Source organism: Delphinapterus leucas, unplaced genomic scaffold (assembly GCF_059928025.1).
Source record: "Delphinapterus leucas isolate spDelLeu-1000000601 "Yukka" unplaced genomic scaffold, BTC_Dleu_Yukka2 spDelLeu_asBTCV2_sq25, whole genome shotgun sequence".
In the NCBI taxonomy this organism is placed as follows: Eukaryota; Metazoa; Chordata; class Mammalia; order Artiodactyla; family Monodontidae; genus Delphinapterus; species Delphinapterus leucas.
In genome coordinates this window covers 1,712,763-1,852,104 of record NW_028322234.1, presented here as the reverse complement: position 1 = coordinate 1,852,104, position 139,342 = coordinate 1,712,763, and the positions used below count along the sequence as shown (strand labels likewise).

The following is a 139,342-nucleotide window of genomic DNA, read 5'->3' as shown; positions in this document are numbered from 1 at the left end:
CGGCCCAGGCCCTCTGGGAGCGGGAGGCGGCGCAGGACGCGGCCGGGTTTGCGCAGCTGCCGGCGACTGGCCCTTTAAGAACTGTCCGCGGCGGCAGCGGAATGTAACAAACCCCACATTTGATTCACAACATTCGAATCGGCGGGGTCGCGCGCCGGGCGGGAGGGGGGCTCGCGGGGGCGCGCCGGGAGGTTCCGGCAAACAGTAGCCGGCTGCTCCCCGCGAGGGCCCCGCCCCTTGCTAAGAGTTCCGCCCCTCGGGGGCGCCAAGAGCCAATCATTCGCCGAGACTCGGCACGTGATTAGTGGGCCGCCATCTTGGAAGGCAGATTTTTTTTTTTAAAACCTCCTCTCGCCCCCACCTCCTCACTTAAAGTGCCCGCAGCCATCACAGGAAAGGGGCGGGGCCACATGGTCTGACCTAAAGACGGGAGACAGCGCGGTAAGCAAGACAAATTGGCTGTAACTCTAACTTGCTATGCAAACTCAGAAATCACTCATGCTTCTGAGGCTCAGTTTCCCCGCCATAGAAGTGGGTCCCGCCGGGAGAGCCGCAGCCCGGACTTACTGTGTCACGGTCCCCTCCTTGGGACGGCGCCTGGGACACAAGTGCAATGGACCTGACCTTCGACGGGGCAGGAGCGGCTCTTAAGCCAGTCCGAGTGGTTAGGAAGGCTCTAACAGCCCTGGGCCGGCAACCTCCCCGGAGATGACGTCAGCCCCGAAAGCTACTGCGCCGCGATGACATCATGGCCTGGCCGCCTCGCATCTCCTTGTTTATACTGCGCGGTGGCTTTAAAAAGTTGGGAGGGGTTGGATTGCCCAACGAACCAATAATGGGCAACCCATGCAAATAAGCTAACGCTTGTCGGGAGGGATTGGCCCGGCTCGCGTTGCCGTCACAGAGACATTTAAACACCCCGCCCCCAGCGTGGCCCGGGAAAAGGGCGGGGAACAGTTTGAAGCTGGAGCAGCAGTCGTCCCGCGCTCTAATTGCTCTAGGCGAGGCCTCGGAGAGCTCCCTGCTTAGGGGGATTGGGGAACTAAACCCAATGAAGTCTTTAGTTTTCTACTGTACTCCTAGCAATTATGAGACGCATTACTACAACCTGCCCATTTTACAGATGGGTAGAATCAAGAGGGGTGTCATTCACCCCAGGTTACAAAGCGAGGAAGAGTGGCCGAGCAGATACTTGAACCCAAGCCAAAGCCCAGCGTCGTTCCCCTTTGCCTCGACGCCTCCCCAGGCAGACGTTATACAAAGTGGGGTATTATCTCTACATCGATAGCAAAAAAAAAAAAAAAAAAAAAAAAAAGCTGGGAGCTGGGAACAGGTCAAATAAATTATGCATATAATCAATAACTGGACTCCTCTGTATGCAGCTGCACTGACATAGGGTTACCTCCAGCACAGCCCTAAACAAGATACCAGCAAAAAATGTTAAACATTTGTTAAGCCTGTGTGGTGGGGTTGCTGGGTGTGTGTGTGTGATTTTCTATGCTTCTTTGGTATATTTCATAATCCCAAATTTAAAAACTGAAAGAAAGATACTGAACAGAGTATAACAGTATCAATGTTTTTAAAAATTGGATATATACAGTATCTGTATATAGAATATTCCTGGAAGGATATACAGGAGACTGATTAATAACTGTCCTCAGGGAGAACTGGAGGAGAGCGCTGGGTCAGGATAGACTTTTTATTGTATACACTTTTGTACATTTGCTCCTTAAAAACAAAACAAGAAAAACTCTATACAGTATAACCTACTGAAAATTCTAAAGAAAATTACTGTGAAAGAGTATGTTTTAAATATTTTAAGCCATAAAAAACTTGTGTTCCTTTAGAGTCAGAAATCCCCCTTTGGAAAGGGTATCCAGTGGAAATAATCCAGAAGGAAGCTGGGGAACAGACATGCTTATCCAAGTGTTGTTTAGACCAGCAACAATCTGACACCACAATGTGGATGGCAGCCAGCAACACAATGACTGAAAATGGTACCCACTTAGAGATATGTTTGCATATCTCTAAGGACAGAAGATCAAGTTCATGATGCAGTGCTACAGATGTTACCTGGAATGCCAAACTCTATCCATCATAGTTAAACTACGTGTGCATGAGAATAAATGGGGTTGCGTTTCTCTAACCATCTCCTTATCAGCAACTGTCCCTTCTCCTAAATCCCTTCCAACCTTTTATTTTTCTCACTCTGTAAAAGCAATCAGAAAATCCTTCCCACATTCAAACTGCCTACATTGTTAAGACCACCCCCCTGCTTGCCTGTGTAGGGATAGAACCTGCAATGGCTCCCTAATGCCTGGCTTTCAGGGCTCTGTTTAACAAGACAAGCTTCCCTTACCAAACTTTTTTTTTTTTTTTTGCGGTACGCGGGCCTCTCACTGCTGTGGCCTCTCCTGTTGCGGAGCACAGGCTCTGGACGCGCAAGCTCAGCGGCCATGGCTCATGGGCCCAGCCGCTCCACGGCATGTGGGATCTTCCTGGACCGGGGCACGAACCTGCGTCCCCTGCATCGGCAGGCGGAGTCTCAACCACTGCGCCACCAGGGAAGCCCCCCTTACCAAACTTTTCAGGCTCACCTCTCCCCAGCCTCTCTCCCACGACCATGGCAGTGCTCCCTCTGGCCTTCCCTGCCTGAGATGCTCTCTCTCTTCCTTCCTACGAATCCATTCCTCTTCTCTGTCCCTTGAGGCTCTGCTCCCATCTCACCTCTTATAGGAAGCTGTGAAGTCTCTAGCTTGTACTGAACTCCTCTGTCTCTGAACTCAGGCCTAGACACACCCTGACCTTCACTTCATGCCATTTAATTTGCACACAACCCTGTTATGATTGCTTCGTGTCTCACTCAGTAATCTCCTTCTGGGCTTCCCTGGTGGCACAGTGGTTAAGAATCCGCCTGCCAAAGCAGGGGACACGGGTTCAGTCTCTGGTCCAGGAAGATCCCACATGCCGTGGAGCAACGAAGCCCGTGCACCACAACTACTGAGCCTGTGCTCTACAGCCCATGCGCCACAACTACTGAGCCCGCGTGCCGCAACTACCAAAGCCGGCGCGCCTAGAGCCTGTGCTCTGCGACAAGAGAAGCCACTGCAACAAGAAGCCCGCGCACCGCAACTAAAAGTAGCCCCCACTCGCTGCAACTAGAGAAAGCCCGTGCGCAGCAGCGAAGACCCAACACAGCCAAAAATAAATAAATAAATAATCTCCTCCTGGCGGAAGAGGATACAGCATTTTTAACTGCACTGACATTCAGCCTTCACTGAGAGGCAGACACCACAGGGGTAACCAGTCTCATTTTATGGTTGAGGATCTGAGGCTCAAGGAGGTGAAGTGACTTGCCCGAGGCCACAATGTGAAAATCCTTTACCACTCCCCACCCTCAGAAAGCGACTCCAGTAACCACTCCACAATCCAGTTACTCCTTTGAAGCCACCAAGCCTCTGACTGTGCCATTCTCTCAGTCTAAAATGTCCTCAACACCCCTACTCACCTCTGGCCAAACCCTGCTCAACCTTCGGGGCTCAGCTCAAAGGCTGCCTCCTCGGAGCCTCTCCTGACCATCTGCTGGCTTCTTCAATATACGGCATGACTATTATCACATCACATCAGGATGGCAGAAGGTATCTCCATGGAACTGCTCTCCCTACCCGCAGCAGGGCCTGGCTCACACTTCCTTGGATGCCCAAGGAAGGGACTCTGTATTGCCCTTCCTTGCCCCTGATGCTTCAGGGCCAGGAAATCCTTGCCCTGTGTTCTCTCATGCATGACCCTCTAGTTTACGCCCCTGGGAGGCCCTCAGTAAATTCCCACAGACCTCTGGGTTCCCCCGAGGACCGGAGGCCAATAACACATCTCCCTCTGAAAAACCTTGCTGGGTGCATGCAGAATCACTCTGGAGCAAGAGGGAGGGAGGCTCAATTTTACCAGATTTCCCAGAGAAGTCAGAAGTCTGGACTTTCCTCTCAGGTTCACTGACAAGTCTTATGCTTTGGAACCCCAACGTGGGCCCAACGGCCTGCATGCCTACTCTGTGCCCCATTCTTATCATCCCACCCCCACTCCCTTGAAGGCAGGTTCTGTTACTTTCACCTTACACAGATGAGGAAAGTGGCTAAGGAAATGACTCCCCTTGCCACAGATCCCAAAAGTGTGGCCCAGGTGGGGGTGGCTCACTCTTGCCCAGGCATCTGCCTCGAAGCTCTGTGGAGAAATCAGGGTTCTAGAGTCTTCTGCATGATCTGGGCAAATCCTACCCTGATCATCTCATTGGTCCTTCCAATGACCTAAGAGCTAGGTACCAGTGTTTGCTCCAAGAAGCTTGGGCAAGAGAGGATATGATTCACCCACCATCACACAGCCATCAAGGGGCAAACCTGGGATCACATTTTAAACGAACATTAAGTTTGGTGCATGCAATGCAAATGCCAACACAGGGTCCCCAAGTGTTGCTCAATAATCAAAAGCACAGATGTCCTGGGGCAAGAGACTCTCCAGATCCCAGAGTGGAAGAGTGGCAGAGAGGGATTTGAATCCTGGTCCCTCGAGTGCAAAGTACTGGATGCTACAATCCAGCTTCCACTCCCAGGCCTCCTCTGCAGGAGATGGGAGGGATTCTGTGCAGGCAGGAAGAAGGTGGGGTCATCGGTTCCTGCTGGAGCCCTCCCCTGCTCCATCTGCCTACCTAAGACCTGGACAGCTGGCTGCCTCTTTCCCTCCATCAGGATCAGAAAGTACTCCACTCCTTTTTTCTAAGACCCCTCAAGCTCTCCTCCAGATGCAGGGCCTTCCCAAGTGGAGCTGGCAGAACGTAGAGATTGAGGGACCATCCAGGGACACACAACACAGCCTGGTAAAGCCAGCTCAGGACACAGACCTCCCAGCTACCCCAGGGCATCAGACTTGAGCCTCACGCTCCAGGCTGGGGGTTGACAGGCCCCCTGCCAAGTCCTCTCTGCTCAGGACAGGCCTGAACACACCTGAGCCCCAAGCTTTGTCTCCCCTAAAAAGCAGAGGCTGTTTGTGCATATGGGGGAGGGCAGAGTGTCTGTAAAGGTGTTCCCAGGTCTGGCTTCAGGGCTGCAGCACTCTGGCTCCAGCTTTGAGACTTGGTCACTTACGTGGTCTCACTCTTCTTCAGTCTCATCTGTAAAACCAGGATGATGACAACACTAATGACAGATGACATTTACTGAGCACTTAGTGTGTGTAGCACTGCTGTTCATCTCCTATAGGCTACTGAGGGGGCAGGCATACACTGATGGTTAAATACAGAGCCTCTGAAACCAGCCCACCGAGGCTTGGACCCTGGCTCTGCCTTTTATCAGCTTGGTGACCTTGAGGAAGTCACCACCTCTATGAGGCTCACAGTTTGTCCAGGTGTAAAATGGGGGTGATTATACCTACCTCAATGAGTCAATAGTGGCTCTCACTTGTGTGTGCATCTTCGGCGGTACCTGCCTGGCTTTCTGGGTCTGGGTCTGCGCTTGAATGTGTGAGCTTTGAGGGTAGGGCGTTGGGAGGGGCTCCCCTTTCTGACTACCTCCCCGCTGTAGCTCTCACCACTGGAACCCGCAGGGTCTGCAGAGGAAGGAGCCAGGTACCATCACCACATCATCCGGTGATGAAAATCGGGGGCTGTAAGAATGGGGGTGCCTGGCAGACCCAGGGAGAGATGAATCCAGCCGAATTCCCCATTTTCCCTCTATCCAAGGCCAGTTTCCTACACCCACATCTCCTTCCTGCCCCCGACACCATCTCGACTCGGGCTTAATAGCCCTCAGGCAGCAGAAGGTGTGTGACCTTGGACAAGACACAGACCCTCTGGAGTCCCCGCCTTCCTACGCCCTCAAAGCAGTAACCAAGCCGCTGGCGCGCGGCGGTCTGTTCCCCGGACCCGCAGCAGCCCCAGGGCAGGGCTCGGGTCGCTCTGGATCCCCAGCGGCTGGGACAAGGAGCGTTGGTAAAGTGTTTGGGGCAGCCGTGACGAGGCCAAAGGACTGCAGCTCTGTCCCGGGCGCCTGGGGCCCAGCCGAAGCCGACACTCGCCAGGGGTTGCGATCGGGGCATGAGTGGGGCGCAGGGCACGCTGGGACTCGTAGTTCCCAGGGCCTCCCGTACTCGGGCTCTTAGACCTACCGGGCGGAGCAGCTCTGGCTCCGGGTCCCGGGACAGCGAGCTCCGGCTCTGCGGGCGCAGGCAGCGGCCTCGCTGGAGGTCCCTGTGCTACACTGCCAGCCCGCGGCCGCCCCCTATCGCTCCGTCTCTCTGGCCCCGCGCCTGGGGCGCAAGGCGCAGGGTCCAGGCCGGGCGTTACCTGGGGCCGCGGCGGGGCTCCACCCCCACCGGGAGGCCGAAGCGTCGCTCCCGCTGCAGCCGGGGGTCCCGGTCCAGCTGCGGCTCGCGCCGCCTGCCGCGGCCCCCCCTCTGGCCCCAGGCAGTGGAACCGTCCACGAACCTCTTCGCCCGGGCGCGCGCACGCGCGCGCGGGGTCCACGCCGGCTGCGCAGCTTCACCCTCCCTCCCGCGGGTGTATGGAAGTACCTGGACTGCACCAAGCGCGCGGGAGCGGAGGGTGGGAGGAGGAGGAGCGTGTTTCGGCCACGCCCACTCAGTGTCCAGCGGCAAAGGGCGCGCAAGGGCAAAGAGTCCGGGGCCTGGCCTTCCAGCCGCCCCCTTACTACTGTGTGCCCTTGGCGAGTGACTAAATAGGAAAGATATTACGACTCCGTGGTCGTTCAAAGAACCTTCCCTTAGCGGACAGTTTGTTCCCCTCCCTCAGCCTCGGAATTGTGTGTGTGGGGTGTGTGTGTGTGTGTGTGTGTGTGTGTGTGTGTGTCAAGGATCGATATACAAAGATTAAAGACTATGGGGTCAGCAGTTCTTGGTTCCTCCCTTTGTGTCGTTCTGTGAGCTTCAGTTTCTTCGTTTGTGAAATGTGAGCGATGATACCGCCTTTGGGCGGTAGGGAGACTAGTGATAAGAGAATGCGTATGCCCATGGCTAGAGCTAGCCTGGACCAGAGCGTGGCTGATACCTGCTCAGGCCAGGCATCCCCAGTCCCAGAGGGGATCCCCGCTGCCTGCATCCTTGGGTATAATTAGCCGGCAAGGACTACAACTTCCAGCGCGCCCCGCTCCGGCTGGGTCTTTCCGGGAGTTGTAGTCCCCGAAGTCCTCACCTCTCAGAGGCTGCCCTCAGGAGGCCCCCTTTTCTGAGCCCAAGACTTGGCACCTCTGCAGAGGACTGTTTTAGACCCGCTACCTCGAGGCCAATTTATTTTTTAAAGCTTGCATTTGTTGAGCTCTTCCCACGTGCCAAACAATATTCTAAGTGCTTAAAATGAATTAACTTAGTTGGTCCATAAAATCCAGCAACCCAGTGAGGGAATATTATTATTGTCCCTGTTTTATAGATTTGAAACCGAGACATAGCCAGCTAAGGGATTTTGCTAGGAAGCAACAGGGCTCAGGATTTCTGCTCAGGCGGGACATTCAGAGCCTGCTTTCTACCCCACTCTGGTTCAACCTTTAAACAAATGAGTTTATTTGTTTTTTGGGTTTTTTTTGTTTGTGTTTTTCTTTTTAAATCAGAACTACATTAAAGCCTAAATTAGGGTATACTTTGTAACTCTACAGTAAAATAAACAAATCTTACGTGTATAGCTTAGTGCATTCTTCATAAATGTATACCTCTGTATAACTAAAATCCAATCAAGATGTAGAAAATTTCCATCACTCCAGAAAGTTTCCTGTCACCCACTTCGAGTCAATTTACTCCGGTCATAACTATCGATCTGTTTCCTATCACTATAGATTTGTTTTTCATGTTTAGAATTTCATGTCAATGGAATGGCTGACTGTATAAATACTGCCTTCTTTCATTCTGCATCATGTTTTTTGAGATCCAACCTGTGGTGCGTATCAGTAGTCTGTCCTTTTTTTACCCCCAGCTTTATTGAGATCTAAGTGACATATAACATTGTGTAAGTTTAAGATGTACAATATTATTCGATACATGTGTATATTGCAAAATGTTTCCCAAGATAAGGTTAGTTAACACATCCTTCACCTACACAGTTGCCATTTTGTTGTTGTTTTGGTGGGAACATTAAAGGTCTACTCTCATAGCAACTTTCAAGTATAAGATAGATCCAGGGTTTCCCCGGTGGCAGAGAGGTTGAGAATCCACCTGACAATGCAGGGGATACGGGTTTGAGCCCTGGTCCATGAAGATCCCACATGCCGTGGAGCAACTAAGCCCATGTGCCACAACTACTGAAGCCCGTGTGCCTAGAGCCGGTGCTCCACAACAAGAGAGACCACCGCAATGAGAAGCCCGCGCACCATGGCGAAGAGTGCCCCCCGCTTGCCACAACTAGAGAAAGCCCGCGCGCAGCAACGAAGACCCAACACAGCCAAAAATAAATAAATAAAAATAAATAAATTTATTTAAGAAAAAAAGATAGATACAGTACTGTTAACTATAGTCGCCTTGCTGTACATTAGATCCCCAGAACTTACTCATCTTATAACTGAAAGTTTGTATCTTTTGAGCAACACCTCCCAGTTTCCCACAGCCCACAGCTCCTGGCAAACACCATTCTACAACCTGTTTCTATGTATTTGACTTTAAAAAAAAAAAGGTCTACACATAAGTGAGATCATCCAGTGCTTGTCTTTCTTTATCTGGCTTATTTCACTCAGCAAGATGCCCTCCAGGACCATCCATATGGTCACAAATGGCAAGATTTCTTTATTTTTTATGGCTGAATAATATTCCATTATGTGTGTGTGTGTGTATGTGTATATATATATATATATATATATATATATATTATATATATCACAGTTTCTTTATCCATTCATCCATTGCTGGACACTTAGGTTGTTTTCAAGTCTTGGCTATTGTGAATAATACTGCAATGAGCACAGGTAAGTTTTTTGTTTTAGTTTTGTTGTGTTTGTTTTTTAACTTGCTGTCTAGTAATTCATCGTATGAATGTACAGTAGTTTTTGAAACCCAATCCTTTGAACAAATGACCCCTGAGTTCCAGCCACCTTGGTCTTTCAGTTCCCCCGAGGGCCCGGTTCTTTCCACAGTGGGGTTTGGACACACTGTTCCCTCTGTCTGGGCTTCCCTTTCCTTCCTCTTGGCCTGGACTACTCTGCTCTCATACAGAGTGTCCCTCAGTGGGAGCAGGGATGCCGGTCCCCACCCCACCAGTGCCCACCGCCAAGCACAGTGCCTGGCTAAGGTGAGCAATAAGCCCCTGTCTGCTGAATGGACCCAGAAGTGGCAGCGGACCCCAGGAGGGCCGTGTGACACCAGGTTGCATTCCTAGAGGGCTCAGAGGCCTGTTCAATCTCAGAGCTCCACGAACTGGACTGACAGAAAAAAAGCACATGTTATTTCACTTCCCCCTATTTTCCTGATGTGGAAACTGAGGCTCAGAAATGGAGAGTGGTTTGCCCTAGGGCACACAGCCAGGAAGGGACAGAGCTGGAATGGGAACCCAGGTCTGCCTGGCCGTAATGCGGGCCTGGGATGGTGGTGGTGGGGAGTGATGGGAAGGGCCCGAGGGAAGGCCCTGGGAGAGTTTTTCCAGAGCAGAGTGGGGAAGTGGGGCCTGGTGCTCCGGAAAGTCCAGCCCCGTGGAAGTGGCCGGGCAGCTCTCAACTCAATAAAACAAATACAGTTGTGGCCACGGAGTGGAGGTCATGGGATGAGGTGAGCTCCCCATCACTGGAGGTGTGCAAGCCGTGGCAGAACAGCCCCTTGGAAGTGGTCCTTTAGAGGGACTGTGTGCCCTGGGAAGGGGCTCAGTGGTCTGGGGGGAGGTGAGGAGTTGGTCTTATGGGTCCCCAAGTTCTTTCTAAGGTGGGAGGTTGAGAGTCTCTGACACCAAGGGGCTCCTCTTGGGCTGGCCCCTCAGCTGTAAGACAGAGCGATGAAAAAACTTTTACTCTGCAAAGCTGTGTGCAACAGGGAGGGATGACTGGAAGGTTGAGGAGGGATCAGACACATGCACAGAAAAGAGCCACACTCAGCGCAGGCTCTCCAGGTCACCTCTGAAGCTGCACGCTGTGGGGGAGGGGTGGCGCCTCCATGTTGCTGATGAAGAAGTGGCAGCTGAGGTGAGTGACTTGTTGGACATCATACAGCTGGTCAGAGGGCAAGTGAGGACTTGATTTCAGCTTGATTAATTTCTGAGCACATAGTGAGTGCACACAATAGGTTGCCAGCAAAGACAAGCAATGAGAAGTTTTTCTGATCAAAACCTTTAAAAACCACACCCCTGAGACAGTGGCTATGAAGGATCCCTGATGTGTGTCTGAATTGCTACCTCAGGTGCACACCTCTTTATCACTTGCCCTGTGCTGGTGCTTTACCATGTTACCTGCTTCATCTTTTTTTTTTTTTTTTTTTTGCGGTACGCAGGCCTCTCACTGTCGTGGCCTCTCCCGTTGCGGAGCACAGGCTCCGGACTCGCAGGCTCAGCGGCCATGGCTCACGGGCCCAGCCGCTCCACGGCATGTGGGGTCTTCCCGGACCGGGGCACGAACCCGCGTCCCCTGCATCGGCAGGCAGACTCTCAACTGCTGCGCCACCAGGGAAGCCCCGGCTTCATCTTTACAACAAACCTATGAGTTGGTTTCTGCTGTTGTGCCCATTTTACAGATGAGGATTTTGAGGGTCAGGGAGATGAACTCCCTTGCCCAGGTCCCCAGCTGGTAAGCGGTAGGGAGATGATTAGGACCCAGGTCATCTGAGTCCACATTCTGACCTCTTAGCCGTACTGTGTGCCTGGCTGTCTGCCAGTACCCAAAGCTGACTCTGGGTCTGGATCTGTGACTCAGACCTGGATCATCACAGCCCAGAGCCCAGTGAGCTTTTCAGGCCGCCTTGTGGCAGGCAGACAGGTGCCCCTTGAGATGGTTATGGCACCATCTGGCCATACCCGGCTCATCCACACACTGGCCAAAGGTCTGGGCAGGCCAGGACATGCCCTGTTGGGGTCGGAGCAGTGATCCAGAGCTGTTGGCCCCAGCGGTCAGAGCAGGGAGGGATAGCAGGGCCTTAGGTTGGGATCTGCCCTACTTGGTCCTGGGCAGAGAGACCAGGCTAGCTCCCTTGGTCTGCGGTGGGCCTGGAGCCTGGAGCTTTGGGCAGTGTTGCCTACCTCTCCGCCTACCAATTAAGCCACCAATGATCCCACCACACCACTACAAAGCTAATATTCCATGAGCCTTCACTGTTAGTCACTGTGCTCGGGACTTTAAGTGCATGAATTCATTTCTTCCTTACCACCACCTTCTGAGGTAGGTTTCATACATAACCCATAATTTACAGATGAGGAAATTGAGGCTTAGAGAGATTCTGTAACTTGCCTCACTACAATTGAACCCAGCCCCGACTCTGAACCTGATCTCTTGACAGCTACGTTATAATAGCCGTGTCAAGTGCCATCCAACCTCCTGCAGCATCCTTTCCTTGGAGACACACAAGAGGAAACGCTTCTTAGGTATTAGGAATTGCACCATAGCTCCCAGATCCTGGTTCACGATTCCTCTCTCTCTCTTCCACCCCCGGTCTCTGTTGCATGGATGCTGAACTTAATGGATCCCAGATCCTGTTTCCCTCTTTGCCTTGCCTGCTGGGAAGCTCAGAACCCAATTCATGGCCTACCTCTGACATTTATCCAGAACTTCAAGGTAAATATTTAAATATTTTATGGACTCTACTCAGACCTAAATTTTCCTCATTTTTCTCATTTGTTTTCCTTTCATCCAGGTTTCTTCACTTTTTAAGCTTGTTGTAGCACATAATTTTTCCAATTTTTAAAAATTGTGGTAAAATATATAACATAAAGTTTACCATCTTAACCATTTTCAAATGTACAGTTCAGTGGTATTAAGTACACTCATATTGCTGTGCAAACATCACTGCCATCTGTCTCCAGAACTTATTTCATCTTGCAAAACTGAAAGTCTGTATCCATTAAACAATTACTCCCCATTCCTCCCTCCCCCAGCCCCTGGTAACTACCATTTTCCTTTCTATCTATAATTTTGACTACTCTAAGTAGCTCCCATAAGTGGAATCAATTTTTGTCTTTTTGTGACTGGCTTGTTTCACTTAGCGTAACGAGGTTCATTTATAGCATTTGTAGCATGTGTCAAAATTCCCTTCCTTTTTAAGGCTGACTAATATTCCATTGTGCGTATAGACCACATTTCGCTCATCCATCCGTCAGTGGACATTTGGGTTGCTTCCACATTTTAGCTATTGTGAATAACGCTGCTATGAACACGGGTATATATGCAGCATATATATTTTGATAATCTGTTTTAAAATTGGAGGTTTAGGAAACAAACATTCTTTTAAAGTGCCTGGCATATTGTAACTACCTGATACATATCTATTGAGTGTAAGTCAGATGTGGCACCTGCCATGAGGAGAGGGCCACCCAGGATGATGACAAGACAGTGGGCATGTGTCCTGAGCAAGCTATGGATTCAATGCCCTGGGAGCTCAAACAATTGGTGGGTGGGGTCCTTGCTATGTGCCAGTCCCGTGCCAGGAACAGTATCTCAGTGATCTGGTTTTATCCTCACAAGAATCCTGTGAAGTAAGGAATATTATTTTCTCTAAGTTATGAATGAAGATGTCCAATATCATGCTACAGGGAGAAGTGGGGACTCCAGGAGGCTTAACAGGGAGATGGCCAAGCCAAGTTCAAACTCTGGCCTCTCTTACCCTAACTCTGTGCCCCATCCTTAGCATCTGGGTGGGGCGGTATAGGGATGGGGAACTTCCTGCCTGAGGGGCATTGTAGTCAGGACAGACTAATTCAACCAGACCTAGCAAAAAAAAGAATGTATTGTTTCAATAATGGAAGAGTCTGGTGGTGATGGCTTCAGGCATGGCTACATCTAGGGGCTCACACAAAGTCTTCAGAAGTCCACGTGTCTCCATTTCTCAGCTCTGCTTTACTCAGTCTTGGATTATTTCTCTGTAGATCTTTCCCTCATGGTAGTAAGACAGACAGCTGTTGGAAGTCGCTTTCTCACAGCTTGGACATCCCAGCGGGGAGCAACGAGGTTCTCATTCTCAGCAGTTCCAACAAAAGTCCTTTATTTGAGTCTCACTGGTTATAACAGACCCAGCTTTGGGGCACATACCCAAACTCAAACCAACAGCTCTGGCCAGGGGGATGCTGTGTCAGGCTGGTCAGGCCTCATCACATGCACCCCATGGGGTAAGGAGAAGGAGGGGCGAGGAAGTTCCCCAAAGGAAAACTGGGTGTTGTTACCAGGGAAGCGAGGAGAGCTGCTAGGTGGCCAGAACAGGGGGTGGGCAGGGGTAAGTGTGGAGGAGGCCCCACTGGGTGAGGAGAAATGGGGAGGGCTGAGGTGAGCGAGGAGGACTCTTCCCTCATTGCAGGGCCTTGGTGCTGCGGTCAGAGTTGGTTCCTGGCTTACGGCCACTTCCCCTCTCTGAGCCCCATGACACTTCTCTGTAGCGTAGGCATGGTTATAATGGAACCTGCCTCTCCTGGGCAATGTCAGACATCACAGAGACCATGATGTAAAGCACACCATAGGTGCTCAGTAAATGCTGATCCCAACTCCACTCAGGAGGCACAAGGACATCCTCCCCTAGGACTTCCCTGGAGCTGAGAGTGTATTTGCATCTCACAATCTCTTTTGGTTGTTTGAGGGCTCACTGAGTGCCCATCCTGGGCTGGGTGTCTCCCTGGCCACCCTCACTTGCCCCTGGTGTGGGAGGACCCAGCGCCCCATGGTCCAGACACAGGCAGCATGGCTCAGAGAGGGGCGGTGACTTCCCCAGGCCTCCCAGCCCCAAGAGCTTGAGATCCCCTTTCTCCTGTGTCAACACGGGGATGGTTGGGCCTGAGACTGGAGGAGGAGTTGGGGGTTCGGCCTCTGCTGGGAGGCCGTGGGTTCTGGGAAGATATTTAAAGCCAGTCTGAGGGTGGATGAGCTCCTGGTGTGGGGGGGGTAGATACCCTCTGAGGGCCTCAAAGGAGGGGAACAATCAAGGTTGCCTTCACTCCTCAGTGAAGACCTCGTGTTTGATTATTATGCTATTTTACTAGTTCCCTTCCCTGACCTATTGCCTTTCTCACCTTCCTCACAGGTCCTCTGCCACGGAAGACTCTTGTAGCAAGGAGGGGATGGAGGGCTCACCCTCCCTGCCTCCCGCCTGCCCCAGGGCTGGGCCTGGTTCCCACATTATCTGGGCTCGGTTCTGCCAGACCCTGGCTCCTGTGACCTAGGCCCCCAGGCCTGGGAGCACAGGGACTGTCACCTTGATCCTGCCCTCCTACCCTCTCCTCATCTGTGCTCCGGGCCTCCTGAGGAGTCCTTCCCATCCCAGGAGGTGTGGTCTCTCTCAGGGTTAATGATTGCTCAGGAGAGGCGGAGGTGGTGTCAAAGTCTGCTGGCCGCACCACCGCAGGCCCCAGAAGGTGCCCACCTGTGCCGCAGGGCCCATCATCTTCCTCCGGGGCCCCTTCTGGGGCACAGGTAGGGAGGGCACAGCTCCTCTGCAGCAGGGCCGCGGGGTCTCCCGGCCAGGGGTAGGGACCGAGTGGGGCGGTTGGGGCCATGGCGTGCTCTGGGGGTCTCCCCCGCAGCTGGGTGGGAGCGCTGGGAGGAGGGAGCAAGCACTGAGCAGACCTGGAGTGAGTCCCAGCCTGGCCCAAGGCCTCAGTGTCTCTTGCAGCGTGAGGCTAGTAATACCTATTCTCAAGGTTCCGATGGCTCCCTTCCTTCTAAGGCCTTGGGCGATTTGGATCCAATGAGGTTTCTTCTCAGGACAGAGGGAGGCAGGTGCCCTAGAAAAATGAATTCACATGCCCCAGCCCCTTTCACGGGAAGCCTGAAGTGGGGAAGACAGGGTGGCTGAGCCAGGGGCTCCAGAGCTCAAAGAGAAAGGACTGGGCTCCAACTCCAGGTGCTTGGGTTCAGATCCCAGCTCCATCCTGACTTTGGGTGGGCTCCATAACTCTTCTGGGCCTCAGTTTCCTCATCTGTAGAATGGGGACGGTAATAGTGCAGGAAAGACGCTGGAGAGCCCCAGAGCAGTTTGGCCTGTGGTCGGTAATGAAGTCCGGTGCCTCCTCGGCCCAGACTCGGAAGTGTCTAGTTGGGACTCACTACAGGTGGCCCCCAGCTCTGGCACATTCCCAGGCCCCGACACATCTCTTTGCCCTGGGGTACCAGGTGGAGACTTGGCTGAGAGCTGAGCCGAGCCTGGGCCTCTTCCCTGAGGCAGGGACTGCTGAGTTGGGGCACCAGGCACAAAAGCAGGGGCCTGGGGACACTGAGATCCAACTTATGGAAACAGGCTGTGACCAGTGTGTGGACTCTGGTTCTTATCCACATCCTATTCTCAGGCGGGGGCGGGGGGGGGGGGAGAAACTGAGGCCAGGAGGATAAGGCCTTGCCTGGGGTAAGTGAAATGTGGCAATCCAAACTCCGGATCATTTGACTCCATGTCTGTTTACCAGGGAAGCAGCCTGGGGATGGGACTGGAGGGGCCCCAGGGCCCTGGTGGCATCAAGTGGAGCCCAGATCGAGGCTGGCCCAGGGGCTCCTGGCTTGGGAGCCAGTCTGGGTCTAACACTCTGCCCCTTCCTCTGGGCCATCCCTCTCTGAGCTTCTCTGAGCCTCAGTTTCTTCACCTGGACCCCAGAATAATAATTCCTACAGCTGGGAAACAACTGTGAAAAGTAAACAAGAAGGTGAGAAAGCAGAAATGAGAGTTTGTGGTCAGTTGGAAGTGGTGGAGTGGCTGGTGGCTGAGCCTGCCTGCAGGGGCCCCATGGGTGAGGAGGGCCACCTCCCTCTCTGACCCTCCTGGAGGCCCTGAGCAGTCCTAGGGTCCACACTCCCAGTGCCTCCGAATTCTAGAAAGTCTTGGAGCTGTGGGCTGTTGAGAGCTGTGGCTGTCGCAGGGGGTGGGTATGCCCCTCCCAAAGGGACAGGCCCAAGGGCCTGCATGTCTCATGGGGTGGGGGCCAGAGCCACTCTAATTCACCTCTGCATCCTTTTTGTTTTGTTTTGTTTTGTTTTTGTTTTGCGGTACGCGGGCCTTTCACTGTTGTGGCCTCTCCCGTTGCGGAGCACGGGCTCTGGACGCGCAGGCTCAGCGGCCATGGCTCACGGGCCCAGCCGCTCCGCAGCATGTGGGATCTTCCTGGACCGGGGCACGAACCCGCGTCCCCTGCATCGGCAGGCGGACTCTCAACCACTGCGCCACCAGGGGAAGCCCTCTGCATCCTTTTTGACCCTTTCCCAAGCACTTTTTGAGGGCTGGGAAATGGGAAGTGCAGAGAGAGCTTTGGGGACGGGGCTTGGGGGAAAAGAAGCTGTAATTTCTAGAATGTAGGTAGCCTCATTTTTCAGGAGACAAACTGAGAGTCAGAGAGGAGCAAAGCAGAGCCCCAGGGCTCAGCTGTGCAGGGACTGGGGCCTGGAGAAAGCCATGCCTCCTTCACTCCCATGCCTCGGCCTCGGGCTGCCTGGCACGAAGGAGCCCTGGGGAAGGGACTGGCCTGGGCCCTGTCAGGTCCCTTCCCCAATATAGTCCATGGGCAACTCCATTCAATTCTCCTCCCCCTCTCCCTCCCCCTCCCCTCCTCTTCTCTTCTCCTCCTTCTCCTTCTTCTTCTTCTTCTTCTATTTAATAGTATTTTCAATGTTGTTAGTTTCAGGTGTATAGCAAAGTGATTCAGTTATACATATATTCTTTTTTCAGATTTTTTTCCCTTATAGGTTATTACAAAATATTGAGTATAGTTCCCTGTGCTATACATTAGGTCCTTGCTGGTTATCTATTTTACTCCATTCACTTCTTGTTCATTGGTGCTCACTCTGTCCCTTGCCCCTGCTGGCGTGCCACGAGCTTAGGGGCCAGTGGAGGGGCCACCAACGCCTGAATTCGGCTCCACACCTGACCTGGCCTTGGAGGATAGAGAGAATTTGCACATATGCAGAAGACTAGGGAAGGTGTTCTGGGCAGAGGGGAGGACTTATGCAAATGTCTGGAGGCAGGAAAACAGGCTGTGTACTGAGAACAGGAGCATTCAATGCCCATGGGCCACAGGAGGAGAAGAACGGCTTGTGTGGGAAGAGACCCAGCAGCTGTGAGGCCCTAGCTTGCCAAGCAGAGGGACAGGAAGTGGCTTCCGCAGCCAGTGGGAGCCATGGCGGAGGTTTGAGCTTGGGAGTGGCCGAGCCTGGTGACGTGGGCAGACTCACTGGTGGGGCAGGTTCAGCCTGAGCCTTCCCCAGCTCACACAGACTCTGTGCATTTTTCTCAGGTGACTGAATCCAGAGGATGATGCTCTGACTGTAGAACTTTGGCCTCATTATGATCAAATTAGTGTGCATTTATAAAAGTTTTTGTGACAAGGAGGAGGCAAGATTGCGTGAAACCCAGGGCTGGGGCGAGGCAGTGAGAAAGAGCGCTGGACCGGGAGGCAGCAGGTTGGCGTCCAGGCTCTGCCCTGGGCGTGGCGTGTTGAACAGGAGCCTGAGCTTCCCTGGGACTCAGCCCTCTCTTCCTTCCTGGGGGATGGTGAGGGCTTGACGCAAGTAAAAGACTCCGTGTGCCTCACACAGAACATCAAAGGTCATCATGCTGCTCTGAGTAAGGGTCACAGGCTTCTTGAGGCCCCATGAGAATGACAGGGGGGAGTCAGAGGAAACTTTGATGAGTGATGGGTAGAGCTGGGTGGGGGAAGGGGGCCTGGAGGCGGAGGCCTCAGGGACCCTGCAGAATGAAGCCTGTGTTTAAGGCTGTTCTGCCCCCATCTCGACCCTGGGGGCTCTGCACGGCCTGTGGGAGAGTCTGGCCAAAGGGGAAGAGAAAACCAGAAGCCTGGCAAGAGAGAGCACAGACATCCTGCTCTGAGTTCTGATCCCATTACTCATTGGGTCACGTCCCTTTCCATCCAGGACCACAGTGTGCTGAGGAATCAGTGGTAATGGGTGCAAAGTTCCAGCCACAGCACTCGGCCATCGTGCCTGCTCCCTTCCCCTGGGGACTGGATCCCAGGACAGGAGTCTCCTGTCTTCCCTACTGCACTTTGACTTGGTGAGGAGCACGGCTGGCATACCTGAAGCTGCACACTTAAGTGTCCAATAGTCCTATGGCTGCTAGGAGGGGAAGCCTCTAAAGGAGGGGAAGCGAGGGAGCAAAAGAGGTGAGGGTGTTAGGTCCAAGATCACACCCCAAGGGGGTGCCAGGGCTAGCTGCATCCGGCCAGTGTTAAGTGTCCCGGATTTTGCTCACACAGTGGATGCCAGCAGTCTATCAGCATCACCGGAGCCCAGCTCCATCTGCATCTCCACTATCAGCCCACCACCACCATCATCATCTCCGCCCCACAACCATCAGCACCACCAGCTCCATCTCATCCCCACCCGCATCATCACGATCATCACTGTTGCGTCCACCCCCACCTCATCCCCACCGCCATCACCACTTCCATGCCCTCTGCCATACCTACCCCTAACCAAACTGCTCTCTCTGAACCCCAACTCCATCGCGCCAGCACCTCTCATGGCATCGCCATCCCCACAGCACAGTCGTCGTCTCACTGAGGACTGTGGCTCAGCACACGTGATTCTGAGGACTGAGGGCTTTTTTTTTTTTTTTTGTGGTACGTGGGCCTCTCACTGATGTGACCTCTCCCGTTGCGGAGCACAGGCTCCGGACGCGCAGGCCTAGCGACTACGGCTCACAGGTCCAGACGCTCCACGGCATGCGGGATCTTCCCGGACCGGGGCACAAACCCGCGTCCCCTGCATCGGCAGGCAGACTCTCAACCACTGCGCCACCAGGGAAGCCCCTGAGGGCTTATTAATTCCTCCCAGGAAGCGGGTCCATCTGCACTTCCCAACCTGGCTGAGCGTAGCCCTGCTGTCCAGCGTGTGGGCTGTCCTCAGCTATCATCTTTGGAGACCTTGGCAAGCCAATAGTTTTCACAGCCGCTTCCCCAGGGGCACTGGCTAGAGTCCCACTGCAGGTGATGACCCAGAAATACAGCCCTTGGTGTCATCCACACACAGCCCTGCCCTGTTCTTGACCTCTACACTCAATCTCAGGGCATGGGCAGGATCATGGGCACAGGGGAGAGACGGGAGAGGTTTCTGTGGTGACTGCACTGGGAGTAGCAGTCATAAAGTGAAGATGGCCCCACAAGATGCACAAGGAAGGGATTTGCATTTGCTGAGCACCTACTGTGTGCCAGGCACTGAGCTGGCACATTCTATTCTCATTCGCCGCCTCCCCCCCTCCGCCCCCAACTTATCACTTATTGGAGGTATCATTCCCATTCTACAGATGAGGAAATAGGCTCAGGGAAGGGCAGTGAATTGCCCAGCGCAGCTCTGCAGCTTCTCATCTCTGTAAACTCAAGCAAGGCTCTTCACCTCTCTGAGCTTTAGTTTCCCCAGGTGTAAAGTGGGTATAATGGCTTTCACCCTTAAGTGCTCTTGTGAGTGTTACATAGCACCCGGGCCAGGGTCTGGCACGTCGTAGCTGTTCCTTACGTGGCAGCTCTTACTGTTCATCACCACAATGTTGAATGGCTGCCACACGTTCTGCCAAGGGCTCGGCCACATTTTTCTTAAGCATTTGCTTGTGTCTCATGTTTAGGTTACTTCCATTTTCCAAGGTCAGAAATAATCGCTTGTGATGAGCAACTTCCTGCAAAAAGTTTCTTTATTTTAGGTTAGTTAGATTACTGGGTCAAAGAGGGCGCATGTTTTAAAGATTTTGAGTCCACAGCTGAACTGGGTTTTTCCTCCCCTGCTGGAGTCCTGGTGGAAGGTGGGGCTGCACCCTTCCCTCTGTGCATGGGAGAGACCAGGGCCTTGAGCTTGGAGAACTGTGTTTGAATCCCACTCATTTCTAGCTGTGAGATCCTTAGCGGATCCGTCTGAGCCCCAGTTTCCCTGTCTGCAAAAGGAGATTAAATTATGTGAATTCCAAACATCCGGCCTCCAAAATATATCTCTACTCTCGCCTCTTCTCTCCAGCCCTGCTGCCACCATTTCAGCCCACTGGCACACAGCAGCTGGAAAGATCTTTAAGAAAAGTAAATGAATCCCTGTCGCTCCCCTGCTCAAAACCCTGAAATGACCTTCTGTTTTTCTTAGAATAAAACAAACCATCCTCACCATGTCTTACAGGGCCCAGCATGATCTGGCCCCAGCCTACTTCTCCAGGCTCATCTCCCACCCCTCTCCCCTCTGTCCCTGTGCTCCAGCCACACAGCCCCTCTTTCAATTCCTGGAACACACCTGGTTCTTACCTGACCCGGGGCCATCTCTTGTATTGTCCGTACAACCTGGAAGGACCCTATAACAGTGCTCGCTCACAGGGCCTGCCCAGATGTCTTAATTGTAAAACCTGTGGGATTTTTATTTATTTATTTTTATTGAGGTATGGTTGCTGTACAATATTATATAAGTTTCAGGTGTACAAATAGTGATTCACAATCTTTAAAGGTTACAATCCACTTTTAGTTATTATAAAATGTTGGCTGTATTCCCTGTGTTGTACAATGTATCTTTTTAGCTTATTTATTTTATACCCAGTAGTTTGTACTTCATCCCCTACCCCTACCTTGCCCCTTTCTTCCCTGTTCCCACTGGTAACCACTAGTTTGTTCTCTATATCTGTGTCTGTTTCTTTTTTGTGATATTCACTAGTTAGTTTTATTTTTTAGATTCTACATATAAATGATATGATACAGTATGACTTATTTCACTTAGTATAATACCCTCTAGGTCCACCCATGTTGTTGCAAGTGGCAAATTTTTATTCTTTTTTATGGCTAAGTAGTATTCTACTGTATGTATGTGTGTGTGTGGTGGACACTTAGGTTGCTTCCATATCTAGGCAATTGTAAATGATGCTGCTATGAACATTGGGGTGCAATTATGTTTTTGAATTAGTGTTCATTTTTTTCCAGATACATACATGGGAGTGGAATTGCTGGGTCATATGGTAGTTCTATTTTTAATTTTTTGAGAAACCTCCATGTTGTTTTCTTAGTGGCTGTACCAATTTACATTCCCACCAACAGTGTACAAGGGTTCCCTTTTCTCCACATCCTCATCAACATTTGTTATTTCTGTTCTTTTTGATGATAGCCGTTCTGACAGGTGTGAGGTGATATCTCATTGTGGCTTTAATTTGCATTTCTCTGATGATGCTCAACATCAAGCATCTTTTCATGTGCCTGTTGGCCATCTGTATGTCTTCTTTGGAAAAATATCTATTCACATCTTCTGCCCATTTCTTAATCAGGTTGTTTGTTTTTATTGATGTTGAGTTTTATGAACTGTTTATGTATTTTGGATACTGAGCCCTTGTCAGTTGCATCATTTGCAAATATTTTCTCCTACTTGGTAGGTTGTCTTTTCGTTTTGTTGATGGCTTCCTTTGCTGTGCAAAAGCTTTTAAGTTTAATTAGGTCCTTTTTTTAAGTTTTGCTTTTATTTCCTTTGATTTAGGAGGCAGATCAAAAAAATATTGCAACAATTTTTGTCAAAAAGTGTTCTGCCTATGTTTTCTACTAGGAGGTTTATGGTTTACCTGTCTTACATTTAGGTCTTTAATCCATTTTGAGTTTATTTTTGTATATGGTATGATAAATTTTTCTAATTTAATATTTACATATAGCTGTCCAATTTTCCCAGCATCAGTTATTGAAGAGACCATCTTTTCTCCATTGTACATTTTTGTGTTTTTTTTTATTTGGCCACGTTGCACAGCTTGTGGGATCTTAGTTCCCCAGCGAGGGATTGAACCCAGGGCCTCGGCAGTGAAAGTGCGGAGTCCTAACCACTGGACTGCCAGGGAATTCCCCAGGATTTTTAATTTATGCAGATGACGTAGTGATGACCTGGAGAGGCTAAAGCCATTGAAGGAAGATTTTATTACTCACAGTTCCCTAGAGGAGGGGGCATGCCACTCCATGCAGGGCCACATGGGGAAGCACCAGGTTTGGTCAGGAGGCAGAAGAAGCGAGGGGAAAGCAGGGCCCAGAGCCCTTACTGCATTTTCCATGGGAAGGAAGGTGGGAAGGAAGCTACAGGTTAAGCAGCTGAGCAGGCTTAGGATTGGATAGTTTGACTAATTTTGGCAGGTTATAGGAGTCATGCTTAGTCATCCAGTACCTAATGCTGGGGAGATTTGAGGCAGCAGGAATATTGGTTTGGTGTGTGAGAGTTGATAAAGGTGGCAGCTGGGAATACAGGCTTTGATTTGGTTGGTTTATACATGAGAGGAGTGTTTGCAGACAAATCACTTGTTATCTCTAAGAATTAGCTAGCCCTGAGAGGGGCAGCCTTTCCCAGACCAGCAAAGCCCCCAAAATGTCAAAGCATCATAAAATACAGAAAATAAAAACATGATGAATGCACCAGATTGAAGGGGAGCAATTCTCACGTCTTGCTGAGAGGAGTCTTAAAAAGTCTGCAGCCCACTTTATCTGCCAGACTGCCTAAAGTAGTGTCCCTTTACTGTACTCTCGCAATGCCCACATTCTCTTCCTTCATAGCACTTAATGCAGTAAACAATTAGACAGTACTTTCCTTGCTTGTTTAGGGTCTGTCTTATTCACTAAGCATAAATTTGGTGAAGGCAGCACCTTGACTGTTATACCTACTGTTGTATCTCCCCAGTGCTGGGAACAAGGTCTGGCACATAGTGGATCAAGGACACCCAATAAGTATTTGTTAGGGGAATGAATGGATAAATAAGGGTACTCAGCACAGAGTAGGTGCTCAGGAAATGCCAACAGATATTTAAAATGACCAACCCTCTTGATACCCCAGTAGATCTGGGCAAAGTTGGGCAAAGACAACTCTTGAGTTGAAGGGGGAAGACTAAAGCTGGAACTTCAGGACAGGTGGAGGCAAGCCAAGCCCAGAGGATGGTGGCCAGATTGGTGCCAGTGTCCCTCTGGCTATCTAGGGGACATTGACCGAGAGGGGCCTGTGAGGTGACCAAGGCTGGCCAGGGCAGAATATGGGGCTCCCAATGATGAGGGGGGCAGAAGACAGACTTTTATCTCCTCCATAATAATAGTTGCTGACATATTTTTGCTAACATACTTTGAGCCAGGCACTGTGTAAGCCTCACACAGACCCTGTAGTGTAGGTCCTGTTATTATTCCCAATTTACAGATGGCGGAACTGAGGCCTAGAGAGGTTAAGTTACTTGCCCAAGATTACATTGGATTGACCCTCAGGCTCTCTAGCCCGTATGTTTACCCCTTGCACCCTGCCCCATCTCTCAGGCTTTCCACGTCAGGCCTCTGGGGTTACAGTGATTCACTGGCACACTTATTTATTCATTTCTGAAATGCCCCCTGAGCTTGCCCTGGGCTCAGCCCTGGGCTCTGTCCTGGGGTCACAGAGATGAATCAGACCTGGACCTTGCCTTCACATCTCTCCTGGTCTGGAGGGAGAGGCTGATCTGCAAAGAGATAATGGGCCCTGAGAGCTACAGAGGTTAGGCTAGGATCTGAGCAGCGTCTGGTGAGGTCTCTAGGCCAGCGCAGGAGTCAACTCCTCCTGTGGGAACACTGAAGGAGTGTCTGGACAGAAGATGACCTTGGGGCTGCTCATCAGTTAGCAAGGCAGGGAAAGGCATTCCAGAAAGAGGGAACTGCATATGCAAAATGAGGGAAAACGGAGTGGGTCTGTGGATGTGGGAGGTGTGAGGGAGGGAAGCAGGGCCGGATGGTCTGTTCGAAGCCTTTGTATGCAGTTTGGCAATGGGGAGTCACTGAAAAGTTTGGAGCAGGGGAGAAAGGTGATTAGAGGGAGTGAGGAAGGATAATTTTGGTTGAGAGGACTTGATTAGAGATGGAAGGGAAGGAGACCGTGAGGAGGGCTGAGCCGGGGAGAGAGGAAGCCTGTTGCAGGATGGAGAGAAGTGTAAGAGGTTCAGGGACTGGATTGGATGTGGGACATTCGGGAGAGGGGGAGTCAAGGGTGATGGGGGAAATGGGTGATCCCTGAGGCAGGAACACAGGAGGAGGGGTAGGTGGTGGGAGGGAGAGGAGTTGTGGTTTCTGATGTGTTTCACGGTCAAGGTTCAGCTCTGGAAGCCATTCCACATCCCCCTTGGAGGGCCTGTCATATGGAGTCTACCGTGGGTGAGGGTCCCTCCTTCTTGGTTCTCCCGTAGCTTTGGAGCCGGGCTCCTCTGGAAAACAGTGCTTGTCTCAGCCGCACTGGGGCAGGAGTGGGAGCTGCCCAGGACCCAGTGAGGGTGCTTAGCAGCAGCTGTGTTCCTTTGTGTGCTTTATAGCTTTAACTTATCTTTGGAAAAGTTAATATATTCACTTAGCACGAAATCCCAAAGGTACAAAAGAGTATGCAATAAAAATCCTGTCTTATGGAATGATTATGTACATGCAAGCACGCAACACATTTTCTTGACAGAGAGCAAGAAGCATTTGCGAAATGTATCCTGCTCTCCCTCTTGCTTTGGTAACAATTGTCTTTTGGGATGAAAGAGCCTTGGGGGTTCAGGTATCTCTTGATGACAGTGAATCAAAGTCCCTCTTTTCCCAGATGAAGGATAGCTTGCAATGTAAGATGACCAAGAAGACTGGGCAGGGCAAGGTTTTCCAAGCGTTCCTGCCCAGCTGTCAATCAGCAAGTGGAGCACAATGCCCTTCCCAAACTGACTTGACCAGGGAACCCTTCTGTTATGGGACATCTTACAGGGCTGGGGTTCCATGGAGTACACTTTGAGAAAGGATGCAAAGGCAGCTATTAATTGTGTCAGCAAGTGGGACAAAAGACCGAGCCCCCCCCCACAGAGGCTCTGGATGGTCCTGGACAAGTCATAGTCCCTCTCCAGGCCCCTGATTTTGAAGGATGCTATTAGCTTGGACTCTAAACAGGCAGGTTAGTGCAGTGGTTGAGGGAATGAATTCTGGGGTTCAAAAGACCTGTTTTCAGAGCATGGGCTTGCCATTGACTCTCTGTGTGGCCTCAGGCAAGCCCCTTAGCAGCCACCTAGTTGTAAGAATAAAGAGATTATGCACGTAATATACTTGGATCCGTGCCTGCTACACAGTGGGCACTGAACCCTGGGGTCAAGTTCAGGGTCAGTCTCAGGCTGGGGCTCTAGATCAGGCTCAGCTACCCTGCCCCTCCCTGCCATGCCTCCCAGCTCCCTATCCCCTGGAACATCTGGCAAATGGGCAGAATTTTTTTTGTGTGATTGAGGTGAGTTGCCTGGGTTCAGACCCGACTGATCAGGGTCCACCAGAGGAGGGAGGCCTGGGTTCATGTGCCCCTCCCCTGATGCCTCTTCCCCCAGGACCCTCCAGACGTGATGGTGTGGCCGTGGCTGTCCTGCCTCTTGCTTCCTGCCCTCATGGTGTCTGGTGGGTACCTCCCCTCCCCCACCAGGGCAACACTAACCTGGGGATCCTCAGCAGAACCCTATGGCCCAGCCCCGGGCTTGGCTGCTCTGGGGAGGCCTGGAGAGGAATCCAGTCCTGGGCCGGTGAGCTGGACTGAAAGTTGGCCAGTGGGACTGGTGTGGGCTCCCACAGGGGCAGATGGGGGTCAGTCTTTATGGAGGTGTCCAGATGTTCCAACACTCTGTGTCCCTACAGTGTCAGCCAACGTGGCCCCAAAATTCCTGTCCAACATGTCGTTAGTGAACCTGCCCGAGGACCTACCAGTGGGTGAGTAACTGTCCCTGTGCCCAGACTGCACCAAACGCTTACCCACAAGAGGGCCCCAGGGTCTCCCCTGTGGGCTTGCTCGCCATCCCTACAGCTCCACGGCTTGTCATGGGGCAAAGGTGGCCTGAAGGAAGTTTGTTCCAGAAGTTTGTTTTCTCCTTTGCAGCTTTTGGGTCGAGGGCCCTCACACAGCACCAAATAATCAAGACTCACCCCAAGAGAACATCCCTCCCATTTCCCATCTCTTTCAGTCCTTCTGATTTCCCAAGGGAGAAAGTATCCATTTGGTACCATTATTTCTCTTCTACCTCTCTCACTTGCTCAGCTCTCTTCCTCCTCTGCAATTTTTTTTTTCAGACAGAAAGAGAGCAGGCTTTAGGCTCAGAGCCTTTCATGCACACATCTCACCAGAAATTGATACTTTTGCTGTCTTCGTTTGTAGAGTTACCTTCCCTCTATGGCGAGTGAGATGAGTTTTCTACGTCCAGTAGCCATCTAGTTTGCTTTTAAAATAAATGTATTTACATGAAACAGTAAGTCAGTTAAAAGGAGGGTCATAAACAATGAGACGTGGATGTGGTAATGATCTTGGTAGTGTACAGGAGTGAATGATGTTCATGAAACATTGTTTTGGATGAAGCCACAGGGACTGGATGCCAAATTCCCAGCAGGCAGGATGGGGGTTGAAGAAGCTGAAATGATAGATGACTGTATTCATTGAGATACAGGGTCAGCTGCACATAACAGACCCCAAATAACAGAGCTGTAAACGAGGTCAAAGTTTCCTATTCTCTTAGTCATCTAGAGCAGTGAGCCCAGGGCTGTCAGAGGCTCTGTTCCATCAGGCTGTTCCGTGCCCTATGCTTCTGGCATCAGGGACCCTCCTTCCATTTCCAGGTTCTGCCTCCCTTAGGGCCTGGCCCTCATCCACATGGTCCTAGATGGCTCATGTCACGCCCTATTCCAGTGAGAGCTGGGGGCAAGAAAGCGCCAAGAGGGCCCATTTCTTTCTCCTAGGGACAGGGCTTCAGGTTTTACACATGTTACTTCTGCTCACATCTCATTAGCCAGAACTTAGCCACATGCCCTAGCTGCAAAGGAACTGGAGAAATGAGGTCTTTATTTTATTTAGCCATGTGCACAGCTCAAAATCTGGGGTTCTATTAGTCTGAGAGAAAGGGGGCTGTGAATACTGGGGGACAATTTACAGTCTTTGTTGCAGTGTCAGAATTGGGTCCCCAAATATCTAAATCTACTAGATGAAGCAAGAGACTGCATCAAAGGTGAAATCCAAAGTCTGCCTTGGAATCCAGAAACCCAGGTCTAGGTACACGAAGAAAGGTTGGGCGATGGGCTTCAGAGCCACGAAAGCCACATCCATTTGCATGTGGTTGCCGGGACAGCAAAATCTACTAAGGGTTATATTAATAAAGGTTTAGATCCCAGGATGAGGGAGGTGATAGTCTCATTACATTCTGAGTTGGCACAATCCTCCCTGGAGGACTGGGCTGAGGTCAAACTATTTGATATCTGTGAATACAACAGAGAAGTAGTATATACACGTTAATGATATTTTATGTATGTTTTCATAGCTGTTTGGTTGTGGATAAACACACACACACACCTCCAAACAAATGTTACAAACATATGTAACCCAAATGTCCTCAAGATCTCCATTCTCTTGGGTGACCCTTTAACGTCAAGTCTGATCTCAGGCAGACCAAATGAGAGTCTTTTCTTTGATAACCACAGGGCCCCTCTCTGGGCTTTCTTAATCCGAAGAGCAATTTCTTCCTTTCTGAGATGAATTGCATGGCTCTCTTGGGATGAGAAAGCATTTTCAGTCAGGTTTTTAAAAAATGTTGTTTAGACCTTTTATTTTGAGGTATAATATATATACATGGAAGCACACCGACCCCCTCTCTGCCCTTCTAGTCACTCCCTGTCCTTTCTCTCCTGCAGAGGACCTGTTTTCTTGACACTCACACTGTATAATAGTTTAGTTTTGTCAGGCAGATGTTTTAAAATACGTCAGATTTGAGTTTAAAGACAGACACCTAATATATGTCTTTTATTTCTGTAGCTCTTATTGATTTATTTGTTACAGTTAATTCTTTTTCAGGCAGACTTTTAAAAAAGCTTTTTCTCCCTGATCCTTCTTTCTGTGTCCATGAACACATGTTTACAGAGAAGGATTTACACATCCCCACTCACTTCCCATGGGTATGGGTATAAGGGCCATATCAGTTTACATTTTGACATTTTTGAATCAGGATGTGTCTTATATTTGAGATAGTCAGTTAACACAGAGTGACTCCCCACCCCAGCAGTCATTAAATTGACAGTGTGTCTCACAACAGAGGAAACATACTGTAGATACTAACAGCTTTCTAGCCCGATGGTCTTCCTGGAGGAGGGGGCCTGGGTGGGAAGGGACCAAGCTTTCTAAGGAGTTTCTGGAGGAGCCAGAACTATTTGGTCAAAGAAGAGCAGACTCCAGATGTGCTGCCCAGACTGTCCCTGCAAGGCTGTCGTGGGCAAGGGTGGGGGCATGCTGGTTCTCTGAGAGTCTCGGGCTGGGTGCTGGGCCCCCCCACCATGTCACTGTTCTGGCACTTCTGTTTTTGTAGGCCTCTCCCTCCAGAAAAATACATTAAAAATATACTTTAATATACTGCATTGGCATAAAGACAAATATCCTGAGGGCTAGATTATAATCATTTATTCCTTTTGATTTTTTTTTTTTACCGTTTGAAAAAATGAGGTATAATTGACATACAATATTATATTAGTTTCAGGTGTACAACATAATGATATATTTGTATATATTTCAAAATGATCACCACAGTAAGTCTATTTAACATATGTTACCACACATAGTTACAGATGGCTTTTTTTTTCCCTTGGGATGAGAGCTTTTAAGACCTAATCTCTGAATAATTTTCAAATACCCAATACAGTATTGTTAACTCTAGTCACCATGCTGTACATTACATCCCCAGGACTTATTTATTTTATAACTGGATATGTGTAACTTTTGACACTCTTCACCCATTTCTCAGTCCCCTGCACCCCACCTCTGGCAACCACCAATCTTCTCTGTATCTATGATCTTGGTTTTTTGTTTTTAGATCTCACATGTAAGTGAGATCATACAGTATTTGTTTTCCTTTGACTTATTTCTCTTAGCAGAACTCCCTCTAGGTCCATCCATGTTGTCACAAATGGAAATATTTCATTCTTTTTTTAAGGCTGAAAATATTCCATTGTACATGTATACCACATCTTCTTTACCCATTCATCCATTGATAGACATTTAGGTTGTTTCCATGTCTTGGCCCTTCTAATTTTAAAAGAAGTTTGACATTCTTGTGGGCCTCGTGGGCAGCTTGGCCAGGCCAGCATTGAACTAGGTGGCCGTGGACCCTGTGCATTCCCTGTCCCGTCTGCAGGTACTGAGGTCTTCTGGCTGATAGCTCAGGACCCGGACAATGATCCTCTGACCTATAGGATTAGTGGCTCCTATGCCTACTTCTTCAGTGTCACCCCGAATACTGGGGAAGTGAAGCTGGCCAACCTTCTGGACTATGAGGTAAAGGGAAGCAATCTGAGAAGGCCTCGTGCGGGATTGGGGAGGTAGGGAGGGCTCTGGTGGGCACCCGAACAGGGCTTACCTTGTTTCCCTTCTCTCTGCCCACTGCAGACACTCTACTGGTTTCCCATCAACATCTCTGTGAGCGACGGTCACAATAATCCAGTGAGTCAGAAGTGGGGAGGGAAGGGAGGTCCAGGGATTAGAGAGCAGGGGACTGAGGGCCCACCGCTAATTGCCCACCGCAAATAAGCAGAGAGAGCCCCAGCTAACAAAAAATGAATTGAATGTTTATTTTTATTGAAATTACACTTCTCCATTTTTCGTCATACAATATTAACCAAGATTTTAGTATTTATTATAATTTATATTAATTTATACAAATATATGGTTTATCTTTTGTGTATTTTGTATATCTATTGTATATCATTAATTACATTATTATTTTTTAAAAGATTTATGTACTATTTTTTATTTATTTTATTTACTTTTGACTGTGTTGGGTGTTAGTTGCAGCATGCAGGATCTTCACTGAGGCACGCGAGCTATTCGTTGTGACGTGTGGGCTTCTCTCTAGTTGTGGCGCATGGGTTACAGAGCACATGTGCGCTGTAGTTTGCAGCAGGCGGGCTCTAGTCGAGGTGCGAGCTCAGTAGTTGTGGCGCATGGGCTTAGTTGCCCCGTGGCATGCGGGATCTTAGTTCCCTGACCAGGGATTGAACCCACGTCCCCTGCATTGTAAGGCAGATTCTTTACCACTGGACCACCAGGGAAGTCCCAATTACATTATTAACTTGTATTAATATACTTATTAATAAAAAAACAAGTGCCAAATACCTCCCTACCCTCTCTCCACTGAGGTCATCACTTTCAACCCCTTTGGCTGATGGGTTGGTCTCAGTGTTCATGTTTCTCAATAACACACTTATACAGCTGTGTCTTGTGTCTGTGAAAGTTGGGGGTTTTGTCTTTATAACCTATTCCCCTAACCCTATCCATTAAAAAAATCATTTTAATGACTTGGATATTCATAAATATTTTCTCTTTGTAAACAGTTTTAAAAGTGCAGATAGAGCTCAAGTCCCCTTGGGCAACCCTTCCCAGCCCACTCCCACCTGAAGTGTCTGCCATCACCGTGTTCTTTTCTATCCGTCGCTAAACACTGACATGCATATATGCATCCACGGAAGAGAGATGGTAGTTTTGGGTGCATTTTCTGAAATCCAAGTGGGATCCTACTGCATATATGGTCTTGAACTGCCTTGATGACTCCACAATCAGCTTTGGAAGACTTCCCTGGTGGTCCAGTGGTTAAGACTCTGTGCTTCTGCTACAGGGAGCCCGGATTCGATCCCTGGTCAGGGACGTTCCGCATGCCACGGGGTGCAGCCAGAAAACAACAATCGGCTTTGGGGTCCCTTCTGTGTCTGCACATGAGTCTCCTGTTTCCTGTATGTCTATAGCCCAGTGTGGGGACTATAAGCTCCATGGCGCTTAGCTCGTCTCCTCAACACTTAGGTTGTTCACAGCTTTACGCTATGGCTAACAAAGCTAAAAGGAACATTCTTGTAATAGGACATTTTAGATTTTTTTTTAATGATTTCCACAACATACTCTCCAAATGGTTCAGTAAATCTGTGGAGAAGAAAAACTAAATAAGGGGTAAATCTGGATGAAGAGTATCAGGAATTCTTTGTACCATACTTGCAACTTTTCTGGCCTTTGAAATGGTATCAGATAAACACAGAGGGGAGAGGGGGAAGCTGGGGCAAAGTGAGAGTAGCATCAACATATATACATTACCAAATGTGACATAGATACCTAGTGGGAAGCTGCTGCATAGCACAGGGAGATCAGCTCGGTGCGTTGCGACGACCTAGAGGGGTGGGGTAGGGAGGGTGGGAGGGAGGCTCAAGAGAGAGGGGATATGGGGATATATGTCTTCATATGGCTGATTCACTTTGTTGTACAACAGAAACTAACACAGCATTGTGAAGCAATTATACTTCAATAAAAATGTATAACAAAAAGTCACCCCAGACGCCACCTGATTGTTCTCCTGAGAAGCTATACCAACTTGCACTCCCGTCCTGATACTCCTGAATTTGTTTTCTCAAGCTCCCACATTTTCTGGGCTCACCTGGGCTTTCTCACTTGCAGGTGCGGAAGGAAATGGTGGTGATCGTGGAGGACAGAAATGACAACGCACCCATTTTCCAGAACACAGACTTCTCCATCAGAATCAATGAGGTAACATCTGCCTTAACGGGGTGTGTGTGTAGGATGCAGACATCCCACAGATCTGCTCAGAGTGGGAAGGACCAGAGATAGACAGCAGGGCATCCAAGATTGGGAAGTGCACCTCCTAGAAAGGGCAGCTTGATGAACCAAATTCAGGGGGTTGCGTGTAACCCCACGTACCATAGTTACAGCAACATTTTGCAATCTATCAGACTGGATTGGAATTCTTTAAGTTATGATAGTCAGGGGTGGTGGGGGGGAAGGAATTGATTTTCTCATGTTTCTGAAAAATTTAACAGTATATCTGACTTCAGGCATGGCTGGATCCAGGTACTCAAGCCATGTCATCAAGAAGAGATTTCTCTCTACCTAGAAGCTCTGCTTCTCGTGTTGCCATCATCCTGGGGTGGGGCGAGCAGTTCTCCCTTACGGTGATAAAAGTGTCCCCCAGCAGCTCCAGGCTCATATCCCACTGGCTTTGCAATTGCAACACAGACTGTCTCTTTCTCAATGGTCCCAGCCAAACCCCCAGGACTGACTCTCATTGGCCCATTTTGGGTCAGGTGCCCATCAGTTGAGGAGTATGGAATGCTCCAGTTGTCTAGGTCTGCATCATGTGCTTTCCCCTCTAGCAAGAGGAGCAGCCCCACTTCAACTGCATAGGCAGGGAGGAGGTTTCCCAGTGGTCCCAGGGCAGCAAACACAACACCACTCCTGAATCTTCATTACCACGTGGCTTCAAAGTCCTGACAGGTGTGGGTCCCCCTCCCCCAGGCCAGACTTGAGGCTGGTGAGGTTCAGACAGCCCTTCAACAGGCTCTGATTGAGCGCCTACTGTGTGTCTGGCACTGTCCTTGGTGCTGAGGATATCCAGTGAAGACAGACTTGGTCGCCACCCTCGCTAGCTCACATTGTAGTGAAGAGCACAGACAACAAAACATTTAATCAACAAAGTATTAAACAAACAGGATTATTTCAGATGGTGATGAGCTCTATGAAGAGCATAAAACATGACTGGGGGGGGGCCTGCTTTAAGTTGAGCCAGTCAGGAAAATCTTCTCTGGGTAGGTGACATCTGAGCAGAACTAAATGTTGAGGAGCCAGCATGGGCTGCTCCAGGAAAAGGATATTCCAGGCAGGGAACAGCAGCTGCAAAGGCTCTGAGGTGGGAATCAGCCTGGAGTGCTGTAGGCATAGCCAGGAAGCTCATGTGTGTGGGGGGAGGAGGCTGAGGAGAAGGTGAGGTCAGAGAATTGGGCAGTGGCCTGAACCTGGAGGGCCATGGAGGCAGTCTGGACCGTATTCTGGGCAGAATGGGGGAACCACTTGTTGGTTTTGAACACGAGACTGATGTGGTCTGGTTCAGGATTTTCAAAGATCTTTTTGGCCACCGTGAAGAAACAGTGAGGGTGTGGACAGGTCCTAGAGGAAAAGCCTCCCAAAAGAACCTTCCAGCTCTGTGAGGTGCTGCGTGGAACCTATTGCTGGACGCTACAGAGAACACACAGGGCTGTTTAAGCAGAGGAGTGGCACAACCTGAGTTCTGGAATGGTCACTCATGGTGGTCCTGAGGGGCGCTGCAAATCAGAAGCCAGCTCAGGTTTCAGGGAGGCTGTGTGGGGAGAGGAGAAGGGGGAACTCTGCTCCCTGCCTCCATCCAGATGCCCCCAGAAGCCCAGCCCAGGTGGGAAGGAAAGGGGGACATCTGTGGAATGCTGGGTTTCAGGCTCTGGAAGGTCCATCGCTATCCCCGTGGTACAGTTGGGGGCACTGAAACTCCAGGAGGGGGCATGATGTGCTTGGGCATGGAGGAGATGTGTTGGAGCTCAGAGGTGACAAAACCCTTGTTACAGACCTTGCCGGTTGGCTCCCTGTTGTTCTCTGTGCTGGCCAAGGACAAAGACACGGGGTCCGGAGGCGCCGTGGTGTACTCCATAGAGAAGGTAAGTGTGTGCGGGTCCACGTGGGAGTGTGGGCGCCACCTCTCCTCATGGCCGCCAGGGGGCAGCATCTCCCACACAACCTGCAGGGACCTTACGGAGCACGGGCTCTGCGACGGCCTAGCCCTGGTCCCCAAGCCTTCCTCTGGCCCCCCCCTGGACCTCATTTGGCCCAGCCGCCTAAGGAGGGTGCCTGCTGCAGACCGGACTCTCCTTCCCACCCTCTCGCCTGGGGCACTGTCTGTGTCTTTGCGCGGTTAGCGTCACACCACCTGGTGGCTGCGGCAATCCTGGCTTCAAAGAAGAGGAAATCAAGGCTCAGAGAGGTCCAGGGTCTTGTCCAAGGTCACACAGACAGTGGCGGGTGTGACCCCAGTTTCACGAAGACACATTGGCTAGCCACGGCCCCCATCATTGAGCGCCCACTACGTGCCTGGAACCTACCTTAGCTCACTTGACCCTGTTTTCGTCCCACTGAGGCGATATCCAGCCCATTTCCCAGGCTCAGAGAGGTTAAGTGACCTGGTGAGGTTGAGAGCAGAGCCAGGATTCGACCCCAGGTCTCTCAGAGCAGGTCCTGGGGGCAGGGCCGTCCGGGGGAGCCTGGCCTGACTGTGCTCTGCCTCAGGTCATCCCTAGCACGGACAGCAGTGAGTACCTCTTTGAGATCCTGCCCAACGGCTCCATCATCCTCAACGGCAGCCTCAGCTACAACAACAAGAGTGCCTTCTATCAGCTGGAGCTGAAGGCCTGTGTGAGTGCAGGCGCAGGCAGGGTCGGGGGCATCGGGACCCGAACCCCTGGCTTCACGGAGACCCATCTCCCGGCAGGACTCGGGCGGCGAGTACAGCAACAGCGTCATCGTCCAGTGCTCCTCGCCTGTCTTCGTGTCCATCTCTGTAATCGATCAGCCAGACCTGGACCCCCAGTTTGTCAGGGAGTTTTACTCGGCCTCTGTGCCTGAGGATGCACCCCAGGTGTGCCAGGGAACTGGAGGGGTCTGGGTGGAGACAAGAGGTGGGGAAAGGGTCTGGCCACTGACCATGCCTTCTTGCAGGGAACCTCGGTGCTGAAGGTGGAGGCCATGGATGGCGACAGAGGCATCAATGACCCTGTGATCTACAGCATCTCCAGTGAGAATGGGGTGTCCCCAGGCTGGGGCTGAGGCAAGGGAAGGGGTGGGGGCTCCGTCAGAGCCACTGGAAGTAGCTGCTCCTGCTGCCTTTGCCCAGACTCCACAAGGCCTGGCTGGTTCGACATTGGGCCAGACGGGGTGATCAAGGTCAACGGTTCCCTGGACAGAGAGCAGCTGCTGGAGGAGGATGAGGAGGTGCAGGTGCAGGTCACGGTGAGTGAGAGGGCCACTGCCCACTTTGTACCCTGACTTTCTAAACTCTGACCTTTGATCTCAGCTCTCTCTGAATTCTGGTTTTCTGATCTCTGCCTCTCGGCCTCTGCTCTGCTCTCAGGCCACCGAGATGCACCCCAACATCTATGGGCAGGAGGCCAAGGTGAGCATATGGGTCACGCTGAGAGTGACAGACGTCAATGACCACAAACCTGAGTTTTACAGCTGCAGCCTCCCAACCTGCACCTTCACCCCCCAAGAGGCTCAAGTCAACTTCACTGGCTACGTGGACGAGCACGCCTCCACCCGCATCCCCATCGATGACCTAACCATGGTGGTCTACGACCCAGACAAGGCAGGGGCACCCAGGCCACGCGCGGCATGGGTTGAAGTGATGGTCGGGAGATCGTTGGGGGAGGGAAGTGGCGAGTGACCAGCAGAGTGCAGTACCACAGCGGTCGGTGGGGCAGTGGGCAGTGGGCAACAGTGGTGCTGACCATGAGTGGTGGTCAGAGTTGTTGGGTGACACTTGGAACTGCTGAGTGACGTTGAGCCGGCTGGTAGTCTTGTGTTCAGGGTGGTGCTACGTGGCGGAGAACAGAAAGGCAGCACTGAGTGGAGGTTGGTCCTGGATGCTGGGTAATGTTGAGTGGAATGTAATTTTTGGCGGTGTTGAGTAGAGGGGGTAGTGATGTGTGGATGGTGAAGTTGAGGGGTGCTGGGGTAGTACTGGGTATTGGGGGATGTGGGCAGTTTTGAGCACAGTGTGGTCTGGGTGGCTGTCAAGTTGGACAGTATTCCTAGGTGGAGGTTGATCCTGAGTGGTGGGTGATTTGGGTAGTATTGAATGCTGAATAACTGAGGATGGTGTTTGGTAGTATTTGGTGATAATGAGTTGGTACAAAATGTCGACTGGAGGGTGATATTGGGTAGTGGTGGGTGGGTGGGTGGGTGTGTTGAGATGGTGGTTGGCCTTGACTGGAGAGGGGTGTGGAGTAGAGGGCGTGTGGATAATGGACCGATGTTGGACACTGATGATGTTTGGTGTTGGTATGGGTGGTGGAGGGCGGTGCATGGTGGCTGGTGCGGAAGACACAAAGGGAGTGAGGGGTGTGTGTCCAGGCGCTGCAGCCCAGGCTGGGGCCTCAGGGAGGTCTTCTTCTGATGAGCCCACATTGACAGGGACTAGGGACTAGCCTATCCTCCTGGGACCTGTGGCCAGGGATTGGGAGAAAGATGCAGGTGGGTACATTGCTGGAGTGGGGTCCCTAATATACAGCCCACGTCTACAGGGCAGCAACGGCACCTTCCTGCTATCCCTCCGGGGCCCTAATGTTGAAGCCTTCAGCGTCTCCCCGGAGCGGGCGGCGGGCTCAGTGGACGTGCAGGTGCTGGTGAGAGCACCGTCACTGGTGGACTACGAGACACAGACGGTGATGCTGGTGCAGGTGAGGGGTACTCTGGGGCACCACGGAGAGCGGGCCATGGGGTGCTCCAGTCCCAATGTCGCTGCCTCTTCCCCTGTCCTCAGGTCGTGGCCACTGACTCGGTCAGCAGAAGCTCCTCGGTAGCCTTGGTGACCATCCACCTTAGAGACATTAATGATCACAGGCCCACATTCCCCCACAACCTGTACAACCTCAGTGTCTTCGAGCACAGTGCGGTCGGCTATGTGGTCACCAACAGCATCCAAGTGAGTGATGGGGGACAGGGCTGGGCAGGGCTGGGCAGGGCTGGGAGAGATGCGGAGATGGGCAGGCCTGGGGCTGTGGCCCTGCTGGAGTCCCTGTATCATCTGATGTCAGCGGGGGCCAGCAGGTGTGTATGCGCGTGCACATGTGTGTGATGTCTATGTGTCAGTCTGAGTGTGTCGGGGGCTTCTCCCTCTGGGTCAGGAAGCAGGACGGCCCTGTCCTCGTCAACTGCACGGTTGACAGTGCAGGTATGGCTTCTGCTCAGTGTCGCATTATCTATCTCTCTGCCTCACAGGCCTCCGACCCAGACACGGGCGAGGGGGGCCGCATCACCTACAGCCTGCTTCCGGGGAATGGGTAAGTTACCCGGGTGGGCAGCGGGCAGGTGGGCGAGGGGGACCCAGGCTCACCTCTCTGCCTCACAGCAGGGCTAGAGGAGTCAGATAAAGTATAGGGTACCCAGTTACATTTCAACTTCAGATAAACGATGAATGGGTTTTCTTTTAGTATAAGTAGGTTGCAAATATTCCAAAAATATTCCTAAAATATTTTTCATTGTTTATCTGAAATGCAAATTGAAGTGGGCATCCTGTATCTTTATTTGCTCCATCTGGCCACCCTGCACAGGGTGGACATCTTTGCGGTGGATCCAGGCTCGGGGACAGTGACGGTGAGAAACAGTGAGCTGCTGGATCAGGAGAAGCAGGCCGTGTACTACCTCACGCTGCTGGCCACGGACGGCGGGAACCTGTCGTCCTCCACCACGCTGCAGATCGTTGTGCTGGACATCAATGACAACAAGCCCGTGGTCAGCGGCTCCTACAACATCTTTGTCCAGGAAGAGGAGGGCAATGTCTCCGTGACCATCCAGGTGTGAGCCGGCCTGTAGCTGATGGGTGGGAGGGGCACACGACACCAGGCCCGCCTCTGTAGTCATGCTGGTCCTGGGTTGGAATCTGGGCTCTGCTGTGTAGTCCTGAGAAAGTCACTCAGTCTCTCTGGGCCTCCGTTTCTTCTTTGGAAAATGAAGACAATCTCAGTACTTATTCCCAGGGTCATAACGGATGTAAAGTGCTCGGCACAAGGCCTAGCACAGAGCAAACCCTCAAAAACATATTGCTCTTTTAAATTCAGGCGCCTGCCTCATTCCAAAAAGGATTTGAGGTGGCTTAGATTTAAAAGTGTGATAAAAGAAATAAGGAAAAAGAGAAAATAAGGATGGTATTTTTTTAAAGTGCACAAAGGTAGAAGCCATACAATTGCTAAGAGTGGGCTGAATACTCAGTTCTGAGCTTCCTAATGGCCAAAGCAAAAATGGAAATGAGATCAGTGGTCAGGTTCACAGACTCTGTGAGATAAAAACGCACTACTGGCTCCAGAGGAACACTGGAAAGAAGCTTCTCCCCTGATTCTGAGGCCTTCAGAAGCTTCTCCACTGAGTCATCTGTAAGGGGATCTTGTGAGAATTGAGAAACCAGGTCCTCGGAATGACAATCACATGGCCGTGGAGCCCTCCCATCTTTCTGGGGCTTGTGGTTTCCAGAGTACATTCCCATCCCTGATCTCTTGACAAACTTATGAAGTAGGTGCTCTAATGCTCCCCATTTCACGGAAGGAGAAAACTGAGGCTCAAAGAGGTTAAGTGACTTTTCTGTGGTTATACAGCCAGTCAGTGGCAGTGCTGAAACCTGGGCCTTCCTTCATGCACCTCAGTGCTCCTCACCCTGGTCTGTGAGCTCTTTGGGGCAGGAGCATTTCAGATCTGCTGCCAGAACCATGGTGCCCAGTGTGAGCCCTGAGAAGTGCTTGGTGAATTAACCAGCCTGAGTTCAGAGTGCCAAGGAATGAACAGACAGAGTTTTTCATTTCATAAACACGATCCCAACAGATCTGAAACAAAAACCTGAAGGTGGCAGTGGGCAGAGAGGAGGGGAAAGAATTGGATCCAAGTGGGACTAGCCTAGCTCTGTATTCAAAGCCATGTTTGCTGAGCACCTACTATGCACCAGGCCCTTTGCTGGGCCCTGGGTCCTCCGAGATGAACCCACCATAATTCCTGCCTTCAGGGAGGGTGGCGGACCATCATCCAAGGGTGTCACTTGTGCTGTACTGAAGGTAGCACAGGGGTTGTGGAGGACCAGGGGAGGCACCAATCTGACCTGGAGTCAAGCAGACAAGGTGTAGAGGGCATTCATGTGCATGTGCAAAGGCCTGGTGGCAGGGAAGAGCATCTTGTGCTCTCCATGCTGGATCACCCCAAAAGCACACATGTGTTCACAACCTTGGTAGGACAGAAACACACACACACACACACACACACACAGATTGGATGAAGAATTTCAGCTATTTAAAAAATATAGCACTGAAGTAGTCATCATGGGAAAGTCAGAATCTTGTTGGACTTCACACTTATTTATTTATTTGGCTGTGCCGCATGGCTTGTGGGATTTCAGTTCTCCAACCAGGGCTTGAACCCGGGCTACAGCAGTGTAAGCCCAGAATCCTAACCACTAGGCCACCAGGGAATTCCCCCACACTTTTTTTTTTTTTTTAATTAAATTTATGGCTGCGTTGGGTCTTCACTGCTGCGTGCAGTTTTTCTGTAATTGCGTTGAGCGGGGGCTACTCTTCGCTGCGATGAGCGAGTGGCTTCTCTTGCTGCGGAGCACAGGCTCTAGGCGCGCGGGCTTCAGTAGTTGTGGCTCGCAGGTTCCAGAGCACAAGCTCAGTAGTTGTGGTGCACGGGCTTAGTTGCTCCGCGGCATGTGGGATCTTCCCGGACCGGGGCTCGTACCCGTGTCCCCTGCATTGGCAGGCGGATTCTTAACCACTGCGCCACTAGGGAAGTCCACACACATACACTTATTTTTGTTTATTTTAAACTTCGACTGTCTATATTATACTGCCCCCACTCCTCCCTCCCCACTAGAATATCAGCTCCATAAGGGAACTGTCTTGATCGTGGCTCTATTCCCAGTACCTAGAACAGGGCTGAGCATGTGGTAGGTAAACATTTGTGGGATGAATGAGTGACCTCAATGTTTCAGACCTCAGAAGCTCTTGAAAGCTGTTGGTCTGGCCCTCTCAGATGCAAGACTGAGACTGGGAGATTGGGGAGCATCCCTCTGGCTTTAGGCCCAGTTACTGCCCTCATGGGCCAGCACTGGAGGGAGAGTCCAGACTGCAGGGCAGGGGTTGGGGCCGGGGAGCACCTGATGGCTGACGTCCCAACCCTGCTTACCTGCACAGGCTCACGACGATGACCAGCCAGGCACCAAACACAGCCTTCTGCGCTTCAGCCTGCTGAGCAGCCCCTACAGCCACAACTTCTCAGTGGACCCCGACAAAGGGATCCTCAGAAACCTGGGGCCCTTGGACCGAGAGGCCATCAACCCCACCCTGGGGGGCCGCATCGTGCTGACGGTGCGGGTATCTGATTGTGGCGAGCCTGCCCTCTGGACTGACGTTAATGTCACCATCACTGTGGAGGTAAGGTCTGGCTCTGCCGGGGACAGGGTCCAGGATGAGCCCTGTACTGGGGGGCTCCTGAGCAGATGGCCAGCTCCCCGTCCTCCCAACTCAAGTCACATTTCTGCCCTTTGCAGTGCGGTGGGTAAAAGAGTTCTGGAGCCAAGCTGATGGGTCAGAATCCTGGCTCATTTGTTGTGTGGTCTTAGGCAATCGCTCAACTTCCCTGTGTTCTCAAGTTCCTCATCTGTAAAATGGGGATGAAAATAATATAAAACGAGTTAAAAAATGGAAAGTGTTTCAAAGAATGCCTGGCCCAGAGAATACACTCAGTGTATTCCTGGTCCTGCAAGGGAGGGATTGTTTAGCACCATTTTATTGATTAAGGGACTAAGGCACACAGAGGTTCTGTAGCCTGCCTCGGGTCACAGAATGGGGTTTTGAATCCAGTCTGTCTGGTTCTAAGGCCGCCACTGGGTCACAGGCACCTTCCTCTATGATGTCCACAATGTGGTTGGTGCCCCCTCGGGTTGTGCAGTGCACAGCCTGAACCACCCCACACAGCAGCCCTGTTTCCCACTGGGTTGGGATGTGCCGCTTTCCCACGAGGATCAGAATGAGACCTCAGGGAAAATAGAGAAACAGAAGTCGGATGAGGACTTGCCAGCTGTCCTTGGGGTGGAAGTAGGCCTCAGAGAAGGAAGAAAGCGAAATTGCATTTCCTGAGCCAGAAGAGTCCTTTCACATCCATGAGCTCTGTGAGTAGGGAGGACCACTCCACTTTGCAGATGAAGATATTGAGGCCCAGAGAGGTCAAAGTCACATGTGAGGAAGAGGTGGAGCTGGACTGAACTCAGAGCTGTGCTCTTAGCCCCTCCTGTGAGGTAGGACGACCTTGAGAGTGCAGCTGGCCATGTGCACGGAGGCAGTAATGCCATTGCTGGGAAATTGCCATCAGAAATTACATCTGGTTAAGGGGGAGAGGGCTCAGTTTTCAAAGATGTTCTCTCTACCATTATTTAGAAAAAGCTGAAAGCAAAAGCAGACACCTCTGGGCCATCCTGGGGAAGGATTGGGAAAGCCAAGGGCGCCCAGCACGCACCAGCATCAGGGGAGGAAGCACAGGCAGAGTTGGCCTGATGCTGTGACAACAGGGGCAGCACTCTGTCTGGGCGGGGTGACCAGGGCTGGAGAGGGAAGGCGAGAACAGAACACAGCGGACGTCTCAGGACAGGACCAGGTCAAGCCCTGGCAGGTGCCCCCAGCCCAGCCCCACCTGAACACAGAGTGTGTGTCTTGGGGTTGACCGAGGGCTGGAGGGACAGGAGAAAGGAGGGGACCAGGGAAATCTTGGGCCTCTGTGGGATCATGGTGGTATTGGGGCCAACCCAATAAATCCGAGAGATGGGGAGTCAAGCTGGGCCAGACAGGGACACAGGTGGGGACTCAGAACTATCCCTCCCAAGAGCAGGGTCTAAGACGGCTCTGAGTGGTGCACAGGGAAACAGAGTGTACACCAAACTTCAGAGTACCGCCACAGACCTCTGAGCCTCAGGGGTGGGGTCTGGGCGAGTTCTGTCTGCTTGAAGCCTGTTTCATCATCTAGGAAGCGGGCAGTGCTGTCTGAGGAGACCTGGACAGAGAGTCTGGGCCTCGGGCCAGGGGAAGTATGGGCTTCTCAGACTGGCTCTGGGGATGCTGAACCTGGGGTCTCCTGAGTTCCCTGGGCTCAGAACTGCCTCTGTCTGCAGGACATCAATGATAATCTTCCCATCTTCAACCAGTCCAGCTATTCCTTCTCAGTGAGGGAGAGGGACCCAGGTAAGTCCTCCCTCGGCCAGGATATACAACCCCTTCGAGGGCAGGCCTGAAGCCCCCAAGGGGAGTGAGGACAGAGGATGCCCCCAGTGGCCAGGTCAGGGGTCCCTCCACACTCTGCCCCTCATTCACAGGAGTGGTGGTGGGCGTGGTGGAGGCCTGGGATGCAGACCAGACGGAAGCCAACAACCGCATCAGCTTCAGCCTATCAGGGGGTGGTGCCAACAACTTCTTGATCCGAGGCTTGGTGCTGGGGTCTGGGCTGGCAGAGGGCCACCTCTGGCTGCCCTTGGACGTGAGCCTGGACTATGAGACACAGGACTTCTTCAATCTGACAGTGAGTGCTGAGAGCCCAGACCCCCAGGGGCGTGACGCCACAGCAAAAGTCCTCGTGAATGTGGAGGACGTGAATGACGTGCCACCCACCCTGGACTCAACCTCGCTCCGGGGCATCCGTGTGGCTGAGAATGGCTCGCAGCATGGTATAGTGGCTGAGGTGGTGGCTCAGGACAGGGACACCATGTCCCAGGTGGAGGTACAGCTTGTGAACGTCATCTGTACCAAGGCCGGGGTCGACGTGGGCAGTCTGTGCCATGGCTGGTTCTCTGTGCTGGCCAACGGCTCTGTGTTCATCCATCAGAGTGAGGTCATCGACTATGAGACCTGTGACCTGGTCACGCTGGTTGTGCGGGCCTATGACCTCACAACGGACCCCCGCTTCCAGGCCTACAGTGACAATGGTGAGGCAGCCTGGCCTGCAGGGCTCAGCAGGCTGTAACATAGGGGCTGTGGGAAAGAACTGGCACCTGCAAGGTCTGGGTTCAAATTGTGGCTCCAGCCCTTACCAGCTGTTCCACTGGGAAAGTCATGACACCTCCCCAAGCTTTAGTAGCCCCATCTATCAAGTGGAGCTGGGTAGTAGGTTGGCTGTGAAGATTAAATGAGAATATATATGTAAAGCATTTCATGCAGTGTTTGGCACATAGTAAGCACTTAATTAATGCTATTATGTTGTGAGGCAGCATAAAAGAAAGAGCACACTTCAGAGCCAGATGTGCACTCAGATCCCACCTCTGACACCAAGTAGCAATAACAATCATATTAACAGCTAGCGTATATTGAATCCTTACTACAGCCAAGAGCTATGCCAGGTACCTTGCAAGCATTTCTTCATTTTATTCCCACACAATCCATGTGGTAGGTGGTCCCTATCCAATTTTATAGATGAGGAAACTGAGGCAGTTCAATAATCTAGATTACACAGCTAGTAAGTGTCAGAATAATGTTATGGTCAGGTGGGACATACCTGGGTTGGACTCAATCTTGGCCCACTGCTCTTGCTGTGTGACTTTGGACAAGTTGCTTATCCTCTCTGAGGTCTGGGGAGGATGCGCCCTCCTACGAAGGCCAGAGGAGACTGAGTCAGCATCCTGAGTCAGGAGCAGGGGAGGGGACTGAGCATGGGTGATGCATGGGAGGGAGGCTGCTAGGAGCAAGACTGAGGATGAGACTTTCTGGGTCAGGTCTTTGCTTAGATACCAAGACCAGCCAACATTTCCCCCCTAGGAAGCCTCCCCATCACCATCGAGGATGTGAATGACAATGCACCCTACTTTCTGCCTGAGAATAAGACTTTTGGTAAGCAGCAAGCCCCTCCCTCCCCACCCACACTGTACTCTTCCAGGACTACCTTTGGGCAACTCCCACAGATGCTCCTCAGACCCCAGGTGTGCACTTAGAAAGGGAAGAAGGCCTCCAACCCTGCCTCTCCCTCAGGGTTTCAACAGGAGGGGAGACCTGAGTTTTCACCCCAGCTCTGTCCCAACTCACATCTGACCCTGGGGCAGGCCCTCCTTCTCTGGGCCTCAGTTTCCCCATCTGCACAATGAGAGGTGGAGGACCTGCTAACTAACGGCTTAGGGGTAGTTGTAATGGGGGTCTCTGGTGGTAGAGAGGTTAAGGGCAGGTTTGGTGGGATGAGCCCTGAGCTGGGCTTACGGTCAGCACTTGGCCAATTGGGCACTGGTCCTGACCCCACTGACCTCTTCCTGTCCACACCTGTAGTGATCATCCCAGAACTTGTGATACCCAACCAGCAGGTGGCTTCTGTCCAGGTAAGTCCTTGGCTCCAAACTTTGTCACTCACATTAGCTCCAGGAGACACAGGGCCTAGGCCTTTAGGTCCTTCAGCTGCCCCCAGAATGTTTTAACACTAGAAAGAAAATCTATTGGCTCCGACATATGAAAAGAAAACCTCAGAATGGAAATGAACACCTGCTTAATTGATATGATTAAACTCCATTAACTGTTAAATGTAGTATTCATAAAAATTTCATGACCGTAAAAATCACTTGCAGTGGTTTTCTCACTACACCAGAATTCTGGAGTATTACAGAGAAATCATAGTAAGTGTAAATTAAAGAAGTTCCTCGTATTAAATAATTTTGAGAGCAAAATTGTAAAAATACTTTCAATTTTTATGGCATTGTATGTGTTTATTAGAGGGTGGCAGCTATGACGGGGGGGCGGGAAGTGCGGCCTCCCACACAGCCCTGGGGCCTGGGCCTGGCTGGGCCTCTTACTGAGCTGGGGAGCTGCCACACCTTTCTGGAACTCACTTTCCCTCCTGGACAAGGAGCTGTCAGTTCTTTGCAGTAACGCCTTAGGGTTAAGAGATGGGTTATATGTGGGCGTCACGCCCTGTGCTGTGGAAAGGGCACAGGTGTGGAGATGGATGGGCCTGGCCCTCCCCACTTAGAGCTGTGTGTGCCTGTGGGCAGGACAGGGTCTGTCTCAGAACCCCGGCATTCTCCCATAAAAGGGGGATAGTGATTCTCCCTCTCTAGGTTCTTTCTAGGCTTAAACATTCAGTTTTCCAGTCTTCAGCCAATTGCATTCTAATGTCATGAGTCTGGCCATGGCTTTGAACAATTTTCTTTAAATTGACTCTTTTTTGAAACATAAACACCAGCTTTGGCCTCATCCTGAAAAGTGACGTCAGTGGACTCACAGCTCTGTGTGTTGGTTATATTCTTCTCTAAAAGGCACTAGAATGAATAAAATTGCTTGTGCCCTCTCCCCCCATCATTTTGTGGTCCAATAGGGGAATTCGTACTCATGTTAGCAAGCACTGAAACGAGGGATCTAAGGGAAGGTGACTGGCACACAGTAGGTGCCCAGGAAATCTGAGTGTCCCTGAGCTTGTGTGTGTGTGTGGCAGTGGTGGGGGTGGGGGAGAGCAGGGTGGGATTTCCACACGGGAGGGACTTTGGGCAATGACCTGTTGAGCTGGGGCGCCAGAAGCAGGGACTTGTTCAAATGCTGTTTGTTTAAAGCATTTGCTCAGTGGCCTGGGGAAGGCTGATAGAGATCATGGGGACCAGCCTCCCAGGCCACCCTAGCCTCAGACTCCTGCTGGGGATGGAGGGGTGCCTGGCCTGGCCTGGTCCGCAGTTGTTGTTCGCCCTTGCTCCTAGGCCAGAGACAATGACTCAGGGAAAAATGGGGCCATCCTGTTCTCCATACTCCAAGTGGATTTCATCGCTAAGGATGGGGCCGTGATCCCTTTCCAGGGCTTCTTCCATGTCTCCACTTCCTTGGAGGCCAGCGTGTTCATTGGCAACATTGAGTAACTGTGGGCAGCCCCTGGATGGGGTGGGGGGAGCCAAGCAGGGCCTCAAGGCAGTGAGTTCCTCGTCCTGGGAGGTGTACCAGGAGGTTCCAAGGAGACTTCAGCTTGGGTTTCAAGACTGAGCTCTGCTCTCCTACCTTCCATAGGCTGGTGACCAACCTTGATTCCACTCTCCAAGGAACTTACCAAGTGACGGTCAAGGCCCAGGACAGGCCATCTGAGGGTCCTGCCCAGGAAGCCAAAATCACCCTAAATGTGAGTGTCGGGTTCTGCCTTCAGTTCCTAGTGCCCTCTGCCAACCCCTGGGTCCCTTGTGCCTCATCTTCCCCCTACCCTCTTTCTGTAGCTCTTCACTGTGGACCAGAGTTACCGTGTGAGGCTGCAGTTCTCCATGAGCAAGGAGGAGGTGGGCGCCAACACGGAAGAGATTAAGGCGTAGGTCTGGGGAGCTGGGAGGGGCCTGTGGGGAAAAACACGGCCCGGGAGCCTGGTCCCTGACAGAAACCTGGATGGCATGTCCCTGACCCACACTTGACCTTGTCCTTGTCTTTTTTTTAAATTAATTTTTATTGGAGTATGGTTGCTTTACAATGTTGTGTTAGCCTCCACTGCACAACAAAATGAATCAGCCATACACATACAGATGTCCCCTCCCTTTTGGACTTCCCTCTCATTTAGGTTACCACAGTACATTAGGTAGTGTCCTTGTCTTTGACCCTGTACCTGTACTTGCACTTCCTTTCTGCCTGTCCCCAGAAGCCTATGGTTGCCTGGGCAAAGACAGGCCTAAATAGGGCTGCCGTGTACAGTTGCAAAGGCTGTGCATTGCACAAGGGCACTCTGCTTGCTAAACTGGAAACCCAGTCCCAGAGGAAGGGGCATCCTTGTCTAATTTGCACAGAAGTGCAACTTGCTTAGCCAATGGAGCTGTCCAGAGGTGGTGCCCCTCACACAATCCCTAATTCCACTGGCAGAGCCCTGGCCACAGGCCTGGGCTAAGGCCCCTACCCCAGCCCTCTGTGACACCTGCCCCCTTTGCAGGGCTCTTGTCCAGGCGACCAGGACTACTGTCTACATTGTGAACATTCAGGACATAGAATCCATGGCTCGGTGAGTGCCCACAGGACCGGTGGTTGGGGCGAAGAAGAGAGGACCAGCAGTAGGAGGGGCCTGCCTGTCTGGTGGTTCTGCGCTGCTGGCTTCACCTCTGCCCCATTCCAGGGCCCGAGGCCGTTCCTACCTCGATGCCTACTTTGTCTTCTCAAATGGGTCAGCCTTGACCCTTGATCAGCTGAGTGTGTGAGTAGGGCTGCCCTTGGGGTGGGCAGGAGGGTGAGCAGGAAGCCTGGGGGATGCCAACGTCCCTCGGGCCTGAGCGGGGCTCTGTGGCCAGGACGATCCGGAATGACAAGGACTCCCTGACCAAGCTGCTGCAGCTGGGGCTGGTGGTGCTGGTGAGTGTCGGCAGGGTGGAGGTAACAGGGGGGTGAGGAGGGGGGTGTTGACCCTACATCCTCCCCCATCACAATCCTTCTTCTCCAGGGCTCCCAGGAGAGCCAGGAGTCAGAGTTGCCGGACACGCTCCATAACGCCATCATAGGATTGGGAGTGGCTTTGCTGCTGGTCATCGTGATCATGACCACGGTCCTCGTGTGTACCCAGAAGAGGTGCTGCTCCCATCACCCCCTGTGTCTTCAACCTCGCCTGTCCCACCACCCAAGATATCTGAGGGGTAGAAAGACCTGGGGTTTAGGTGTCAGGTACATCTGTATTCAATCCCAGGTGACCCGTTATGACCTCTTGGGTATGTTAAACTCCCCTCCCCAAGCCTCAGTTTCCTCATTTGCAGAATGGGAATGACACTAGATTCCTCAAAGCATTCAAGGGAACCATGCGCATTTCATACCGAGCAAGGTGTCTGGCACATACTATACATTTAATAAATGCTGCTTCTTTTTACCTTTCCAATACATATGAAGCAAGTAGCCACATCTGGGTCTGATTCTAGGCTTTGCCACTGGTCAGCTGCGTGTTCTTCAGCAAATCATTTCCCTTCTCTGGTTCTTCCTTGTACCCTCTGTTAAATGGAGCTAACACTCCCACCTGCCAGGGTTGTTGTGAAGTCACACTCTCAGGGCCTGCATTGGGCACACAGTAGGTGTGCAGGGAAAATAGTGATGCCCCCCCGCCATGTTCCCCCCAGCTACCACCGGAAACTTCGGGCTATGAAGGCTTCCAAGGAGGCCCGGAAGACAGCGGCGGGGGTGATGCCCCCAGTCTCTGCCATCCCCGGGACTAATGTGTACAACACTGAGCGGTGAGTGGGGGTCGAAGGATGGGTAAGAGGCCCCATGGGGTGGTTGAGGCCCATGGTCGCTTGACTGGGCCTTCTTTCCAGTGCCAATCCCGTGCTGAACCTCCCCACCAAGGACCTGGGCTTCGAGTCCCAGTCTTCCTCCAGTGACTTGGACCACGTCAGGTGAGCAGTGCTGGTTGTAGTGGTAGTCATGGTGGTGGTAATGGTGATGGTGACAGTGATGGTGGTGATGGTGATGATGGTGATGGCGATGGTGCTGATGGTGATGGTGGTAGTGGTAATGGTGATGGTGGTGATGGTGATGGTGGTAGTGGTGACTGATGGTGGTGGTAATGGTGGTGGTGATGATGGTGGTGATGGCAATGGTGGTAATGGTGGTGGTGATGGTAGTGGTGGTGAGGTGGTAGTCGAGGTAGTGATGGTGATGGTGGTGGTGATGGTAGGGGTAGCTGTTGGCCAGAGACAGGGAGGGCTGGGCCTGCCAACTCTCTGAGCTCCATTACCTCCCTTTCAGCCTCAACTCCCTGGATGACAACTCTGTGGATCTGGAAAAGAGCAGGCAGGAAATCAAGGCAAGATGGGGGATGAGCTGGTGCCTGGGGCTTCTGACTTGGGGCTCTTCTCTGAAGGGGTGGGTTTCAGGACAGAGCTCGAGGGACCTCCTGCTGCCATGGGTGTGTCTGCATCTGGCCCTGGGAAACCCCACGGCTTTGGAATGGGGCCGATCCTTGCTCCTCTACTCATTAACTGTGACCCTGGGTGGGTGAATTCTTCCCTCTGGTTCTCAGTTTTCTCATCTATAAATGGGGATCAGAACACCAAATATGCAGGACTGCTGTGAGGATGAAATAAGAGTGGGTATGAAAATGATCTGGCATACAACGAGTGGTCAGGAATCTGGTTCCCTCCCTTTATATCCTTTATATAAAAGCTGGTGGGGCGGGGGGAGGAGATCCAGAGATGAACATAATCTAGCCAGGGAGCAAAGGTAGGCTCAGATGAACAACAATACCATCATTTATTCAATAGGTTAGTTGGTTCAATTAGACCAAGCATTTGTGCAGCCTGGGCTGCTGACTGGAATCACGTGGGGAGCTCTTTAGGCCTGAGGATGCCAGGTCACAGCTCAGAGATTCTGATCAGATAGCTGGGGTGGGCCTGGGCAGGAAGGTGCTGCTAAAGCTTCTGGGGTTCTAATGTACAGGCAGGAGTGAGAACCACGAAAGTAGGAGAGTAGATCAGAGGGCTGAATGGGGGATGGGACGCCAGAACCAGAAGGAACTACCCTCTCCTTCCCACTCTGAAAACCACCACTGGAGTAGAAGCTCTAAGACCCACTGAGCTTTTATAGTCTGCGGTTCTCTCTGTGTGTGTGTGTGTGTGTTTGCGCGCACGCGTGCGTAGGGGTGGATATCCACCCACCATTCACCTTATCCACCCTACTTTGGGTCCTGCCCTCAGCCAGGCCCTGCCCTTCCAGGGGGCCTCTTGCTGTTCCTCATGATTCAGGACTTATTTTCCCTTGAGGACCCCTTACTTGGAAAGATTTGGTCAACCAAAGCCTCTCGTGGGTGTTAAAATATCAGAATGCTGCCCAGGGACCTGGCTGTAACATGGAGGCCTCCAAATGGACCCCCAAGGATGGGGGTCATCAATGGTGGTCCAGGCTGCCAGGCAGTGCAGGAGGCCTCTGGGTGGATGGCTCATCTCTGGTTCAAGATGGTTTGGGGCAAAAACTCCAATAAACATATCTGGGGGGAACTGAGGCAGAAAGGAACAGTCTTGTGGGCTGGAGCTTGTGACCCAGCAGGTAGGCCCTGGTGGAGGCCAAAGCTGACCCCCAGAGGGGAGTGGAGTCAGAGACCCCAGCAGTGGGGCTGGACCTGTGGGCTGGGGAGGTTCAGGGAGCTCTGAGTCTGGAAAGGGAGAGGGGGCCAGGCCGCTAAGAGTCTTCAAAGCCAAGAAAGAGCCAATCCTGCAATGGCAGGGGGTTGTTCAGTTTCTGAGAAGCTGCCCGAGGCTCCACCCCAACTCCTGCAGTGGTAGGTGGGCCTTGGGGTCTCTGGGTGGGGAACGCAGGTGGGGCTTCCTTCCACAGATCCCTTGGTGCCCTGACTCACCTAAGACTTCCGTAAATGTTTGTGTGGAAGGTCTGTGAGATCTGAGGGCCCATCCAATCCAAACTTTTCAAGCAACCAAGTCCAGGGAGCGGTGCTGAGCTGCCCAAGGTCAGAAAGCTTGCAAGGCCAGGGCAGCCCAGAACCCAGGTATCCTGTCTCCCGGGCCAGGCTGCACTTCCTGGGCTGTACTGCGCCAACTGCTCCCACTGGGGATCTGTGTAGAGGGCTCTGGGAAGCTCAGGCACAACGTTTAGTCCCTCCTGGGGCCCCTCATGTGTTCCACTGTTTACCAGGGACTGGAACAGTCCCAGTCTGGAAAAAGCCCTTAGTGTGCCCTGGGGAGGATGGAGGTGGTGGAGGCTCTGTCCCCGTGGGTGTCTATGTGGTGGAGTAGCTGAGCCTTGGGGCCTGGCTGGTCCACAGGAGGGATTCTTGGGAGGGTGTGACACATCACATGGGGAGGGGTAAGAGGAAAGGCAGGAGACGAGAGAGTGTGTGCCATGATGGCCTGCAGGTGGGATCCTGGGTGTGACATGTCCCTCTGGGGTGGCAGAAGGACCTGCCAAACTCAACCAGGAGCAGTGCTGAGCCACGGACAGGCTTTAGAGCCAGCAAGACCAGCGGTCCAAACACCGCTCTGTCCCTTCCTGGCCAGAGAGCGCTCCAAAGCCTCAATTTCCGCATCTGTAAAGTGGGGGACATGATCCCTCCCTTGGGGGTCCTGTGGGTACCTCAGGTGATGGATGGTTGTGCCCAGCACGGTGCCTGCCATGAGGTACAGGTGACAGGAACTGTGCTGGACTGGCTCCTTGGCACAGGACACAGGGCCTGGCATCATTCAGGACTGGGCAGAACACCCAAATGCCACCATGTCCATGGGTGGGCAAAGGCCAGAGTAGACCCCCTAGGCCCTCCCCTTCACCTGAGCCCATCTGTACCACCAGTATCCATGGCCCCCTCTGGGACAGAGTCAGGAAACTGAGGCCCCAGCCAAGGAGCCATCTGGTCGTGGGCTTGAAGGGCCACCCACTCTCCTAAGGACTGGGGAGGTCACCCCATCTTGGCCCTGGCCTCACACCTCCCCTCCCTCTTCCCACAGAAGGAGCCCCTGCACAGTCTGATGGGGCCGGATCCAGAGCCCCTGAACAGAGTGCTGTCAGGAATGAAGGTGGGCACACGTGGACAGCAGAAGGAGGAGCTGGCCTTCACCAACACTGGCCTGAATACCACAGACCTGTGATGGGGGCCCTGCCACAGGACCCTGGCCACAGAGCCCCACATGGGCCCGCACTCTTCTGGGTCACCTTGGAAGAGGCCTTGTTACCCCCAAATTATACCTACCCCTCCCTGAACATAATAAGATATCATGTTGCTCCACCCCCGTCTGCTTGTAGCCAATCACAGCTGACAAGAGTTGGGGGAGTATTTTATTACCAATGTATATATTGTGACAGTTTGTAGCCAAAAACCGCGGCTGGAGGGGTGGGACACGGGAACTGAGTTGTCACAAGGGACTTGTGGGGCTCACAGCACTGGGGGACCGAGGGCTGGAGAGGGTGGTCTTTCAGGGACTACTGTGGTTGTAGAATGAGCTCTCCATCCTGCCCCCAATACCCAAGACCAGTTGCCACCCAGGCTGTCTGTGAGCCTCTGACTCTGATCCCCGGACCTGTCTGAGCCCTCTCCCCTTTCTGTGACTCAACTGCGCCCCCAGGGCACTCCTGCAGCTGCCTTTGGCCTGTCTGGGAATTGTGGACCAGTGTCCAGTGGGGGTGGGGATAGGGTTGGGGATTGGGCCAGGTGAGGGGGAGACAGGAACTGGGGACAACTACCAGCATGCAAGAGATGCCCAGGCCATGGGGCCAGCCCGCTGCATGGACATGCACTCGCATACACCCGGGGCCTTGCACATCGGGGGTCTCACATGTCAATCCTCGCACACTTGGGGTTTTTGTACACAGTCTCTCCCGTTCTGGGGACCTGGCCGCCGCTGGAGACCACAGTGCACCAGTCTGGACATCTCAGGAGCCTGCCTCAGCTCTCAGGGCTGGGAGCGTGGGTGCTGAGCGGGTCCCCAGAGGTCGCCCAGTGTGACCGGGAGGGGGTGAAACTGAGGGCTGTGAGGAGACAGTGGGGTGTCAGGGCTGGGTTCGTGGGCTCATGACCACGAGGGAGCCGGGTAGAGGGCGTTCATTTGTGTGTTTAGGAGGGGAGGGGGCTGGAAAGACAGGATAAGACCCTAGAGGCTGCCCGCCCCTCGGAGGCCTGTCACGCGTCGAGGGGATCCCTTCTAGGGGTCTGGGGTCAAGAAGGGAGCCTGAGAAGGTTGGAAACCCGGGCGTACAAAAGGGGAGCAGATCACTCGGCCGTGGGTCCGGCCCGTGAGCAGCACCGCGGCCGGCGCACACTCTGCAGCAGCGCGCGGAAGAGGCCGGGTGGGCGCTTCGCTGCGCCCTCTGGGGGCGCGGTGCGCACGGAGCCCGCACGGCCCGAGCCCTGACGCGCAGCGGGCGGCGCCGCGGGCGCCCCTTGGCGGCCGTGCTCCTCGATCTGTCGCTCCAGATGCTTCTGGATGGCCATGCCCAGTACCTCCACCTCCATGGCGGCGCCGTACACCTCCCACGTCATGCCCTTTTCGTCCCAGCTCACGTCGCGCACCGGCTCAGCGGCCTCTGGGGGCGCCACGGCGGCTGCCAGTGCGGAGCCCGGCCGCACCCGCACTTCGGGGAAGGCGGGCGGCGCGGCGGCCTGCGGCGTCATGGGCTCCGTGGCCACGGAGCGCGTCTCGGCGGCGCCCAGTGACACCTGTAGGCCCGCGTCCCGGCGAGAGGGCGGCCTGGGCGCGGGGCTGGGTGCGCGCGGCGCCGCCTGGAAGCTGAAGGCCGAGCCGCCCCCGCCGTCCTGCGGAGACATGGGGCTCACGGCCACCGACACACAGGCCTGCGAGCCCGCCTGCGTGCCCGCGTCCTCGCGTGGCGGCGTGGCGCTCGCCTCCCACGACGGCGCCTTGGTGAAGTTGTCGCGAGTTCGCGGCCCCGGCGACGGCGCTACGGCCTCCAGGCCCGGGTTTCTCTCGGCCCTAGTGGCCGCCGGGTCCTTCTGGCCAAGGCTGCAGGCCTCGGAGCTGGGCAGTGGCGCTGGCTCCACGCGACCCCCGCTATCCGCGGGGTAAGAAGCGGAGCCGCAGGGTTTGTCATCTGCCTGCCTGGAGGAGGAGGCCTCCGCCTTCTCCAGGGTCAGGTGGGCCTGCTGCCCAGAGGATGGGGGTTCCCCTTTTCCCTGAGGCGCAGAGTCAGTCTTCCCCAGGGCTACAGGCTCCAACTTCCCAGAGACAACAGAGGATCCAGGATCCCCCTTCTCCGAGGTCAGCGGCTTCTCCTGCAAAGATTTAGCCTCTGCTTTTCCTGATGAGGCCGTGCCCTCCTGCCCAGGGGGCCTTGTTTCTGCTTTGCCCTCAGACTTGGGTTCTGCTTTCCCTGAAGCCCTGGGATCCACCTTCGTGGAGTTCATAGGATTGCCCTTCTCTAGAGGCAGAGGATCCACCTTTCCCTCTGGGACAGCTTCTGCTTTTCCCGAGGATGCCTGGACTGTTTTTCCTAGGGTCGTGGGGGCCACCTTTCCTGCAGACTCGGAGTTCATGTCTCCAGGGGGAACAGTTTCTGCCTTTCCCTTGCATACAGGGTCCACTTTACCCAAGGTGGGGGGATCAGCCTTCCCTGAGGCCATGAGACCCACCTTTCCAGGGGCCACAGGACCTGACGTTTCTGAAGATAGTGGATCTGCTTTTCTCCCAGTCACTGCCTCAGTTTTTACAGAGGATGGGGGACCCGCTGGGCCTGAGGACACAGGGTCTGTCTTTCCTGATGATTCAGGATTCACTTTTCCAGAAGATGATGTTTTTGTATTTCCCACAGAAATGGGATCCCCCTTTCTGGAGGACACTGGGTCCCCCTTTCTGGAGGATGCAGTTTCTGTCTTTCCCACAGACATCAGTTCTGCCTGTCCAGGAGAAAAGGGCTCTGGCTTTCCTGAGGACACAGGATCCACTTTTCCCAAAGAAACTGGACCCGTCTTGCCTGAAGACACAGGGTCCATGTTTTTCAAAGATGTAGGATCCATCTTTCCTGAAAACATGGGATCCACCTGTCCAGTAGACATGGTTTTTGTCATTCTCATAGACATGGACTCTTGCTTTCCTGAGGAGGCAGGATCCATCTTTCCCAGGAACTGGGGGTCCTCTTTTGTAGAGGACACGTTTTCTGCATTAACCATAGATGCAGGCTCTGTCATCCCTAAGTGAGTAGGATCCACCCTTCCAGATGACCCCAGAGCCACTGTTCCAGGGGATACAGGCTTGATTTTGCCTGATGACCCTGGAGTCAGCATTCCCAAGGACCCGGGATCTGTCTTTCCTACAGATGCAGAATCCGTGTTTTCCAAGGACATGGGATCCACCTTTTCAGATAGCTCAGGATCTCTCTTTCCCAAGGATACAAGATCTGTCTTTCCTGCAGATGCAGGACCCACCTCTTCCGAGGACACTTGAAGGTCTTTTCCTGAATACCTGGGCTCCTCCTTTTTTGGGAATGCAGGATCCATTTTGCCCAAGGATACAGGATACTCCTTCCTTGCAGACATTGTATCCACCTTGCTGGAGCACTCAGGATCTACCTTTCCCAATGATCCAGGATCCTCCTTTCTTGGGGTCACAGGATCCATCCTTCCAGAAGCCACAGGCTCCGTCTTTCCTGTAAACATGGGATCTGCCTTCCTCAAGGACCCGGCATCTTCTTTTCCTATGGAAATGGAATCTGCCTGCTTTGAAGACTTGGAATCCATCTTCTGAAATAACATAGGATTTCTGTTTTCTGAGGATGAAGGGTCAGTTTTCACTGAGGACACAGGCTCTGGCTTCCCAGAGAAGGTGGTTTCTGGTGTCCCTGAGATCAAGGCTCCATGTGTCCCTAATGTCTCCTTGGCGGCTGCCTCTTGGGGAGGGATGCAGGTCAGGGAGGGGAAGGCCAAACTCCTGCCAGGGCCCTCAGAGCAGGATGCCCTTTCCCCAGCCCCAGTGGGGTTGCTGTGTCCATGCCTGGGCTTTGGGCAGGGGTGTGCCTTGGGGGTGCAGGGCTGGCCTTTTGCTGGGAGGGGCAGCAGTCCCTCATGGCCGGGCTCCCAGCCCCCAGGCTCCCATCCTGTGGGCAGCAGAGGGCTGTGGGCTGGGGTCCTGGGGGGCTGGAGTCCTTTCGAAGCAGCTGGAGCCAGGCTGGGTCTTCAGCGCTGCCCAACTGCCCTCATGACCATGCTTGGGCCCCAGGTTTCTGTCTGGTTCTGAAACACAGAGAGAGCAGACTCAGACTCAGAGGGGATCCAGTGGGGAGGAGCCTCCATCTGGGCCTCCTCCTTCTCACTCTCTTTCTAGCAGGCGGGGCTTCTCACCACGTTCTCTGCCTTTGTCTGGTCCCCTCCTGCCCATAGGGTCTGGGCTAAAAACATGAACCCAACTATGTCATTCCCCTGCTTCACTGCTCCCAGTGGCCCTCTGGATAAAGGTCAGGCTTCCTAAAATGGCATTCAAGGCCCTTCACAACTTGGCCACAGTCTAACTTTTCCAGTCCATCTACCATCACCCCTCCCTTATCAGCCCACCCCATGCAACATGCTACCTAGAAGTTATGCTTTTCTCCTTTAGGCCATGGGTCACAAATTCTGATGCCATAGGAGCCAGGTAGGTAATTTAATTGAGGGAAACAGACTGGGTACAGAACAGTAGGGAGTGGTGGGGACTAAGGCAAAGTGGAGAGCACATGCCCTGTCTAAAGGGGGAGCCATACTCCATCCCTGGAGAAATGCATCTTAGCAGTATCAGTCAGAAGTGGGAAGTATAGAAGTTTACTGTAAAATATCCCAATTAATTCAAGATTAAAAAAAAAAAAACCAGTATGTGGCCCAAAAAAAATATGTCTGCTGATCACCAGTTTATGTCTGTGTAGGCCCTGGGGAGATGGGAATGGTTTACAGTCAAGGAAAGGACACAGGCTGAAATGTGTGTTTTCAAAGGTTGCTCAGGGATGGTGTGGAGGCTGGAGGGGAGGGGCTGGCCAATCATTTATTCAATCTCTCATTCATCTAATTCTTCATTCGTTTACCCAGCCCCTTCTCTGCGACAGTCTAGATGAGAGATGGTACAGCGAAGGTTGTGGGAATGAAGAGTTGGCAGGATTGAGAGGTCTGAGGGAAACTAACAGGAACCAGCTGGCGGTAAGAGGTGATGGTGGGGGTGGCCTGCAGGATGCTGACTAGGGTGGCGGGTGCTGGACAACAGATCTGGGAAAAGGGGGAGTTGCATTTTGGACAAGCTGAGTGTGTGGTGCCTGGGGGATATCCAGGGAGAGGGTCTGGCAGGCAGCTGGATCTGCATGCAACTCTGTTTTATTATACACTCAGCGGCCAAAGCAAGCAGAGTTCCCAATTCCCCCCAGACCTCTTCCTCCTGCCATCTTCTCCAAAGCCATATTGCTGGTGCTCAGGCCAATATCCCTTGACTTTTTCTCACACCCGGCATCCCATCATCAGCAAAACATAATGGATCTACCTTCAAAATATGTCGAGAATTTGGCCACTACTCTGAGCCAAACCTGCACCTTCTCCCACCTGGATTATCCTTGCTTTTTCCTTCACCCCATATAGTTTTTTCTCAACACAGGAACCAGAGGGATCTTAGTAAAACTCAAGGTAGATCATGTCCCTCCTTTGCCCAGAACCATGCAATGTCTCGCCATCTCACGCAATGTAGAAGTAAACTCCTTACCATAGCCCACAAGTCCCTGCATTTTCTGGCCCCGTCACCGCTCTTGGCCTTGTCTCCTACTGCTCTCCTGTGATTACCCTGCTTCAGTCACCCTGGCTGCCCCGCTGATCCTTGAACCCACTGCCTTGGGGCCTTTGCACTCGCTGTCTCCTCTGCCTGAAATGCTTTCCTTCCCAACATCTGCACCTCCCTGAAGCTTTCCCTGACCCAACCTGTGTAAAATAGCCTCCTTCACAACACTGGCTGACGCTCTCCATCCCCCTTGCCCCGATCAGTTTTTCTTCATGGTACCTGTCTCCAGCCACCATATTGCATATGTTTGTTTATTGCTCATGATTTGTCTCTCCCATCAGAATGTCATCTCCAGAAGTGTGGGGACTTTGCTGTGTTCACTGATGTGGTCTCAGGGTTGAGAACAATGACTGGCACACAGTAAGCAAGCGGCTCCCAATAAATATTCGTTAAATGAATGACTGAATGACCTGTCTATGATGTTAGTCCAACCATGCCACTCCTTGGCTCAAAACGCTCCTTGCTTTTTCGGGGGAAGTAAATTGGTTGTAATGTTTTTGGAAGGACACTTATCAATTCATATCAGTTTACAATGCATACAGCATTTGGGCCAGCAAGCCCACCTCCGGGGTGGTCTTGAAGACAGACAAATGGTGCATTGAGAACATGGCTGGTGATGAGAAGAAAACCAGGAAGTGGGCTTGTAAAATGTGGGACAAGCACAGAGGACCTCCCCTCCCCCACAGCTGTTAGAATGTGTGGAGTGATGAGGAAAGATGCCCAAGATAAATTAAGTGAAAAAAAGCCAGAGGACAGCATGGCTAGTGGGATCCCATGCGGGTAGGCAAGGACAAGGACAAATACACATCTGTAGGTTTATTTATAAAGAGAAAATTTCTGGAAGGAAACCCATGAAACTTTTAGCAGTGATTGCCTTTGTGAAGCGAGACCAGGGATCTGGAGGTGGAAGGGACTTTTTTTGAATGCCCCTTTGTGACACTTGAATTTTGGTTGTGTGCACATATTTTTTTAAAAACAGGAAAAAAAATAAACTTTTAATGACTCCCTGTTACTTATAGGGTCAAGTTCCAACTCTTCAATGTGCTTCTAAGCCCCTGTGTATTTACTCACCTGCTGGGCTTTATCTTTCATTATGCACTCCATCCCCCAAAGCATGTGTACACACACACACACACACACACACACACACACGAAAGCTCTTTGGGCTCAACCAGGGGTTCACATTCTTTCCAATCTTGGCCTCTACACACCTTCCCGCTTGGCTGTTATTAAACCTTCAGTCCTCAGTTTAAATGCCTCCTCCTCCAGTGAGCCTTCTTTGCCTACCAGCTTCCTCAGGGTCCCTGTGGCCTCTTGTTCTGCCCCTAACCAGACTCTTGTCATTCTGCTTGTAGCCCTTTACACCTCTGAGTCCCCGCCTAGCCCTCAGGTCCCTGGATGCGGACTCAGCTGGTATTGTTCACGACTGGGTCCCCCAAGCTTTGGGCATATGAGACTTGGGGGGATAAGGGTTATCACCAAAATGGGGGCATGGGGGGAGGGGCAGTTTGCAGAGGATGGTGCGGGACTGGGTTTTGGGAAGTTGAAATGGGGTGCCTGGGGGACTTATAGGGGAGATATCCAGGAGGCTGCTGGGAGACAGGTTTGAAACGCAGGAGAGGTCTGCTGCAATTCTTCGGATCTGGTTTTCGTCAGCATAAAAATGGCAGGTGTATGGGGAGCTTGGGCTGGAACTGGAAGGAGTCACCAAGGGCTATAGGAGGTGTGCTCTGAGTCTTCACCACCCTTCCTTTCACCCCTGGTAGCTCAGCCCTGGGGTCCTCTCACACCAGCCCCTCCAACAGGCTCCCAACCCCTGGGTGAGGCATGGGTAGTAAGTTGGGACAGCTCCCTGATTTACCAGCTCTGTGACCTCAGGCCAGTCCCATCTCCTCACTGGGGACCCTAACAAACCTACCCCCTGCTCCCACAGGGCTGCAGGGAGAATTAAAGATGAGGGGTGTGCACGTCTCTGCTACTTTAGGGCTGGGCTGTGTACATGCAAGGCCTGTTTTTATCTACTCAGCCTGTCAGAGCCCAGCTGTGCTCCCAGGAGGGGGCAGGGGAGGGAGGGCCAGCAGCACAGGCACAAACTGGCAAAACCTCACCCTTGGACATGCTTGATTAACTCAGAGTGCTTAAAAATTTTTTTTAAGGAATTTAGTCATCAACATTTAAAAATTAGAAGGTTTCATGTAAAAATAAGATTTCTAGCTTCTCTTGGAAAACTAAAACTTGGCAATCTGAGCATGCTTCCTGCATGGCAGCAGTCAGCTGGAGCCAAGCAGTGGCTACTTCCTTAGTTGGGGGTACACTCTCCAATTAGCCACCATCTCTACCCCTCCCAGTGGTGTCCTGGACACTGAGGTTGACTGCCCGCTGCCACTGATCACTGATTTGCACCATCATTCTTCTTATAGCAGCCCTTCATGCATGCTGCCCACCTGGCCAGTAGTCACCTGAGTTTTGACCCTTGACCTAGATGCCAAGAAAGGTGGGAGGTGACCTCAAGCCCTTACTATGCTTATTATGTGCAGATCCCATACACTTTCCAGGCAGATGTTGTGTTCTTATTTTCCAGAGAAGGAAACTAAGGTTCCAAGAGGCAGGCATGGCCCAGCTGGTAACATACCCCTTCCGAAAGTCCTCCTGGAAGAGGCCAGCTTCTTAGTTCTCAACTCACAATTCTCTGATATGGGATAAGGTCCCGGATTGGGACAGAGAGCCTGGCCAGGGAGTTAGAAAGATGTGGGGTCAAGCCCCAGCTTAGTCATTGACTTGCTACATGACTTTGGGTGAGTTTTTCCACACCCTGAACCTCCATTTCCCAATCTGTGAAATGGGGGAGAGGATGTAGCTATATTTAGTAGAGCTGGCTGAGCCCTGGGTTTAAGATCTGCCAAGATACCATTCCCAGAGGCTCTGCTGCTCACAGTTCTGCTAGACTTTTCCTGGTTCTCAAAGAAGCCTCGGTATCGGCCAGCCTCTTCTCCAAAAGGCAACTCAGGCCTGGGGCCCTACCTCCTCACCTCCCATCTCCCACTGGAACCCAGCTCCGTCACTCTCCCACTGTGCGCTCAGCCCTGGACGCAGCATTCTCAGGCTCATTTTAGCCCCTGGACTCCACAACAATCTCACGAGGGGGGCATTATCATCCCATTTCACAGATGACACTGAGGTCAGAGGGAGAAAAGACTTGACCAAGGGCACACAGCTGGGATGGGGGGCTCTAATTCAAAGCCTGTTTTGTCTGAATCCAAAGCCTGGTTCTTCCCACTCATATCAGCTGAGATCCTGGACACTGATGCTTGGCTCTTAAGACCCCATTCTGCTCTTCAGGGTCATGCCAAGGGTCCTCCCAATCCCCTGGACCTAACAGGCAACAGTGTGAGGGATCGTCTAGGAAAGGAAGCAAGAGTGTCCTCCGTGCGGGAACCCACCTTTGGGAACACCCTATGAGCAGATGAGCCTGCGCACTTCTCCCGCCCGGTTGAGGTAAAAGATTGAAATGACCCCCGGTTGTATGGGCTGGCTCACCCAGCATGCAGGAGAGCACCTAGGTGGCTTGTGGACATCTGCACCAGCTTAGGCCAGCCTGGGGAGCCAGGGCCTGGCTCCTACCTTCTGCTCAAGAACTTGGTGTGCACATGTGCAACACATGTGCAGAATGCCCTGTGTCTCATGGCGGCCACTTGGACCCTGTGGGTATGCACATGTGTGGCCACATGGCCTCAGAGCCTCACTCATAGGAGAGATGGCCTGGGTATGTGCACAAGTGATTGTGCCCTGCCCCCAGGCAGAGAAGCCCCTGTGAATGCTCACTCAGGCCCAGAGACCTGACCAGCCAGTTATTTTCCTTTTAGGATTTCTTCCCTAATTGGAGCCAGGGCGCCAGGCACCTGCAAACACCTCCTCCCATGGTGATAAGATTGACAAAGGCTTGTGGTACTTCAGCAGGTGTGTGAGAAACAGTGTGTGTGTGTGTTACAATCCTGGTGTGCTGTACTTCACCCTCTCATCCCCTTGTCTCCTACAACCCTCAGAGCAGCAAAGCTTCCTCCCTGGGGCTGGAGGGGAGATGGAGTCTAGCAAAGGGTGATAACCAGTCTTCCTTCCAGAAATGGCCTCCAGACCATCCGCCCATCTATCCACAGGAGAGCAAGACTAGACATGCAGGAGTGGGTGTGTGTGTGTGGAGAGCAAGCTAAAAGTGTGTGACGGAGTGTGTGACACGCCTGCTCCGGGGGTACATGAGGGATACCATGACGTGCAGCTGTGAATAGGCGCAAGCAGGCCAGAGCAGGATGGCTGCGAGTGCTTTGTGATCCGGGAGTATTGCTGAGTTGAGTGTGCTGTGATAGGCAATGGCTGGTGTGAGTGTGTAGCTATGCCTGGGTGTGTACCAAAGGTGTACGGGGTGGGTGCACAGGTGACCATGTGTATGAGTCTGATGGAATGATCAAGGGACACAGTGGGTGTGTGACAGTGTGTGTGATGGAGCCCCAGCGTGTAGTCCACACTGAGCGTGCGACAGCGAATGTGCTCCATGGTGCCAATAGAGCCACTCGAGCGCCGAGCTCGCTCCAGGGGGAAAATGAATCAACGCGGGCGGACCCCTCCCCGCGGTGGCGGGAAGCGTCCCCTCCCGCACCACCGCGCCAAACAAAGCGGCAGTCAGCGGCGAGGCCAGGAGCGGGGCCGGGGTCTTACAGGGTGGGCTGGCCCGCAGGGCCCCTCGGGTGCTCGGCCAGGACTGCGGACCCACCCCCGCCCCGCCCCTGAGTGGAACCTGGAAATGGACACCCGTCGCCCCGGCCGCGCGCGTACATTCACCCGGGCGCACGCCAGACACACGCTGCGCACGGTGCCCAAATCCCGCCACCCAGGAGGTTCGAGGACCCTGGACAGCGGCTCTGGGGCGGCCGCGAGCCGAAGAAGGCGGTCGACACCGCCCGCCTGGAGCGGGCAGCAGGTGCAGGCGCGGCGCTTACCCGGCTGTGCCGCCGTTCCGTCTCCCCGGCGCGCTGCGCTCCGACTCCCGTCACCGCCACCGCTACCGCCACCGCCGCCGCCGCCGCCCGAGCTGCCTCGGCTGCCTCCGGCAGGGCTGGCGGGCGGACCCGCGGACTCCGCTACGCCGTCCTCCGCGCCGGCTCCGCGCTCCAGACCCGCGCCCCGCCCCGGGCATGCGCACTGGCCGACTCGCGGCCTCAGAACCCGGGAGGGGGCGGTGCCCGCAGGGAAGCAGGGGCCCAAAGGAGGGAGGGGCGCCCCTCGCCCGCCGCCCCTCACCACGGCCGCTGGGCTCCTGGGTTCCCCGCCCTCCTCGACCCGGTTTCCATTTCACAGACAAGAGACTAAGGGGTGGAGAGGCTGCCTATTAGCTGCGCCCCTGTTGAGGGAGGGGCGCGCTGTCAGATCTCACTCAATCCAGCCCGGTGAACGCTCTCTGCTTGTTTCACCGAGGAGGAAATTGGGGCCCAGAGAGGGGAAGCCGCTTGTCCGCGGATACTCGGCCCCTGGAGCGGGACCCAGGTCTGCGCGATCTCCGAGCTCCCCCCGCGCGGAATTTCCCGCCTCCGCCTTGGCCGTACTTCCGGCCTTCTCCCCTTCACCTCGCCCCGCCTCCGCCCCCTTTGTCTCGCCTCCACCCACGCTCCCGGGAGTGGAGGGACCTGCGTGGTCGGGGGAGCGCCTTCGATTTCCCCGCTACCGGCCTCCCTAGCCGGGGTGCCCGCCCACCTTCTAGTCTGTGCAAGCCGGGTTCTCCTCCTCCTGGGTACCCTCAAGCAAATCATTTCACCTCTCCGAGTCTCAATTTCCTGATCTGTAAGGTGGGACTAACATTAATCACCTCACAGTAAGTGGTCTCGGAAGGATGAAGGAGCCTGAAGTAGGTGTTAAGGGCCTTCCAGCTAAATCTGAATTGCCAAGGACATGAGGACTTGCTGCCCACTCTGCCTTAACTTTTCTCAGCAGAGAAATTGTCCCCTCCCCTTTGACTTCCCAGAGAAGAAAAAATGTCTGTAATTGCCAAGAGGTGATAAAGCCCTCTCGCTTGTACTGTGAAACCACCTACTAAAAATGGTAACAACTAACGTTAATATAATGCTTATTTAGGGGCAGTGTTTTTATGGTAAAGCCCGCAAGTTAACCTAACAACTAACGTTACCTTAATTTTGTTTTCCGGTTTCATCTAATTTCAATTTCCAATCACTTGTAAGCAAGTTAATATTAATGTATTATATCCCCGTTTTTCAGATAAGAAAACTGAGATACTGATGATAAATCACTTGTCTGCGTTAGTAGTGAAGCTAACTCCTGAAACTTCAAGCTTCACCCTTACTTTCTGTTCCTCTCACTTACCTGGTGAACCATAAGTCACCGTGATCGTTAAAAAAAAATTTTTTTTTTTAAATCTAGATGGCAACTGAAGGAAAAAAAAAAAAAAAATCTAACGGATGACGTCTTTAGCCAGCATCCCAGGGAAGCCAATAACGGGAGCACAGAACCAATTTTCAGCACCACGGACAACACTCATGCAAGGGCGGCTTCCCCACGTCTCTGGCCCTGAAAATTGCTCATTCATTGCCACAATGGCACTTCGCTTCACAGTTTACAAACCCTATTCTACGCTCATCGTTTCATTTTACTTTCCCTACAGTCCTTCAAGGTAAACATCATTGGCTCCATGATACAGATGAAGACATCGAGGCCTGGGCAGGTTCACAAGACATGAAAAGTAGCAAGAACGTGGCTGTGATCTAAAAAGCCCCCCACACCCCCACCCCGGGGCAGGGCAAGTGCGGATGGGAGCAGGATCAGGGCATGAGTGGGGAGGCCGTAGCAGCTGCCCAGGTGAGAGGTAATGATGCCTGAACCATTGGGATGGAGAGGAGGGGCCAGATCTGATAACTATTTAGGGGTAAAGTCAACACGTCTACGTCATGGGGTGGATGTGAGTGTGAGTGGAGAGAGGATTATGCTGCCCCTCTGAGGTTCTGCCTGATGAACCCCGGGGAAAGAAGGGACTTGTGAAACAGCCACACTGAGACATCCGAGTCCAAAACTGAGCTCTGAAGTGGCGAGGCCTGGCAACAGACCAGGGAGCTGGTGATGGAGGTCAGGAGAGGTGTGTTGGTACATGAGGGGAGAGTATAGGCCAAAATAGGGTGAGACAAGGGCCCATCCTGAGGAACATTAACATTAAGGGAAAAGGAGGCTGCAAAGGAAGAATAAGTGGTCTGAGAAACCAGAAGAAACCCAGGAGAGTGTGATGTCTCAGAAGCCAAGGGGAGAGAACATTCCAGAAGGAGGTCAGGGTAAACTGCATCAGGAAGACAAGATACAGCCTGAGAGTTGTCCTCTGGACTTGAAAAAAAGATAATGGAAATTTGATGAAAGCATGGTTACTGAAGTGGTGGGGGTGGAAGCCAGACTGGGGTGGGGTGGGGCAGGGACTGATGAGTTAATGGGAGCAAGGAGGTGGAGAGGGCAAGTAGATGACTCTCAAGTTTGGGCTTGGAGGGAGAAAGGGGATCTGATAATCTCTACAGGGGCACTGGAGGCATTCAAGTCCTGATGGGAGGGGGACAGTAGAGAGGGAAAGGGAGATGCCAAGAAAGGAGATCATAATGGCTGGGCCCAGATGCTCAGTGTGGAAGGATAGGATGGGATCCAGCACCCTGGGGCAGCTCACAGACCCTGAAATGAAGATTCAGGGAATATGGTTTATTTGGGAGGTGCAGGGACACCAGCAGGGGAGTGGGAAGGTGACCCAGGAAGGGAAGGCATCCAGTAAGAGGTGGTTATCAAGCCAGCTACCACAGTGGGTGAGTGAGGCTTAATCCTGCAGGAAGTCTTGGGAAATGGGGTAAATGCACATCTCAGAATTCCCCTGGCTGAGGGCAAGGGAGCTGGCGTATTTATATCCCAGCATCTGGCAGACATTGGTGAAGAGCCAGCCCATGGGGCTGTGTGTTAATTCCTAAGCACTTCTAGCCCACAGTGCATGTGGACAAAGTGGGTTCCATAGCCCGAGGACAGCTCTTCGATAATGATGCGGGTACTGGCTGTTGGGAGTCCTACTGGTGGGCACAGAAATAGTATGGTCATCTGAGGGGATGTAGTCAGAGCTCTGGCCATGTCTGCTACATGCGCACAGTCAGGGCCTTTTTCCATCGGTGCCCTTTGCCACACTCTAACCACTCTTGTTCCACGGTGACTTGTTGATAAAAAACACGTTTAAAAATGAAAAATTTCAGACAACAAAACAAAACACCTGCCAAGGCGGAGCAGGAGCTCAAAAAGGGCACGGAGGTAGGCAGCGTGGGTTCACATTCTGACTTTGGCAGTTGCTAGCTGTGTGGCCTTGACTGAGGTCTCTCTAGGCCTCAACTTCATCATTTGTAATTCTTAGCTCTCGGAGCTCTGAGGAGGATGTAGGGAGAAAAAAATCCCCAGGGACCAAGCATAGTGTAACACTTGTGGTGGATGCCAGGGTATGGCAAGCCCAGCACTGTGTACCCTTGTCTGACCACAGGACCTCCATTTTCCTTGAGGAACCGCGTCCTCACTCCAGTCCATGTGGTGGAGTGGGATGGACCCACTGCCATTTTCAGGGATGGGCAGTGACCTAGGCCTGGCCAATCACTGTGCAGTGATTAGTTCCAGGGGTAGAAGTAGAGCAAAGGACCACAGCCAGGGCAACTGGCTCTCCCACTTCCTTGGAGCTTTAGGGGGTGCTAAATTGGTGGTGTGTCTGCCTGGAGCTGCTGAGGGTCATCTTTGTCCCCACGTGGAGCGAGTCTGCCTGGGCCCGGACCGTGGCTCATGGGGTTCAGGCTCATCCTGTGACAACCAACATGATTGCCCGCACCGGTGTGAGTGCGTGTGCGTGCATATCTCTGGTTGGTCCGCCTCCGTGAAGCCATATACACTCATACACACCAGAAGATAAACAAATGCCTGCAGCTCCTTGGCTGGCGCCCAGGCTGGGGGTGGAATAAACAATCCCAGTGACTTTCTGAAAAGCAAGCATGTGTGGCAACAGGCACCATGGAGACAGGCAGACTGTACCAGAGCAGAGACAGCAGCCACCCCCCAGTGCCACCCCGGCCCCACCGCCACACACATGCAAATACACATGCACATCTCATGTTCATATCTACACATGGTTCCGCTTTCAAATCCAGGCACATCACCCTTGGGATCTGGCCCCCATTCCAGCTTTGCTTGCCTTTGAGAAGGTCTGAGATTTCCAGTACAGTGGCATTCACAGTTCCTCACCCCTTGCGTGGACACTGGTCCTGGTCTAGGCCAAATTTCAGCAAATCATAGCTTCTAGGAAAGGTGTGTGTATGTGTGTGTGTGTGTGAGAGAGAGAGAGAGAGAGAGACAGAGAGGAGAGAGAGAGAGACAGAGAGGAGAGAGAGAGAGAAGGGGAGAGAGAGAGGGAGGGAGAGAAGGAGAAAGAGGTGGGAGGGTGGGCAGGATCACATGGCAGGCAATGCCATATAAACCCAACTTTCTGGAAAGTTCTCTTTGCTTCAGAGGTGCACACACAACACACATTCATCTGCTTCTTCAAGAAACACTCACCCAGACCCCTCACCCCCTGAGGCTTGTATGGACACAGCCCTGGATACAAACACTCAGATATGTATCCATCCTCATGCATGCAGGGCATAACCCAGTATCCCCTAGATGGTGGTGGTGGTGGTGTACCATTTACTGACTGCCCAAGTGTTTTACAGTCATCTCTTTATATTTAACCCTTAAGAAAAACCACCTGAGATTGATATTGTTATTATTCCCATTTCACAGATAAGGCAACAAAAGTTCATAGAGGTTAAGTAACTTGCCAGGGTCACACAGAAAGTGACAAAGCTGGCAGCCAAACTCCTGCCCACACTATTAGCCCCTCTTCATTTAGTCAGATATACATGCAACAGCCATGCGTGCACAGGTGTGCGTGTGTACACAAACACACACACACAAACCCTGCCTCCTCCGTCAGTGCAGGTAACTGATGTCCATGGAGTCATTTTCCTCACCCTGACCTCCTCATAGGCACCACTCCCAGACCCACACAGCACTGCCCTGATATTCATGAGAGCCCCTCGTCCAGGCACCTATGAGCACAGCCTGCTGCCCACAAAGTTCCCCTCCCCACAGCAGCTGTAGGCTCCGGCCCAGCTGGGGGCCACCCTGGCATTTGGATGGGTGACTCAGGCTGAATCATGGCCCAGCTGCTCCTTGGCAGCCCTCTCCCCCACTCTGCCCAGAAAGCCTATTTTGAAGGCAGAGATGGGCCTCGGGTAGCGGACAGGGAGCGGGGCAGTCGGGGATGGGGACAGGGAGCATGGGCGCTTGAGCAGGAGGGTCTCTGTGCCCTCCTCTACTCCTCAGTGGTCTGCGGGTGCTCTCAGGCAGCCCCCGACCACGCCCCTCATTCTGCCAGGGAAGTGGACCCTTCTGCCTGGACACAGGCAAGGGGCTCCCTCTCTGATCCCAGGGCCCACTTTGGCTGCCCTGCCCCACCTTTTGGCCCTAATAACAACAATAATAACAATATTTACTATTCTAATTGATCACTCACATGTTACAGTATTCTACAGTTTCAAAGCACTTTCTCATCAGTATTGCATTTAATTCTCTTATCAGTCCTCGAGTGGACTAATAGCATCCTTAGGAGTGCAAATTATCATCCTTACGTTTGAGCTGAAGAAACGGAAGCTCAAAGGGATTATGTGAACTATCTAAGGTCACACAGCCGAAGTGACAGAGCCAGGAACCAAACTTAGGCTTCTTGGTCCAATCTGTGGAAGGTAAGCATTAGGGCTGGAGTTAAGCTGCAGTTGGGCACGGCAGGGCCATGGTGGGGACACGGTTGGGGCATTGGAAGTGGCAAGGTAGGGGGCCTGCCTAGTGGCTTGGTGTGTGGCAGGATCATGACAAAATTTTTCTCTTTACCCTTCTACAACTAACAGATTATGGAATCATTTATGCTTTTAAATCTTCTTTTCCATGTTTCAGGCCAATGTCCTATGGCTAACAAGTGCAGAGCCATGGAGTTTCTACTGAGAAGTCTTGACCCACAGGACCTTTGCTTTCCAAAGCCTTAGTTTCCTCATCTGAAAAAATGGGTCTGGGCCTCCAGTGGGGCAGGGTGTTGAGAGGCGTGAGTGCAATCATGTGCATCATGCCCTTTAGAAGCCATGAAGGACTTCACAAAAAATGTTGTTTTTCACATTTTGTTTTATCTTTAAAAAACACCTGTGGGTACTGGGCAGAGGGCAGGTGGGCTTCTGGGAACCTGGGGGCAGTACCAAGAAGGGGAGTGGGTGACAGCTCTTCCTTCCCCCAGCCTGGGCTCGGCCTGGCCTTCCCCCACCCTCAGCCCAGAGCTGGTTTCTAGGCAACAGGATGGATGCAGGGATGGTTCGGAGGGGAGAGAGCTAAAAATAGGGAAGGGAGAAAACAAAAATAAAGTTCCAGAGAAGGCTGTGGAGCCACATTACTAAGGGTGGGGGCGGGAAGACAGGGAGGGAGATGGGTGAATGGTGGGGCACAGGGACAGCCCCCATCCCTTCATCAGGAGAGAGGGCAGTTTCAGGTTACCCAGCCGGCAAAGGTCCACAGAATGCTGACATGTGTGAGGAGGGGGTCTCCGTGTGCACAGCTGAGCGGATGGGGGTGACAATGAGGAGTCAGTTCTGGTTAGAGAACTAGGGGAAGCTCAGAAGAGGGAAGGATTTCAACAGGCAGAGTTGCAGGCAGATGTCCAGGTGAAGGAAAGAAGCAGGCTAAGGAAAGGAAGGTGTGAACCAGGTGGGGTGGGGCTGGACCCACAGATCTCAGAGGCCTGGCCAGGCGTGGCCTCGCCAACCACACACACCGTGTCCACAAAGACGCAGCAGGGCTCTTCCTGTGCTGTGATGCTCGCCCTCCCCAGATTTCCCAGGCCACTTCCTTTTCATTCAGGTTTCAGCTCTACCTCGCCTCCTTAGACGCTTGACCTGACCACGCAATTGAATGCTGGTCACCACCCTTACTGTGTCACATTCTATCACATTGCTCTGTTTTTTTTTTTTTTTTTTTGCGGTACGCGGGCCTCTCACCGCCGTGGCCTCTCCCGTTGCGGAGCACAGGCTCTGGACACGCAGGCTCAGCGGCCATGGCTTACGGGCCCAGCCGCTCCGCAGCACGTGGGATCCTCCAGGACCGGGGCACGACCCCGCCTCCCCCGCATCGGCAGGCGGACTCTCAACCACTGCGCCACCAGGGAAGCCCTGCTCTGTTTTATGTTCTCCATAAAACCCAAAATTATCTTGATCCATATATTTGCTGATCCATGGACATGAGTTCTGCCAGGGCAGTGACCTGCAGGGCTGTTCCCTGCAGCCCCTTACTTCTAAGAACACAGCAGGTGAGCAACACACACTGTCGAATGACTAAATGCACACAACGTGTGGGCAACCTCCATGTACACGTGTGAACAGAGATACACCTGCATCCATATGTAAGTGTGCACACTCAACACACCCCCCCCACACACACAGTCTCACTTGCAGTCTCCATGAAATTGCGCAAGCATCTGTTATCTACACTCTGCTGCCTCCACATTTCCCTGTCGTTGGTGGGTTTTGTTTGTCTCCCCTCAGAGCAAGTCCCTTTTGGAAAATTCCAAAGGAACTGGGCTTCGGAGTCAGGCTCGGGGCTGGATGTGGCCTTTGCCACTTCCCAGCAATGTGACCTAGGGCAGGTAACTCTGCCTCTCTGGCCTCCATTCTCTCATCCATAAATTGGGGCTAATAAGGAATCCTTGAGGACAGTTTCAAGTGAAATGAATGGAGGCAAGTGCTGGATGCCTGGGAGATACTGGGCACTGGGGAAATGGCTCTGTCCCTGTCCTGAGGGTGGAGCCCATGAGCTGTGTGTGCTCACACAGGCACTCACAGTCAGGAATTCGGTCTGACACAGGGCTGGCATCTTCCGTTGTCACTTCTGGGCTTGTGCCTGGAATGCATTTAAAGTGACCTCTGCACATGAGAATACTGGTCTCTGAGCAGAAAATCAAGCTCAGAAAACCAGGTGTGTGGCTTGGCACCCGGGAACGAGGAATAAACCTCTTCACAAGCCAGATGGTGAACCTGGTTTGGGCATCTAAAAATGGATATCAGGTGCTGGTAGCTGGCAAGGGGTTGGCAAACTCAAATTCCTCAGAGGTCAGGCAGTTCATGAAAATGAGTGAAGTGGATGGGAGGCACACAACAGGGAGGGAAAGGGACTGTCGCCAACTGGAATCAAATGAAAAATATTTAAACCTTGTGCTAGAAAATTAAACATCTCTACAGGCCAAATTCAACCTAAGGGCCACGAGTTTGCAATCCCTGCTGACTGTGGGTTGTAAATAATGTCTTAATTCAGCCAAAAAGGATCTGGGCATCCTGGAACCCGCCACGTTGAGCCAGAGAATTGGAGTCCACCGGTTTGTTCTCCCTACACACACGTCTGCCATAAGCCTCCTACTTCCAGAAGTAAAGGCTCGTACACTGCAGGCCAAGGTGACCCGAGTGGACCCCGGTCTCCCCCAGCGTGCAAGGCCTTCTCGAGCCAGGCACCACCCCCCGCCCCGAACAACTCAGGGAAGGAGGGGGCGCTAAACACCTGGCGGTTGACTGAATACAGCAAGCTCCTTCCAGCCCTTGGGGCTGAAGGGGCGAAGCAAGGTTTGAGTCGGAAAGGAGGTCGGACCTGGCAGAGAAGGGGCTGGGTCTTCCTCAGGCAAGAATGGGGGTTATTGCGGCAAAGCAGAGCCGGGCTTCCGCATGGGTGAGTCAAGTTAGCCCGCGGCTGCGGCAAAAGAGAGCAAGAGCGCTGCATCGTCGGGGGCGGGGCCTATCACAGGTTGGGGCGGGGGAACTTCTGTGCCAATCAGAGCAGTGCCTTCGCCTTGATGGAGGAGGGGCCGCTGCGCAGCAAGGCGGCATCTCCGCCCCCCTACTTCCCTGCACCGCGGCGGTGTTGGGGGCCCTCTAGTGCCAATACTCATCCGCTCAAGGCGCCTGGTCGGCTTCCCAGATTTCTGCATACCCTTGCTCACCTCAGCCGAGGTCGCAAACTTTCGGACTCCTTTCCGGGAAGGGAGGAGCACTGGTTGCCCGAACTCTGCTTTTTTCCGTGGCAACTGCCCATTTCCCCTCCCCTGGGATGAGTTTTTCTGCGGTGAGCAGGTGTGCGCAGGGGTATGTGCGTATCAGCGTTCTCGCGGGGAAAGGTTTGAGCGAAGCAGCTTCTTCCAGTGACCGCGCTGCTGTTTTCCCAGAGCTTCATCGCGGCGCGTGTGCAACGCAGGCTGGTCTGCACGTGTCGGCCAGCGTGCGTGCACGCTGGACCGCGCGTGCGTGATCATCGAGGCGCCTGCGCTGCATGCGCCTTGAGCCCGTCGGCCCTGCGCCTTGGCTGCAGCGGACTTCCCTCCGCCCAGCACGCCCAGTAGGAGCTTTACTGTCCAGTAGGTGGCGCCCGAGGCCGCCTTCCCGCCTCCCAGCCCGCAGCGTGGCCCAACCTGGGGGGAACCCCTCCAACCAGGTCGTCCCCCGGGGGTGCGGGGCGGGTAGGAGCTGAGGCCAGATGTGGTCAGTCTTGTACCTGGGCTGAGTGTGCCGGGCTCCAAAGAGGGGCGTGGGGCAGGCTGGGACGTGGAAGCCTGTCGGTCGTCCCCATCCGGGGCCCAGCCCAGCCCAGCCCTGCCCGTGCGGCGCCTGCTACAGACAGATTGGCTTTATTCATGGACACCCGGGGGGCGGCCGGGCCCGCCCGCCCGGGACACGCTCACACGGGGGTGGGGGACTCTCCATGCCACAATCACGACACACGACGCCCGCGCTCGGACCGGGCCGGCTGGGGGAGGGGCATGGCACAGCCTGGCTCCTGGTTTTGGTTAAAAAAAAAAGGTTCTTGGGGTCGATGTGGGAATGCGGGTGTGGGGGGGTTCTGGGACTGCCCGGGGCCCCTCAGAGAGCCTCTGTCGGGGGTGGAGGGGAGCCGCTGCTTTCCGACTCGTTTAAAAACACATCGAACATGCTACATCCGCGCAGACACTGGATGGGATGGGATGGGGTGGGGAGGGGGCAACATAGGTGGGGCGAGGCTACCAGCCGTGGCCGCAGCCCCGGCCCTGTCCACGCCCCAGGGTTGGTCGCGAGCAGGTGAGACAGACAGACTCTAACACAGGCTCCGAGGGGGCGCCTCGGAGCGAAGGAAGATCTCGTGTTTTAAGGGGAAGGGGTAGAAGGACAACCCTGGCTCTGGGGGGCGGGGCACGGGACAGGGAAGGGATTGTGCTGCTGGTGGGGGGCCGTCCTGGGCCCTTACGCCTCTGGCTCATACTCCCGATACTCCTCCTGCATCAGAGGGATGGGGGTGGAGTGGAGAAGAGCAAAAGAGGAAGGGGTTGGAGACCAAGTGGCCAGGCCCGGCCCAGAGACCCCTACCCCTCAAGGAGGAATAGTGCATGTCCCTCTCCCTGGGCAGAAGAGAAACCTGGAAGTTGAGGACATCTGGGATGTTCTGGGCAGGGGTGCCTGGCGCCCAGTGCTAGGCCCCATCTGTCCTCCCTCCCTGCTGCCACCTCTGGTGTCTGGGTTCTAGAAAAGGGGGGCTTGAAGCTCCCAGGCCTAACCTTATCCTGCCAGGAACCTCCCACCCCAGCTGGGGATGCCCAAAGCCCCACCCAGCCTTGACACCCCTCACCTGGGGCGGTTCCTCATAACTCTCCCCTTCTGGCTCCATCAGGGGCTCAATCAGCGGCTCCTCTGCAGCTTCCTGGGCCACTTCCTCTGGCTGCAGGCAGAGAAGAGACAGTGCCCATGAGGCCAGCTGGTGATGCCCCTCAAATTCCTACCTTGGGAAGCTTTTGGTTGATTGGGGGAAAGCTAGGCTTTGTTGGCAATGCAACCAGAATTTTTAATTAAATTGTTTATTTGGAGTGCCTTGGAAGTGGGATGGAGGAGTGAAATTCCTCCAATTATGGCTTGAAGCTGGGGGTGGCGAGGGGGAGAGGGCTCTCCATACCCCTCTCCCCAGCACGTGGCAGCCTCCTGTGCTCCCATCATATGGACTGGGTGGGATGGGGAGATAGATGGCACACTCAGTCACCCATTTACCCCTACCCTCTTTGTGTCAGCTCTGTGAGGGGGTGCGTATCAGGTCCCCAGAGATAACCCTGGAGGGAGATGGAGGCTCAGGGACAGGGCTGAGCAGGGGCTCTGAGCCATTCCCCTGCCACTTTCCACCCATCCCTCCCCCAGGGCCCTGTGTGGCCTGGTTTCTTCAGCTGTTGCTATTTTAAGATAAGCTGGAAGCGACAGCTCATGGTGTTGCTTGGATGTGTGAGCTAAGACTCTCCCCTCCCCACTGCATCTGCTGTCCAGACCGGTGCAGACCAGCAGGCACGCAAATAGGGGGCTGCCAGACACATGGCCAGTCCCCTGTGGGCGAGCACATGTATGTGCACAAACATGGGACTGAGCTGACTGCACACGTGGGCACTCACAGTAACCTGAGGTCCAGGCACGGCTGCACAAGGCCACGTGTGGGGGAACCTGTAGGCAAGGGGCACCCCACCTCCCCCACTTCCACATGTAACCACTGTCCCTCCCTACTGGACAGAGGTGAGAATCTTGGGACCCTGGAGGGCTGGCACCTCTACACTCAAGTTGCTCCGGCTCCATCCAGGTAGCTTCAGCTCCTTCACATTACCTGTCATGGGCCCTGTGGGCACATGAGGTTACGCTCCTGGCCTGGCTCACTTTCCCCAGTTACAGGTGGGTCCATCAAGGTCCAGGAGGGGGGAAATGTTAGTTTGCCCAAAGTCACCCAGCTATGACCAGAACCCAGGAAAGAAACAGACTATTAAGAATCCCAGCTCTGCACATTATTGGGAAACAAATGTCCAACAACAGTAGAATGGATGTGTGCTCTGTCATCCTATCACACAGTGGTTACTTCACCTCAAGGATGGGGAACCACAGTGCACACCACAGCATGGTTGACTCTCACGCTTACTGATGAATGAAAGAAGCCAGGTACAGAAGAGCATGTGCTCTAGGATAACATTTCTGTGAAGCTGAAAAACACCCAACTTATTTGTGGTGATAGAAGTCAGGAAGCAATTAGCTGTGCGGGGGGAGACAGGGCCAGGACAAAGGTGAGGAGAGTCAGGTGCCTGGGGTGCAAAGGAGACCCTGGAATAAGCATCCTCCCTTAAATTTTGTGCCCCAGATACCTCACTTCTCTCACCCTAGTCTTGGCCCCGGGAGTAGGGACTGGGAGGAGGTGTAAGGGAGGCTTCCAAGGGGCTGATGTTCTGTGTCTTGATCTGGGTGCTGGTTACTTGGGGAGAGTTGAATTTGTGAAAATTTCATGGAGCTGCGTGCTTTCTGCATGAATGCTGTACTTCAATAAAAAGTTCACTTAAAAACCATCCTAGCCTGGCCATTCACTACCTCTTTGGCATTAGGTAAGTCGTTTTACCTCTGATCTCAGCTGCCTCGGGTGGGAAATGGGATGGTGTCTCTGCTTTGTATGCATATGGGGAGGCTTCTATGATAACGTATGTGAGCAAACTGGGAGGTAGAGACAGAAACTTGCGCCCCCAGCTTGCATGGGTTCTCCATGGGCCAGTGGCCCCAAAGGCCTGGCTTTGGATTGTAAGTCTATGATCTTGAGCTCCCTTAAGAGAGGAGGCTTGAAGTGTCAACAAGTGCTGGTAAGAGGAAGGCAGCCTGAGAGAAATGGTTCTGTGCAAGGCCCCCACCAAGCCTTGAGCTGAGAGCTCAGGCCCAGACCTGCCTTCTCCGCATCCCAGCTCTCAGCGCTGGGCCTGGCCCCATGTTGGCACCAAGGGACTACAGTGACATGAACCTGAGCTTATCCTCCCAACCACCTTCTCAGGGGGGCAGTCAGGATTTGTGATCTTGGGCAAGTCATTTTACCTCTCTGAGCCTCAGTTCCTTCATCTGTAAAATGGGCTAATTGTGATGCCTTCTTTACAGGGATGTTGTGAAGATTCAATGAGAGACTCCATGTACAATATCTAGAACAGTGCCTACCCACACAAGAGATCAGTGAATGGGAGCAATCACTGGAAACATAAGGATAAGAAATGGGAAGTCACACAGCTGATAAAATGCAGAGACAGGACTTGAACCAGAACTTCTGAGTCAAGTCCCAGCTTTCAGACAGGGGAAGGGACCAACTGTGCAAAATGTCTGGAGTGGAGGGTGCTGTGGGATCTCCTCAGCATGGATACCCTCATGCTGAATGCACACTGATCTCCTGATCACGCTGAAGAAAGCCCCACCCCCACTGAGGCGGAGTCTGCACTTACACGTGGACAACACAGAGCACCCCATGGGAGGCGTGTCTCTACAGACATCATATAGACCCACAGAGTGCACTGTCCTAGCACACCTATGGTGACACAAGACCTTGAGGGTGCACACAGGCTGACCATGTGATCGTGGGGCCATCATCTCTTACCGAGCACTCACTATGCCATCCAGGGTTTTTACATCAGTAGTTCTCAAAGTGTGATCCCTGGACCTGCAGCATCAATATCACCCAGGTACTTGTTAAACATGCAAATTCTCGAGCCCCACAGACCTGCTGAATCAGAAATTCTAGGGATGGGACCAACAGTCTGTATTTTAACCTGGCCTCCTGGTGATCTAATGCACACTTAAGTTTTTGAGAACCTCTGAGCTACATTATCTCTAATCTACCTAAAAGTCCTCTTGTGCTCATCTCCCGTCTTAGAGGCAAAGAATCAGGCTCAGAGACATGATGGGACCTGCTCAGGGTCACACAGGAAGTAGTGGAGTTAGGATTCAGATCCAGCTCTGTGGGGCTCCAGAGCTCACAGCTCTCACCCTACAGCGTGTCCTAATGAGGTATCTGACTTCCTGCACACGTGGGTAGCCGCCACCACTTGCCTGGGGTAACATGTCTGCACAAATGTGTGACACACAGTTCACCCCTCCCCATGGCCCACTTCTGCTCATGCCTGCCTCAGGGCCTTTGCACGTGTTCTTCCTACTGCCTGAAATATACTTTCCACATGGCTTGCCTCATCCCTTGGGTGTCAGCTCTAAGGTCACCTCCTCAGAGAAGCCTTCCCAACTTAAAGTAGCCCCCTCACCCCTTGACTGTCTATCCCCTCACTCTTGTTGTCTTTTCTTCATAGCACATACCCCTGTCTGAAACCATCTTGCTTACTGGTTAGCTTTTTACTGTATCTTCTCCCACTAGAGTGTCAGCTCCATGAATGTAGGAACCTATTCTGTCGTAACCCCTAGAACAATCCCTCTCTAGCATGAATACTTGTTGACTGAAAAGACATGAGTGAACAATCAGAGACATATGTGGATGAGGCCAAAAGCGGTCCAGATGACTCTCACAATCAGGATACATGTATCCAGCCAGATCTAGGTCATAGTCACGGGGAGTGCCATGCCCGTACACAGCTTCATGCAGACTCATTCTGAGCTGCGTCTAGCAGGGCCCTGCAGAACATGAGGCAAGGTGGCTTGTGCCCCAGGCTGGCTTGGGGAGCAGGGAGCCTGGTGGCAGGTTTATGGGTGTGCCTGGCACGTGTGTGTGTGTGTGTGTATGTGTGTGTTGTGTGTGTGTTGGAAGGATAGCTCACCTTCAGATCGGTGGGAAATTCCTCCTTCTTCACCAGGCCTGTGGCTGCTGCGATATTCCCAGCCCCAGAGAACACAGCTCCTCCCAGATGAGATGCCTGCTCCTTGGTTTTCTCAGCCACTGCGTCAGGGAGGGGGTTGGGGGCCAGGGTGAAGCAGGCATAGATGCCACCCTCCTCCATAGTGTCCCAGGGCCTGCCTTCCCATGGAGCACACCCCCAGGAAGCCTTAGGGGTGCCCTCTTCCACCACCCCTCCCCCGCAGTCTCTGGGGGCCAGCCAGATCCCAGGCCAGGGTGAGGACACAGGGCTGAGCAGGGCTGGGCCGGTACCTGAGGCCACTCCTTGTACAACCCCTTCTCGGGTCTTGCTTCCTATGGGGACAAAAATGAGCACACATAAGGGCTCTGAGCCAAGGGAACAGACTCCAGCAAGCACAGCGGTTACAGAATGGGCAGAGGGACCCAGTCAGCAGTGGGCATCCTGGCCCTTCACTGCCTCCTTGGGCTCCCAAATCCCACAAGTGCCCCCCATGCCTATATCATCAGGACTTCCAGTTCTCCCCACTCTCTGTCCCCTATCACCCCCACCTGATATGATACCCACACCTCTGGTGGATGTTGCCTGAGCGCCAGCACTGGGAAAGCACTCTACCTGCGCCGGTTCATTTAATCCTCTGCCCAGGGTGGGAGCAGATGCGGGTGGAAGGGGGGTGGAACTGGGGGCGGGGAAAAAAGGCTCTGTATTTGGAAAGGTGCCCCTGGTGCCCCTGATGCATAACTCCCCACATCCTACCCGAGGACACTCACATCCCAACATTCCTCGCTCCATTTCTTCTAAAGACCCTCTTCTAACTAGAGTGCAAATCCCTCCTTCTGGCCAAAGTTGGGAGAGTCTTAGATGCAGAATGGGTGTATAAGGGTGACTTGAAGATGGTAACTGACACCCATGGCATTGGCTGGGTCTTTCCAGGAGTGTAGCAACTGGGAAAGGCAAGAGATCCTAACCTGAGGTGGTGGGGGGTGGATGCCCTCAGGGGAGTGGGCTGTCTCCCATCCTGAGGATTTGGCAACCCAGACAACAACTGACAGAGCCAGAAACGGGTGTCTGGGCCAGCTGAGGCTGGCAGGAGGAGGGTGCAAGAAGACAGGATTCTCAGGGCTAAGTCCAGTTAGACCCAGAGACTCGCAGGGATCAGGGGTTGTGCATGCACATCCATTTATTCCTCCCACAAATGCTTGTTGGCACCTGCTCTGATTCAGGTTCCAGGCCAATGGCTCACTGTCAGATGGAGGAAAGAGAAGAGCAGAATTGGTGCCCTGGACCTCAAGCAGTGGGGAGAGGACTTCCAGCCTCCAGGGGGTGCATGATGGGGGAGGGGGCACTGCCTGGGTCTTGACAAATGGGGATTTGCAGGGATATGGGATATGCAGAAAGCAGAAAGCAGGCTGAGGAGGGTGTTCCAGGCACAGGGAACCATGTGGGCAAGGCATAGAGAGGTGTGTTTTCAGGGCCTGAGCGGAGCACATCGACGGGTTCTGTGTGCTCAAAGCAATGGAAACTGAGGCAGGGCCACGAAGCACATTGAATGCTAGGCTACAGGGAGCTGAGGCTTTGATGAGTAAGAACTGGGGGCCATCAGGAGTTCCTGGTCAGGGGGAGGAGTAGGAGGTGCCCATCTAAGGGGAAAGGGAGGGGCCGAGTCTGTTAGCAAGGACACAGTGTCAGGGGTGCCAGGGGTCCACAGGAGTGAAAGGGCTGAGGGAGAAGGGAGGAGGGAAGAGGGAGGCCAGAGCTGGGGTCCAGCAGGTGTGAGCTCAAGCCTTCTCCCAGTCTCCATCACCTCTGCCCTAGCTCCAACCACCCTCATCTGGCAACTATGTTACCACCCAGCGGGCCTCCCTGCAATTTGTTCTGTCCCCAGAGGCCTGAGGGACTTTCCATTCTGAAGTCAGATCCTGTTGGTCCCTGGCTTACAGTCTATCATGGCAATTATAATAATGCTTTGCCCGGGCCTGCAGGGGCCACTCATGAACTGGCTCTTGCCCACCTTTCTGATCTCATTTCCTACCACTGCTTTCTGCCCTCTGCTCTCGAATCCAGTATCCTTCAGCCCATTCCAGGGCCTTTGCACCTGCTTTTCTGCACCCCCTTCCCAACCTCCTTATTCTTCGGGCTCAGCTCAGATGTTACCCTCTTTGTTTACCTTACCAAAGTGGCCCCCACCCCAGCCACTGGATGTCAAATCCCACTACTGGAATATTTGGCATCACTATCAGGAGAGCCGGCACCTACCAGCACATAGTAGGTGGTCAATAAGTATTTTTCGAATTATCACAACTCCAAGTCTGCCAAAACCCTGGGCAAGTTAACCAGCCCTCTACAGCCTAAATAGGAGATAATTCTACGGGCCGCACAAGTTAAGCCCTGAATCAGCAGACAGAATTCAATCAGTGTCTTGCCCCACTTTATGCAAATGATCCTGCAGGCTCCCTCTTTTTTCCCACTTAGGGTGAGACATTTTAACCACTTGGACTTTCTCCTGATGACAGCTGTCAGCTGCAAGGAGGGTGCACCCAGAGGAGAGATGCCAGTGGTGGAACTGCTGGGAGGAGGGAGACCCAGAGAGCGATTCAGAGGTGGAAGTAGCTGGAGAGGAGGGCTGGGAGGGAGCCCCAACAATACTGGGGGGAGCACAGCAAGGGGAGGGGGCATTTTGGAGTCCATAAAGCTTGGCTCAAACTCCAGCTTCGCGTTTTATCAGCTGTGACCTTGACCAAGATAGTTAAACCTCTGGGAAGCCCCAGTTTCCCTGGTCTGTGGATGGGCAGGGAGCATTAAATGAGGTAATAGATGTTATGGATGTATTTCACAGGGTACTTGGCAGAGAGTAAGGGCTCAGCACCAGGTAACTATTAATAATGGGAAGAATAAGGAAAAGAAGGCTGTCTCCTTTGATCCCCGCCTTGGTCCCTGGACTTTCAGCTGAACCCCACCCTCACCAATCTTTCCCCCATTCCCCCTCCAGTCAGTCTCATCACTGGCCCAGGTTCCATCACTGGCTATGCCTTCAGTGACCCCTGCTGACCCAGCCCCATCTGCTGACTCATATTCTCCTGCCCAGACCCCCCACTCCCTCCTTCTAAGGACCTCGGCTCCACTCCCTCGGAGGACACCAAACCCCTGCACCCCGGAAGCCCCGCCCCTCGCCCACCAACGTAGAGGACACCCTCCTTGGTCTTCTCCGCGGCCTCGGTGACCCCCTGCTTGGTTTTCTCCGCGGCGGCCACGACGCCCTCCTTGGCCATGGACAGGCCCTTCATGAACACGTCCATCCTGGCGGCCTGAGGAGGGCGAACACACGGGCACGGATGTGCTGGCCCCGCATTCTCATCCCAGCCCTTCCGGAGAGACGCTGGTGTCCCCTCCCCTCCCTCCAGAGACCGAAGGCGCCCTTCCGGGCCCGGAACTCCCTCCCGCCTTACCCCCTCCCCAGCGCTAGGCCACAGGGCCGCAGCGAGTCCTAGCGTCCTTGAAACCGGGGACGCAGGAGAGGCCACCGCCTCGGTTATCCGGGGCCCTGCAACCTGCAGCCCCGCGGAACCGGAGTGCTGGGCAAGGCGCTGGGCAAGGCGCGAAGCCCCGGGGCCTGTCTGTACACACACGACAAAGTCACACGGCCATGCACACAAACATACTCCATGGACACGCTCACGTGCACACACAGGACATGCAGGCGTTCAAAAGCGCACGGACACTCTGACACACAGGGGCCACACGGCCGCGGACGCACGTCCACACGGCCACCCAGGCAGTGGCAGACACCGAGCAACAGAGACACATACCCCGGGGCGCACACTGACAGGCACCCACCGGCGTCCTCTTTCCGTTCTCCAGCCCCTTCCCCATCCCATCCAGTTCCCTCTCCATTCCCAGCCCTTTCCTCAGCCCGGGTGCCCGGAGCGCGGCCGCCTCACCTGGATGCGGGTTCCGGGCTGGGGATGGAGCTGCGGCTGCGGCTGCGGCTGCAGCAGCGGCAGGCGGATGCAGGGGCTCGGCTAGGATGGGCTGGGGTGGGCTCGGGGCCGATGGGGTATCGGGCCGTGGCCAGGCGCTCAGTTTGGTCTGCAGCAGGCGGGGCGTGAGCCCTGAGCCGGGGCGCAGTAGTGCCCTGGCCTTGGGTGCGTCGCCAGCCACCGCTCGCTCCTAGCGCCCTGCTCGCTCGCGCGCTTCTGCTCTGGCTGGGGCGCTGCGGCAGCTCTGAGCTCAGCGCCCCCACTGGCGGCCGCGCCACCCCTCGGCCTGACTGACGGGGGGCGGGGAGGGTGACATCTCCGCGGAGCCCGCAAGCCTCACGGGGCGGGCCCGAGACAAGCCGCTGGGGAACCCGGAGCGTCGTCAGACTCAAGTCCTGTTCCCAAGAGTCTAGTCTGGTGAGGGAGAAAATGCGGCGTGCTGAGTAGGGACGTACAGTTGGTTTTAGAGTTCAGACCTGTTTGGATCTCAGCTGTGGTTTTATTAACTGTGGGACCTTGGGCTACTCAGCTCTCCTTTCTGAATGTCAATTTCCTCTTCTGTAAAATACGGATGGTTCATTCAACGAACGATTATTGAGCGCTTAGGTGCCAGGCAGGTTTGAGGCTGGAGACAGGGGAAAAGGAAAACAAGGTCCCTTGCTCTTCGAAGTTTACAGTGGTGAGTTTCTGTGTGTGCAGAGATGGGTCACAGGACAGAAAATAAACGTCAACACTTAAACCAAACAAGGTTATTTCAGCTTCTGAGAAGTGTCATGAAGATGATGAAATGGAGATGAACCAGAGTTACTAGAGGAGGGGCACTTGAGACCAACTGGTCAGGGGAGGCCTTTGTGAGAAGGTGAATGGGAGCAGAGACCCCAGAGAGGCGCCAAGGCCGGGATGCTTGAGAGCAAGATCCATAGAGAGGGAACTGCAAGTGCAAAGGCCCTGAGGCAGGACTGTGCTTGGGAACAGATAAAAGACTGAAGAACCAGGAGGGAGGGAGAAGGAGGTGGACATGATCCTTTTTAGTGTGGTTATGGTCTGGATTGTCAAAATGGCCATAGAGTGCCAGGCACACATAGGTCCTTAGTTGGTATATGACAGAATTATGACCAAAAAGCTGTGGGATCCCAGAGGAAGGGGACTCTGACAGCTCAAGGGAGTCATAGAAGGCTGTACAGAGGAGGTGACATCAGAGCTGGGCCTTGTGTGATTTCATCTGGCAGACAAGGGAGGAAGGGAATATTAGGCTGTGGACATAGCATGGGCAAAGGCACTGTGGTTGGAAATGCAGGGTGTGTGAGAGGGCAATCAGGAACCAGACTACGCAGGGCCTGGAAAAAAAAATGTTCCCAGATTGCTGGTAGAGCTGCAAATTGTTACATGCTTTTTGGAAGGTGATTTGGAAACATTTACCAAAGACATAAATGCATGCTCCTTTGGAGCCAACAGTTCCTCTTCCAGGAATTCATCCCTTGGATCTCTACCCATACAAGCACACAAAGACATTTGTGCAAGGATGTTCACTGCAGCCTGGTTTATTGTAGCAAAAAACTGAAAATAATCTAAATGTCCCTCTGTAGAGGACTGGCTAGTTAATTGTGATTCATCCACTCAGTGTGACTCTGTACTGCCATTAGAAAGGATGGGCTAGACCCATATGTACTGATGTGGGAGTGTGACAAGACATGGTGTGAGGTGAGAGAAGCAAGGTGCCAAACTGTAATGTGTGGAGCTAGGCAATTAAAAAAAATTATTTTATTGAAGTATAGTTGATTTACAATGTGTTAATTTCCATTGCACAGCAAAGTGATTCACTTATACATATATATATATACACACACACATTCTTCTTCATATTCTTTTTAATTATGGTTTATCACAGGATATTGAATATAGTTCCCTGTGCTACACAGTAGGACCTTGTTGTTTATCCATTCTATATATAATAGTTTGCATCTGCTAATCCCAAACTCCCAATCCATCCCTCCCTCACCCCCTGCCCCCTTGGCAACCACAAGTCTGTTCTCTATGTCTGTGAGTCTGTTTCTTTTTCATAGATAAGTTCATTTGTGTTATATTTTAGATTCCACACGTGAGTGATATCATATGGTATTTGTCTTTCTCTTTCTGACTTTACTTCGCATGATAATCTCCTGGTCCATCCATGTTGCTGCAAACAGCAGTATTTCATTCTTTTTTATGGCTGAGTAATATTCCACTGTATACATGTACTACATCTTCTTTGTCCATTCATCTGTCAATGGACATTTAGGTTGTTTCCATGTCTTGGATATTGTAAATAGTGCTGCTATGAACATTGGGGTGCATGTATATTTTCGAATTATAGTTTTCTCCCACTATATGCCTAGGAATGGAATTGCTGGATCATATGGCAACTCTATTGTTAGTTTTTTGAGGAAGATCCATACTGTTTTCCATAGTGGCTGCACCAGTTTACATTCCCACTGACAGTGTAGGAGGGTTCCCTTTTCTTGTGGAGCTAGTCAATTTGGATACAAGGAAAATACATACACTCACACAGTTATATATAGACACCTTATATATAAATATAGACATCTGGATATACAAAGAACACACCTGCAAGGACTTCCAAAACACTGTTAACAGTAGTTGCCCCTGGCAAATGGGATTGAGAGAACTCAGGGAGAGAAGCTTGTACATTTCATTACCTTCCTTCTTGTGCTGTTTGATTACTTTACCTTGAATAGTATTTTACTTGTGTAATTTTAAAAGCTGGCATGGGGAACAGCGTGGCCTCTCATCATTGAAACTGTCTCCTTCCTATGTCTGGGGGATCCCGCACCTTATGAGACAGAGCACATCTCCCCACTCCAGGAGCTGACGATGCTTTCCCAGCTTTCCTTGCTGCCAGGACATGTGACCTCAGCCCCAGACTTGGAACCTGAACCTAGTGCCAGGAAGAAGCAGGGAAGGAGGAGAGTCTGCTTTGGTGAAGACAGGTGGTGGTGATGGTGGTGGCAGTTCCTGCCAGGGACCAGGGGCAGCACTGCTTTTGGAAGCATCAGTCACCAATAGGGCAAGCTGTACTGTCTGTACTCAGCTGTAGCATCTGGGGAGTCTTCCTGGGACTGCCTGACAATGTGATTTGGCCATCATTCCAGGCTGCACGGTCTCCAAGGGGACTCTGGCTTTCCAGGAGAGTTTCTGAGCTGCCCACTAATGGATAATAAACTCCTTCTCTGTTTAAATAAGCCAGAAGTGATGTTTATGACTCTTGACTAAGATCCCCTGAATGTCAGATGAGGAAGGACCAAGCAGTAGGGAGGAGAGGGGAGGAAGAGAGAAAGAAGACCATACGAAGGGTGTCTGTACTCCTTATTTTAGGAATTGGGAAGTCACTGAAGGATTTTAAGTACAAAAGAGACCTAAATGAGACTTGCATTTTATGGGGCCCAAATGGAGGTGGGTTGGAGGGGGACACTGCTAGAATCAGCAAGAGCAGTGAGGAGGCTGGGTCAGAATCCACTGGAGGAATGATGAAGCCTGAACCAGGGAAGCCTCGGTGAGGCTGGTACAGGACTGGAGGGGAGACATGAGCATCACTGAGGACATAACTTATTAGATGTTGGGGAGGAGGGAGTGAGACGAGTTCAGGAAGATCGCCAGGTTTCTGGCTTGGACAATGGGGTGAGTGATGCTGCTGCAAAATGAAATAGGCATTGAGGAGGTGGGGCAGCTTTGGGGGGTGATGGTAAGTTTGTCTGGGGCACACCGAATGTGCAGGACGAGGAGTCCAGCTGAGAGTTGGATATCTGAGCCCGGAGCTCAGGAAGTCACTCCAGGCTGGCTTCAGGTATCGATTTGGGCCATGGTATAGTGGGAAATCTTTAATACATGGCTTTCCAAGCAGGGAAGCACCTTGATTTGTAGAGTTTGCCCATACCCGTGGTGTAAATTCTCCTGCTGTGGTTGATTTCAAGCTGTCACTGTGATGTCTCTGAGCATTTCCACCATTCAGGTAAAAAATAACCTTGAAAGCATAGATAATAGTAAAATAACTAGGAATTTATGTTTTGAGTGTTTATTATCTTTGTTTTGAACATATTTATATAATCAGAAATTTATATAACTTAATTTTTAATAATGGCCTTAACACCTGGCTCACAAAATTCCTGAAACTTTGTTCTCAGGAGCTGGTCCAAGCCAGCCCAGTACACCATTGGATTTGTAGTCATTTGCATAGAGGTGGTGGCTGGAGGATGCAATTGCCCAGGGGAACAGGTAGAGTGAAAAGAATGGAGGGGCCAGAACAGAATCCTGATTTACTGCAAACTTCCTGAGTTCCAGAGCCCAGGGAAAGCCTGAGAAGGAGCAGCACAGAGAGGAGGAGAAACTGGAGAGAGAGGGAAGCCAAAGCAATGAGTAGTAAAGAATCCTCTGATGGTCAGCAAGCAGTCTGTGTGGGAGTTTAACAGCAGCAATAGGAGGTGCTGGGAGTCCATGAGGGAAGAGGTACCTAGGGAAAGCCTCCAGAAGAAAGTGACATTCAAGCTGGGTTTTGAAAGATGAGAAAGACCTTACAAGTGGTGGTGAGCTTTCCCAGCAGATGATCCAGCAGGTGGAAAAGTCCAGAGTGTAGAGGGAACAGAAAACAGGTTGAAATCTGAATCAGGTGGGAAGTTCATTTGGCTGCTAATCAGAAGTTTAGGCAAAGCAGGTGTTTATCCTTTCACTTAAAGAAGTCGTGCTACTGCAGTAGGCAGTCCATAGTTGGTGTGATAACTTCACAGTCCCCAGGGACCCAGAATCCTACCTTCCTGTTCTACCATTCTTAGTACCTGGATTCCACCTTCAAGGCCCCTTCAACGCCCAGGGTGGCTGCTTCAGTTGCAGCCATCATGTCTATGTAGAAAGCAGGAGGAAGGGAAGTAGGGTAAAAAGAGTACCTGCCAGTTTTCTGTCTCTTTCTGAAGGAGTTTTCCCAGAAGCCAACAACTTCTGCCTACTTCTCATTGGCTACACCTAGCTGCAGGGAGGCTGGAAAACTCTGGTCATCTTGCTGGGCTTATGACTTCCTAGAATCAAAGTATGAGAAGGGGAGAATGGTTACTGGTGAGCCACTAGCAGCTCTGTCTCCCCTCCCAAAGTTTTGCCCCCAACTTATTATTTTTAAAAACTTCAAGCATAGAGAAAAGTTGCAAACATAATACAATGAACAAAACCTTCAGAAAAGTTGCAATATTAGCACAGTGAATACCCAAATATCCTCACCTACATTTGCTACATCTTTGTTTCTCTCTCTGCATATGTGCTGTCTCCAGAAGAAGGTGGCATGGTTACTGGGCCACTACTTTCTAGCACAATGGATTCTTTACCCCATGTCACATGGCCAGCCCCCCTTTAGGGCATAGGATGGCAGAGCACAGGCCCCTGGGTCTCTTTCTGGCCAGGCCCTAAACCTGTGAGTTCTCAGGGCCCTCTCTTTGTTTCTGTTCTCTCTCCCCACTGGAAAATGGGCCGCTCCACTCCTCTCTTTTGTCTCCCCTTCTTAAGAGTGTACCAAGGAGCACAGCTATTGAAGCTTCTGGAGAGGAAAGGCTGGGAGAGTGTGAAGAAGGGTTTGGGAGAAAATCCCAGCTGGAGCAGCAGGTGCTCTCTTAAGAGAATCCTAGGGATCCTAGCTTTGCCTGGGTTCTGCAAAAATCCAGAAGTGTCTTTATAACTCTGAGTGTGGTGCCTGACAGTGTGATTGAACATTTACCAACATTATTGCTGTCCGGGCCTCAGGATGGGGAGGAAGACAGGCAGGCGGGATTGGGGTGCTAAGAACAGAGTGGGGGTGGGTGGGTGATATTGAGTGAACACCTGTGTGCCAGGCACTACATCATTAAGCCCTAAAATCAATCCCTTAAAGCAGGCACTTTCATTCCCACTTTACTGATGAAAGAACTGACACCCAGAGAGGGAAAGTCATGTAACTGGTCATTGGCCTCTATTCTTTTCAGTCGGTTTTTCCTGAGTGCCTACTGTGTTCCAGGTACTGTTCTAGGTACTGGAGATTCAGCAGAAAACAAGATGCATGAAGTCCTTGCTCTTCTAGAACTTACTATTCTAGAAGGAGGCAGCAGACAATTAACAAATGAACTAGTGACCAAAGAAAATGCCTTAGATTGTGTCCCTTTCGTCAAAATCAGTGACATTCACCTCGCTAAATCTAATGGTCAATTCTCCCACGTGACTCTGATTTCTGGGTACTTGCTCGGAGCCAGGCCCTGCTCCAGGAACTGGAGAACAGAGTCGTGAGTAAAAGAGGCCCTGGGGACCTTATATTCTAGTACCAGAAAGCAGATGTAAAATAAATAAGTAAAATATAGGGTGTGTCAGGAGGTGATAAGTGCTTGGAGGGAAAGCGAAGAAGAGAAAGAGCATGGGGGTGCTGGGGTGAGGCTGAGGGTTTGACCAGTTAGATGCAGTGGGCAGGGAAGGCCTGGCTTGAGGTAGGAATTGAGGGAGTGGCCAGAGTAAAGTCCTAAGGCAGGCGTGGGCCTGGCACGTTTGAAGACCTGCAAGGTGGCCAGCGTGGTGGAGTGAGTGAGGGGTGGAGAGTAGCGGGGAGGGAAGGCTGAGAGCTGGTGGGACCTTACAGACCCTTGTAGTGTGAGCTCAGGAGTGACGTGATCTAACTTTCCTTTTTAAAGATTGCTGTGTAGCGAGTAGATTGTTCTTGGGCCAGGGTGGAAGCTGGGACCGGTTTGGATGCCATCACAATAGTACAGGGAAGATGACAGTCCACTTGGGCTAGGGTGGTGGCAATGGAGATGGAGAGAAGCGGCTGGATCCTGGATATTTTGAAGGTAGAGCTGAAGATGGGTTACAAGAGAGGAGTCAGGACCAGTCCAGAATTTTTGGCTGAGCAGGTGGAAGGATGGAGAAGATTGTGGGAGGAGCAGGTCTGGGGACAGGGGAAAGTCAGGAATTCAGCTTTGGATGCAATAAGCCTGAGCCAGATGCACATTAGATACCCAGGTGGAGCTGTGAGCAGGCAGCTGGATGTGCTCTTTGGGATTTCAGATTGGGGCCACAGGTGCACCATACTTGTCACATTCAATGCCCGAGACTGGGTGAGACCGTGAAAGAGCAAGTGTTGACAGATCAACACTCTGTCAACACTTAGTCCTGGGGCCTTCCAGAGCAAAGAGGAGGAACAATCAACTTTGTTCACATCTTTACCCCCCCATCACCTAAAACAGTGCCTGGCACAAAGTAACTGCTAGGTCAGTATTTTTTGAATGAATGAATGAATGAATGAATGAGTGGTGCTAAGTGCTAAGAAGGAAATAAAATGGATGCTGAGTTAAAGAGTATATGGGGGGGCTTCCCTGGTGGCACAGTGGTTGAGAGTCCGCCTGCCAATGCAGGGGACGCGGGTTCGTGCCCCGGTCCGGGAAGATCCCACATGCCGCAGAGCCGCTGGGCCCGTGAGCCATGGCTGCTGAGCCTGCGCGTCTGGAGCCTGTGCTCCGCAGCGGGAGAGGCCACGGCAGTGAGAGGCCCGCGTACCGCAAAAAAAAAAAAAAAAAAAAAAAAAAGAGTATATGGGGGACTTCCCTGGTGGTGCAGTGGTTAAGAATCCACCTGCCAGTGCAGTGGACATGGGTTCGATCCCTGGTCCAGAAGATCCCACATGCCATGGAGCAACTAAGCCCATGCGCCACAACTACTAAGCCTGCGCTCTACAGCCCGCGAGTCACAACTACTGAAGCCCGCGTGCCCTAAAGCCCGTGCGCAACTACTGAGCCCATGTGCCGCAACTACTGAAGCTCGCGCGCCTAGAACCCATGCTCCGCAACAAGAGAAGCCACCACAATGAGAAGCCTGTGTGCCACAACAAAGAGTTGCCCCTGCTCGCCACAACTAGAGAAAGCTTGCACGCAGCAATGAAGACTCAATGCAGCCAAAAAAAAAAACAACAACAAAGTACATGGGGGAGAGTGGTCTACTTTAGATAGAGTGGTCAGGGAAGATCTCTTTGAGAAGGTGGAATGAGTCAAGCCCTGAAGGACAGGGAGAAGTCAGTCATATAAAGAGTTGGGGAGAGATGTCAAGTGCAAAGTCCCTGAGGCAGGAATGAGACTGGCCTCTTGGAGGATCAGCCCTGTAAGCCTGGATCGTGCAGGAACTTGCAGTCCCAGAACCTAGACTTTGGATCACATCCTGGGTACCCTGGAGAGGTTCAAAGAGAGGAGTTAAGTGATCAGACTGATTGTTTAAATAATCCCTCTGAGCCACGTGGAGGATGTTTTGTAGGGAAGCAGGAGTGGAAGCAAGGAGAGTGTTAGGAGAGAAAAGGCAGTGGCCCAGGCCAGAGATGGCGATGTTTGCTGAGGTGAGGGAGGGAGAGTAATGGGCAGATTCGAGATATTTTAGGAACAGAATGGCAGGATTGGGATTCAAGAGCCCCTGCTTGTTCAACCCCACTGTGAAAATGTCCTCCACAGACAGACTTGGGAGGGCCTGGGGTAGGGACCAGAACCCCATAGGGCTGGGGGGGTTTCCTCCTGGGGTCTCTTCATAGTCACCCAACCCCAGACTCCAGGGGCTGCCCCACGCTGGAAGACGTGGAAGATGGTGAGAAGGGCTGCTGTGGCTGCTAGGATCATCCCATGCCAGGTTCTGGGCCAGGACTCTAAGGCAGCTAAAACCATGTCCGGCACTTGGAGAGGATCCTTTCCCCCTTTTTCTCCATCAGACCTGGATTCGTGATCTCTCCCCAAGCCTGGCCCTCCTCCAATGCTTCTCCTGTCCAAAATTCTTCAACATTCCTCCCATTGAGAGGTGGGATTATGTCCCTGTTGTTGAATGTGGGCCCTGGGACTCAAAAAGAGTACACTGGACATAAAGCTGTGCCAGGTTTCAGGCTGAGGCCTTAAGAAACTGGCAGCTTCTGCCTCTCATCTCTTGGGACGTTGGTTATGAGAACCCAGCCACAATGCTGTGAGGAAGCCAAGTGGTCACATGGAGAGGCTACATAGAACTGTCCCAGCGGACACCCCAGTTGAGGTTCCATCTGTCAGCCAGCAAAGACCGCCCCACTGTGAGTGAGCAGATAGCCCCAGCCCCAGCCTGTAAGCCACTCCAATCGGTAGGGCTTTGGAGCAGAGATGGGCCATCCCTATCGAGTGCTACCCAAATTGCAGCTCTGTGAGCAAAATAAATGATTATTATAGTTTTAGGCCACTCTGTTTGGGGTGGTTTGTTATGCAGCAACAGGTAGCTGGGACTTCATGCCCACCTCTCCAGAGCCTATCCACAACCAAGCACTGCTGAGTCTTCCTTCTGAATACATGTTCTCTTCATCTTCCCTGCCACCCCATCTGTGACCTGGACAGCTACGTCAGCATCCAAGTAGATCTCCTCCCACTCGCTCTTAATTGCACAGGGTCTGTTTCCTACACAGCAGCCAGAGAACTTGCTAGAAAGCCCATCTGATTACCTCCCCAGCCCCTCTGTACCCACTTGAAGCACCCAATGGCTCTCCACTCTCCTAAGATCAAGACTCACCATCCTTGCCCCCTTTAGGCATCAGCGACAGTGGTGGTCTTTCTTCTCTTCCTCCGGTACCTCACGGGCCCCTTGCCCCAGAGCCTCTGCACGTGCTGCTTCCACTCCCCGAGATGCCCTCCTCCACCTACCTAGTTAACGCTTGCTCAAATGTCACCTCTTCTGTGAACTGCCTCTGAGTCGGTGGTTCTTGAAACGGGGTCTCTGACCAGCATCATCAGGGAACTTGTTAGAAATGCCAATTCTCAGGCCCAAGCCCTGTTCTAAGGCATCAGAAATTGGGAGACAGGGCCCAGTGGTCCGTGTTTAACAAGCCCTGCAGGTGATTCTGATCCATGCTCTTGAGAAGTGCTGCTCTAAAACCCTCAGCGCAGGTCATGGATTTTGTCTTCTCCCATCTGTGAATTCCTCTCCTTCAGAGGTCTGCATTTATGATGACACAGGTCTTTGTGAGATTACCTGATGCCTGGCTCCCCTGATAGACCAGAGCACAGGGGACACTCATCTTCTGCTCCTCACTGCCTCCTAGGCCTAGGCCTGGCGCACCCTGGAGCTTAGGGATGTGGGTTGAACAGATATTAACTGTTGGCCTCCAGGTGGTCATGGGCTTCTCTGGCTGTGGGGGAGGGGAAGGGACCGGTCCCTTACAGAGCTGGGACCCTCAAAGTGGACAAGGGGAGGGTGAGAAACCTTAAGAAGTTTGGGGAGCGTTCAGCCCCTGCAGAAAAGGCTGCTGTTCAGAAGGCAGGGAAAGGGTCTCCCCAGCCAGAGCTTTCCCTCCCTCCCTCACCTCCCCAGTCCCTCCTCCACCCTGGGGTAGCCCTCAGCTGACTGCTATTGACCACTGAGCCAGGCCTTGTTTTGTGGGCTTCACGTGTTTTATATCATTTAATACCTAAGCTTCTGCGTTGTGTATCATTAACATTCCCATTTTATAGAGAGGGAAACTGAGACTCAGTGAGGTTCAGGTACTTGGCTGAGGCCAGGGCAGGGAGGACTTGAACCCAGGCTGTATGACAGGTGCATTGGCCCTCGCCATCCATGCCCAGGTGGAGAACACTCAGATGGCCCAGGAGGTAGGAAGCAGGAGTGCAGTGGGCCGGCAGGCCTGTGTGGAACCTCATTTGCTCTTCCCTAAGGCAGCGTCAGCTGTAGCAGATTGGGAGAAGGAGGCCCCAGTGTTGCCAGACCTCTCTAAAATTTCAAGAGCAACCAAAAATGTGGATTTTTAACATCCTCCTTGTTTCTAAATAATCACATTAGAAAGAAAACCCTTAGGTGCTTCCAGAGACCAGATAAATGCCTGTGTCAGATGACATTGATGGTGAAATTGAGGGGGTGAATGACAGCAGAGCCAAAAAGGAGACACCACAATGTGTGTATAAGGTCTCGGACCTGGCCCCGCCCTGCCCCCCTCCCCCATGTCAGAGTCGCAGCTTCTGCCATGTCTGGGACGGTCCGCTTTAAATTCAGCGTCCACCCTTGGCGGGATGCGGTTTCACTAAGGGCAGACCCCTAATACTGACCCTTACCATCGTGTCTCAGCCCCCAAATGGCCAGCACCATGTGGGCGGAGGCTAGGTCTGCCTGGTCACAGCTGTGTTCCCAGCCCCCGGGCTGCATGCAGGTGCTCACTAAATGCTTGCTGATGGAAGTAATAGTGTAAGCCCTTCCCCCTCTGAACACCCCACTCCCCCACCCCTACGCTGGCTCCTCCCAGTCCCCTGTCCTGGATGAGCGGGGCGGGGCGATGGTGGGTTAAAGGCCGGCAGCTGGGGACCCCCTTGGATGCTGGGTGCCCGTGGAGTCCAGGCTGTAGCATGGCTACGGCGCACTCTGTAAGTCCACCCGCCCGCCCCCTTGGGCAGCGAAGGCTGGGGCTCACCGCCCACCTTGACTTCTTTTTTTGGTCAGGCCAAAGAGGCTGAGGGTGGAATCCAAAAGTGGAAGAAAGAGAAGGAGGAGAAAGAGAAAGAGGAAGAGGAGGCAGCAGCGGGGGTGTGGGTGGGTGAGGAGGCTCTGAGGAAGGCCCGGGCCGAGGGCCCCGTGGAGAGCAAGCTGGAGTTGCACCCACTGCTGAACAGGTAGGCCCTACTCTTGGCATTGGAATCACTTCCTCATCTGGGAATGGCCAGAGCTGGCCTTAGACTTGGGCTCTGGTGGCCCTTCCAGCCTTAACCCAGCTGAGATTCTGGGTTAAAGGCCCTCACTCATCCCCTGGCCCTTCAGGATAACTGGCTCCAGTCACCTTGGGCGGCCTGTGCCCCAAATCCTATCTCCCTGTTTGCCCTTGGAGGGACAGGGCTTCCCTGCCAACCTAGCTGCTGCTGGGGGCGGGCGGGTGGGTGCACTCTGCTTCCTCCTGGCCCCCCCTCCTCCAGGTGGGCTCTGTGGTTCTTCAAGAATGACCGCAGCAGGGCCTGGCAGGACAACCTGCATCTGGTCATCAAGTTTGACACCGTGGAGGACTTCTGGGCGTGAGTGTCTGTCCCTCATGGAGGAGGCTGGGGCCATGGGGTTCTGAGCTGGGGATCCTTCGCAGACCCCACCCCTCCAGGGAGCTGCTTTCTACACAGCTTTCCCAGTCTTCCCTGGGGCCTTGCAGCATCTGCTGAGGACTGGGGCTTGGTGGGTTCTGCAAGGAGCCGGCGGGGGGATTGGGCTGGGGCACATCCCCCCGCTGAAGCCTCCTTGGGACCCAGGGAGAGAACCTGGGAAGTGGGAGAAACAAGGAGTTGACCCTGACTCTGCTGCTCCATGCTTTGTGACCCTGGGCAAGTTCCTGCCCCTCTCTGAGCTTGTCTCAGCCACAAAGTGAGTTTTAAGGCTGTCTCAGTGTCTGTGGTGATCCAGTGAGGAGATCTGAAAGGTGCTTCACAAACCCTAGAGGTGGGTGAGAAGGTGGGATTTGAAGGTCTGGGCAAGTGGGGATGGAATTCCTGGTAGGGGGCACCGGTATGAGCAAAGGCTTGGAGGCTGGAAGGTGGGTGGAAAGCAGTGGGGTCTGGTAAGAGATTGAGGGGGTCTGAGGCCAGTTGGAACCAGGCTCTAAAAAGCCTGGACTTTCAGCCTGGGATGGGGCCTCTCTCCAGGATGTACAATAACATCCAGCTGGCCAGTAAGCTCTCTTCCGGCTGTGACTACGCCCTGTTCAAGGTAAGCCCTGCTTCCCCACCCCCACCCTGTCCCCAGGGCACAGGGGGGCTGATTCTTCCCAGCTTCCTCCCTCACAGGGGGTTTGGGGGTGGGGTGCCGAGGACAGCCTCCCTCAGAGTCAAGTATAATTTCAGATCAGAGGACCGCTCTGCAGAAGCATGGACAGAGTGTCAGACCTGAGCTGTACCTTGAAGGACAGGGGAGGGGGAAGAAGGGGGAACAAGGAAGGAGTCTAGGTTTCTGGCCTGGCTCCTTAACTAGGGACGTGCATCAGAATTGCCCTAGGACACTCATCAATGTCCAGGCCTGTCCCTGGAGGTGCTGTGCAGTAGGGCCCTGACATCAGCATTTAAAGATTTTCCTTAGGTGACTTGTTTCCAGCAGCTGAGCCTGGAATGTCTGCCTTTGGCCACACTGGGGTTGCCCCAGATGCTTTCTTTTTTTTTTTTTTTTTTTTTGCGGTACACGGGCCTCTCACCGTTGTGGCCTCTCCCGTTGAGGAGCACAGGCTCCGGACGCGCAGGCTCAGCAGCCATGGCTCACGGGCCCAGCCGCTCCGCAGCATGTGGGATCTTCCCAGACCAGGGCACGAACCCGTGTCCCCTGCATCAGCAGGCGGACTCTCAACCACTGCGCCACCAGGGAAGCCCCTCCCCAGATGCTTTCTTAATGACCTCCATTTGAACTCTCATATCAAGGAACTTGGTTCAGTAAAGGAGATAAACACACACCCACGCAAGGCTATGTGAGGTGACAGGTGTTGAGGCTTAGGGGCCCATGGGAACTCACAGGAGGGTCTGGGGGGCTGAATGGCTGGTAGAACCTGCTTTTTCAGGAGGGATGAAGGCAGAAAGGTCCTGGCCTGTGGAGGCCTACTGAGGGGCTAGAGCAGGACCTGGGGAGGTGGCCAGGCCCTCACTTTCCTCTGAACAAAGGGAGGTGGTTGATCTGCAAGCCTGCCTCCCAGGATGGCATTGAGCCCATGTGGGAAGACAGCAGGAATAGGCGGGGTGGCCGCTGGCTGGTCAGCCTCGCCAAGCAGCAGCGCCACAGTGAGCTGGACCACCTATGGCTGGAGACGGTGAGTGAGGGACTGGGCGGGGAGGCTTCCCAAGGGAAGGGGCTGGGCTGGTGTGTAGCGGTGGTCTCAGGGTGGTGGGGGCAGACTCTGTGCCCACCAGGAAGGCTCATCCTCCTCCTTTTTTTTGGCTCCAGCTGCTGTGTCTGATCGGGGAGAGCTTTGAGGAGCACAGCCGGGAGGTGTGTGGGGCCGTCATCAACATCCGAACCAAGGGGGACAAGATTGCCGTATGGACGAGGGAGACAGAGAACCAGGAGGGCGTGCTGCGCATTGGGTGAGGGGTATCTCTGGCACAGGGTGGGGGCTGGGTCTCTTCTAGGAGAGAAGGGGAAAGTGGTGGAAGGGGCGTGGTTTGGCCTGCAAGGGAGACCTCTGGAACTCTGCATGCTGTCTCTCCCTTCTTTCTTCACCACTTGTGTAAAGGGTGTGGCATCTCAATTTCAAACTGTTTCTTAACAGATCTCTTTTCCTTTGCACTAGGCACATTTTGGGTTTCCACATGGGTAAGACAAATACAACAGGAGTTACTGTGTTTGGAACCAGGGTAGGAGCTCTGAGCAAAGGACCCAGGGCCCCACGTTATCTCCAGGACCTGCTGCTGACTGCCTGTCTCCTTTCCTCTCCCACTTACCTCCCAGGCGTGTCTACAAAGAGCGCCTGGGACTCTCCACAAAGACCATCATTGGGTACCAGGCCCACGCAGACACGGCTGCCAAGAGCAACTCCCTAGCCAAGAACAAATTTGTGGTGTGAGGGGACCCTGGCACCACTGCCCAGTTGGCTGCCCCTGAGTCTCCCACTGCTGTGTGTGTGTGTGTGTGTGTGTGTGTGTGTGTGTGTGTGTGTGTGTGTGTAAAAGGGGCTGGGCTGGGGGCAGATGGCATGGTTCTCACCTATTCTGGAGTGAATACGAGCACTCTTTAATGTGAATTGGGGCCCGGGACAAGAGGCAGTTCTGGTGGGGGACCCAATGTGAGGGACCAGGGCAACGGAAAGGTGGAGGAAAGCCTGGGCTTGTTTCACCCTGGGGGTTGGGTTGGGTAGAGTGGGGTGAGGTGAGTTATTGGTGGGAGGAGGGCTCAACTGCAGGTGGAAAGATAACAGGAGAGAATCCTAGGATCCAGGACTTACTCCGTGCTCCCCACCTCGGGGAAAGAGGCTAGGTGGCCTGAGGGTCAGACTCTTCCATTTGAGGGAAGGGGGCTCAAGGCTGCTGACCCAGAGCTGGAGCTCAGGGACAGGAGTGGGGGGCTCTCTCGATTGATCACTCTGCTTTAAAAACTTTTATGGATTGCCTCTCATCAGATTTGTAGCCTTGGAGCCTACCCCGTATCCCACACCTCCCCCCAGCCAGCTGTGCGTGGGTCCCTAGAGGGGCGGGAGTGGGGGCGGGGGCAACTGATGAGGCCCTGGCCCAGGAAAGGTGGTCAGGCCTTACTATGGTTCTGCTAGACGATGATCAACTGGAAGGTGATGAAGCTTAAGCCCCTTTCTGTTTCCTAAATAAATACTTTTAAACAAAACCAGAATTATTTTTAAAGAGGACTCTAATAAAATTGAGTAAAATTCAGGCCCCCCAAACCTTGATCTGCTCTAGTCCTGCCTTGAGAGGGCTCATGTGAGACGCCCCAGGTACCAAGGAGCCTGATCAGGGTGGAAGCTGGTAAGGGGGAGAGGGCTTAGACGGTGGGCGGGGGGCTTTAACCGCCAAAGGGGCTTGAGCTAGGGCATGCAGTATATGCCCCTGGCAAAACTGAAGGGGCATGGAGCAGCAGGAGTGGCCCTCACAAGACCCAGGTGTCATCCACTCTGAGTTTGAACCAGTAGAGGTAGAACTGAATTTCTGGGGCTTCCCTGGTGGCGCAGTGGTTAAGAATCTGCCTGCCAATGTAGGGGACATGGGTTCGAGCCCTGGTCTGGGAAGATCCCACATGCACGCAGAGCAGCTAAGCCTGCGAGCTACAACTACTGAGCCTGCACTCTAGAGCTGGTGAGCCACAACTACTGAAGCCCGCTCCGCAACAAGAAAAGCCAGCCCGATGAGAAGCCCACGCACGGCAACTGGAGAAAGCCCGCGCGCTGCAACGAAGACCCAACGCAGCCATAAAAAAATTTAAAAAAAAAGAATTTCCGTCCAGTGAGGAGCGCTTTTTAAAAAAATTTATTTTTATTGGAGTATAGTTGCTTTACAATGTTGTGTTAGTTTCTACTGTACAGCAAAGTGAATCAGCTATACGTATACAAATATCCCTCTTTTTTGTATTTCCTTCCCATTTAGGTCACCACAGAGCACTGAGTAGAGTTCCCTGAGCTATACAGTAGGTTCTCATTAGTTATCTATTTTATACATAGTATCAAGTGTATATATGTCAATCCCAATCTCCCAATTCATCCCAGCACCCAAAAAGCGCTTCTGATTGGACTCCACTGTAATAAAACGTCCTGCACGTGTGCTAAACACCATCCATATAACCATCCTCCTCTCGCTCACCAGCTCAGTAGTTACTCCTCTCTAGGGATGGGAACAGACGGCAAGGCCGGGGATTGGGGTGGCGCTGGTCCTGAGCTTTGCGGTGTGGGGGGAACTAGGGGTCTTTCGTGTCTGCGACTTGCGGCGCCCTCAGCATCTCAGGTTGGTCTGAAGGACGCTGCAGCGGCCACCGCATAGGGAGGAGTCAGGCCTAGAGGCTAGCCTCCGACAGGGCTGGGTCGGGCTGTGCGAAGGGGCCTGTATGGGGGTGGGGTCCGGAGGGGACAGTCGGGAGGGGGCGGAGCCAAGCCCAGAGACTGGGCTCCAAAGGGGAGTAAGGCTGGGGGCGGAGCCTATGGAGGGGGCGGAGTCAGGCCTAGAGGTGGGGCTCTGAGGGGGACCAAGCAGGGGGCGGTCCGGGAGCCTAGGGCGGTCCCTGCGGGGCGGACCCTGGGGGGCGGGCGGGGCCCGACGGGCGCTCTGGGTGGCCGCAGCCATGAAGCCGCAGCCGCCGGGCTAGGCCCCGGGCGGCTCCAGCCCCGGGCGGCCCGCGGAGGGCTGGGCCCAGCCCCCGGCTCCGGTTCCCGGGCCGGCGGGCGGCCGCTCACCATGCCCGGCAAGCACCAGCACTTCCAGGAACCCGAGGTCGGCTGCTGCGGGAAATACTTCCTGTTTGGCTTCAACATCGTCTTCTGGGTGAGAGCGGGGTGGGTTCTGGGCCCTGTGCTGGGGATGGCGGGAGAAGGAGGCTCAGTCCCCTACTAGGGGGAGACACTCTCTGCCACAAGGGCTTGGGACCGTCTCCCCACTCCTTCCTCCCATTCGCACCTCCACGCCCACCCCCAGGACCGCCCAGGGGAACTACGAAGAGGCCCGGATTGCAGGGGACGGGTCCCAGCCACTGCGGTAGTGGGGGGGGGGGGCAGTCTTCCGGGGTCTTCCCGAGGCCCGGCGGAGAAATGGGAGGTGTTTCCGTGAAGACCCCACGGGCACGCTTAGTGCGGGCGCCCCCTCTCCCTCCCAGCCCCTTTGCTACCCGGGGGTGTCGGGGATACGCGGAGCCCCACCCCTGGTTTTACCCGTAGGGAGGAGAGCCTCCTCGAAGGTCGGGATCCCGTCTCCTGCCCCTTTACCTCTCCAGTACCCGGGCCTGCTGCCTCGCCTTAAGCTCCTACAAAGGGGAAGGGTAGGTCAAAGGTCGAAGCCCCACCCCCACCCCAAAGAGGCTTGCGGGCAGGGAGGGCCAATCGCCCTAGTTCTCGGCCGGGGACAGGGGATATTTCCTGATGAGAGGCCAGGAGAGCTGGCCCTGGGGAACAGAATTCAACATCCACAGCTGACCAAACCGAGGCTCCAGGGCAGGGCTGCCCCTGCCTGGAGAAGGGAGCTGCTGGTGCCCCTCCCAGGGTGGCATCTGTAACCCTGGGCCCTGCCAAGTCATCTTTCCCTTCTCCCTCTTCATCCCATATCTCCAAGGCTACTTGCTGCCTCTGCAGTCTCTGCTTCTGACGTCTTGGGTCAGAATGCCAGACCCATTCAGTTTTGTTTATCAGGACTCAGTGGCACTGCCCTCTACCCACATGCTGCTTATGCAATGTGGGTGTCCTTTGGCCCCAGCAGTGCCCAGCCTCGAGGGTGTGAGCCATGTGCAGAGAGCACTAGTCAGGGAAGTCTGAGGCTCTGGGTGAAGCAGGCCTAGCTGTGAGACAGTGGGCAAGTCACTTCTCTCTGGGCCTTAGCTTCCCTGGCAGCGAGTGGGTGATAATGAAGCCTGCCCCTCAGGACTGTTACGCAGATTAAATGAATTATAACTTACTGTATTCTTGCAGCTACTTTATTATCTACATTTTACAGGTGAAGGAACAGGCACAGAGAGGTTAAATCTTTTAACCCAGAGTCACACAGCCAGTAAGTGCAGAGCCAAGGTGACAGCTCAGTGGGCAGTAGATGGAGGTGAGGCAGAGCATTAAGCAGAGGGAACCCCCAGATGTCAAGGGGCGAGAGGCATGAGAGACCCAGGCTTGTTCCAGGGTCCCCCAGGATGGGGAGCCCGAGTGTGAAAGGCCCCAGGTATGGGGCAGAGAGTTTGTGTTTTATGTTGAGGGCAGAGGGTAGCACTGAAGGCTTCAGTGCTGGGTGATGGGTATGTTCTAGCTTCTGTTTTGGAGGCAGATCTGCCTGGCTGACATGGGGAGGGTGAGTGAGGGGCAGGGTTTGGAGGTAGGGAGACCAGGGAGGAGGGCTGGGGCAAAGTTGGGGTGGTGGCAGGTGGGAAAGGTGAGGAAGGCTCCAGGGGGAGTTATGAGGCTGAACTGACAGGACTGGGCCACTTGGGGGTTTGGTTTTGGGTCAAGGTGGCCTGAAGGAGGTACCTGTGAAACAGGCCCAGAGATTTTTTTATTTTAATGGAAAGCAGACCCTTATGTTACCCTGCTCAGGACCTTCCAGTTTTTTCTCACTAGAATACAGTCCAGACTCCTCCCCGTGGCCCACAGCACCCTGTGGTGTCTGGCCTTGCTGCCCTTCAGTTTGTCCCTTGCACCGCCAAACATGATCTTACCTCTGGGCCTTTGCCAGTACTTCCGCCTAGAATTCTCTTCTCTTCAATGCACCTTTTCATCATTCAAACCTCAGCTAAAATGTCACCATGCTCCCTAACTGAAACATGCCCCCACTACCCTATTAACTCCCCATTTCATCACCCTGTTTGATTTTCTTTAAAGGCTCTGTTGGTATCTGAAATTACCTTGTTTGCTCACTGTGGATTTCCCCCACTGGAGTGTAAACTCCATGAGGGCTGAGAGCTCATGTGTCCTATTCCCTGATGTATTTCTGGTGCATGGAATGGATCCTGGGACATGGAGGCGTTTGCAGCAGGCAGGTGGACTAAGGGCTCTAGAGCCGGGGAGAGGTTTGGGTGGAGATCAGGAGATGCCAGTGTCACGATGGGGTGAAAGATGAGTGTGAGAAGAAGAAGGGTAGAAGGCTGAGGTTGGAACCTGGTGGGGGAGGGGGGTAGCCATGTGCATGGCGCAGGTGAAGCAGAGCATTGTAGGAGGGAGGCTGAGAAAGGGCAGGAGGAGGAACGGCGTTGCGTTAACCATGGAGAGGTTTGGGAAAGAGAAAGTAGTGATCATTCACCTAAAGGCCACGGGCGGGTCAAGTGGGATGAGGCAGGAGAAGTGATGTTTGGTTTCACATCCCAGATCCAGTGTGGGGGAGGGAAGGAAAAATATTTCTAGAAAAAGAGTACAGCAGTGGGAGGAGCCTGGGGTTGGAGAGGGGAAGGTGCTAAAGGTGGCAGGTCAGGGGTGGAGCTGACTGAGGCTCTGTGCTGAGGGGAAGGAGCCTGTAGAGAAAGCAGGTGGGAGAGGGAGGTCTGAAGAGGTGGGGTCATGGCCTTGGGCTTGGGCCAGAGGGGCACTCTCCCTCTGAGACTAGATGTCCTGCCCGGGTTCAGGCAGCTGCCCTTGATATCCAGGGCTCTTCCCAGTACGGAAATGAGGTGGGATAGTGGGTGGTGTTTAGAAGGCCTAGGCCGGTGCCACTCTGCTGATATGGGGCTGAATTGGGATTCCCTGTCATTTAGGGGTCTTTGGCTGTGAACTACAAACATGTACTCTGCCAGATCGAGGTTGAAAGGGTGGGACAGGAGTGAGGTGGCAGTCACAGAGTTGCAGGGCAGCAGGAGGACCAGACTTGGGAGGGGGCAGAGAGGATGCCAGGAGCCTGGAGCCCTAACATAGGCCTGGGGTGAGAACAGAGGCTCAGGAAACAGCTGCTGCCACTTGGTGGGACTGTTTTGGCCATCCTCTGCTCCAATTCTGAGTTCCGAGAAGGGGCCCGCCTTTGTCCATCTTAGGGCTGGGGACGGTTCAGTCTTCCAAGCTGTGTCCTGTGGGAAGGAACACTGAGATGCATTCTTGGGAAGATTGAAAGGACCCTGAATGTAAATTGATATAGCCACTATGGAGAACAGTATGGAGGTTCCTTAAAAAATTAAAAATAGAACTACCATATGACCCAGCAATTCCACTACTGGGCATATACCCTGAGAAAACCATAATTCAAAAAGACTCATGTACCACAATGTTCATTGCAGCTCTATTTACAATAGCCAGGACATGGAAGCAACCTAAGTGTCCATCAACAGATGAATGGATAAAGAAGATATGGCACATATATACAATGGAATATTACTCAGCCATAAAAAGGAACAAAACTGAGTTATTTGTAGTGAGGTGGATGGACCTAGAGACTGTCATACAGAGTGAAGTAAGTCAGAAAGAGAAAAACAAATACCGTATGCTAACACATATATATGGAATCTAAAAAAAAAAAAAGAAAAAAAATGGGGCAGAAGAACCTAGGGGCAAGATGGGAATAAAGATGCACACCTACTAGAGAATGGACTTGAGGATACGGGGACAGGGAAGGGGAAGCTGGGACAAAGTGAGAGAGTGGCATGGACATATATACACTACCAAACGTAAAATAGATAGCTAGTGGGAAGCAGCCACATAGCAGAGGGAGATCAGCTCGGTACTTTGTGACCACCTAGAGGGGTGGGATACGGAGGGTGGGAGGGAGACGCAAGAGGGAAGAGATATGGGGACATATGTATATGTATAGCTGATTCACTTTGTTATAAAGCAGAAACTAACACACCATTGTAAAGCAATTATACTCCAATAAAGATGTTAAAAAAAAAGAAAGGACCCTGGATCCCATTTACAGCCCTTTCCCCTCTTTCTCTCTTTCCCCCTGGCTTCCTGAAGACCCTGAGCAGTAGTGGGGAGGGGGCTCTGCTGGGGGTGGGAAAGGATGCTGGTGCCCCAGCCCTCAGCTCTTTGCTGCTGCTCCTGCAGGTGCTGGGAGCCCTGTTCCTGGCCATTGGTCTCTGGGCCTGGGGTGAGAAGGTAAGGCGGTGGGGTAGGGTGTGGGGCTGCTCTGGGTCAAGATGGTGGGAGGGCCAGCCCCCCCCATTTGCCTCTGCTCGCCCTTCACAGGGTGTTCTCTCCAACATCTCGGCGCTGACAGATCTGGGAGGCCTTGACCCTGTGTGGCTGTTTGTAGTGGTAGGAGGCATCATGTCGGTGCTGGGCTTTGCCGGCTGCATTGGGGCCCTCCGGGAGAACACCTTCCTGCTCAAGTTTGTGAGTGCCCTCCCACTGGGGACCCCAACCTCCTCCCACCCACTTCTTGCATAGTTCATGCTTAATAATGGTAGTTTTATTATTATGTTATTGTAACAATAATCACTAGATTTGTATTCTCCACGTTTATAGTATCCTTTCTGTTGTACGGGACCGAAACCTAGTGGCCTAAGCTAAAAGGGCCACTAAGAAAGCCCAAGGGCGTGTTAGCTGCCAGCGCATTTGGATCCAGCAGCCACCACAGTGTCACTTGTCCTAGTCGCTCTGTTTCTCAGCTCTGTCCCTCTGGGTTGGCTCCAGTCCTCTTGGGGTGGAAAGATGTCCAGGAACGGGTGGCTGCTGGCTTCAAGCTGCCCTCCCAGGAACTCCTGCTGGAGGCTGAGGCTCTCCCTTCCCAACCATTCTGCCCAAGTACTTCAATTGCATCTCCTTAGTCCTGATTGGCCGCCTCTGGACCAATCCCTGTGGTCCCAGGGGAGGTAATGCTCTGATTGGTGGGATCTTGACGCCTGCCCAGTCCTCTATGTGGGAGTGGGAATGGGGAAAGAGGTGGAGGTGGCTCCTGCGTAGCAGCAGAAACTGAATGTGTGTGTGGAGAGTGGTTTCTCAAAGACAGCAGGGTGGGTAAGAACAGCACTGTCTTTTTTCATCATAAAACAACACTAACATGATAGAAGGTGGGGACTCTTGATGATAGAAGGTGGGCTGTCTTGGGTCGGGGTGCAGGAGGTTGGAGCCCCACCCAGTGGCAACCCCAGACCCTGTATCTCTGACCCCCCACTGTCTGTGTGCCCCCAACCCCAGTTCTCCGTGTTCCTTGGCTTCATCTTCTTCCTGGAGTTGGCAACAGGGATCCTGGCCTTCGTCTTCAAGGACTGGATTCGAGACCAGCTCAACCTCTTCATCAACAACAATGTCAAGGCCTATCGGGACGACATTGACCTCCAGAACCTCATTGACTTTGCTCAGGAATACGTAAGTCCAGCATCCAGCTCTGACCACATGCAGGAGGCACGTGCTGGGCAGATGAATGAGGGAGCAAGCTCCCTGTGTGCTGGGTCTGTTCCCTCGCCCACCAGGCCAGGCAGGCCCCAAGGAAGCGAGCCAGGAGGGCCCCTGTCTGAGAGGAAGCCAGGCCCTCGTGATCTCCATGTGCCTGGCCCTGCATGGTCACAGCATTGGGGAACAGAGGCCGAGGCCAGAGGATTCAAACTGGCAGCTCCTAGGCCAGGCTTACAGAACACTTAAAGGAGGAAACGTGGCATAAAAATATAGATTTCTTCTTCTACTAAACTGGGCCCACAGTATGGGCTGGCGCTACATTGCCACTGCCCCCTTTGCTGGTAGAGGGACTGTTTGCCGTGTCCCTGCCACGCTATTTTATTATACCTGTCAGCCCTCTTCCCTCATTTATATTATTCGTTTGGCCTCTGAACATATTCGAGTTTGAGGCCCGCCCCCCAGAAGCTCTGCCCTCAAGCTTGCAAACCTAACCCCTGTGAAGAAGCAGTCAGTGAACAGTTCACAAAATCCTAGACACCTCCCGCCTGCACGTTCTCACCCACTCACGCGTAGTCACACACACTCAGAGTCATACTCCTTTGGTGCCATCCACCCCAAGAACTGCTCTGGGATCCAGAGGTGAACCAGAGCCGGTGCCTGCTTTGAGGAGCTCTCAACCCAGGGCAGAAGTAAACAGAGAGGCAGGTGGTTAGGGTGTGATTTATTTGTTCATTCAACACAGAATTGTTATGGACCTATTCTGTGCCAGGCTCTGGGCTGCGGGCTGGGGATTCAGAGGTGAAAAAAGCTGGGACCTGTGTTTGTGGGGATGGTAGTCTGGGGGAAGAGACAGATGATAAAAGAGCAAAACAAACAAATGTGTGTGCGTGTGTGTGTAGAATTATAAATCGTGGTAAGGGCTGAAATGGGGAAGCTCAGAGAAGGCGAAGGCCTCTCGGGGGCAGCCTTGGGAGAGGAGAAGGCCTCTCAAGACCAGCCTTGAGCTGGTCCCTTGAGGGCCAGCTTTTTAGCAGCCTGTGCCATGTCAGTGAGTTAAGGCTGTGTACTCCTGTCTCCCCACTAGATCATGAGCTCCCTGCTTCATTGCAGCCCCACGATGTGCTGGGTAGGGGTAATGGTGATACAGGTGCTGACAGCAGCATCTGTGAAGTGGAATGGGATCATTGTGAGGGGGGCAGGATTGCCCTCCTGTCCCGGCAGAGAGGAAGAGAGAAGGTCTTATGTAAAAACCGCTGGGGCAAGTGTGGGGAGACGGGTCACAGATGTGGGGTTCAGTGGTGCCTTTCCCCACAGGGTTTGTTGAAACTCGAACCCCTCAAGGTGGCCTGGAGGAAGCCGCAGTCCTTGGGCCACCATCCCTGCCCCCCCCTTCCTTTTCTCAACCTCTCTTGGACTAGGGGACAAGCTCAGGAGCCCCTTCCTACTCCACCCAGCCCCCACCAACCCAGGCAGGAGCCTCAAGCTGCTCTGGTGGCCCTGGGCCCAGGCCTGGCCTGTCTGTGGCAGAGCTACCCGCCTGCCTGGCTGCCTCTAGGCCCCCTCCCGGCCAGCCCAGCCCTGTCTTCCTGCAGCCTGGGCCTGTCCCCAAACAGGATGGGGCTCCTGGGCTGGGCCTGGCTCACCTGGGGTTCTTCTCCCACCCGCTAGTGGTCTTGCTGTGGAGCCCGAGGGCCCAACGACTGGAACCTCAATATCTACTTCAACTGCACTGACGTGAACCCGAGCCGGGAGCGCTGCGGGGTGCCCTTCTCCTGCTGTGTCAGGGACCCTGTGGTGAGTGGGGCCTGGTGAGGAGGTGAGCCTCGCAGTTCGCAGGCCCAGTCTGGGAAGAGCCCATCCCCGGGCTGGCTCGACTCCACCCTGCTCTGGGGGCTGTGGATGTGGATGTCGGGGGAGGTCAGCTTACATGGGAGTAGCCCTGTGGGCTGGGGAGTTTGTGTCCGTGGGCAGTGCTGAGGCCTGTTGGATAGGGACTGCTCCTCTTGGGCCACCATGCTGGGGTGGCAGGGTTGGGGGTTCTGACCCTTTTATGGCTTTCTTTAGAACAGAAGCTTCTCTCGGTGACACCCCTCCAGTCACAGTGCACAGGGACAACGAGGGCCAGGTTTCTTCCCATTCTTATAAAACTCGAGCAGTCAGGGTTCCTAAAACTGAAGCAGTTCAAGCTGGTGTTGTGGCCATGCACCCTGGCATCAGGGAAAGAGGTGCACGGGTCCCAGCCAGCCTAGCTTAAGGAGCGGTGGACACAGCGGAATCCACGGTTCCATCTGCTTCCCCTGAGACCCCATGGATGCCCCCCCCACTGAGTTGCTCACTGGCCTGTTTCTTCTCAGGAAGATGTCCTCAACACTCAGTGTGGCTATGATGTTCGGCTCAAACTGGTGAGAGGGGAGGGGACAGGGCTGAGGGCAGCTGGGGGCACTGGGATCGGAAGCGGGGGTCCCCTATAGGCTCTAAAAGGCCTCAGGGATTCGGGGGAAGGGATGCTGAGTCCTAGGAGGCACACGAGGCTTGGTACTGCCAAACACAAGGCAGTGGACGCCACTAGAGGGAGAAAACAGTAAGATATGGATAAAGAAATACGAACAATAATGTGACAATTTCAGCTAAGCACTTGGAAGAAAATAAAATCAGAGAAGTGATGGGATTGGGGCAGAGCAGTCAGGGAAGGCCTCTCGGAGGAGAAGGCATCTGTGCTGAGACCCCGATGAGGAGAAGGCCCTGTGGTGGAGCTCCAGGCTGCAGGCACTAAGGTGTAAGGTCCTGGGCGGGGCTGAGCTTAGCAAGCTGGACTGAGATGGGGCCTGCAGTGGTGGTGGTGGGTGGGCTGAGCCGAGCCTGGTGCCCATCTGTCCCCAGGAGCTGGAGCAGCAGGGCTTCATCCACACCAAAGGCTGCGTGGGCCAGTTTGAAAAGTGGCTGCAGGACAACCTGATCATCGTGGCTGGGATCTTTGTGGGCATCGCCCTCCTCCAGGTACCACTGTGGCCCTGCATGCCCTCACTCTGCCCTGGACAACCTGCCCTGCCAGTGGCCTCTCCCTCACCTGCTCTCCGTCTTACAGATCTTTGGCATCTGCCTGGCCCAGAACCTCGTGAGTGACATCAAGGCAGTGAAGGCCAACTGGTGAGGCTGCCTCGCTGGCCATGGCCACTCGCCTGGCTGACCCAGGGACCCCCCCCCACCCCGCGCAACTCTCCCCATGATGGGCAAGGCTGCAGGAGGTGTTTCTGCTTGGACCTGAACCCCACATGGGGCTTGCGTGCCTCTGGGCTGTGCACCCATGGAGAGAGCTGCATGGCTCTGCCCGGGCTGCCTGTCCTGTAGCTGTGTGCACGGAGGGTGGGTGTGGCCGGTGGGTGTGCACAGGGAGCCGCCATCTCAGCTGTTGTTGGGTGGTTGGCTCTCCAGGGGACTAGGAAGGGCACAGCTAAGAGGGGGCAGGCCAGGTGGGGTGGGCTTGGGGCCTGCTGTTGCATGGGACACAGCCTCACGTATCTCAGAGCTCTCTCCACTAGCTGTGACCTTGACCCTGCCAGGAGCCCACTTCAGCCTCAATGTCTCAGACTCTAAAATGGGTCCAAGAATTTTCTCTCCCTTGCTTGCCTCTCAGGATCAAACATGATGATGGCTACAGACTACTCAAATAAACAAAACCTTGAAAACCACTGGCTTCCGCCCGGCATCTTGAAGGCTCTGTCAGCTGCAGGTTCTCAGCAGAGCTCTCCATCTTGGGCCCCAGCCTGGAGCCATCCGCCGATGTGTTTTCTTGGCCTGGGTAGTATATACATTTGAGCCAACCTTTAAAACTTGGTGTATTTCACATAAAAGTCCAGATCCCCAGCTTCTTGTGAAGATTGGCCATCTGGCCACAGCAGCTCTTGGGACATCGTCTCCTGGGACATGTGCTTCCTGTTCTCTGAGGGACCCACCTGGCCTGTGCTGCTCACCGTTTAGGTTGGGGTTGGCCTCCCCACTGCTGTAGGGTTTTTCCCTGCAAACACTGCGAGGCTGCCGTGGGCTAAGCCTGGGGCGAGGCACCAGGATGTGAAGAATGGGGAGGCTGGACCCTGCCGTGAAGAGGCTACACAGCCTAGGAGGAGTCCAACCACACTGGAGACTGAGACGGGTGCCCAGGAGAGTGGCTGAGGGGTGGAATGGAGATCAGGAATGTTTGGGGAAGGAAGTAGTTGGAAGTTGAAAACTTGGCACACGTGGGGTTGGGGGGAGCCTGCTTTGGGACCCATGGTGGTTGACACGGGCTCACTTGGAATCAAATCGAAAATCTTCATGGAGGCCTGCAGGGCTGCCTCATGGCCACCAGAGGGTGCACCAGCAAGCTTTGCCTGGGTCTGGCTACTTCGTCCACAACCTCACTCTGGTACAGCCAAGTGCCTGGTGTGTCCACCCAGCTTACCAGTGCTTTGGGTTCAGGGAATTTGAGAACTTCGAAAGGAGCAACTGGCTCAGACTTGTGAAGTCTGCTGCTCTCAGCTCTGCCTCTTAGCTGCATGAAGGGGTGTGTATAGAGTGACTGCCGCACCCATCCCTAGGGTGCCCTTTGTGGATAAAAGGAGGGATTTGGGCTGGTTCACAGATCTCTTACTCAGATGCTCTTAAGGTTGTATAAATGAATGAAGTAGGCCTTTGACTTGGGAGGTCTTTGCAGTGCAACTGGCTTTCCTACTGTTCCTGAAGACTATACAGAGAGACATTGCTTTATGATGAAAAATATTTGGACCATCAAGTTGATAATGGCAGCTGACCTTGAGGTACAATACAGTGGTGGGGACTGGCAAAGCACAGGTCCCCATCTGAAGTTGGTGGTTGTCATTTAGTTGTGGCTAATTGCTATAAAGTGGGAATGCAGGTCTAATGTCAGAAATCTGGAGAAGCCAGAGATCCAGGCTTTTATGTGAAATATCCCTATTTTTAAGGTGTTGACAGCTAATGAAAAAAAAAATGCAAGCCCAACAAAAGAGGAGGGAGCCAGCTTTGGCCCCTGTGTCACTACGGTTCCCTCTGGGATAATCACCCATTGGGGTCCTGGCTGCTGTGCCATTCAGGGGTGCTGGGAGCTGCTGCCAGGAGGGGAGGGTGTGGGGTATGCAACCAGCATTGTAGCTCCCAGACACAGGCTGGACAGTGTCCTGGGGTCCCTGACAGGTACCAGTGGAGTACAATAAATACAGCTCACGATATTGTGCACGTCTTGCAATTTTTAATTTCACAAGCTTTTACTTTTCATTTTCCCCCTCAAACCTCACAACCCCCTTGTGAGGTGGAGACTCTTTTCCTGATGAAGAAACTGGGCTCAGAGAGGGGAGCGAGTTGCCCACCACACAGCTGGAGGAGGCACCCAGATCTGAGCCTTCTCGCCGGAGTTCTGCACCAGACCCGTCCTGCCTTTCTGATGCATTTGGGTGACACCTGCACACTTGAAGTGTGAACCAGTAAGGGACAGCAAGGGATTGTTCCCCAAGCATGAGTTGAGCTTCCACACAGGTGCTGGGGATGTAGAGGAGGGAGAAGGGCAAAGTCCCAGCCCTTGTGCTGCATTCTCGTGGGGGAGACACAAGTAGGCAAATAAGCATTTTTGTTAGTAATATAAGCTATGAAGAAAATAAGGGTGATGAGCTAGACAGTGATGGCTGGAATGCCTGTGAGAAGGGACCCCTTGCTGGGGTGGTGGAAGGAGTCCCATATCTGGGAAGCTCCAGGGGAACAGTGTTTCAGGTTTTGGTACCAGCTGCCCTAGAGGCCCTGAAGCTGGGTAGGCTTGGCATAAGGGAGGCTGGGGTGCTGGAGAGGTGCAAGTGAGTGAGGGGCAGAGGGCACGGACAGAGGGAAGTGGTGGAACCAGGATATATTTGGAAATAGGACTGATGAGATGCATGGGAATGACTGGAAGGAGTGGTCGTGAGCTTGGCTGTGGACCCAGAGTTCTCCGAAGCTCAGTTCTGCTACAGGACATCCATCCATCCATCCATCCACTCAGGTAGGCCCTGGCTGGAGGCTGGGGTTGCTGAGGCAGCTCAGACTTGCCCTTTCCCTCCCGGAGCCCACGGTTTCCTGGTAGAGGTAGTGGTGCAGTGTGTATGTGGTGACGAGCACATGATGATCACTGCACGTGGCGTTTCATGCTTGTGAGAGACAAATCTCCTGTCCCCAAAGGAGAACTTGGAGCAGTTCTTTTCCTTGGACTGAGGAGCCCTTACCCAGATGGGACCTCTCCGGATGTGTAGAAAACACAAGGAAGCTTATAAGCTACCTACTGCCCATCACACTCGGATCCCTGGGACATGGGGACCAAGGTCACCCTCCCACCCACCATCAGGGACACTGGAGGTGACAGGGGTGGGCATTGTCTTGCAGCCTGGGAGACCCTCAGGAGCCATGGGCCTACCTAGTCTAACCAGAGGAGAGGCTGCCAGCAGCTCCCCTATCATCTTGGCAGGAGGGCATCTTCTGATATCAGGCTACCTTGTGCGTGAGGGGAGGGCGGGGGAAGACCTGGAAGGGACAGATTGAGCCGGACCATTGAGCCCTTGGATCTCTGGACGAGGAGGTCAGATGCGCTATGGAGTCCGGGGCCAGGGTTCACTTCCAGAGGGTGGCTGGCGCATGCCTTGGAAAGAGACACTCCCGGCGGCCACCAGAGGGCACCAAAGCGCAGCCCACGCAGGCAGCAGTCAGCTGTGGGCAGAGAGGGGCTGTGGGTCGTTGGAGGGAGGTCCGCGTGGCTAAGCAAAGACATGCCACCTTCCAGAGACCTGGGGGCCCACCCTGTTGGTACCAAATCCAGACCTTGCCACCCTCTGCTTTATTCTCCGAGGACTTAGAGCAAATGACACTGCCTGCCCCACAGATGCCTCTCCCAGTGCAGTGCTCAGGGAGACCTGAGCCCACCTTCCCATCCCTGAAGGCGGTGATGTCTGCCAGACAGAGCTGGGAAGGGGGTCACTTTCTCTAGGAGGTTGAAGCGACATGCTCCAACACATACACCTCCATTCGCTCATTCAGCCAGATTTACTGAGCACCTAACTGTGCCAGACGCTGTGGTGGGCACTCGGGATACGTAAGGGAACAAAACGAGACCCCCATCCTTGTGGTGCTTACAGTCCAGATCAGGGTTGGCAACCTTTGTCTGCAAAGGGCCAAATAATAAATATTTTAGGCTTTCAGGTCATACAACCACTCAACTCTGCCTTTATAGCAGAAAGCATCTCTTGACAAGATGAACGAATGGGCTTGGCCATGTTCAAATAACATTATCTGGACACTGAAATTTGAATTTCATATAATTTCCATGTGTCACAAAATACTATCCCTCTTTTGATTTTCAACAATTAAAAAACATAAAACCATTCTTTTATATATAGCTCTGGAGCTGTGTAAAAACAGGCAGTGGGCCAGATTGGCCTCACACACAAGCTGGTATAGCCGTCCCCCACTGCCCCCTCCCCCCAGGAAGGGAGAAGACCAGGCACAGCGAGCCTCACTGCTGTGGAAATAGGAGTGAGCAAGGGGCCTTGGGAGTGTAGGGGCTAGGTCAGGCCTCGGCACTAAAGAGGGTGGTCAGAGGGAGCCTTGATGAGACAGCAAGATAGAGCAATGACTTTTTATATTAACTTTAAATCATTTTGGTAGCACAGGTAAAAATAGGAACCCAGTCTACTTAAAAAATGGATGACTCTAAGGTCCCCTTACTGCCCTATTCTATTCCCCTCTCCTCTCCCTGTGATGTTGAAGCTGTGAGCTATAGATCCCTCTGGACCACTTACATTTTAAAAATTTCCTCCTCATATTATGCACTCAGAGACAGTGTTCAGCATCGTGTGTATGTGTGTTAAGGGGCGGGATACTGTCCGCATCTTGCTGGACTAGCTTTCCCCCCACCGCTCCCCACACACACACCAGTGATGTGTTTTGAAGACAGAGTCACATTTGTGCATGTAAAGCTGCTTCATTTCTCCACTTTGGGGGTGTTCCCTGTGGGGATAAGCCATGTTTTGCCCCTCCATCCCTTTCCTTGACTGTCCATGGATAGTGGACAGTCAAGCTCTTCCCACTTTGGGGCTCTTTCCGCCACAAGGCTCTGGTGAGAGACACAGCCGGGCCTCCTCTCCTGGGGTTCCAGCTGGAGCAACCACTGTTCACTGCACAGGACGAGGGCTACAAGGGAGGGTGGCTCGAAGTCGGGACTGATGGCAGAGGTGGGCCCAGCAGGTCCCTTCCTGTGCCTAGGGGCATCATTTCTGCTCCTCAGCCCAGGCACCGGCCTGGTAGGCTGCGTTACCACAGATCTGGGACCTGGAACTCAGCCCATCAGAAGTGTGAAAGCCACACAATTAGTCCCTTGGCACTGTGAAGGCTGTTGCCACGGTAATGCCTCCCTGGTCCCTCGTGCAGCCATGCAGATAGATGGGGACATCAGCCTCCCGCATACAGAGGGGCCTGTGCTGTGGCCTGAGAGAAGGTCCTGCCCTTGATCGAGGCTGTTATCTTAGGCTCCTGGAGGACTGGATGCACCTGGACACCTGGGTCCTGCTTCCAGGAATGATCCTCTAGGAAGTAGCTTTCCAGGTCTGCCTCCCACTAAGGCCAAATGCTCCCCAGGCTGCTCCAGCATGCCCCATCCCTAATCTGTGGGCATCTCCTGGGAATCATGCCTTGGGGGGGAGTCCCAGCAGAGGGACCACATGGAATTCCAGCCAGCTCACCCATCAGCCAACATTTGCCAGGCACCTTTGTGTGCCAGGCTGGGAATTCTGCATTGGCTCCAACACAGTGTCTGCCTTCAGGGGGCTCATGGTCTGGTGGGAGATGCATACAGGTGAATCACCAGTCTTTATGAGTGATTTATTTGTTTGAATAGATGGTGCAGGCATGTGGTTAAAAACTGCAAACTGCGTGGAAGTCTCTGTGCAAATCTTCCTCTCGCCCCTGTCTCCCGGTCTCCTGCCCCTGCCCGGAGGCAGCCACTGCTGTCAGCCCTGTCCACTTCCCTGGAGATGGTCTATGCATTCAAAAGCAGATCTCCTCAAGAAACAAAGCCAGCCAGAACCCAATCCACATCCTGCACCACTGACGGCCTCTGTCTGCATTTTTCACTGACCAGCATTTCTGGGAGATAATTATGTATCAATATGTACAGATCCACCCAATGCTTTTCAACAACAGCAAACCCATAATAATAGCAAGAACTTATACTTACTCTGTGCTGGACGCTCCTCTAAGCACTTTATTTATATTAACTGATTGACTCCCCGCAATAGCTTGGAGATGGGTGCTCTGCTTATCTCACTCCACGGGCAGGAGGTTGGGGATGCCCATTGTGTGATGTGGCCTGAGTGACTCTCACCACCCTCCTGATGGACAATGTGGAGGACATTTCCAGGCAGTGAGCACTCTGGTACTTTTATCTTTGGGCACTTGTATCTCAGACGATGAATGCTTGGAAGTGAATGGCTAGGTCAAAGGGCAGGTACATTTTGAATTTACATAGCTATTGTCAAATTACCCTCTGAAGAGGTCACACTCGGTTACTAAGGTGGCATCTGCCCCTCCTGCTCTGGCAGCGAGGGCTAGCACTGCCTTTATCCACCTTTTCTATCTTTGCCAATCTGATAGAAGAAAATCATCTCTTCTCATGGTTTTCCTTTTCATTGCTCTTATGAGAGAGGTTGAGTGTCTTTTCGAACAGATCAGTACAATCTGGTAGAGTCAGAATTACACGGAGCGAGGTCCAAAGGGGCTAGGAGCCAAGAGGCTGGAGTGGTTTTTCTGTCAGGGGTAAGGGTAGAGGTGGTCCAGGAGCGTTGCTGGTGATGACATCTGAACTGGCCCTTGGGATATGGGGTAGACACAGGGAGGGCATTCTTGGTAGAGGGGAGGGTCCGAGCAAAGGCTCAGAGGGCTGGGCAGCAGGGACACCCGAACAGGCCAAGCCTGAGAATGCACCTCTTCTCATCAGTGTCACCCCTACTCCCTGAGTCCCGAATCCCCAGCCAGGCTGTTTCTTCTGCTCCCACACACAGCTTGAGCTAAACCATGGTTCCTGGGGTCTCTGCCCCAAGGGAGCATCTTCCAGGGACCCTAGAGGGGACCTGCCCCACCAAGCACTTAGTAAGTAGCCTCCCTTGCCCCCTCTCCACCCCTCTGCCTCCCCTGCCCCTCCCACCCATGCCCACCACCAGCTGGGTGTGCGTACATCCTCATTAGCACGGTTCAGTGGCCAGCACTGGTAATTGATCTCCCTCCAGCCCAGCGTGGACAGTAGCTAATGGGGATGATTGGGAAGGGAGTTGCCGCTGAGGGACGCTTACTCGGAGGCCCGCACATGGCGGAGAGGCAGGCAGGAGATGGAGATGCAAGGCCTTCAAGTCAGCTGGGAAGTCTGCAGCTGCCTCTGCCCACCCCTCCAGGCTGCCATCCGACCCTCAACTTGACCCTGGGGCAGGATTAGCACACAGGTGGGCAGAGGGGCTCTGGAATTCAGCTGCCTGCTGGGGTGGAGGCAGGGGCCAGTCTTGGAGGTGGGATTGGAGTTCTGGGAGGGCATCCTAGGAAAGCTATGAGTGCTGGGGCCCAAGGTAAGGCAGGGTCCCCAGTTAGTCATGTGTGGAAGAGGGACCAAGACACTCCAAAACCGAATTGGCCAGCCATAGATTCCATCGTACAGTCAGTCAACAAATATTTATTAAGTGGTTACGGCGTGCCAGGCACTGGGTAGCTGCAAAGTGACCAGAACAGTCAGGATCTTCTTCATGGGCGGGGAGATGGACAGTAACTAGGAAAATACTTCATGTGGTAATAAATGGTGATAACTGCTCAGAAGAAAATAAACAGGGTTACATGACAGGGATGCAGGATGGAGTGCTACTTTAGGAAGAGGGCTGGGGAGGCAACATGTGAACTGAAACCTGAATGGTGACAAAGAAAAGCACTCCAGGGCTTCCCTGGTGGTGCAGTGGTTAAGAATCCGCCTGCCAGTGCAGGGGACACGGGTTCGAGCCCTGGTCTGGGAAGATCCCACATTCCACAGAGCAACTAAGCCCATGCACCACAACTACTGAGCCTGCGCTTTAGAGCCCGCGAACCACAACTACTGAAGCCCGAGAGCCTAGAGCCCGTGCTCCGCGACAAGAAAAGCCACCACAATGAGAAGCCCACGCACCTCAACCAAGAGTAGCCCCCACTCGCTGCAACTAGAGAAAGCCCGAGCACAGCAATGAAGACCCAATGCAGCCAAAAATAAAATAAATAAAAATAAATTTATAAAATAAAGTGAGGTGCATTTAAACAAAAAAAAAAAAACAAAAGAAAGAAAAGAAAAAAGAAAAGCACTCTAGGCAAAGGGAACAGGCAGTGCAAAGGTTCTGAGGCAAAAATGAGCTTTGGGTGTTTGAGAAAGAAGACTGGAGCAAGTCCGGTGAGGAGGAGATGAACTGAGAAATCAGTGGCAATAAAGTAAGGACGATCATGGTCAAGGCCAGAAGCCCAGTTGCCAGGTGTGTGGGGTCATGGTGAATGGGTCCCCTTTCCTGGTGGTGTTGGCCACATGCAAAGGCAGAGAGAAAGGTCTGCCCTGGGGTCAGCATGGCCAAGGTAGTCGGGCTTGGGAAGACCCCTGTCACTCTCTGGTCATGTGCCTGCAGACTGGGGAGGGGCAGACTTTCAGTGGTGTCAGGACCAGCCTCAGCCTGACTTAGAGGAGGCACAGAAGCCTCGCTGGCCATTCTGGGACAAGGTATACCGTCTCTGCTGCGTGTACGGCACAATGACATTCTGCATCATCTAACTTCTGGCTGACTTGAGCTACAACTCAGGTAATCCTTCCAGCAACTAACAAATATATTAATGAGTGTAAATGTTAAAGGATAAAGCTTAATAAACTCCCAGAAGCAGGTTGGAGTCAGCCTGGCAGGCAAGCAGGAGCACTCTAGAATTCTTACAGAGTTTTAGACATAAAACCCATGTATGTTTTTTATGGGCAATGTAAGCAGTTTCCATGGGTTAATCTTGACTGTTCTCTTGATTTTTGCCATGAGTGCCAACTTCACTGTAGAATGCCCAAGTTACTGTTCCTGTGGGGTTGAGGCATGTCCTGGACCCACAGTGGGCAGGTGTTTGCAAACCAGGAGAGGGGGTTTCATATGAAAGAACCACTCAGACTAGTACTCATTCTCTAAAGGCATGTTCACACCCCCATATCCTTGCTGAGATTGTCCCCGCAGCCTACAATGCCATTCCCCTCATTGAGGCTGGTCAGTTTCTCACATCCTTGAAGGAACTACTCAAATGCTCCTTTAGCCCCTGCCTCCCCTCTCCTACAGCTTAGTGTAGTATAGCTTTTGGATTACAGAAAATATGATCTAGAAAAAGCATTTGATAAATTTTAAATCAATTTATGCTTATTTTTAAAATCACAATTTCTTAGCAACTGGAAATAAAAGAGAGTTTCTTTAACCTGATAAAGGGCATCTACCAGACATATAAGACAAATGTTATACTTAATGATGAAACATTAGTAGCAGGAATTGGACAAGGATGCCTAGTATTGGCATTGTAGTGGAGTCCTAGCCAATGCAATAACACAAGAAAATAAATAAGTGTAAAGAATAGAAAGCAAGAAGGACTTCCCTGGTGATCCAGTGGTTAAGACTTGGCCTTCCTATGCAGGGGGTATGGGTTCAATCCCTAGTCGGGAAGCTAAGATCCCACATGCCTTGGGGCCAAAAAACCAAAGCATAAAACAGAAGCAATACTGTAACAAATTCAATGAAGACTTTAAAAATGGTCCACATCAAAAATCTTAAAAAAAAAAAAAAAAAGAATAGAAAGGAAGAGACAGGGCAGGGACCATCTCTTTCACCTTGCTTCCAATTAAGCAGATACTTAATAAATGTTTGTTAAATTGAAGAAAAATTCAGTGTGTTCTCAAAGAAGTTTCTTGAAGGAGGCAGGAGCAGAACTGATCCTCTAATAGCAAGAGTCAGAGAAAATTCACTGGTGCTCACGAAGTTCCATCATCATGGTGCTGCCAGAAAGATAGAAGTATGATGTTTCCCTGAGACCAGAAGTGAGTGAGAGAGCTCTTGGGATGCCAGGAAAAGACTTAGTTATGTCCAGGAAAAGTAGCTCTGGCTCAAGACAAATTGGGTGTTGGGTACCTACTGTCTCTGCCTGGTCCCTGTCTCTTCCCCCATCTTCTGGAAACAGCACCTGAGTTATCTTTTGGGGAGAAATCTCCCCCACCCTCAGTCCGTGTTCTTCAAGGGGAGTAGGAACAGAACCCAGGCCTGACCAGTCAGCATGTTCCATCCCTTTGGCTGTGGAGGGTTGGCAAAGGACATCTGTTCCTGAATGTTTGCTGATAACAGAGATACTCCCTCTCCTTGGTGTTCTGGGTCTACTGGTGACCACCTTCCTGCCCATGGTCCCAGAGTGAAGCTGACACAGAGAGAGTCAAGAGAGGAGGATCAGTCTTGGCCTGGTGACCATACTTGATCCCTAGATCTAGTCATGTCTGATGGCAGAGCTTTCCTGCTCTTTCCAATGACATGAACAAATAGCACCCCGACTTTTTTTTTCAATTTTTAAAACAGTTTTATTGAGGTAATGTTGACATTCAATAGAGTACATATTTAAAGTGTGCAATCTGACCAATTTTAACATGTATACACCCACGAAATCATCATCATAATCAATAAATGAACACCCCAAATCATCATCCCCAAAGTTTTCTCAGGATTATTTGGAATTCTTTTCTCCTGTCCTTCTCTTCACCCTCAAGCAATCACTGATCTACTTTTCCTCATTATAGATTAGTTTACATTTTCTAGAACTTCATATAAATAGAATCATACAGTATGTCTGGCTTCTTTCATGCAGCGTAATTATTTTGAGATTTATTCATGTTGTTACATGTATCAATAGTTGATTCCATTTTATTGCTAAGTAATACTTCATAGTGCGGATATACTATTTAACTATTGTTTCCAGTTTTTGGCTACTTCAAATAAAGCTGCTATGAGGGACTTCCCTGGTGGCGCAGTGGTTGAGAGTCCGCCTGCCGATGCAGGGGACACGGGTTCGTGCCCCGGTCCGGGAGGATCCCACATGCCACGGAGCAGCTGGGCCCGTGGGCCATGGCGGCTGAGCCTGCGCGTCTGGAGCCTGTGCTCCGCAACGGGAGAGGCCACAACAGTGAGAGGCCCGTGTATTGTAAAAAAAAAAAAGCTGCTATGAAAATTTGTGTATAAGTCTTTTTTTTAAATTGAAGTATAGTTGATTTACAATGTTTCAGGTGTACAGCAAAGTGATTCAGTTTTATATATATATATATACACATATATACATATATATGTGTATATATATAGATACATATATTCTTTTCCAGATTCTTTTCCTATAGGTTATTACAAGATATTGAATATAGTTCCCTGTGCTGTCCTTGTTTTTATCTATTTTATATATATTAGTGTGTATCTGTTAATCCCTCTCCTCCCTTTCCCCTTTGGTAACCATAAGCTTGTTTTCTATGTCCTCCCCTGCCCCCCTGCTCTGCTTTTTGTCTAAGTTGATTTGAGTTGAGTTTCTGTCACCAGCAACCAAAAGAGTTCTGACTGACACAATGGGAATGAGAATGTCTGGGTGGGAGAAGCTGAAGGTCTGCATCATACGTGCTGTCTCACAGGGGTGAGGTTTGGGGGGAGGGCAGTGCAAACAGCTTCCAAATGGAGCCCAATTCAGCATCCCTGCCTCTTCCTTTATTCTGTGCTGACCCTTCCAAGGGGGCTGGCCCCAAGATCCCAAGAAGAATGGAAGAATGATCAGATATCATTTTTGGTAAGTCGTTTTTATAAACTCAACTTCATTGAAGTAAAACTTACAAACAATAAAATGCACTCATTTTAAGTGTATATTTCAATGAGTTTTACAAATGCATTGCCTTGTGTAACCTCCATAACAATTAAAATACAGAACATTGTCATCACCCAGAAGGTGCCCCATGGTCCTTCCTGGCCAGTCTCTGCTCTTCCCCCAACCAGACAACTACTGACCTACTTTCTGTCACTGCAGGTTAGATTTTTTTCATATACAGTCAGTCCTCAGTATTTGCAGATTCCATATTTGAGAACTCACCTACTTGCTAAAATTTATTTGTAACCCCCAAATCAACTCTCGTGGTGCTTTCGTGGTCATTTGTAGACACACGCAGAGGGGTGAAAAATTTAATTCATATGATGCCATTCCCAGCTGAGACTGAAGAAAGCAAGGCTCTGCCTTTTGCTTCAGTTCCCACTGTAAACAAGCGTTCTCTTTGCAGGTTATTTAGTGCTGCGATTTTTGCATTTTGGCATTTGTTTTTGTTTGTTTGTTTTTGGTGGTGGTTTTGCTGTTTAAAATGGCCCCAAATGTAGTGCTGAAGTGCTGTCCAGCGTTCCTCAGTGTGAGAAGGCTGTGATGTGCCTGATGGAAAAAATACGTGTGTTAGATAAGTTTCGTAGAGACATGAGTTACAGTGCCTCTGGCCGTGAGTTCAATGTTAATGATTCAACTATATGTATTAAATAAAGTGTCTTTAAACAGAAACACACACACAACGAAGTTATGTATTGATTGGCTGATGCAAATGTGACCAGAGGCTTGCAGGAACCTAACCCCGTGCGTATTCTCCCAGGAGCGATGGTTCAGACTCACAAATTCAGTGTTTGCAGTGACTTTATAGAAGAATGAACCTCTGCGTTTGAGATCACACAGAGGCAGCCTTTTGAGTCTGGCTCTGCCACTCAGCATAATGCTCTTGAGATGCATCCACTTCGTTGTGCGTATCCATAGTTTGTCCCTTTTACTGCTGTGTAGTATTCCATCATGTGGACACACAGTTTCTTTATTCATTCACCAGTTGATGGAGCATCTGGATCGTGTCCAGATTTTGGCAATTATGAATAAAGCTGCTATGAACTGTATGAACGTACAAATCTTTGCATGGACATATGTTTTTATTTCTATTCCAAGTATTTTCACATGAGCAAATAAATGTCATATTTGCCTAATCCTTACAATAACCCTGACAAGCAGCCTCATTTTATACACAGGAGGATAGGAGCTTAGAGCTTGGTGGCCTGCCACAGGTCACACAGCTCACAGCTCCTGCCCCCAGCCAGGCTGCCTCTTCCCTGGTGGAGACCTGAGGGTCCCTAGTCAGTGTTGGCCCCGTGCTGGGGTTGGAGGGATCTTGGCTCTGTCACTGTCTCTCCATGGGCCTTGGGCTCCCCAGCTACAAAATATGCAGTTTCAGTCCCCTCCAAGGAGCCCTCGCTCTCCAAGTCTGTGATCTTTACCCTGTGGGGAATCTGAACAACTGGGCCAGGCCCAAAGCAGCCCTTGGGAGGCCAAGCCAGGCAGGAACCAGAAATTCAGAGTCTGGGTGGCTTGGCTTATCCGCTTATGGTACTTGAGCTGCCCGAGTCCACTCCTCTTGCTAGAAGTAACAGTTCCAGTTTTTTCTCTTGGGGATTCTCCTCCTCCATCACATGCAGCCTAGTGGGGACTGTCCATCAAGGCCTTACACTGGCCAAAGGAGGATTACCTGCCTGTCTCTGTGCCAGGGCTTTGAGTCCCGAGCAGAGGGAGGCCTGACACAGGGACTGATAAGTGGCCTGAGCAGGCTCTGAGCTGCTGTTGATTCAGCAAGCTGCCTGACAACTTCCCAGGGCAACCCGGGAACTTTCTGTTGCTTGTAATCAGTGAGCCCTGCACACCATGATTGCTATTCCCCTCCCTCGTGAACTTGCAGCCTTAGTGCGGGCTTGGCTCTCAGGAGACTCTTCCTCTGGATTTCCCTTGGCTTGAGGAAACCCAGGAGAGGGCGTCACGTATTTGGGAGCAAATGGCAGAGGAGGGGTCCCAGGCTTGGGGAGAACTCCCAGACTTGGGTCCTGACTTGTCACTCTCCCTCTGGGGCTCATCATCCTTATCTCTGAAAAGGGCACCCCTACCCCTGTTTCGTGCATTGTCAGCAACCCACTTCCTATGTGCAGGCGCTGTCCCTGGTGCTGGGGAGACAGGGTGAGGAGATGACTCAGACAGGCCCCTGCCCTAAGAGGGGACAGACAATGAGATGTCACAGCTGGGAGAGATGATGGAGCAAGTCCCAGTGCCTTGGAAGTCAGCTTGGGGCTTTGTCCACACCTTGGTCAGTCTTTGGACCAGAAACTGACCTTGGCTACCTTGAGCAAGGGGATTTGGAAGGAAAGGACAGAAATCAGGGCAGCACAGTGGATCTAAGTAGTGAGACCTTCAGATAAAATCTCTTCAGGGGGTGGCCATCAGAATGAAAAATTCTGCTGAAGAGTCAAAATCACAGAGAGGGGTCTGCCTAGCCTCACGGGCCTGTGTCAGTACCCACCAGGGTCTCTTGATTGACAGCCGCCAGGACTCCCTGTGGTGGAGAAGGGCTGAGTCCTCAGGAGCTGCTCCCTGCAAAGTGGGGGAGACACAGGGAAGGCAAAACCCACCAGTGTCCCCTGGTTGTCAGGCAAGGACTCATAAGAGGCACTGAAAGTGCCGGGGGAACTGAACTGTAAGCACATAAGGGTTTGGTATGTCAGGGCTCAGAAGGGGAGGTGGCCTCACCTGCCCCCACCTACGGAGTGACCGCCCTTGGGCAGGGCTTCCCGTCTGAACCTGGGAGGGCTCCATGCGTGTTTGGTAAATGCAGGTGGAATGAATGAAACTCTGCGCACGTGCCTAGGTCGAGAGGGTGCTGCAAAGCCAGACCCACGTGGCCCCTGCCTCCCAGGATTGAGTCCAGCAGTGGAGACAGATGTGCCCTGGACTAGAGACAGAACAAGACATGGTCACTGAGGCGTGTGGCGAGTGCCAAGGGAGTGTCCGGCATGGGTGCTCAGCCTAGACAGGAGGTCAGGGGCTCTCAGAGGAGGTCTGCGTGGGAAAGCTGAGAGGGTGGTTGGAAGACTGTGGCAGAGAGGGAGCGCATTCCTGGGGGACCCTAGCGTTTTGTTCTGGGGCCTGGCTCTGCCCTGTGGGCCTAAGAGGGAGTGGGGGGTATGGGCAGACAGGTGCAAAACTGTCCAGTGGGTGAGCTGGGTGGGCGGGGCAGGGGAAGGAGGTTTGGGGTGGGAGCATGGGAAGCCTCGGATTGGGGGAGAGGCGCGAGGAGATGGGGGCTGCAGTTCCCTGCCGGCTGCAGAGGACACCCCAAGGTTACCTTGGCCTGTGGCTCCACGGCTCGAGCCACTGTCAGCGATGACAACGGCGAACCAGCAGCCTCTCTGAGTTTTATTATCATTCAAATGAGGACGTGGATAGGTATTTCATTTGATTGGTAGAATAATAGGAGCCATTTATCTACCTCCTCTCAACCTTTCATATCTGTTTCACTATTTTATGGGATCGCATACATCATAGTAAAGGCAAAAATGTATTTTTTTCCCCCTGACTTGGGTCTGGGGGCGGGGGGGCAGCAGGGATGGGAAGGCGGCTCTCAGAGTGGCTGGCAGGAACTCAAGGAAATGAAATCGAAAAAGACTATTACCGGTGACAGACAGTTACATCGGAAAGGGAATAAGAAACTCCCCAGTGCGGGCGTGGATGAGGAGTTTTAAATGGAAGATGTAACACCCTCCAGCTCCGGGTCCAGCTAGAGGGTGGGATTGCAGGAAAGCCTTAGGGATGGGGGCAGGCGGGGAGCCAGGAGCGAGGTTGGCACAGGGGGCATGTGGCCCAGCTCTTGGAATTCTTTGTCTCTCTTCAGCTATGATAAATTACACATGTCATACAAGGATCAATTCTCCTTTTGAAAAAATTAGAACATTCCAGGTAAAATCCACTGTGACCACTAGTCCCAACCCCACCCCTTCCTCCCCTTCCCCAGAGGCAACTACTTAGGATTTTTTTCCTCTTGAGTTTACAAATATACAAAGATACCTTAAAAGAGGTAGCACTCTTTTGTGGATTTGTTTTCCTTTCTTAAGTGGTATCGTACTGCATCATGCAGCTTCTTGTGTTTTGCACTCAATATGTTTTCAAGCTCCGTGTGAGTAGACCCATGTGGGTCTCGATCCTTCCTGGAATTGCCAGGTCGTTCTCCCTTCCATGACTAGCCTGTCTTTTAGCCACCCAGCGACCCCTTGACGAACACTTGGGTGGCTCCCAGCTTTTCACAATTACTAACCACGCTGCAAGGCTCCTGGCACCTGGGCCAGTTTCTTGAGGGCAGGTGAGCAGTGAGCTCACTGGTGGGGAGGGGCATGCTTTTTCAGGTGGAGGACGTTAGATGGATCACTGCCCAAAGTGTCCCCACTGTGGGGCTCCAGCCGACTGCCCCCAGCAGCCCCCACCTCTTAGGTGATGGCGAGTGAAAGTGCACGGAGGGTCATGTCTTGGCTAGAGGTGGGCGGCAGAGCAGGGAGCAGCAAAGACCTGGATGGACTGGGCATCAGGGTGGAAGGGAGGAAGCTGACCCCAGAGCTCCAGGCGTGACCCCACAAGGTAGGGGCTGGATTCCAGGCAGGCATGCAAAAGGCCATCAGGGTTGATGCTGGACATGATGGTGGGGCCACAGGCAAGGGCTGGAGGGTGGGTAAGGGCAGAAATCAGAGGGCACTGGGTGGCTGGCAGGGTAGCTGGCCAGCAGGGCCAAGGAGAACAGCTAAGGCGAAGCCAGAGTCTGTGGACAGTACCAAAACACAAGGCAGGGGGTGGGCAGCACAGGCATAGAGGGGTGCTCCAGGGGCCCTGGCTCCCTGTGGGCAGCACAGAGACACGAGGGTCCACGGAAATGTAGGAGACCTTAGCTCAGGCCCATGGATGTGGGCTGAGGCTCCCTGCTCCTGTCCCGTCCATAGGAGAGCATTTGGGGCCCCGCCCTCAGGGATGTGGGAGGGGCAGTTAGGGGAGTGGGGGCAGCAGCCTGGTGAGAACTAGGCTCTCTATCCTGGGAGAAAGACTCAGGTTCCAGAACTCTATGGAGTCCAGTTGCAAAGATTACAAGGGAGAGTTGCTTTAAAAAAAAAAAAAAAGACACAGCTTTTTGAGGTATAATTCACATACCTCATACTTCACCCATTTAAAGTATACCATTCTGTGGTTTTTAGTATATTCACAGATACATGCAACTATCATCACAATCAACTGAGAACATTTTCATCATCTCCAAAGGAAGCCTTTTAGCTATCATCCCCATATCCCCCCAGCCCTAAGCAACCAGTAATCTACTTTCCATCTCTGTAGATCCTCCCGTTCTGGACATTTTGTATGAATGGAATCACACACTGTGTGGCCTTTTGTGTCTGGCTTAATTCACTTAGCATAATGGTTCATTCATGCTGTGACATGTGTCAGAACATTCTTTTTATGGCTGAATAATATTTCATCGTATAGAATGACCACATTTGGTTTATCCATTAGTCAGTTGATGGACATTTAATCGTTTCATCCCACCTTTTTGGGATTATTATGAATAATGCTATAAACAGTTGTGTACATGTTTCAGCATGGACACATGTTTTCATTTCTCTTGGGTACACGCCTAGGCATGGAATTGCTGGGTCATGAGGTCATTCTGTGTATGGGATCTGCTAGACGGTTTTCCAAAGAGACTGTACCACTTTACATTCCCACCCGCAGTGGGTGAAAGTTCCGATTTCTTGCCAACACTTGTTATTGTCTAATTTTTGGGTTCTATCCATCCTAGTGGGAGGAATTGCCTTTTGAGGCAACTTCAGAAGCTGGTGGCACGAGCTTGGTGCACCTCTGGGCTCCAGGATCCTCCAGAGATTCCCCAGCTCTCTCCTGGGTTGGCTTCACCTCAAGCAGACCCTGGCAGCATAAGACAGGTTCAAGCCACTTCCTGACCTGACCTTGGAGCCTCCTTCCCTCAAAGGCTCCAGAAAGGCTCTATAAGTCAAGGTTCTCCAGAGAACAGAACAAATAGGATGTATATAAATAGATATAATTTGCATATTTATTATAAGGAAATGGCTCATGTGATTATGGAGGCTGACAAGTCCCAAGATCTGCAGGGTGAGTTGCCAAGCTGGAGACCGAGGTGGAGTTCCACTAGTCTGAAGGCTGGCAAGCTCAAGACCCAGGAGGGGCTGGTGTTTCAAGTCAAGTCTGCAGGCAGGAAAAGGTTGGTGTCCCAATGCAAAAGCAGTCAGACAGGAAGAATTCTCTCTTCCTCGGAGGAGAGACAGGCTTTTTGTTTTTTCAGGCCATCAACTGATTGGACAAGGCTCACCCACACTGGGGAGTGCAATCTGCTTTACTCAGTCTACTAATTCAAAAGTGAATCTCAATCGCAGGGAAGATGGCGGAAGAGTAAGATGCGGAGATCACCTTCCTCCCCACAGATACACCAGAAATACATCTACACGTGAAACAACTCCTACAGGACACCTGCTGAACGCTGGCAGAAGACCTCAGACCTCCCAAAAGGCAAGAAAGTCCCCACGTACCTGGGTAGGGTAAAAGAAAAAAGAATAAACAGAGACAAAAAGATAGGGACGGGACCTGGACCAGTGGGAGGGAGCTGTGAAGGAGGAAAGGTTTCCACACACTAGGAAGCCCCTTCGCGGGCGGAGACTGCGGGTGGCGGAGGGGGGAAGCGTCGGTGCCGCGGAGGAGAGCACAGCAACAGGGGTGCGGAGGGCAAAGCGGAGAGATTCCCGCACAGAGGGTCAGTGCCGACCGGCACTCACCAGCCCGAGAGGCTTGTCTGCTCACCTGCCGGGGCGGGCAGGGCTGGGAGCTGAAGCTCGGGCTTCGGTCGGATTGCAGGGAGAGGACTGGGGTTGGCGGAGTGAGCACAGCCTGCAGGGGGTTAGTGCGCCACGGCTAGCCGGGAGCGAGTCCGGGGAAAAGTCTGGACTTGCCGAAGAGGCAAGAGACTTTTTCTTCCCTCTTTGTTCCCTGGTGCACGAGGAGAGGGGATTAAGAGCGCTGCTTAAAGGAGCTCCAGAGATGGGCGTGAGCCGCTAACAGCGCGGACCCCAGAGACGGGCATGAGACGCTAAGGCTGCTGCTGCCGCCACCAAGAAGCCTGTGTGCGAGCACAGGTCACTATCCACACCTCCCTTCGGGGAGCCTGTGCAGCCCGCCACTGCCGGGTTCCCGGGATCCAGGGACAACTTCCCCGGGAGAGCGCACGGCGCGCCTCAGGCTGGTGCAATGTCATGCCGGCCTCTGCCGCCGCAGGCTCGCTCCCCACTCTGTACCGCTCCCTCCCCCCGGCCTGAGTGAGCCAGAGTCCCCGAAGCAGCTGCTCCTTTAACCCCGTCCTGTCTGAGCGAAGAACAGACGCCCTCCTGCGACCTACGCGCAGAGGCAGGGCCAAATCCAAAGCTGAGCCCCTGGGAGCTGTGCGAACAAAGAAGAGAAAGGGAAATCTCTCCCAGCAGCCTCAGAAACAGCAGATTAAAGCTCCACAATCAACTTGATGTACCCTGCATCTGTGGAATACATGAATAGACAACGAATCATCCCAAATTGAGGAGGTGGACTTTGAGAGTAAGATTTATGATTTTTTTCCCCTTTTCCTCTTTCTGTGAGTGTGTATGTGTATACTTCTGTGTGATATTTTCTCTGTATAGCTTTGCTTCCACCATTTGTCCTAGGGTTCTATCCGTCCGTTTTTTTGTTTTGTTTTTCTTTAAAAAAATTTTGTTTTCTTAATAATTATTTTTTATGTTTTTATTTTTTAATTTTATTTTTTAATGCGGTACGCAGGCCTCTCACTGTTGGTGGCCTCTCCCGTTGCGGAGCACAGGCTCCGGACGTGCAGGCTTAGCGGCCATGGCTCACGGGCCCAGCCGCTCCGCGGCATATGGGATCTTCCCGGACCGGGGCACGAACCCGTGTCCCCTGCATCGGCAGGCAGACTCTCAACCACTGTGTCACCAGGGAAGCCCTATTTTTTATTTTAATAACCTTATTTTATTTTATCTTACTTTATTTTATTTTACTTTATCTTCTTTCTTTCCTTCCTTCCCTCCTTCCTTCCTCCCTCCCTCCCTCATTTCTTTCTTTCTTTATTTCTTTCATTTCTTACTACTTTTTCTCCCTTTTATTCTGAGCCATGTGGATGAAAGGCTCTTGGTGCTGCAGCCAGGAGTCAGGGCTGTGCCTCTGAGGTGGGAGAGCCAACTTCAGGACACTGGTCCACAAAAGACCTCCCAGCTCCACATAATATCAAATGGCGAAAATCTCCCAGATATCTCCATCTCAACACCAGCACCCAGTTTCACTCAATGACCAGCAAGCTACAGTGCTGGACACCCTATGCCAAACAACTAGCAAGACAGGAACACAACCCCACCCATTAGCAGAGAGGCTGCCTAAAATCATAATAAGTCCACAGACACCCCAAAACACACCACCAGATGTGGACCTGCCCACCAGAAAGACAAGATCCAGCCTTATCCACCAGAACACAGGCACTAGTCCCCCTCCACCAGGAAGCCTACACAACCCACTGAACCAACTTTAGCCACTGAAGACAGACACCAAAAACAACGGGAATTACGAACCTGCAGCCTGCAAAAAGGAGACCCCAAACACAGTAAGATAAGCAAAATGAGAAGACAGAAAAACACACAAAAGATGAAGGAGCAAGATAAAAACCCACCAGACCTAACAAATGAAGAGGAAATAGGCAGTCTACCTGAAAAAGAATTCAGAATAATGATAGTAAAGATGATCCAAAGTCTTGGAAATAGAATAGACAAAGTGCAAGAAACATTTTACAAGGACGTAGAAGAACTAAAGATGAAACAAGTAATGATGAACAACACAATAAATGAAATGAAAAATACTCTAGATGGGATCAATAGCAGAATAACTGAGGCAGAAGAACGGATAAGTGACCTGGAAGATAAAATAATGGAAATAACTACTGCAGAGCAGAATAAAGAAAAAAGAATGAAAAGAACTGAGAACAGTCTCAGGGACCTCTGCGATAACATTAAACGCACCGACATTTGAATTATAGGGGTTCCAGAAGAAGAAGAGAAAAAGAAAGGGACTGAGAAAATATTTGAAGAGATTATAGTTGAAAACTTCCCTAATATGGGAAAGGAAATAGTTAATCAAGTCCAGGAAGCACAGAGAGTCCCATACAGGATAAATCCAAGGAGAAATACGCCAAGACACATATTTATCAAACTGTCAAAAATTAAATACAAAGAAAACATATTAAAAGCAGCAAGGGAAAAACAACAAACGACACACAAGGGAATCCCCATAAGGTTAACAGCTGATCTTTCAGCAGAAACTCTGCAAGCCAGAAGGGACTGGCAGGACATATTTAAAGTGATGAAGGAGAAAAACCTGCAACCAAGATTACTCTACACAGCAAGGATCTCATTCAGATTTGATGGAGAAATTAAAACCTTTACAGACAAGCAAAAGCTGAGAGAGTTCAGCACCACCAAACCAACTTTACAACAAATGCTAAAGGAACTTCTCTAGGCAAGAAACACAAGAGAAGGAAAAGACCTACCATAACGAACTCAAAACAATTAAGAAAATGGGAATAGGAACATACATATCGATAATTACCTTAAATGTAAATGGACTAAATGCTCCCACCAAAAGACACAGATTGGCTGAATGGATACAAAAACAAGACCCATATATATGCTGTCTACAAGAGACCCACTTCAGACCTAGAGACACATACAGACTGAAAGTAAGGGGATGGAAAAAGATATTCCATGCAAATGGAAAACAAAAGAAAGCTGGAGTAGCAATTCTCAGATCAGACAAAATAGACTTTAAAATAAAGACTATTAGAAGAGACAAAGAAGGACATTACATAATGATCAAGGGATCGATCCAAGAAGAAGATATAACAATTGTAAATATTTATGCACCCAACATAGGAGCACCTCAATACATAAGGCAAATACTAACAACCATAAAACGGGAAATCGACAGTAACACATTCATAGTAGGGAACTTCAACACCCCACTTTCACCAATGGACAGATCATCCAAAATGAAAATAAATAAGGACACACAAGCTTTAAATGATACATTAAACAAGATGGACTTAATTGATATTTATAGGACATTCCATCCAAAAACAACAGAATACACATTTTTCTCAAGTGCTCATGGAACATTCTCCAGGATAGATCATATCTTGGGTCACAAATCAAGCCTTGGTAAATTTAAGAAAATTGAAATTGTATCAAGTATCTCTTCCAACCACAACGCTACGAGACTAGATATCAATTACAGGAAAAGATCTGTAAAAGATACAAACACATGGTGGCTAAATAATACACTACTTAATAACGAAGTGATCACTGAGGAAATCAAAGAGGAAATTTAAAAAATACCTATAAACAAATGACAATGGAGACACGATGACCCAAAACCTATGGGATGCAGCAAAAGCAGTTCTAAGAGGGAAGTTTATAGCAATACAATCCTACCTTAAGAAACAGGAAACATCTCGAATAAACAACCTAACCCTGCACCTAAAGCAATTAGAGAAAGAACAAAAAAAACCCCTAAAGTTAGCAGAAGGAAAGAAATCATAAAAATCAGATCAGAAATAAATGAAAAAGAAATGAAGGAAACGATAGCAAAGATCAATAAAACTAAAAGCTGGTTCTTTGTGAAGATCAACAAAATTGATAAACCATTAGTCAGACTCATCAAGAAAAAAAGGGAGAAGACTCAAATCAATAGAATTAGAAATGAAAAAGGAGAAGTAACAACTGACACTGCAGAAATACAAAAGATCATGAGAGATTACTACAAGCAACTCTATGCCAATAAAATGGGCAACCTGGAAGAAATGGACAAATTCTTAGAAATGCACAACCTGTCAAGACTTAACCAGGAAGAAATAGAAAATATGAACAGACCAATCACAAGCACTGAAATTGAAACTGTGATTAAAAATCTTCCAACAAACAAAAACCCAGGACCAGATGGCTTCACAGGCGAATTCTATCAAACATTTAGAAAAGAGCTAACACCTATCCTTCTCAAACTCTTCCAAAATATAGCAGAGGGAGGAACACTCCCAAACTCATTCTACGAGGCCACCATCACCTTGATACCAAAACCAGACAAGGATGTCACAAAGAAAGAAAACTACAGGCCAATATCACTGATGAACATAGATGCAAAAATCCTCAACAAAATACTAGCAAACAATCCAACAGCACATTAAAAGGATCATACACCATGATGAAGTGGGGTTTATTCCAGGAATGCAAGGATTCTTCAATATACGCAAATCAATCAACGTGATAAACCATATTAACAAATTGAAGGAGAAAAACCATATGATCATCTCAATAGATGCAGAGAAAGCTTTCGACAAAATTCAACACCGATTTGTGATAAAAACCCTGCAGAAAGTAGGCATAGAGGGAACTTTCCTCAACATAATAAAGACCATATATGACAAACCCACAGCCAACGTCATCCTCAATGGTGAAAAACTGAAAGCATTTCCACTAAGATCAGGAAGAAGACAAGGTTGCCCACTCTCACCACTCTTATTCAACATAGTTTTGGAAGTTTTAGCCACAGCAATAAGAGAAGAAAAGCAAATAAAAGGAATCCAAATTGGAAAAGAAGAAGTAAAGCTGTCACTGTTTGCAGATGACATGATACTATACAAAGAGAATCCTAAAGATGCTACCAGAAAACTACTAGAGCTAATCAATGAATTTGGTAAAGTAGCAGGATACAAAATTAATGCACAGAAATCTCTGGCATTCCTATGCACTAATGATGAAAAATCTGAAAGTGAAATCAAGAAAACACTCCCATTTACCATTGCAACAAAAAGAATAAAATATCTAGGAATAAACCTACCTAAGGAGACAAAAGACCTGTATGCAGAAAATTATAAGACACAGATGAAAGAAATTAAAGATGATACAAATAGATGGAGAGATATACTATGTTCTTGGATTGGAAGAATCAACAGTGTGAAAATGACTCTACTACCCAAAGCAATCTACAGATTCAATGCAATCCCTATCAAACTACCACTGGCATTTTTCACAGAACTAGAACAAAAATTTTCACAATTTGTATGGAAACACAAAAGACCCCGAATAGCCAAAGCAATCTTGAGAATGAAAAATGGAGCTGGAGGAATCAGGCTCCCTGACTTCAGACTATACTACAAAGGTACAGTAATCAAGACTGTATGGTACTGGCACAAAAACAGAAAGATAGATCAATGGAACAGGATAGAAAGCCCAGAGATAAACCCATGCACATATGGTCACCTTATCTTCGATAAAGGAGGCAGGAAAGTACAGTGGAGAAAGGACAGCCTCTTCAATAAGTGGTGCTGGGAAAACTGGACAGGTACATTTAAAAGTATGAGATTAGATCACTCCCTAACACCATACACAAAAATAAGCTCAAAATGGATTAAAGACCTAAATGTAAGGCCAGAAACTATCAAACTCTTAGAGGAAAACATAGGCAGAACACTCTATGACATAAATCACAGTAAGATCCTTTTTGACCCACCTCCTAGAGAAATGGAAATAAAAACAAAAATAAACAAATGGGACCTAATGAAACGTCAAAGCTTTTGCACATCAAAGGAAACCATAAACAAGACCAAAAGACAACACTCAGAATGGGAGAAAATATTTGCAAATGAAGCAACTGACAAAGGATTAATCTCCAAAATTTATAAGCAGCTCATGCAGCTCAATAACAAAAAAACAAACAACCCAATCCAAAAATGGGCAGAAGGCCTAAATAGACATTTCTCCAAAGAAGATATACAGACTGCCAACAAACACATGAAAGAATGCTCAACATCATTAATCATTAGAGAAATGCAAATCAAAACTACAATGAGATATCATCTCACACCAGTCAGAATGGCCATCATCAAAAAATCTAGAAACAATAAATGCTGGATATGGTGTGGAGAAAAGGGAACACTCTTGCACTGCTGGTGGGAATGTGAATTGGTTCAGCCACTATGGAGAACAGTATGGAGGTTCCTTAAAAAACTACAAATAGAACTACCATATGACCCAGCAATCCCACTACTGGGCATATACCCTGAGAAAACCATAATTCAAAAAGAGTCATGTACCAAAATGTTCATTGCAGCTCTATTTACAATAGCCCGGAGATGGAAACAACCTAAGTGTCCATCATCGGATGAATGGATAAAGAAGATGTGGCACATATATACAATGGAATATTACTCAGCCATAAAAAGAAACGAAATTGAGCTATTTGTAATGAGGTGGATAGACCTAGAGTCTGTCATACAGAGTGAAGTAAGTCAGAAAGAGAGAGACAAATACCGTATGTTAACACATATATATGGAATTTAAGAAAAAAAAATGTCATGAAGAACCTAGGGGTAAGACAGAAATAAAGATGCAGACCTACTAGAGAATGGACTTGAGGATATGGGGAGGGGGAAGGGTAAGCTGTGACAAAGCGAGAGAGAGGCATGGACATATATAGACTACCAAATGTAAAATAGATAGCTAGTGGGAAGCAGCCGCATAGCACAGGGAGATCAGCTCGGTGCTTTGTGACCGCCTGGAGGGGTGGGATAGGGAGGGTGGGAGGGAGGGAGACGCAAGAGGGAAGTGATATGGGAACATATGTATATGTATAACTGATTCACTTTGTTATAAAGCAGAAACTAACACACCATTGTAAAGCAATTATACTCCAATAAAGATGTTAAAAAAAAAAAAAAGTGAATCTCATCCAGAGACACCCTCACAGAAACACCCGGAATAATGTTTGACTGAATATCTTGGTCCCATGGCCCAGCCAAGTTGACATAAAATTCACTTTCACAGAGGCTCTCAATGGCCAGCTCAGCCATCTCTTGACTTTCCGTTGTGAGTCAGCATATTTCCTCTTGTGACTGATAGTCACAGTGGGGCTTTGGCCACTTGGAACCAAAGGACACCTGACTGAGGTCATCAGTACTTTCAAAAGGTTCAGAGTCCAGGAGACTGCTGGGGCCAGGTGATATTCCCTGATGTGAGTAAGCAGATGAGCCTGCTGTCTGGAGTCTGCAGTTGTTCCTCTGAGTTGGGAGCCCCTACGAGGGGCTCCTGTTTCCATTAATTAAACCTAGACCACTGCTTCTTCGGATTCCCTCTCTCCCTGGGGGTCTCTCCCTCTGATTCCTGCCACCCACCCCTCAGGGATCAGTGGCAAGTGCTGCCCCTTTTTATGTCCTGGCTCCCGTGTGAATAACCTTTTCCCTGGGTCCCCTGCGCACAGTTTTGTTACTGCTGGGACTTAACAAAGGTATAAACACAGAGAAGCCAAGAAGCCTGGGCCCGGCCCAACAAGATGGGCTCCTCCAGCTCCGATATCAGCCCCTGGGCCTTGGTCACCAACTGTGGCTGGTGCTCTCAAGTTCCTGGTCCGCTTGGCCTCTAGGTGGCAGGCAGGGCAGCTTTTCCGCCCTCTACCAGGAGCTTCCCACTGGGTGTCTGGCTGCCTCGATAGGCCTGCCCCACAGGGAGGGACCCACCTCTATAGCTGCCCCCACCCCCATGTGTGGCTCTCAGCACACAGTGTCACCAGAGATGGCCTTGTCTCTCCCAGGGTTGTGGCTTCACCCCAGCCAGCCTGAGGTGGGTGACACAGTGACATCTTCCCCAGCGAGGACCAGCGAGGCCTGCAATGCCCTCTTTACTGTATCACACTCCCACCACGCACAGCAACCAGACCCGACCTGCGGGATGCAGGCTATGTGGAGGAGCAGAGAGAATCAAAAGTACCTAAATCTTAGCTTTTGAGCTCCCAAAGGCCCAGGTCCCATCATAAACAGTAAATTTGGAACAATGCCTGCCCAGCGCATTTTTGGTCACCACAGATACGTGAGGTTAAAAATTCTGTCTGGCTGGGAAAGAGAGAGAGTGTAAGGAATGAAATGAGTGAGCTGGGCCCTGCTGGGGCTGTTCTAGGTCTGGAGGAGGGAGGGGAGGGAATCCCTGAAGCAGGGCAGCTAGGGAGGATTATACCCCCAGCGGAGCTGAAGATCTGATTGCAGGGGGCACCTGGCTGAGCGAGGCCCCCAGGTCCCCTGTGCCCTGTCTTGGCCCTTACAAGCAGGGACCAGATGAGGACACAGACACCTCATCGGCTGCCAGCACTGAAGGGAGATGACAGCCAAGAACCAGATGTGCCCGTGTATGTCTTGGGGGTGTCAGCAGGGCAGACACCAACCTATGACCCATCTGCCAACTCCCTACCCACGTTGTGATACCACCCACATTCACTGGAATCCGGGGACCAGGAGACAGGGAGGGGGAACTCCGAATCAACTGAGTATAAACACCAGTCGCTGAACTGACCAACACTTATTTTCTTCTGCTGGGCAGGAAATGGGGGTTTGCAATAAAGAAGAATACAGATAATAGGAATGTAAGGTTGCGGTTTGGGCACACTTGGGTTAGTGGCCTGAATAGTCATACCCACAACCCACGGCTTAACTCAGGACTGGGGCCACAACAGGAGCTGGTGCTGAGGAGGAAGGAAGAAGGCAGACAGGGGAGCTGGGCGAGCTGCTGGTCAGAGGAGAGGACAGGCCTGGAGGGGGCTGCCAGGACAGAGGGAAGCATCCTTGTGTAGGCACGGGGCGGGCTATGGAGGGGTAGGGGCAGGGGAAGGGGGGTGGGTCAGCAGGCTTGGGAGCACAAATCAGCTCCAGGGTCCCAAGCAAGTCCCTAAGCTCTCTGAGCCTCCAGGTCCTCACCCAAAACAGGGCGGCCTGCCAATACAGCCTGACCCACATCTTTCCCCTGCGCGACTCTCATCTGGGAAAACCTCATCTCCCAGTAGTTCCGGCAGGGCTGACCCTGGCCTCTAGTTTCAGGCATGGGTATGTGATCTGGGCCTGGCCGACAAGACTATATTCTGGCACCTTTGTTGGAACTATTGCCAAAGAGAAGCTAGCTCTCCTGGGGTGGTAAGCAGTGAGTATGCAGCTTGGAGCTGCTGCGGGGCCTCCATGAAGAGGTAGGTTTGTCTGAGAATGACTTCAACTCAGAGGAAAGCAGAGCTGAAAGGTGAAAGAAATGAAGTCTGTCTCAGTCAGCTCAGTTGCTATAACAAAATGCCATAGACTGTGGCTTGAACAACAGACATTTATTTCTCATAGCGCTGGAGGCTGAGAATCCACGATCAAGGTGCTGACAAAGTAGAGAGAGAGAGAGGGACAACCAGCACTCTTGTGCTTCTTCTTATAAGGGTAATAATCCTGTGGGATCAGGACCCCATCTTTATGACCTCACTTAACCTTGATTACCTCCATAAAGGCCCTATCTTCAAATACAGTCACATTAGGGTTTGCAGCTTCAACATATGAATCTTGGGGGGGGGGGACACAAACGTTCAGTCCATAACAAAGTCCTAAAAACATGGTTTGCACCCCTAGGTCCAGCTATGACTGAAGTGAGATCTTCCCACGGACTTTCCAGCTACATAATCCGTTCCATTCTAGACCAATGTGGTCTGGGTTTCCTCAACTTGCAAGTGAGAGTCCTGTGACAATTGTCATAGATATTACACGTGTCTGTGCTTAGCACACGACATGTGTGGAAGAAGTATTCATTTGGTCCCTGGGGAAAAGGCTCAAGTGTTTAACGTGGGGAGGGGGAAGCAGTCAGGAGAGAAAGGGGAGAAGACAAAGAAAAGGCAAATCATGGGAGGGAAGGAAGGATTCAGAATGGCAAAGGACACAGGAAATGTTATTTGGAGGGAAAGTGAGAAGAGAGAAAACAAACCAAGACTTGTTGTTGGAAATGTTTGGTTCCCAGCAAATTGAGTTCCTGTTTGCTGTGTGATGTTGAGCGATAAGAGTCTTTGTGGAGGCAGGCCCGTGGAGTGGGCTAGGGGTCGCGGGGGCCCATGAGGCCACGAGGCTGGCGTGGATGTGGAGCCAGGTGGCGTCCAAGGGGGTCACGGCGGGGTGGTGGGGGGCACGGCAGATTGTCCCCTGTCGCTGAGATATCCTTTAAAAGTAATAAATCAGATCAGGTCTCTTCCCTGCTTTACCTCCTCTGGACTCTGACTTCCCATCATATAGAATGAAGGGCAAACACCCTCTACCCCGTGCCTTCCTGGGCCCATCGCTGCGCATACCATGCTGCAGCCCCCTGGCCCCGCCCGCTGTGCTCCCGTGAGCCATCCCACCTCTGGCCCCTTGCACCTGCCGTCCCTTCCCCTGGAAAGCCTTCTCCACCGACCTTCGCCTTCAGCTCCTTCTCCTCATTTGAGACTCAGCCCAGTGTCCCCTCCTGAGAGAGGTCCCCCTGGATGTCCTCCACAGCAGCCCTGAGGCTCCATCACAGGGTTCTGTGCTATTGTTCTCTCAAGCACTGACCACCATCACATCACTTCCACTTTTGTATCGCCCGTCTCCTCCTCCAACATCAGTGTCGTGGGCTGGGACCTCGCCTCAGCTGTGCTCACTGCTGCATCTCCCATCCCAGGATGGAAACCGGCACAGCGCAGACACTCAGTAGAGGGCCTGCCCGGACCCCAAATGCCTCTTGAGAACTCTGAGCTGAGCACCGGGCAGAGTCTGCAGGTTAGAAACCCAGGTGTGTAAAAATAGTCTCAGGTTTTTAAAAACTGAGCTTAACCTTTTTTTTTCCATTTTTATTTTATATTGGAGCAGAGTTGATTAACAATATTGTGTTAGTTTCAGGTGTACAGCAAAGTGATTCAGTTATACATATATCCATTCCTTTTCAGATTCTTTTCCCATACAGTTTGTTACAGGATATGGAGTAGAGGTCCCTGTGCTATGCAGTAGGTTTTTGTTGTTTTATCTATTTTAAATATAGTAGTGTGTTCATGTAAAACTTAATCTTATCGTAACCCCCACTACAGTAAACTCAGGATAAATGTAGTCATTTCAAGGTGTTCTTGGTCAATTCTCAGTCTCCTAGGTCATTTGCAAGTTCCCGCTTCTCACTAGGGTTGGAGTCGAACCTAAGGTGGGAGCAGGGCCCATGACGGGTGGAGACCTTGAATGGGGGCCGAGCTCACCACATCCATGCTGTGTCCACATTCCCAGAGCTCTCTGCTCCTCCACACTGGCTGACCGTGTGGTCCCCAGTCCGGCCAGGTCCTGGGTCCATCCCCTGCCACATGTCCCTTCCCAGCCACTGAGGTCCCCCCATCATGTTTCAGGGCCACCCTGGTGAACTTCTCATTCCAAGAGAAACATTCTGCCTCCAGGAGCACATGGGGACCCTCTGTTCTGCTCCAAGCCTGTCTGTACCGACCCCTCCAAAAGGAGTTTCTTGTCTTGCTGGCTGGGGGCCGAGTGGGTTGGTGGAGGTCTCTGTGGGCCTCCATGCTCCCCAGGCCTCACCTCAGAAGTGAGGCACGGTCCCGCTGCCGTGGGATCCCCCAACTCCGCACAGGCCCAGGCTAGCTTTCTCCAACCCTCCCATCTCACTCCAGGGCTCTCCTCAGCCTGGGGTCTTTCTAACCACCACACACGTCTCTGTGCCTGCTGCTTGTGGCATGCGTGTTAGCCTTGGGACTGCCAGGGCTCCCTGGGGTCCTCAGAGTAAGGAAATGCAGAGAGGAAGGGAAGGCAAGGGTGCCAGGAACAAGGCTCCCCCGCCCCTACCCCCGGCCTGGGCTGGGTAGAACCTTCACTCCAACTGGTCAGGATGGACTCCCAGGGGGGAGGCATCTGAGGGGTCCTGGGTGCCAAGCCTGAGTGAGCCAGGGGTGCTGAGGGGTGAGGGGCCTGACAGTGGGCTTCATCTTGCTTTAAGTAGCCGCAGGACCAAATTGGATTCCTGGTTTCGATGAGATGGAGGCTGTGATGCAGCTCTGCTCCAGGCCTAAGCTCCGAGGACAAGGCAGCAAGGAGACCCATCCCCGGCGCCCCTGCAGCCCCTGGTGGAGGGCCGGAGCCCACCCGTCTGCCCCTTTTCACTTCTGATTCCTCTTCAGATATTCCATCTCAGCCTCAGCCTCCAGTCTCCACCTCCCACACTGCATTGCTTAATTCCCCTCTCTCTTCTGCAATTTATTATTTAAGTCCGCAGAGCGACTGGGGAGAAGCGCCGCTTCCTGGGAGATGCTACATTGGAGAAAAGAGACCCGCCTTGGTGGGAGGGGGCCAGCTCAGGGCCAGGGACCAGGGTGGGGATGTCCCAGGGAGATGGCTGAGCCCAGGGGCGTGAGCTCGGTTCCAGGGCAGACTCTGTGGTCAAGCATCACCCACCCAGGGCGGCCTTTGAAGGAGGACATTCTACCTCCGCCGCCCTCACTCCACCCGCCAGGCCCTGCCAAGTCAGGCTCCAAGAGGGTTGGAGATGCAGAGACCCAGCTGCCAAGCAGCCACCGGGCAAGGAGGCCAGTTTTCTGTGGCTCCCAGGGAGGATGGATTTAAAGAAAACCAAGCAGCTTTTAAAAACCAGGAGATTTCATATACATACCTGGATTTAGCTTCTCCTGCAAAACGGGTCAACACTGAGCTGCTTTCCACAAGGCCAAGTCAGGCTGCAGTGGAGTTTGGAAAGGGCCGGGCATGGGCCTTAACCACAGCCCTGCCTCTGCTCCCCTAGGGGCCTGCCCCACCCCAGGGGACGTCTGGGTTTAGAGACCCCTGCTCGGAGCCAGCTCCCTCCCTCCCCCTCCTCTGTACTGTGCGCTTCTGGAGGGCAAGGACTCTCTATTCTCCCTGTATCTCTGTATATTACTCACTGTAATACCCAGCCCAGTGGCTGGCATATAGAGAAGCTGAATAAACACATTTTTAATGAGCAGCTGAATGAATGAGTGAACAAGTGGGAGACCCCTGCCCAGGGTTAGGAGGTTGAATGCCATTTGAAAAGCTGAGTCTGAACTGCAGGCGAAGGAAGCAGGGGGACAGAGGCTGGGGGCATCCAGAGGAGTCCAGGGCTCTTGGGATGGAGTGGAGGTGAGGGCAGGGAGGTCTCCCAGGGGTGGCTGCAAGGCCAAGCTGAGGAGTTGAGATTTAATTGTCCAATTCCCCGAGCTTAAAAAGAACACAATCTGGGGACCACTCCAGACCCACTGAATCAGACTCTTCAAGGTGGGAGGCAATCTCTGTTTTTAAAAATGTTCTCCCCAGCTGGGGGACATGGAGGCTCAACAGGTGTGGGAACTTGGCCGTGTGGCCGGGAGGTGGTCTTCTGTGCCACAGGTCTGCTGCTGTGTCCAATTCCCTTCCCACCCCACCTGGGGCTGTGTGTCTCTCTAAAGCTACCTGTCACACTTCTGACTGGTGGTATGGCCCTGTGTCCATCATAGTCACTCACCACATTTTCAGCAAGTTTTAGAAGGAAGTATTAAATGACTGTGTTTGTTTTGTCCAAGCAAAATCCATTTATAAAGTGCAGCACTTGTTTAAGAAAAAACAACAGCTATTGACAAAATATAAAAAAATAAATTAAAACAGCAGCTCCTTAAAAGGACCCTGTCCAATAATTTGATTTTTTTTCCCTCTTCTTCCCTCAAAGGCCAGAACGACACAATCAATCTTGCAATTCCATAGGCTGCCTCATTACAGCTTTTTCTTAAGTGGAGGAAAAAAACATGGAAAGAAAAAGAGGTACCATCTGCAGCCCCATCACATCCCATCTCACGATGGGTCCCTCTCGGTCCCCCTGTTTCCCCACCCCAGCCTTCTTGTCCTTCTGGCAGCCTGGACCTGGCCCCCCGCCCTGCCCCAGCTGTACCCTCCAGATGGGACCAGCGTGCCCGGTCAGCTCAGGGCTTCTCCTGCCAATCCCTACAACCCTCAGGCCCTGTGGGGACCCTGTCCTGTCCCCCAGCCCACGAGAGTGTTCTCAAACAGATTTCTCATCCTGACGCCCCATCCACATCACTGATGTTTTTCATGAGAAAAGCACAGAGCAGGACACATGTGTGCTGAGAGGAGACACACTTTGCACACACAAGTGAACCCACGCTGCAGGCAGCACCTTGCTTCCAGAGAACATATGCAGGGCCTCAGATGGAGGGGCTCCCACACTCCCCTCATTTCAAGACCCCCTTCCCCGAATGCTGCCCCCATTGTGGCTGCCATCCTTTCACTGGGGGCCTGCCCCACCGTTGGTGATACCACCTCCACCCTGACGACAGGTATGATTCAAACCAGCTTTAAAGTCCACCTGTGTCCTGGGCCAAATCACTGCACCTCTATAAGTTTCTCCACCCGGAGAGTGAAGTCAGTAACACACAGAGATTGTTGTGAGGACTGAAGGAGCAGCCACATGCAGTAATAATAATAATACTTTATAACTGAGCACTAGCTCAGTGCCTAAGCCTGAC

At 52.2% G+C, this 139,342-nt stretch overlaps 6 protein-coding genes across 14 annotated transcripts in view; 3 read left to right on the top strand and 3 right to left on the bottom strand.

The window, feature by feature from the left end:
• Positions 1-6,490, bottom strand: part of LOC111169827 (RING finger protein 44) — a 16,723-nt gene extending 10,233 nt beyond the window's left edge. Inside the window, exons 1-2 of one of the 6 annotated variants that reach the window (XM_022564344.3) lie at positions 6,332-6,490; positions 5,422-5,595 (exon numbers count right to left, since the gene is read on the bottom strand). The gene's annotated coding sequence lies outside the window, so the exon portion shown is untranslated. The other 5 variants (XM_022564343.3, XM_022564346.3, XM_089905154.1 and 2 more) reach the window with 5 other exon arrangements.
• A 15,547-nt stretch (positions 6,491-22,037) lies between these two features.
• On the top strand, positions 22,038-51,660 carry LOC111169829 (cadherin-related family member 2). Its single transcript, XM_089905140.1, has 31 exons — positions 22,038-25,474; positions 25,709-25,780; positions 29,233-29,372; positions 29,484-29,521; positions 31,520-31,622; positions 33,467-33,556; positions 34,182-34,307; positions 34,384-34,530; positions 34,611-34,686; positions 34,786-34,901; positions 35,023-35,256; positions 36,194-36,349; positions 36,433-36,594; positions 36,891-36,952; positions 37,223-37,466; positions 39,845-40,084; positions 41,815-41,884; positions 42,016-42,621; positions 43,448-43,519; positions 43,946-43,995; positions 45,358-45,509; positions 45,659-45,767; positions 45,859-45,947; positions 46,554-46,622; positions 46,734-46,811; positions 46,906-46,966; positions 47,055-47,179; positions 47,716-47,829; positions 47,911-47,991; positions 48,344-48,401; positions 51,052-51,660. Exons 1-31 carry the CDS (start codon positions 25,423-25,425, stop codon positions 51,187-51,189), a joined length of 3,930 nt encoding a protein of 1,309 aa, XP_089761266.1. The 5' UTR covers positions 22,038-25,422; the 3' UTR covers positions 51,190-51,660.
• Positions 51,097-68,051, bottom strand: LOC149744013 (uncharacterized). The gene is given in 2 exon segments (XM_089905139.1): positions 51,097-55,033; positions 55,036-68,051. Coding segments are annotated over 2 exon segments (2,805 nt in total). The 5' UTR covers positions 55,115-68,051; the 3' UTR covers positions 51,097-52,307.
• A 60-nt stretch (positions 68,052-68,111) lies between these two features.
• LOC111169831 (beta-synuclein) lies at positions 68,112-80,814 on the bottom strand. 2 transcript variants are annotated; one of them, XM_022564357.3, is made up of 6 exons: positions 80,521-80,814; positions 79,758-79,887; positions 76,876-76,917; positions 76,547-76,665; positions 72,592-72,681; positions 68,112-72,242 (listed from the first exon to the last, which is right to left on the bottom strand). In XM_022564357.3, exons 2-6 carry the CDS (start codon positions 79,876-79,878, stop codon positions 72,210-72,212), a joined length of 405 nt encoding a protein of 134 aa, XP_022420065.1. In that variant the 5' UTR covers positions 79,879-79,887; positions 80,521-80,814; the 3' UTR covers positions 68,112-72,209. The 2 variants fall into 2 exon arrangements, with proteins under 2 accessions (XP_022420065.1, XP_089761264.1); XM_089905138.1 differs by lacking the exon at positions 80,521-80,814 and having other exon boundaries at positions 79,758-79,937.
• Positions 80,815-91,121: 10,307 nt separating this feature from the next.
• On the top strand, positions 91,122-95,908 carry LOC111169858 (eukaryotic translation initiation factor 4E type 1B). Its single transcript, XM_089905875.1, has 7 exons — positions 91,122-91,184; positions 92,023-92,192; positions 92,490-92,585; positions 93,201-93,273; positions 94,220-94,345; positions 94,480-94,619; positions 94,984-95,908. The coding sequence occupies exons 1-7, from the start codon at positions 91,122-91,124 to the stop codon at positions 95,096-95,098; spliced, it is 783 nt and encodes a 260-aa protein (XP_089762001.1). The 3' UTR covers positions 95,099-95,908.
• Positions 95,909-97,277: 1,369 nt separating this feature from the next.
• LOC149744012 (tetraspanin-17) lies at positions 97,278-106,790 on the top strand. 3 transcript variants are annotated; one of them, XM_089905136.1, is made up of 10 exons: positions 97,431-97,511; positions 100,918-101,090; positions 101,684-101,734; positions 101,825-101,971; positions 102,776-102,946; positions 104,642-104,767; positions 105,328-105,375; positions 105,854-105,970; positions 106,059-106,120; positions 106,608-106,790. In XM_089905136.1, the coding sequence occupies exons 2-10, from the start codon at positions 101,004-101,006 to the stop codon at positions 106,642-106,644; spliced, it is 846 nt and encodes a 281-aa protein (XP_089761262.1). In that variant the 5' UTR covers positions 97,431-97,511; positions 100,918-101,003; the 3' UTR covers positions 106,645-106,790. The 3 variants fall into 3 exon arrangements, with proteins under 3 accessions (XP_089761263.1, XP_089761261.1, XP_089761262.1); XM_089905135.1 differs by lacking the exon at positions 100,918-101,090 and having other exon boundaries at positions 97,279-97,511; XM_089905137.1 differs by lacking the exons at positions 100,918-101,090; positions 101,684-101,734 and having other exon boundaries at positions 97,278-97,511.
• Positions 106,791-139,342: the final 32,552 nt, after the last annotated feature.

Coding starts and splice junctions, on each gene's coding strand:
- LOC111169829 (XM_089905140.1), top strand. CDS start 25,423: ATGGTGTGGCCGTGGCTGTCCTGCCTCTTGCTTCCTGCCCTCATGGTG. Junction 29,522..31,519: donor ATCAACATCTCTGTGAGCGA/CGGTCACAATAA, acceptor CTCACCTGGGCT/TTCTCACTTGCAGGTGCGGA. Junction 42,622..43,447: donor CCAGGCCTACAGTGACAATG/GTGAGGCAGCCT, acceptor TTTCCCCCCTAG/GAAGCCTCCCCATCACCATC.
- LOC111169831 (XM_022564357.3), bottom strand. CDS start 79,878: ATGGACGTGTTCATGAAGGGCCTGTCCATGGCCAAGGAGGGCGTCGTG. Junction 72,682..76,546: donor AATTTCCCACCGATCTGAAG/GTGAGCTATCCT, acceptor CTCTGCCTGCAG/CCAGAGGAAGTGGCCCAGGA. Junction 72,243..72,591: donor GTTATGAGGAACCGCCCCAG/GTGAGGGGTGTC, acceptor CCTCTGATGCAG/GAGGAGTATCGGGAGTATGA.
- LOC111169858 (XM_089905875.1), top strand. CDS start 91,122: ATGACAGGTGCATTGGCCCTCGCCATCCATGCCCAGGTGGAGAACACT. Junction 93,274..94,219: donor CCCTGTTCAAGGTAAGCCCT/GCTTCCCCACCC, acceptor TTGATCTGCAAG/CCTGCCTCCCAGGATGGCAT. Junction 94,620..94,983: donor GAGGGCGTGCTGCGCATTGG/GTGAGGGGTATC, acceptor CTTACCTCCCAG/GCGTGTCTACAAAGAGCGCC.
- LOC149744012 (XM_089905135.1), top strand. CDS start 97,425: ATGCCCGGCAAGCACCAGCACTTCCAGGAACCCGAGGTCGGCTGCTGC. Junction 101,972..102,775: donor ACACCTTCCTGCTCAAGTTT/GTGAGTGCCCTC, acceptor CCCCAACCCCAG/TTCTCCGTGTTCCTTGGCTT. Junction 104,768..105,327: donor GCTGTGTCAGGGACCCTGTG/GTGAGTGGGGCC, acceptor GTTTCTTCTCAG/GAAGATGTCCTCAACACTCA.